The sequence below is a fragment of the Monodon monoceros genome, unplaced genomic scaffold, assembly GCF_005190385.1.
Source record: "Monodon monoceros isolate NGI ecotype Baffin Bay Population unplaced genomic scaffold, NGI_Narwhal_1 Super_Scaffold_22, whole genome shotgun sequence".
Classification (NCBI taxonomy): domain Eukaryota; kingdom Metazoa; phylum Chordata; class Mammalia; order Artiodactyla; family Monodontidae; genus Monodon; species Monodon monoceros.
The window spans coordinates 96,705,341-96,849,519 of NW_021703779.1; the positions used below are offsets into that span (position 1 = coordinate 96,705,341).

The 144,179-nt window shown below is 36.3% G+C and overlaps 1 protein-coding gene, 1 non-coding gene and 1 pseudogene across 3 annotated transcripts; 1 reads left to right on the forward strand and 2 right to left on the reverse strand.

The window, feature by feature from the left end:
* Window positions 1-1,641: 1,641 nt before the first annotated feature.
* On the reverse strand, window positions 1,642-95,680 carry LRCH2 (leucine rich repeats and calponin homology domain containing 2). Of its 2 annotated transcripts, XM_029240542.1 has the most exons (21): window positions 95,280-95,680; window positions 62,750-62,894; window positions 59,248-59,374; window positions 55,422-55,527; window positions 55,202-55,338; window positions 50,051-50,184; window positions 45,863-45,950; window positions 45,446-45,557; window positions 45,144-45,241; window positions 44,989-45,047; window positions 43,236-43,343; window positions 37,486-37,551; window positions 29,372-29,420; window positions 29,177-29,293; window positions 20,366-20,410; window positions 17,290-17,340; window positions 14,990-15,047; window positions 14,116-14,228; window positions 13,797-13,934; window positions 13,566-13,643; window positions 1,642-4,392 (listed from the first exon to the last, which is right to left on the reverse strand). In XM_029240542.1, the coding sequence occupies exons 1-21, from the start codon at window positions 95,629-95,631 to the stop codon at window positions 4,273-4,275; spliced, it is 2,301 nt and encodes a 766-aa protein (XP_029096375.1). In that variant the 5' UTR covers window positions 95,632-95,680; the 3' UTR covers window positions 1,642-4,272. The 2 variants fall into 2 exon arrangements, with proteins under 2 accessions (XP_029096375.1, XP_029096376.1); XM_029240543.1 differs by lacking the exon at window positions 17,290-17,340 and having other exon boundaries at window positions 95,280-95,656.
* On the reverse strand, window positions 16,830-16,958 carry LOC114906661. Its single transcript, XR_003796478.1, has one exon. It is a non-coding gene; the product is annotated as a small nucleolar RNA SNORA35 (small nucleolar RNA).
* On the forward strand, window positions 23,229-23,462 carry LOC114906047 (annotated as a pseudogene).
* Window positions 95,681-144,179: the final 48,499 nt, after the last annotated feature.

Below are 144,179 nucleotides of genomic sequence, written 5' to 3' on the forward strand. Positions count from 1 at the left end.
TGCAAATCACAAATCTGATAAGGGGTTAATATCCAAAATATATAAAGAGCTCATATAACTCAACAACAATAACAAAAACAAAACTGAATTAAAAATGTGCAGAGGATCTAAATAGACATTTTTCCAAAGGAGACATACAAATGGCCAACAAGTACATGAAAAAATGTTCAACATCACTAATTATTAGGGAAATGCATATCAAAACCACAATGAGATATCACCTGCCTGTTAGAATGGCTATTATTGAAAAGACAAGAAATAACAAGTATTGGTGAGGATGTGGAGAAAAGGGAATCCTTGTACACTGTTGGTGGGATAGTACATTGATGCAGCCACTATGGAAACAGTATGGAGATTCCTCAAAAAATTAAGAAAAGAACTACCATATGACCCAGCTATTCCACTTCTGGGTATGTATCTAAAGAACACAAAAACACTAACTTGAAAATATATATGCACCCGTATGTTCGTTGCAACATTATTTACAGTAGCCAATATAAGGAAATAAGCTAAGCACCCATGATGGATGAATGGATAAAGAAGATATGGTTTATATACACAATGAAATACTATTCAGGCATAAAAGAGAATGAAATTCTGCCATTTGCAACAACATGGATGGACCTTGAAGGTATTATGATAAGTGAAATCTAAAAAACAAACAAACAAACAAAGAAAATAAAACAAAAACAAACTGATAGATACAGAGATCAGACTAGTGGTTACCAGAGGGGAAGGGGGTTGGGGAAGGGCAAAACAGGTGAAGAGGGTAAACTGTATGGTGATGGATGGTAACTAGGCTTGTGGTGGTGACCACTTTGTAGTGTATATATATATAGATGTCGAATTATAATGCTGTATACCTGAAACTTATATAATAAAAGAAAAGAATCACTGCCCTAAGGTATAATTTTAATTACTACTTTATAAATTATACAGCATTACTTTGTATTTCTTTGCAATAGAAGTGACTGAGATATCTGAACAACAAAGTTCTAGAAAATTCAATTTGCTAACTGAAAAATCTATTTCTCTTTATGTACATACCTAATGCATTTCTCATCTACTTAGGTAGCTACTTGATGCATATTAATGGGGCACAGTAAAAATCAATCTATTCCTAACTTTAAATGACAGGAAATGCAGAGATTCCATACAGGATTAACCCAAGGAGGAACACACCGAGACACAAAGTAATCAAATTGACAAGAATTAAAGATAGAGAAAAAACATGAAAAGTAACAAGGGAAAAGCAACAAATAACATACAAGGGAATCCCCATAAGGTTATCAGCTGATTTTTCAGCAGAAACTCTGCAGGCCAGAAGGGAGTGTCCTACCTTTTATTTTATGTAAAGGTTTATCTGACATTTATGTTATATCCAGTCTATCTTAAGGTGACATCATTTTGTGAAGATATCTGAGGAAATCATTGTTTTTTTAAAGAAAACATTGTCTACTAAAAATATCATGATGTAAAGAAAATCTAGACTCAACTTACTTTGAATATCCTCTTGAAGTCTATTTTTCCATACTAGAGAACATAGACACAAGCTATCAAATACCTACAAAAAATGAATGCTGTGATGTTAAGAGAAGAGGTAGAAAGGGAGAAAAGAAATCTCAGACTTTAATTTTTTTGTTCAACTTTATCCACAGTTTGCATCAGTAATATACATTTAGTGTTCCATTTATTTTTAAATGCATCAGAAAATCAATCATAATAGATCTGTGACCAATACAAACATTTCTGAATTCTTCAAAAAATTCAGTTAGAAAAGTCAATAAACTAGCATTCTGTAAAGATAATTATGAAACAAATGGTAATGTATTTTTACTCCTTATTTCAATTCTAACATATCTGACATCACCTCTTTCTTGTGCGATACAGGAATAAAATTTAGCAGAAGCAGCTATCTACTGCATGTTTTAGGTCCTAATAAAATATTTTAGTTTGATTATTTAACCTTCTTCAAATCACAAATCCAATTCAAATAATGATAATTATTCTTAATTCAATAACTGATGAAGTAAATATATAATAACCATAAAGACCATTTAGAATAACTTTACACTTACTCAAAAATACTAAAAGAAATACATCAGAGCCTTGGTATAATGTGTGCTTGGGGACTATGCTGTGAAACTGCCATAGAGGTGATGTTGCCTTTTGCCACTGCATTAAATAAACTGCCATGATATGGACCTCAGATAGCCCCATCTTAAATGGAATTCTGCTTTGCAGTAAAGAATGCTACAAAGGTTCTGGTGTATTTTCTCTTCAAGGTAATAACTAATTGACAAGTAAGTGAAATGCAATAAGGAAATGGCCTATAATTTCACTAATATTTCAATGATATGAAACATGAAGATACTTGTAAAATAATTAACATCTAGATTGATTAACAAGAGGAATTCTACAGCACGATAACTATGAAAGCAGTATGAATGATTGCTGTAGCTTTTAATGATCGCTTTATTTGTAACATTGTCAAATTTTTACATTAAAAACTAACAACTAAGGTATTTGTCATTTCTTACCTTTATTACCCAAGTTTTCACTAGAGAAATTGATTATGTCAATGCCGTTTTTTAAGATCCAACTGAAAAATAATAACTAATTAGCTCAAATATTTAAAGTAATAAATTACTAATAATTTAATTTTTAAACCTTTTAGTCATAAGAAGCTTTAATTCTTTAAAAGCTTCAATTTGACCCTTGGGGAATGTAAAGAACACATCTGTATCCTAAAGCCAAAACTTAATTATATGGCTTCATGCCGATTGATCAAAAAAGTAGAGTTGTTCCTAAACCAACCCTTACTATACCATTTGGCACAATGGTTTTTACCTTTTATATATACCTTTGAAATACCCAGGCCAACATTTTTAGTAAGTTGCATCCATATTAAGAGGTAACAAGTGCAAATAATCACATATTTAAGATATGATACTTGCTTGACTACTACAAAAGTAATTATAATTATACGAAGGTTTTTCTACAGCAAACTGAGTTATTCATCACAGTAATGGTTTTGAAAAATTCCTGCACTACTACCAATGCAAATTTATCCATCTCTAAATTAAACAAGGACTTTATGTAACAGTATACTTATGAAAAGATTTATAGAATGGTTTGTGTTTATTTCAACATCATGTTGAGGATCAATTAAGATTTACAGGTTCCACAAATGGACATATTTTCTAATAAAAACCTATTCCTCAATTGCTGCTCTCTGAAGCTGAATGTAACCAAAGGCAGCACACTGATGTAATAACGTTCCTGAAAGTCAAGATATAAATCCAAACTTTGGCAGTTTTATCAAAATGTCCTTGACAATTAATTACACTGCTAATTTGCAAAAACCTTACTGCTTTGTGTAACATTTTCAATACAGAAATAAAATACTCTTCAAATAATACATTTTAAAAGATGATTAAGTTTTGCAAAATTAAATAGCATAAATTAAGCATATTAACATTGTTTTTCTGACAACATGAAATAACCAATTTACGAAAACTGCAATGGACTAAATAAAAAAACACAAATGTCACAATGTGAGGCACATTTATCCTCACATATTACTGAACTTACAAAATCTACTAAAATATTTTAAAATTCCATTGATTCCATTAATACATAAAAAGAAATTGCAAAAATGCTTAAGACTATATAAGAGTCATCAATTACACAGGCACTTCACATGTAAACAATCTACAGTACAACTGAAAATATTTTGGCACCAACCTATAATACTAAAAGAATTTAATATAAAGCCAGAGTTCTATAATTTCTACTCACTTTTTTCTAGAAAACTAAGACCAAAGATTGAAGAAATTATGTATAAACTAGAATTACAAGCATATTAAATAACTCAAATATAGAATTGTTTTAAATTGGTAAAAAATGATTACCTTATCCACATGTTCACCAGTATGCTATGATAAAAAAAATTAAACCTAATGTGATTATTGAATTGAAACCACATTTTAAATTTAGTATTAATCTGATTATTGAAAAATAATCAAGGTTATCAGCTGACTTAGTAAAAAGAGAATTTGAATTTATCAAAAACTCTTAAGTTGATCCAGTTTTCCCCCAAAAGAAGTTTGGGCAATGCAAAATTGAATTTTAATGTTTTAACATAATATTTCTTAAACCTAAGGCTTGATGTAATAAAATTATTTTTGATTAGACATCCTTATTCATAAATTTGAGATATTTGAAATCACTTCAAATGAAACTAGACACTTATGATTTTTAAATGTTATATCAAGCCGTAGAAAGCTGAGATGCCTTGGTTGTAGGTAATTCAAGAAGAGCCTGAACTGTGACACCAACTTTCACAAGACCTCTTTCTTCCAAAATATGATGAGGCAAACAGAGTCTTTCCTGAAAAAAAAAAACAAATGATATCTGAACATTTGCTTTTTAATAGTGTAGCAAAACCTGAAAAAGTCAGAACTGGGTGTTTAAAACATGCTTTTTATGAAACTTCAAGTTAAAAGTACACAATTCTAATTAGATTAAAATCTAATTTTAAAATGTCTGTTTCAATACTTTTTTATGGTATGGAATTCTATTTTACAGGTTGTATTTTGACCTGAAGTTGATCTGATACACACAATAAGCAAATATTTTAAAGTGAGGCAGTGGTGCTAAATGTTCCCTAAGCTTTCGTGCTACAGCAGAAAGAGCACTACATTTCCAGCCAAGGGATCTAAGGGCCATATGAAGTACTAAAGGTACTAAAATTCCCTGAGACTCTGTTTTTTCAACCTGAAAATGGAACTATGTGAGAAACAAACACAGCAGTCTATATACGGAACCACTTTGTAAACTGTTCAGTCCTATACAAAACTAGCCACTCTGGTTCTTTCTATCAGTTCTGAGGTTCCATGGTCTGTGATGTATACAGCACTTCAGTACTTTTTTTTTGTCTTAAGGTTACTTCCCTCCAGCTTCTAGTGATGTGTTGCTTCTTAGTTCCAATAGTCTAGAATTTAATAAATAACAACTGCCTTCTCTTCTAAGTCATCACGTGTGTCATTTGATATTCACAACTCTATGAGAAAGAGGGTTCAGAGACAACTTTGCATTAGGTTTCATTAGCCTTCACTGATCCTCTTCTAACAATCTTAATGTTTCCAACGGTTCTGTCTTCACCCTCTTCTCTTTTCAAACTATATCCTCTCCTTGGTATTCTCAAAGCCTCATCAAAACTACAAGGGTTTTAACTGAAGGTCTGCATGCATGTGCACAACAAATAAATTTGGTAGCATTTTTGAAGAAACAATGAATTCTACTGCTTCAGGTGGGACACTCGCTCATCTCAGGAAAATAAGAATGGATACATTGGGTGGCAAACAGACCATCTACAGGTCCCATCTGGTCCATAATTTGTTTTAGTTAGCTACCACAGTGTTTTAAAAATCTAGAAACATTACTTTTTTTTTTTTTTTTTTTTTTTTTTTTGCAGTGCGCGGGCCTCTCACTGTTGTGGCCTCTCCCGTTGCGGAGCACAGGCTCCGGACGCGCAGGCTCAGCGGCCATGGCTCACGGGCCTAGCCACTCCGCGGCATATGGGATCTTCCCAGACCGGGACACGAACCCGTGTCCCCTGCATCGGCAGGCGGACTCTCAACCACTGCGTCACCAGGGAAGCCCACTTTTTTTTTTTTTTTAATTCAGTGGTTCTAGAAACATTGGAAGCCTTGGCAAGACAGGGCCCTTATTCCCAAATAGTAACAACTATATTTTCCATCCTGATAACTTTCAAATCTTTATTTCCTGCCAAGATCTCTCTATTGAGCTCCAGATACAAATGTCAACTTGATACAGCCAAATGGATATCCAACAGACATATCAAAATCAATATGTCCACAACAGAACTACTTCTTACTAAATTAACTTCTCCTCTGTATTCTATACCTCAGTGAGTAATACACTATTCAATCTCTCCCAACATAAACCTGGGAATCATAGTAGTCTCTTTCCTCCTTACTCCCATAAGTCAATCACCAAATACTACTGATAATATCTCATTTATCAAGAGTTCTCAAAAACTATCTTCTCACTCCACTTTCACTGCAACATTTGTTGCCCTCCTAATATTTTGCTTATTTATTCAAAAAACCACTAAAATATATATTAGAAAAGAAAAACAGGTTTCATATCAATGACCTCAACTCTCATCTTAGAAACTAGAAAAAGAAAAGCAAATTAAACCAATGGTAAGCATAAAGAAGGAAATAATGAAGATGAGAGAGGAAAACAATAAAATTAAAAAACAGAAAATAATAGCAAAAAAAAAAAATCAATGAAACCAAACATTAGTTCACTGAGAAAATGTTTTTAAATTCATAAATCCCTAGCTAGATTAATCACAAAAAAGAGAGAAAATACAAGAATTACCAATATCAGGAATAAAAGAAGTGACACCACGAGAGTCTACAAATACTAAAATGATAATAAGGGGGACATTATAAACAACATTATAACAATAAGTTTGACAAACTACATGAAATGGACAAATTCTTTGAAAGATACAGTATACCAAAGCTCATACAAGAACAAACAGAAAAACAGAATAGCCCTATACCTAATAAAGAAATTGAATTGTAATTAAATACTTTCCCACAAAGAAAACCCCTTGCCTAGATGGCTTCAAGGTTCAATAATGAATTTGACTAAATATTTAATAAAGAAATAATAGCAATTCTACCCCAAATCTTCAAGAAAAGTGAACAGCAGGGAATACTTCCTAACATGTTAATGAGGTCAGCATTACTGGACACCAAAACCAGGCAAAACCATTAAAAGAAAGAAAACAGAAGACTAATAACCCCACTAACATAGATGCAAAAGGGCTAAACAAAATTTTAGCAAATTGAATCCAACAATATAAAAATAACAACAACAAAATCCATCATGACCAAGTGGGGTTTATCCCAGCAGTCCAGGTTTGAGTTAATATCTGAAAATCAACCAATGTAATTCACAATGCTGTGAAAGAAAAAATATGTTAACTCAGCAGATGTAGAAAAAGCACTTGACAAAATTCAACATCCATTTGTGGTAAGAACTCTCAGAAAACTAGAATCATATTTCTCATAAGGAACCTGTATCTGGAATATATACAGAAGTTAATAATAAAAAGGAGACTAATTCAATTAACAAATGAGCACAGAATTTGAAAAGACATTTCTCCAAAGAATATATACAAATAGTCAATAGGCACACAAAAAGATACCCAACATCATTAATCATTAAGGAAATGCTAATCAAAACCACAATGGGGCTTCCCTGGTAGTCCAGTGGTTAATACTCCGTGCTCCCAATACAGGGGGCCCGGGTTCGATCCCCGGTCAGGGAACTAGATCCTGCATGCCGCAACTAAGACCCGGTGCAGCCAAATAAATAAATATTTTTAAAAAAAACCCACAATGAGACCACTTCAGACCCACTAGTATGACTAGAATCAAAAAGGTAGACAAGGGCTTCCCTGGTGGCGCAGTGGTTGCGAGTCCGCCTGCCAATGCAGGGGACACGGGTTCGTGCCCCGGTCCGGGAAGATCCCACATGCCGCGGAGCGGCTGGGGCCGTGAGCCATGGCCGCTGAACCTGCGCGTCCAGAGCCTGTGCTCCGCAACGGGAGAGACCACAACAGTGAGAGGCCCGTGTACCGCAAAAAAAAAAAAAAAAAAAGGTAGACAATAATAATTGTTGGTGAGGATTCAGAGAAATTAGAACCCTCATACGTTGCTGCTGGTAATGTAAATCAGAAAATAACTTAGCAGTTCCTCAGAAAGGTAAACATAGAGCTACCATATAAACTACCATATAACCTAGTTAACTAAGAGAATTAAAACATTTTCAAACAAAAACATGTTCATGAATGTGCATAGCAGCATTATTCATAATAAACAATGAGTGGAAACAGCCCTAATATCCATCAACTGATGAATGGTAAACAAACTGTGGTATATACATAGAGCCCTAAAAAATGAGGTAGAGCCATATTTCAGAGATAGAGACTCCAGTTCTAGATCACCAAAATAAAGCAAATATTACAATAAAGTAAGTCACATGAACTTTTGTTTCCTAGTGAATACAAAAGTTATGTTTACATTATACTGCAATCTATTAGTGTGCAATAACACTGTCTTAAAACAAACCTTAATTATAAAATACTTTCTTGCTAAAAAATTCTAATCATCATCTGACAATGCAGGGTTGCCACAAACCTTCAATTCGTAAAAAATGCAGTATCTGTGAAGCACAATGAAGTGAAGTGCAATAAAACTGGGTATGTCTGTACTGCTTTATGCTACAACATGGATGAACCTTGAGAGTATTATGCTAAATGAAAGAAGCCAGACACAAAAGACCCCATAACATATGATGTCATTAATATGTGATGTCCAAAATAGGAAAATTCAAAGAGATAGAACAGGAGAGGGACTGTTAACAGGTAAGAGGTTTCTTTCTGGGGTGATAAAAATATTCTACACTTAGGGAATGTGAATTGGTACAGCCACTATGGAGAACAGTATGGAGGTTCCTTAAAAAACTACAAATAGAACTACCATATGACCCAGCAATCCCACTACTGGGCATATACCCTGAGAAAACCAAAATTCAAAAAGAGTCATGTACCAAAATGTTCATTGCAGCTCTATTTACAATAGCCAGGACATGGAAGCAACCTAAGTGTCCATCATCGGATGAATGGATAAAGAAGATGTGGCACATATATACAATGGAATATTACTCAGCCATAAAAAGGAACAAAACTGGTTTATTTGTAGTGGGGTGGATGGACCTAGAGACTGTTATACAGAGTGAAAAGTCAGAAAGAGAAAAACAAATACCATATGCTAACACATATATATGGTATCTTAAAAAAAATGGTCATGAAGAACCTAGAGGCAAGACGGGAATAAAGACACAGACCTACTAGAGAATGGACTTGAGGACATGGGGAGGGGGAAGGGTAAGCTGTGACAAAGTGAGAGAGTGGCATGGACATATATACACTACCAAGCGTAAAATAGATAGCTAGTGGGAAGCAGCCACATAGCACAGGGAGATCAGCTCGGTGCTTTGTGACCACCTAGAGGGGTGGGATAGGAAGGGTGGGAGGGAGGGAGACACAAGAGGGAAGAGATATGGGAACATACGTATATGTATAACTGATTCGTTTTGTTATAAAGCAGAAACTAACACACCATTGTAAAGCAATTATACTCCAATAAAGATGTTAAACAAAAAAATGAGCTTGTGAAAAAACTAGAACTCAGGCCCACCAGACCTACTGAATCACAATCTGCACTTTTACAATCTCCCCAGTGTACCTGTGTACCCATGAATAGTTGAAAGGTACATTTCTACCACCACATGTCTTTTCTGTCTGAGAAATAAACACATTTTATCCAGTTTCATATAAATAAAACACTCAAAAATGCAAAAAACAAAAAAATATTCTACACTTAGACTGCTGCCCAACTCTGTGACTATACTAAAAATCATTGAATTATACACTTTAAATGGGTGAATTTTAGGGTATGTTAATTATATCTCAATAATAATGTTTAAAAAAAAAATGTGTGTAACCAATCCCAGGCCTAAAAAAAGATAACTTCAATCCATACTTATCAACACATATAAAAATTCACTGGACCTGCACAGAAGGGGAGAGGTGGCACATCCAGACAGGGGCCTCAGGAGTGTGGAGTTCTGGAGTTTCATGCCATGTTGATGACAGGCTCTTAGTGCCCCAGCCAGGCATCAGGGCTGTGCCCCTGAGGTGGGAGAGCCAAGTTCAGGACACTGGTCTACAAGAGACCTCCCAGCTCCACATAATATCAAACGGCGAAAATCTCCCAGAGATCTCCATCTCAACACCAGCACCCAGCTTCACTCAACAACCAGCAAGCTACAGTGCTGGACATCCTATGCCAAACAACTAGCAAGACAGGAACACAACCCCACCCATTAGCAGAGAGGCTGCATAAAATCATAATAAGGCCACAGACACCCCAAAACACACCACCAGACATGGACCTGCCCACCAGAAAGACAAGATCCAGCCTCATCCACCAGAACAGAGGCACTAGTCCCCTCCACCAGGAAGCCTACACAAGCCACTGAAACAACCTCACCCACTGGGGACAGACACCAAAAAAAACGGGAACTATGAACCTGCAGCCTGCAAAAAGGAGACCCCAAACACAGTAAGATAAGCAAAACGAGAAGACAGAAAAACACACAGCACATGAAGGAGCAAGATAAAAACCCAACAGACCAAACAAATGAAGAGGAAATAGGCAGTCTACCTGAAAAAGAATTCAGAATAATGATAGTAAAGATGATCCAAAATCTTGGAAATAGAATGGAGAAAATACAAGAAACGTTTAACAAGGACCTAGAAGAACTAAAGAGCAAACAAACAGTGATGAAAAACACAATAAATGAAATTAAAAATTCCCTAGAAGGGATCAACAGCAGAATAACTGAGGCAGAAGAATGGATAAGTGACCTGGAAGATAAAACAGTGGAAATAACTACTACAGAGCAAAATAAAGAAAAAAGAATGAAAGGAATTGAGGACAGTCTCAGAGACCTCTGGGATAACATTATAGGCACCAACATTCGAATTACAGGCGTCCCAGAAGAAGAAGAGAAAAAGAAAGGGACTGAGAAAATCTTTGAAGAGATTATAGTTGAAAACTTCCTTAATATGGGAAAAGAAATAGTTAATCAAGTCGAGGAAGCACAGAGAGTCCCATTCAGGAAAAATCCAAGGAGAAACACACCAAGACACATATTAATCAAACTATCAAAAATTAAATACAAAGAAAAAATATTAAAAGCAGCAACAGAAAAACAACAAATAACACACAAGAGCATCCCCATAAGGTTAACAGCTGATCTTTCAGCAGAAACTCTGCAAGCCAGAAGGGAGTGGCAGGACATATTTAAAGTGATGAAGGAGGAAAATCTAGAACCAAGATTACTCTACACAGCAAGGATCTCATTCAGATTTGATGGAGAAATTAAAACCTTTACAGACAAGCAAAAGCTAAGAGAACTCAGCACCACCAAACCAGCTTTACAACAAATGCTAGAGGAACTTCTCTAGGCAGGAAACACGAAAGAAAGAAAAGACTTACAATAACGAACCCAAAACAATTAAGAAAATGGTAATAGGAACATACATATCGATAATTACCTTAAATGTAAATGGACTAAATGCTCCCACCAAAAGACATAGACTGGCTGAATGGATACAAAAACAAGACCCGTATATATGTTGTCTACAAGAGACCCACTTCAGACCTAGGGACACATACAGACGGACAGTGAGGGTATGGAAAAGATATTCCATGCGAATAGAAATCAGGAGAAAGCTGGAGTAGCAATTCTCATATCAGACAAAATAGACTTTAAAACAAAGACTATTATAAGAGACAAAGAAGGACACTACATAATGATCAAGGGATCGATCCAAGAAGAAGATATAACAATTGTAAATATTTATGCACCCAACATAGGAGCACCTCAATACATAAGGCAAATGCTAACAGACATAAAAGGGGAAATCGACAGTAACACATTCATAGTAGGGGACTTTAACACCCCACTTTCACCCATGGACAGATCATCCAAAATGAAAATAAATAAGGAAACACAAGCTTTATTTGGTACATTAAACAAGATGGACTTAATTGATATTTATAGGACATTCCATCCAAAAACAACAAAATACACACTCTTTTCAAGTGCTCATAGAACATTCTCCAGGACAGATCATATCTTGGGTCACAAATCAAGCCTTGGTAAATTTAAGAAAATTGAAATCGTGTCACGTATCTTTTCTGACCACAACGCTATGAGACTAGATATCAATTACAGGAAAAAATCTGTAAAAAATAGAAACACTTGGAGGCTAAACAATACACTACTTAATAACCAAGAGATCACTGAAGAAATCAAAGAGGAACTCAAAAAACACCTAGAAACAAATGACAATGGAAACACAACCACCCAACACCTATGGGATGCAGCAAAAGCAGTTGTAAGAGGGAAGTTTAGGGTAATACAATCCTACCTTAAGAAACAAGAAATATCTCAAATAAACAAACTAACCTTACACCTAAAGCAACTAGGGAAATAAGAACAAAAAACCCCAAAGTTAGCAGAAGGAAAAAAATCATAAAAATCAGATCAGAAATAAATGAAAAAGAAATGAAGGAAACGATACCAAAGATCAATAAAACTAAAAGCTGATTCTTTGAGAAGACAAACAAAATTGATAAACCATTAGCCAGACTCATCAAGAAAAAAAGGGAGAAGACGCAAATCAATAGAATTAGAAATGAAAAAGGGGAAGTAAAAACTGACACTGCAGAAATACAAAGGATCATGAGAGATTACTATAAGCAACTATATGTCAGTAAAATGGACAACCTGGAAGAAATGGACAAATTCTTAGAAATGCACAACCTGCCAAGACTGAACCAGGAAGAAATAGAAAATATGAACAGACCAATCACAAGCACTGAAATTGAAACTGTGATTAAAAATCTTCCAACAGGGCTTCCCTGGTGGCACAGTGGTTGAGAGTCTGCCTGCCGATGCAGGGGACACGGGTTCGTGCCCCGGTCTGGGAAGATCCCACGTGCCGTGGAGCGGCTAGGCCCGTGAGCCATGGCCGCTGAGCCTGCGCGTCCGGAGCCTGTGCTCCGCAACGGGAGAGGCCACAACAGTGAGAGGTCTGCGTACCACAAAAAAAAAAAAAAAATCTTCCAACAAACAAAAGCCCAGGACCAGATGGCTTCACAGGCAAATTCTATCAAACATTTAGAGAAGAGCTAACACCTATCCTTCTCAAACTCTTCCAAAACAGAGCAGAGGGAGGAACACTCCCAAACTCATTCTACGAGGCCACCATCACCCTGATACCAAAACCAGACAAAGATGTCACAAAGAAAGAAAACTACAGGCCAATATCACTGATGAACATAGATGCAAAAATCCTCCACAAAATACTAGCAAACTGAATGCAACAGCACATTAAAAGGATCATACACCATGATCAAGTGGGGTTTATCCCAGGAATGCGAGGATTCTTCAATATACGCAAATCAATCAACGTGATACACCATTATTAACAAATTGAAGGAGAAAAACTATATGATCATCTCAATAGATGGAGAGAAAGCTTTCGACAAAATTCAACACCCATTTATGATAAAAACCCTGCAGAAAGTAGGCACAGAGGGAACTTTCCTCAACATAATAAAGGCCATATATGACAAAGCCACAGCCAACATCACCCTCAATGGAAAAACTGAAACTATTTCTACAGTTACTTTAAAAGCAGCTTAAAATCATTCATTAGATAGCTGTTACAGTTGAAGCTGGGACTCAGTAGAAGGTACCAAGGGAAGGTATTCATTTTCATGTTCAGAAAGCATTACTCATTCCTACTGTGAAGAAGAATCCAGTTTGCATGCAATAGATTAATAATTAAATGATCATTTTGTTAGAAAAATAATTACCTGTGAGACACCCAGCTTTTTACAAGCATCAAGAAAATTTTCTACATTTCTTCGACATTTTGCCATGCTAAGTTTAGGCTGTAAAGTAAGAAAAAAAGGTATATTTTCAGGTATATTTATACAAAATTAATAAAAACTGAAAATTAAATTTATTGAAGTATATTATTTAAAGATTGTTTCAAGAAGCTCTATCTTCCTTTAGAGAACTAACAAATTGCAGACAAAACTTACCACTGCTGGTGATGGCACATGAATACTAGCTACAGAGCGTGGCCTTATGTGATTGGCTAAATGGCAAAGAACAACCCCATCCATCAGTGCAGCTCCAATGTCATCAGGCAAAATTACTTTTAACCTGGATTCGAGATTCTACAAAAAAAACGGGTATAAATCACAGATATTCTATCTAAACACATATGTTATATATTTATACAACTAATCATTATGTAATCTAAAATTTTAAAGAGTACTGAAAATAAAATATACCTTGTTAATTTTCCACGTTAAACCCATTTCTATAAAGGAGACCTGAAAGGTCAATATGACTTACATTGCGAAGTTGTCGTATTTGCTCTCGTTCTTCCCGTAGATGTTCCATCTTTCTTCTCATTGTAAAACCTGGATCTGCTGCCCCATATTCCTGACGAGATGAGCGGCTAAAAGCTATAAAACAGAAATTTCCTAGCTTATTACAAAGCTAACAGGAAGGATCAACCATCGGTGGGGAAAGAGACATGATAAAAAGAACCAGAACAAAATGACATAAAACACTATTATTACTAATAAATTCTAAATATTTTTTACAGAATATAACTGAAATCTGCTTATTTGCATAATTGAAAGTAACAGGGAAGACAAGTGTAACAATTTCCACCACCTATACATGTTCTTACTTAAACATATATTATTAGAAACTTATGATCCAGGTTAAGAATTATTACTGAACACAAATCAGCCTTTATTATCTTTAAAGAAAAAGGAAATTATTCTTGAAGGTCAATACAGTTATTCACGAATAAAAACTATAATTCAATACCTTGCCAAGTAACATGGATCCATTTTCTTTTGGGCTTGCCAAATGCGAAAAGATCCCTTTTTAAAACCACAATATAATGGAGTGCTATAATTTCAAACAGTGTTTGGTCTGCTGGCAGAGTGGTCATTCTAATAGCAGTCACAGTAGAGTAGAAATAAGACTGCAGTATATCTAAGGCAAAAAGCTGAGGTTTCAGGAGCTTGAAAGTAAAGAGGAAGAAAGAAATGGGGAATGGGAATTGGAAAGACAAATAAGGTTAAGAGAAAATTACTTTTAGGAGAGGGGAAAGAATCTATGTGTACTTAAAACTATGGAATCAATCCCATTTAAGCTGAGAAACTCGTTTCATATATAGCCAATAAATTTTATTTGCAGAATATATATTTACCTGATCTAGGCTTCAAGCCAAAGGGACCATGTGAAAAAGCATCAGTTCTATCATACTCCTAAAAACAAAAAACAAATAAAACCTCTTTTCTTTCAAAATAATCAAGGTAGTTATTCATATCCATTCCAATTTTGAGGAGTATTTTTTTCCATGATTAGTGTAGTAGAGAAAGGTAAACTGCATTTCAATTCAAATTGATATATTTCACTTTTAAAAGGTCTATAAATATTTGCTAATTGACTTCTCCCTCATAGTATAAGGAAAATGAAAATTATTGAAGCATATAAAATAGATATTTTTTGAATGAAGAACCAGATTAAAGTCTCTCCCAAAATGAAAAAAAGCTTCAATGAAAAGATAAGTGAAATTAGTAAAACTTACTCAGTACCTACTATGGACTTGACCCTTAGTGGATAATCTGAGGCAAATATACACATTCATACTAATAGGGGCTGCAGAGTGATAGATAATAAAGTATTATTTCTTCTATCTGAATGCACATTGTTTCAAAGTGCTTTCACACAGTAGTGTGCTTTGGAAAGAACCGTGGTATATTTTAAAAATCTGAACTTAGAGTCAGAAAGTTTAGGCTAAGCCTTGAGCAAAACATTTAATTTCTCTGTAACTGTTCCTTCACCTTTAAAATGGGATGTTGTAAAGATTAAGTGAGATAACTAAAAGAAAACACTTTGTAAATTACAAGATGGAAAGATAATGTAATTTTAGCAGCATCTTATTTAATCTGTACAACAACTGAAGTAGCCAGAGTTTGGGCTTCAGTCACTTCTCTACCATTTATCGACTGGAGTCTTTAGGAAAAGTTATCAGTCTCTGCAGCTGTAAAATGATGAGGATACTACCCAGCTCATGGGACTGCTCTTAGGTTTAAATGTATAGGCAAGCACTTTGTTAATAGTAAAGCACTATACTAATTGTTTTTATCATTTTCCTTTCACAGATGAAACTAAAACAATCAGAATTCTGTTGACTCTCTTAATTTTCTGATTAACATATGATAAGCAATTCAAGTTGAAAGTCAGTTGAGCTACTAAAATACATGCTCACCACCCTATCCCTCTACAAGCCTCAGTGTGTCTTGATTACTTCGGTTAAAGTGTTATGAATTTCCAGACAAAATTTTCACTTATCCAAATGTAAGGAAAAATGTATTATAAAAGCAATATAATTTATTTGAGAAAACTGGCACTGATACTCTCCCCATGAGCACAGATCATAAAATCATAAAGTACCTAGTTAAATAAGGCAGCACTTACATTTGTTATAACTGAAAGTAAAAAAAGGATTTACAAAAGCATGTGACAAAGACTAATTTTAGGATATCCTAATTTAAATTATTTTCTAAAAGAATGCAAACCATTTTCCTGCCATATAAATAATTTAGAAACATATTTATAAAATTAATGTCCACGTCCATTTAACAGTTTTATAATGCAACTCACCCAAAACAATAGACAAAGAATCCTGGCTTTTAAAAAAATTAACACCACCTATATAAGATGAAATACTGGCTAATTAACCAAAGTTATATGGTGAATTTGGATCATCCAAACGTTTAGACAAAGTTCTGAATTCACCAAATGAACACATAATCATCTATTTACTAATGCCAATACACTTTTAGAATACTAAAGTAATCTGAGGTAGAAGAGATACTGTTTAGAATTTTTTTAATTTATCTCTTATTGTGAAGCAACAGGTTTAACTAAATTAGAAGAGTTAATCATTCAAACCACCGAAGTATTTGGTTGAGATCTCAGAAACTCTAACTTTCATCTACCCCTTCTCCCCATGCTCCTCCTTAGGTCTAAGATGCTAGGAAAGGTGTACCCTCCTGTCGATAGGAACAACCCACTACAGGGATGTTTCTCGTGGAAAAAGGAAGTTTTTCTTGCATTGCTTTCAGACCTAACTGGTTATGAGAAAAACCAAAGGCCATTGCACAATGCTGAAGTACTTTTTTCAAATTTAAAATCTGAAAGCTGTTCTTATCATTGATTTCAAAATATGGATGAATTATAAAACATAAAAAATGTATAAAGTGAATTATTTTCTGTGATCTATAGGCATTTTTCAATAACTAATTTAAGTGATATTGATTATGAATATTTGTTCAAAAATATGGTGTTCTTAGAATTTTTTATAGGCTAGGTTTGTATAAATTAACGTACTATGGATTTTTAAATATGGGTGAATAAATTACACTTAAAAAAAAGAAAGATGAGGTTAGAGAGAAGAGACAAAGAAACCTATGTAAACACATTTAAAAACAGAACTTGTACCTCAGATGATACTGGAGATTGTGGTGACATATTAGCATTATCACTGTCTTGCTAAAATATAAAAACAAGAAGATGAAAGATGAAATTAAAATATGAATGATGATTTAGACATATAAAAGGAAAACTGAAAATTTTTTGATTAACTACTAAAGGAAGAATCTGGAAAATGCCATCTACCACCTTGCCAAAGTGTGGTCTGTGGACCAGCAGCATCAGCATCCTCTGGGAGCTTGTTAGAAATGCAGAATCTCAGGCCCCACCCAAGACCTACTGAATCAGAATCTGTATTTCAGGTGATTCATAAGCCCTTTAAAGTTTTAGAAGTAGTATCTACTTACATCAAATATTTTCTTATAAATGTATTTCCTTTAAATATCACAAATGAAAAACCTTTCTATATTTCTTAGAAAATAGCCATGTGTTAAGATTAATTCCTGATGGGAAATGGCAACAATATGTTACAATCTGAGACAGGTACATGGAAGCATGCAAAAATTCCATCACGCCAAATAATAACATTTACCTGGAAAATTATGTGTATCTAACATAGGCTTAGAAATAATGACAAAGAATTAATTGAATTGCATAAAATACTACTAAATGGTCCATATTTTTTCAACCACTACTACTAAACAAATACAAATTCTTAACATTTAATCTTGAATATGCATACCAAAGAGGACATGTATTCATCATCAACAAATGATTACTATCTACTATATGTCAGACACTGGTGCTAGACACTGGGAACACTGAAATTTAGTAAAATATCATCCACTCAAGGATCTCTCAGTCGAGGGTGAAAACAGATTCATTTACATGGGTAGTACAATCTTTTCAGTATAAGGATAGAGCTATGCATGATATATTATGAGGCACAGATAAGGGGCATTTGGGGAAACAGTGGGGGTGGTGGATAAAATCAAGTTTCCTGAGAAACTAAAAAACTGAGTAGATGTTTAACAATATTCCAAGATGAGAGGACAACAAGGACAAAGGCACAGAAGTAATAACAGCCAGGACATGGAAGCAACCTAAATGTCCATTGACAGATGAATGGATAAAGAAGATGTGGCACATATATACAATAGAATATTACTCAGCCATAAAAAGAAATGAAATTGAGTTATCTGTACTGAGGTGGATGGACCTAGAGTCTGTCATACAGAGTAAAGTAAGTCAGAAAGAGAAAGACAAATACCGTATGCTAACACATATATATGGAATATAAGAAAAAAAATGTCATGAGGAACACTCTTGCACTGTTGGTGGGAATGTAAATTGATACAGCCACTGTGGAGAACAGTATGGAGGTTCCTTAAAAAACTACACATAGAACTACCATATGACCCAGCAATCCCACTACTGGGCATATACCCTGAGAAAACCAAAATTCAAAAAGAGTCATGTACCAAAATGTTCACTGCAGCTCTATTTACAATAGCCAGGACATGGAAACAGCCTAAGTGTCCATCGACAGATGAATGGATAAAGAAGATGTGGCACATATATACAATGGAATATTACTCAGCCATAAAAAGAAACGAAATTGAGCTATTTGTAGTGAGGTGGCTGGACCTAGAGACTGTCATACAGAGTGAAGTAAGTCTGAAAGAGAAAACAAATGCCGTATGCTAACACATATATATGGAATAAAAAAAATGTTTCTTTAGAACCTAGAGGCAGGACAGGAATAAAGACGCAGATGTAAAGAATGGACTTGAGGACATAGGGAAGGGGAAGGGGAGGCTGGGATGAAGTGAGAGAGTAGCACTGACATATATACACTACCAAATGTAAAATGGATAGCTAGTGAGAAGCTGCTGTATAGCACAGGGAGATCAGCTTGGTGCTTTGTGCCCACCTAGAGGGGTGGGATAGGGAGGGTGGGAGGGAGGCTCAAGAGGGAGGGGATATGGGGATATATGTATATGTATAGCTGATTCACTTTGTTGTACAGCAGAAATTAACACAACATTGTAAAGCAATTATACTCCAATAAAAATGTTTTAAAAAAAGAAGCAATAAATGTAAGGATGAGTGCAGAAAACCTTGTAATTCCACATTTTTGGACAGTATGGTGAAAGGAAGGCAAATCGTGAGTTGAGGCTGATGTGGTAAGCAGGAGCTTAATGAAGGAGGACCTTGAATTTACCTTCTAAGTGATGAGGAGACAGTGAAGTTTTCTAAGCAAGGGAATGGCCTGATCATATTTGTGTTCTTTGAAACAATCATTTGCAGCAGAGAGGTGAATGGACTGGAGAAAGGGAGAAGATCAAGGATGCTATTGCAGTAATACAGGCAAGAAATGAGGAGGGCCTGTGCCAGAGCAGAAATGCAGGTGGGGAATGTATTCAGAATATTTCTGTATCAAAAAAAAAAAAAAGGTTTTGGTAACTGATTAGATGTTGAAGCAGGCAGGATCAAAGTGGATATAATATATAAAGGGACAGGGAAAATATCCAAGCTGAACTTCTAGCTCAGGTACAACAAACGTTTCTTTGGTGATTCCATTTCCTAAAATTAAAGGAGTTTTCAGAAACCCTGCCAAGTATCCAACATCAAATGAATTACCAATCCTTCCAAACAAAAATACACAAAGCTTAAGTATTCATGGTGATGAGACTGTATCATTTCAAAAATGCCAGGCTGCTGTACAGCTTAAAATGATGAGGTAGAAAAATTTATAGTAATGCACAAACTGTAGAAATCTAATTTTAAGTGTTGAAATAGTATACAGAGCTGTGAAAAGAGATTAACAAATTCCAAAGGAAAAATCTCAATTGACCACCAGGTTGATTTAAGAAAATAAAATATAGGAAAATGTAAAAATTTTAAATTAATTAGTTTCAAGATGAATGTTAATAAAATTCTAAAGCTGAACTACAAAGGACAGATGGAAATTACATGATTAAATTAATAATTGTCTAACGATGCTCAGTTTTTATTATTGGAGAAAACTTGTGCATTAAATCAATAACAAACTGAAAGATGAATTACATTTTACTCTGACTGAGCCAACTACATGTGAAAGTAAATATTTTAAACAATTGCTAGTATTACCCTGTTTTCTCACCTCATCGTTTTCATTGCCACTTGAACTCTTCCTTGATGATTTATACTGAAAAATATTTAAACCACATTATTTTATTTTTCCTTGAACAAATAAATTCTCTAACTAGTAAATTATATATGAGGTTTATTCACATTTTGGTACTTTTATTAAATTACCTAAATTATATATAAAATGTAAATTATATGTAAAGATAAATAAACTGTGTAATTACATAACCAGTTTAAACAGTCCTACTACTTACCAATAGCTAACACAAAACAGTACTTTCTATGTGCAAGGCATTGTTCTAAGTACATACATCAAGTAACATTTCCTTCCTAAACCAATCCATTTCCCATTCATTCAGGTTTGCTATCTGAGTGCTGTCTTAAATCCTCCTTTTTCTTAATCCACTATTTACAAAACATCAAGAAGTCAATTCTTTCTGTGATCTCCCTCAGACTTACTTCTTCTGAATTCTCTCAAATATTATTCTATTCTAGGCCCCACTATCTCACGCCTAGCCTGTAATCTCACCATTCAAAAATGTCATCCATTTTTAAGAAACCTACTGATTTTAGGTTTAAAAAATACTACATTAAATGTATATATTGACTATACAATAACAGTAACAGTGATAATAACACTTATACCAGTGCTTACTATACACCGCACACTGATTGAAGTGTGTTACATATATGAACCCATTTAATATTCTTAACAACCCTGAGGTAAATAGTATTGGGTTGGCCAAAAGGTTCATTCAGTTTTTTCTGCAAGATGGCTCTAGCAGCACTTAGTTGTCTTTAACTTCATTCAAAACAATTTTGTTAGATTGTATGTGACAGCTGTCATATCAGCTTGCATTTTAAAAAAGACTTATCAAAATTGGTAAATTTTTGTATAGCCATTTTAATATTAAAGATGGAACAGGGCTTCCCTGGTGGCACAGTGGTTGAGAGTCCGCCTGCCGATGCCGGGGACGCGGGTTCGTGCCCCGGTCCGGGAAGATCCCACATGCCACGGAGCGGCTGGGCCCGTGAGCCATGGCCGCTGAGCCTGTGCGTCCGGAGCCTGTGCTCCGCAACGGGAGAGGCCACAACAGTGAGAGGCCCGTATACCGCAAAAAAAAAAGATGGAACAAAAGAGCAACATTTTCAGCATATTATGCTTTGTTATTTCAAGAAAGGTAAAAACGCAACCAAAATGCATAAAAAGGTTTGTGCAGTGTATGGACAAGGTGCTGTGACTGATCGAACGTGTCAAAAGTGGTTTGCGAAGTTTTGTGCTGGAGATTTCTTGCTGGACGATGCTCCACAGTCGGGTAGGCCAATTGGAGTTGATAGCGATCAAATTGAGACATTAACTGAGAACACTCAACGTTATACCACGCAGGAGATAGCTGACATACTCAAAATATCCAAATCAAGTGTTGAAAATCATTTCCACCAACTTGGTTATGTTAATCGCTTTGATGTTTGGGTTCCACGTAACTTAAGTGAAAAAACCTTCTTGACCGTATTTCTGCATGCGATTCTCTACTTAAACGTAACGAAAACGTTTTGTTTTTAAAACAAATTGTGACAGGAGATAAAAAGTGGATACTGTATAATAATGTGGAATGGAAGAGATCGTGGGGCAAGCAAAATGAAACACCACCAACCATGCCAAAGGCTGGTCTTCAACCAAAGAAGGTGATGTTGTGTATATGGCGGGATTGGAAGGGAGTCCTCTATTATGAGCTCCTTCCGGAAAACCAAACGATTAATTCCAACAAGTACTGCTCCCACTTAGACCAACTGAAAGCAGCACTCAATGAAAAGCGTCCAGAATTAGTCAACAGAAAACGCATAATCTTCCATCAGGATAACGCAAGACCCTATGTTTCTTTGATGACCAGGCGAAAACTGTTACAGCTTGGCTGGGAAGTTCTGATTCATCTGCCATATTCAGACATTGCACCTTTGGGTTTCCATTTATTTAGGTCTTTACAAAATTCTCTTAACGAAAAAAATTTCAATTCCCTGGAAAACTGTAAAAGGCACCTGGAACAGTTCTTTGCTCAAAAAGACAAAAAGTTTTGGGAAGATGGAATTATGAAGTTGCCTGAAAAATGGGAAAAAGTAGTGGAACAAAAGAGTGAATATGTTGTTCAATAAAGTTCTTGGTGAAAATGAAAACTGTGTCTTTTTTTTAAATTAAAAACCAAAGGCACTTTTTGGCCAACCCAATATTATCTCCATTTTATACTAAGGCACAGAGGTAATATGCTTAATATCACAAATTCTAGAATGTAAAAACAGTGCTTGTTTTTAGGAGCAGGAAATCAAGGAAATACAGTTATGACAACCAGTAAAGTTCTTCTGATTCCTCCTCGCCGGTAATTATCCTGCAAATCAGTGGCAGATTGACCTTTTCAAAATACTACGTGCAACTCATGACTCTTCTGTTGAAAAAACCTAACTTTCAGATTATGTCCAAATTTCTCTGCCTGGCATTCAAGGTTCTAGTTAATAGCCCCTTTTACTTATGCAGCATTATCTTCCATAACTCTTGGAAAAATAGATAACCTACCTGATAGCTCAACCACAAACTGGAGGATGAGCAGCATTAGGGATGACAAATACAAGACCTAAATTCCTCCACTGTCTCTCCTATGACTTATGACAACTATCACTAATCTACCAAGGTGCTCTTTCCAGCTGATTCCAGACATAGCCTCAATATACTTTCAATCCAATGTTCCAGGTAGCCACTGAATAGAGTTGGCATGTGTGAATAAACCTATTTGCCATCCTTAGGCACAATGTCACTGACAACACTTGTTCTTGTTCTACTTCAACAAAAAAGTGACATTTAGACAGTTGGACACCAGGACCCCAAGATGGCATCAGGCATACTAGTGAAGGCGAAGAAACTCATGGATGTCAAAACAGGGGAGCTGCCCAAGCTTGATACTGATGCAGGATTTCACCCCTAAAGGCACTGCTGGAGAGTTTCAAAGAGGTTACTATGAGTATTACAAGTATTTCACCGGACTTTCCATGCTTATGTGCTTTTCAACTACTGCCTTTCTTACAAGGAGCTCAAACATGAGCAGTTATGCAAGTACCACTGAAAAGGAGGACGCAGTCTGCATTCCTGGCCATGACCTTCTTTGCCCAGCAGCCCTGATCTTTGCTGAGTCCTTTCATATCCTAATTGAGAATTAACATCTGAAAAAAGATGACTGGTAGGGACTTCCCTGGTGGTGCAGTGGTTAAGAATTCGCCTGCCAGTGCAGGGGACACAGGTTCGAGCCCTGGTCCGGGAAGATCCCACATGCCACGGAGCAACTAAGCCCGTGTGCCACAACCACTGAGCCTACACTCTAGAGCCCACGAGCCACAACTACTGAGCCCATGTGCCACAACTACTGAAGCCCAGGCACCAATAGCTCATGTTCCGCGATGAGAAGCCACCTCAGTGAGTAGCCCCCACTCGCCACAACTAGAGAAAGCCCGTGCATAGCAACGAAGACCCAACACAGCCAAAAATAAATAAATAAAATAAATAAATGTATTTAAAAAAAGATGACTGGTAGAAAAACAAAAAACAAAAGAATGACATTTTAGTGAATAATAAGCTAATATTTATTAGTGTATACTCTGTGGCAAGTGCTGTTCTAAGCACTTTATATTATTAAATAATTCAGTAGTTATAATAATCCTATGAAGGAAGATACTATTAGAGTCATCTGAAGATAAAAAAAAATAATAATAAGCTCAGCAAGATTAGATAATTTGCCAAAGTCACTCAGTTAGTAGATATCTAAGTAAGGACTGGAACCAAAGTGGTTTGATTTCTGAGGTCAAAGCTCTTAACCACTATGCTATACTCTCATCCCTAAATCTTAAATGATTAGTAGGGATTTTTCAGGAATAAAAGAATGGGCATGCTCAGAAGAAGGAAAGCACAAAGGAATAAAAAAGCTCAGCCTATGTAAAAAAGAGTAGCTAGTAACGAGTGAATTGTGGCAGGTAATAAAACTTAAAGAAGTAGGTAAGGATGGCCGTGAAGTTTTTTAAAAGTCCAAATTTTATGTAATTTATAATGGGGAGCCAATAAAGAATTTTAAGCCAGGGATTTCTCTAAGGACTGTGAAACTAGAGAAAGGGGGACCATTAAGAAGTTATTACAATTGCCCAGACAAGAAAGAATGAGGGTTCCAACAAAAGCAAGGGCAGTAGATATGAAGAAGAGGTAATGAATTGGAGAAAGATGCATAATTAGCATCCTGATGACCAATAAGGTAAGAAGAAAGAAAGAAAGCAAAATCAAGGAGGATTGAGGTATAGAGCTTAGAGAACTGGGTGGGTAATACTACTACTAACTAAAATAAAGAACAGAGAGGAGGAGCAAGTTCCATGGTGGTGCGGCAGGAGGGGGAGACATATTGATTTGAAAAACATGGCATCCAGACAATTAGAAACACAGGTACAGAGAACAGGAAAAAAAAGTTATGAGGTGTAACTTTAGACCCAGGAGAATATGAGACATCTGGAATCATAAAAGCTTCAGAGAGAGTAACAAAAGATGAGACCCCTAAAAACAAGCAGAAGAAAAATCAGAAGAAAAGTTAGCCAGGAGCATCAAAAAGAAAAAAGAAGAATCAGGGAAGGAAAATGAGGCAGAAACCAAGCAAGGAGTTTTGAGAAGAAAGATGTGGTCATCACTGTCAAATGCTACACTAGATTTTGCCATTAGTAGGTACATGTTAGGCTCTAGTGAGGGGCTATTTCCATGGAGAAATGGAGGTAAAAGACAGACTGCAGTGGGTTAAGGAGTGATCGGAAACTGCAGATCTAGAAATGGCAAGTTTGGCCCTAGAAGAAAACAAAGAGATAAGGCAACAGCTGAAAGGGGAATCAGGGATAATGGTAGAGGTCTGAGCACATTTATAAGATGGAAGGTAAAGAGAAAGGACATAGAAGACTGAACGGATAATTGATAAAGGAAAGAAACAGAGGATGATACAGTCGAGAACTTAGATAATGAGACTTGTATTATTATTACTCAACTGCTATTCGAATTTAAAATATCCATTATACATGAAAACTTAGGAAGATACTTAGTTTTGCATTACTGCACATATTTAAAGGTCCTAAAATCCAAATCAGAATATATACACAGATTTTTAAATATTCTATAAGTCCAACTTCTTACTAATTCAACTCAGCTGTCAGTTAACATTAGTTGGAATAACTGAAGTTTTATTATATCTAAATTCAAATACTACAATAAAGGCCTGTTCAGAAACACAAAGATCAGTTCATCTCTGAAGCTTATATTAATTTCACAGAAGGGACAGTACTTGTGCACAAACTCTGACTCAGAACAAATCAGGTTATTTCAGAAGCCCAGTTGGCTTCCCTATTCCGGTATAAAATTAACCATGGTCAGAGAAAATATACAAAAATATTTTTCCTTGGGGTTAGCCATTAAGTTAAAATATTGTACTATATTTATGAAATCAGATATGTATTTTAAGAGTCATTATAATGTTTTATCACAAAAGTAGTGAGATACATTTGATGACAAATATATATGGCATTTAAATAAATCAAATAAGCCTTAAAACTAATTTGGTATAGTTATTCTGATGTTTTTTAACTTTATTTAGAAATGAATCATCAAATGCATTTAGAAATTTGTGTTGTCATTCTTACAAGAAATTGAAGCTACTAATTTACATTGAACATTGTCGAAAAAAGGTTAGATTTTCATACTTTGTTGTATATCTTATTCAAATGATATTAATAAATTTCTGTAAAAGACTTTTGTAAGGAACGGCACCAAAAACAGAGGAGAGCTTAAACAAGCTTTATTTGGGAACGCTCCTGGGCGAGGTTCACTGGTCCGAGAGAAAGGGGCCAGAGAAGTCGCGCCCGGGTGAGGGCACGAACAAAATTTATAGGGGCGGACGCAGGGGAGGTGCTTGCTGTGTCAAGCAGCCCTTTTTTGGTAATCTCTCGGGTGTTGTGGCAATGTCAGGTGTCGGTTGCATCAGCCACTTTGGCGGGGGTTCCGTCTGGCTCCCTGGGCCCTTCCCCGGACCTGCTGGCCTTACAATTTTTAATAAAGTAATGTATTTTCTGGAATACCTTCACTCTGAGAAATGCAGTGATTTTACTTCAGCAACAATGACATTAAATTTTATTTACTAGAATAGTAATCTACACAAGAGCGGCTGGGAGTCTAAAAGAGTTAATATAACTCTCCTACAATGATTTACTTATATAATCTGACCTAAATTACCTTCTTACTCACATACTCTGGCCAATTATGTTGAAACTTTTTAAAATTTAGTTTCAGGGGCTTACCTGAAAAACATACCTCCCAAAATCAGTCCTAGCAACTATGAAACTGGAGAGCTAGATTTCACACACACACACACACACACACACACACACACTTTCAATAAATCTTCTAAATAACAGCATCATGAATAATTTACCATGGGACACAAACAAAGAAATCCTGTGGTTCAGTCATTTATATATGTTAGGATAAAGTTGCACAAAAGGTCTGTATGTTTCATAACAAAGCAAAGCTAAAGGAGCCAGCACTGAGTGAGCTTAGCGATAATCTGATATATATCTCTAGAGTAGTATACTTTAACTATAAATCCAAATTAAGTTCAATACTATTATCTTATGAATAAGCCTTTTTATTCTTGAGATAAGTGATTAAGAGAAATTTTCTTTTTGAAAGAAAGACACTTCATAGATAATATTTTAATCATGAAAATACTGGCAAATCTGAATAACCATTTTGACTTCACTTAGAGAGTAGTATCTCAGTTTTATAATTTTTTTTTAACACCTCTGGAAAAAACTGTTGACTTTATTTTTTTACAGTGTCCTAACACTGACATCTTCTGACTATTGAGGAGAACTACATGTCTCCTTAAAACATTCCCAGTTACTGAAGCTTATCTTTGCACCTACTTTATTAACTATAGTAGAAATTAACATTTGTTGAATGATGATTATGGACTCTTCAAATATTATCTCCTTTGATCTCTTAGCAACTTAAAAAATAGCAATATTATGGAAGGTATACTTAAGCCATAAAAAATAAAATATTTATCAACAAATGATACTATTAAATCAAATAACTATTTTTTAAAGGTTCACTGAGGCTTCTATTAAGGCTTTACTGAGAAGTTTACTTGAGTTACAATAAAATATTTAAAAGACAATAAAACTGTATTTATCTGAAAGTGTGTTCATTTGCTATTAGGCTATCCACAGCAGATCAACAGGCAGCATAGCATAGGTTCTCGGTTCAAGTCTTGACTCAGCTGCTTATTAGCTAAGTGGCTTGAAGCATTTTACTTAGCCTCTTTGTGCCTTAATTTCCCCATCTATAAAATAGGAATGACAATAAATGCACTTACTTCTTACTAAGTGCCATGTAAGTATTTTGAAAAACAGTCAGAATTTGTATGCTTTTACTATACTAATAGATCAAATAAATATCAAATCTCTTTTATTAGTTAGAAATACTAAAATTTCTACCACATCATCAGTTATTCATCAAGTTTTATCTGTTAACAAATTTTCTTTAGTGAGTTTGTTCAAGTGCCATAAACTAAAAGAGGGGACTTACAAATTAATAAATGCCAGAATGCAAATATAACTGAAGATTTGTAAAGGGTACTGACCAGGGTTCTGCTAAGAATGTCTTTCCTTTTTTCCCTATGTCTTTTATTTCTTCATTATCTCTCATATTGACCAGGTAACATAAGGCTCATTAAAAGGATTCAGTAATTATTTGTTGAAGGAGTAAACTTATCACAGACTAAGACATATAACATTTTTGCTTTGGTCATATGATACTACTTCCAAATGTATGTTACACTCCCATAATAAGGAAACTGATCAATGTGCATAGAGACCCACTTTTACCAAACTGAGAAAAGCATGAAATATAATCGTATTTATTAGTGATATAAACTTCAAATTGCCTATAATTTAACCTAGAACTATGTATTTAGATATGTATTTATTATTAGATAAAAATTAGGTTTTGGGAAATAGAAAAGGTCCACAAAAACAATAAAATTTGCTATGCATAGAGCAGGAGCTTGGTTGCACTGAGTCAGAAATTCCAATAACAAATTCTAACTAGTATTGAAGATTACTCCAGTTCTAATGACTGGCCACTACAAATACAGCAGACCTTAATCACAAATTAGACAATATTACAATATTTACAAAGGTGTACACAATGAAATTTCATTAAAACCCTTCTAACTAGAAATTTGAGATAATTCAGATGGTCTGAGCTTTTAATTTATCTAAGATAAAATGCCATCCTAAGAAATATATTTAGGTAATAAGAAAAGAAAATGGGGGAAAATGCTTTCAGGCACTTTTAGAATCATGTAAATAGCATTTATTTACACAGAAACAGTTAAATGCTAATTGTAAAAATGTGTCAACTCTTTACTGAAACAGATCCAATGAAAGACCTTTTTTGGGCAATTCTTTTAAAATACTATTACATATTGCTACAACTAGCAGTGTAGCAAACATTTATGTTTCTTGTAAAGTATCTGGCAAATCACAACTCACACTGATCTACTCTTAATTATTTTGAATTACTGAAATTTTATGGAAATAACTGGCTCATATATGTATACCACATACATGTAGGAAATCAAGATAAAATAACACATCTACTATACCTAACTAGAGAGTTATATTCTGTCATATTAATGTAAAACAAAATGGATAAAGTCAAAACTAATAATTACAGAGTAAATTTTAAAACTTAATAAAGTACCTTGAAATATTCTTTTCTAATCTGTTTGCTCCGCCTCCTTTCTTCACTCTGCCAGATTATAGGCTGAGATTCTGGCCACTGTTGTTCATCTATTTGATCCTTTTGACTTTCTAAGGGCTGTAATAAAATAATTTCTTTTAACTAAATAAATGAGAACAAAATATTAGATATAACAGTAATTTAATTTCTTCTTACCTGCCATGTGAGGGGTGATAATGGTGAATTAACTTCATCTGCTGAGACACTAAAAAATTAAAGATGCCTTAATATGTATATCTTAAGACATAGTCAAAACACAGGATATTTATTATATTAAAATAATTACCAAAAACTAAAAGAATAATAATAATTTCTTTAGATGATCTGTATGAAACTTCAAGTGGCCTAATATACATATAATTGGGGTTCCAGAATAATATAACTCAGGTGACAGAAAAGATATTTAAAGATAAATAAAGACCACAAATTTTCAAATTTCATGAAAACAATAAGCCCACAAACTTGAGAAGCTCAATGAACTCCAAGCAAAAGAAATATGAAGAAAACTACAACAATATACATCATAATCAAATTAAAAGCAAATGATAAAGAGAAAATGTAAAAAGCAGCCAGAGAAAAAAGACACAATAGGTCCAGTGAAACGAATACTGACAACAGAGTTCTCACAGGAAACAACGCAATCCAGAAGACAGTAGAAAAACCTCTTTAAGGTACCAAAAGAAAACAAAAGTATCAACCTAGAATTTTATACTAGCAAAGATATCTTTCAAATATGAAGGTGAAATAAAGACTTTTTTTAAAATTTTGGCTGTGCTGCACAGCTTGTGGGATCTGAGTTCTCTGACCAGGGATTGAACCCAGGGCCACAGCAGTGAAAGCGCCAAGTCCTAACCACTGGATCGCCAGGGAACCCCAAAGACTTTTTTAAACATTACAGAAACTGAAAGGATTCAACATCAGACCAGCAGTAAAAGTAATGTTAAAATATCTCTTTCAGGTAGAAGGAAAATGATATACATGGAAATACAGAGCTATACAAAGGAACAAAGGGCACTGGAGATGGTAACTAAAGGGGTAAAGATAAAAGACATTATTCGGATTATTTAAATCTCTTTAAAGAAACAATTGACTATTTAGAGCCAGAATAATAACAATGTAATATGTAACACAGAAGTAAAATGTATGGCAACAATACCACAAGGGCCAGGAGGGAAGAAACAGAAGTATACTCTTGTAAGGTTCTTATAGGACATATAAAATGACATAATAGCACTTGAAGGTAGACTGTGATAAGCTAAATATTATACTTTAAACCCTAAAACAATCACTAACATAACAACAAGTTGTAGCTAAATAAGCCCACAAAGGAGATAAATAGGAATTTTAAAATTTAATTCTAAAGACAGGAGAAAAAGAGGAAAGATGGCTACAAAGAATGGATAAGATAAAAATTAAACACACAATAATACAGTAGATTTAAATCCATGAATGCCAATAGTTCCAATTAAATATTAACAATCTTAACACCACAATTAAAAGTCAGATTGTCAGATTTGATAGAAAAGGCAGATACTACCATATGCTAACAACAAGAAACCCACTTTCTCCATAAAGACACAAATAGGTTAAAAATAAAAGGAAGAAGAAAGATATATCATGTTAACACTAATCAAAAGAAAGCTGAGGTGACTATATAATATCAAAAAAGTACACTTCAGAGCAAAGAATATAACCAAGAATATTTAAAAAGTCATTTTATAATGACAAAGGTGTAAATTCACCAAAAGGACATTACAATCCTAAACATTTATGCATCTAATAACAGCTTCAGAATATATGAAGGAAAAATGAAAGAACTTTAAAGAGAAAGACAACCACAATTAGTGTTGGAGATTTCAAATAGTCTTCTCTTAATAACTGATAAAACCAACATTGTAGTGCACCCAGGTGGTGCTGGGGTGGTAAAGACAAGAAATGAACAAATAAAGAAGTATATATTGAGAATGTCAGATGGTAAAAAAGTATATATTTACAATGTCAGACGGAATTAAGTTCTGTGGAGAAAAATAAAGCAGGGTCTGGGAAAAGGGACAAAGGAGTGGAGGAGACATGCTCTTTTATATAAGTTGTTCAGGTAATCCCTTGCTGATGAAGTGAAATCTGAGCAGAAATGTGAAGACAGGGGAATAAGCCATATGGTTATCTGAGAGGAAATCATTCCAGGCAGAGGCAAAAGCTTTGAAGGGGTGGGAAATGCTTGGAGTATTGGGAGTCAGCAAGGAGGCCAGTATAACTAGACAAGAGCTAAACAGCAGGAAGAGCATAGCAAGAGGAATACAGTAGGGAGCCAAATGATGTAGAGGTTCACAAGTCCTTAAAGGACTCTAGTTTTTACTCTGAATGAAATGGGAGGTCATTAAAGAATTCTGAAGAATGACATGATCTGACTTACATTCTTAAAATACCAATCTGATATATTTTTTTGAAAACAGACTAAAGGAAAGCAAGGGCAGAAAGGAGACCTGTTACCAGGCTGTTATAACTGAAGTAAGAGATTGCTAGGGCTAGGGTGGTAGGCATGGAGGTGGTAAGACATGATTAGATTCTGGGCATATTTTGAAGGCAGAGTCAACAAGATTTGCTAAAGGATTAGTTATGGGGTGTGAAAGAAAATTACAAGTTAAGGATGACTCTGAGGTTTTTGAGCTGAGCAACTAGAAAGATGGAGTTGACATTTTCTGAAATGGGGAAAAAGGCAGGAAGAGCAAGTTTAGAGGTACAAAGAGAAAGATTAAGAGTGTTATTTTGGAAAGTTAAGTTTCATATGCCTATTATACATCCAAGTGGAGGTGCTGAGTAGGTAACAGGTAATACAACTCTGCAGTGTGTATGTGTATGTACATACATACACACATGTACATGCAAATGTTCATGCACATATATAGAAAATTGGTTTAAAGGGGAAAATACCAAAATATTAAGACTTCTCATCTCTGGGGAGTAGGATAATAGATGATATTTATTTTTTCTTTGTGATAAAATTTTCCTATTGTTTTTAACAATAAAGCTACATTATTCTTATAATCAGGAAAAAACTAAAAGATTTTTCATTTTTTTTAAAGAAGAAATTGGTGATTGTTCTGAAAATGAGAAAAGTGGAAGAAATAATTCTGTAAAAAAAAAAAAAAAAAAAAGGCCAGGATTGAATATCACAGTTTTGAAGTTTGGGTAGCTGGGGCTTTCTCAAGAGAATGTTATAAACCTGGTGAGAAAGCTTAAGACAGAAATGAAAGGAACTGAGAAAGAAGGTAATAACAGAAAGTTCAAGGACAACAAAATATGTAAGATAAAGAATCAGTATTCAAAAAGGGAGAGAGTGGGTTAAATCCAGTTAAATGAAATTTGACAGAGATGAATGTTTCTAGACTTGGGTATGAAAAGTTATCTTATGCCTGAACTGAATTCTAAAAGCCTAAGTGAAAAATGGAAGAAGAAAGGGTAATCCCCGCAGAGATACCAGGATATAGAACACAGAGATGTGAAACTATTTTGTAATAAAGAAAGGAGTACTACTATTCCTAGCCAGAAAAGGTGCCAGTGGAACAGTACATTGGATGAGGCTCTCAAGCTAGGCAGAAATTCACTTCAATCTTGTGGGTTAAGCCAAACATTTTAAGCTTTATCCTAAAAGTTAGAAAGAACTATTAGAAGATAATAAATGGGAGTCACATAGTCAGGCTTGTGTTTTAGAACCATCACTCTTACACCACCAGTACAGAAAACAGATTTAAAGGTAGGCCAAATTCAAGAAAGGAGATATGTCTGGGGCCTGTTGCAGTGATCCAGGTGGAAAAGACGGGGGCTGAACCAACACAACCGTAATAGGAATGCAGAGATTGGGACAGACGCAAATAATGTTAAGACGCTATAGTTTTCTGTGACTGAATGGATTGGGAAGGGTGCATAAGAGAAAGGAATTTCCAATTATTCCAAAGTTGACTATATAAATAGTGGCACATTCACTCAGGCAAACTATACAAGAGAATAAACAGATTTGGGAAAAGTAAGTTCAGTTTAGACTGTGAGGTAGTTAGGAAAACATATCAGTGAAATGTATGCATCTGGAGCAAGCAAAGTGCTCTTGTTGCCATATATTAAGACTTGGGGTTCTGGAGCCAGACAGCCTGGTTTTAAATCCTCACTGTACCATTTACTAGTTGTGTGACCTTGAACAAGCTAAGGTAATTTCTGAGCCTCAGTTTCTCACCTATAAAATGGGGATGACAATAGTAACAATAACTCATAGAGTTATTTTCTTTCATAGAGTTATTATGAGGATTAAATTACATCATACATCTAAAGCACTAAAAATGGTATACATATTAACAAGCATTCAACAAATGTTAATTCTCTCTGTGTGTTCTTCTGTACCTACGCCCTAGCCTTGGACTTTTTTACTTCCAGAGGAATGACTCAGGAGTTGAGTCTGATGCAAATTTTCAAACCACCAAAAAGAATAAATAGAAACTTTTGATGTCTTCTAGTTCTCTGGAATTCATATATGTGGATTAGACTACATATTCATATAGAAGAATTTAATAAAACCCGACTGAAAGGAAATAAAAATGACCCAAAACCGATGGGATACAACAAAAGCAGTTCTAAGAGGGTAGTTTAGATCAATACAATCCTACCTCAAGAAACGAGAAAAATCTCAAATAAACAACCTAACCTTACACCAAAAGCAACTATAGAAAGAACAAACAAAATCCAAAGTTAGTAGAAGGAGAGAAATCATAAACATCAGAGGAGAAAAAAATGAAACAGAAATGAAGAAAATAATAGCAAAGATCAATAAAATTAAAAGCTGGTACTTTGAGCTGGTTCTTCGAGCTGGTTCTTCTTTAAACAAAATTGATAAATCTTTAGCCAGATTCATTAAGAAAAAAAGGGAGAGGACTCAAATCAGTAAAAGTGGAAATGAAAACGGAGAAGTTACAACTGACACCACAGAAATACAAATGATCGTAAGAGAGTACTACAAGCAACTATATGCCAACAAAATGGACAACCTGAAGGAAATGGAAAAATTCTTAGAAAAGTACAACCTTCCAAGACTGAACCAAGAAGAAATAGAAAATATGAACAGACCAATCACAAGTAATGAAATTGAAACTGTGGTTAAAAATCTTCCAACAAACAAAAGTCCAGGACCATGGTTTCACAGGTGAATTCTATCAAACATCTAGAGAACAGTGAACACCTATCCTTCTCAAACTCTTCCAAAAAACTGCAGAGGGTGGAACACTCCCAAACTCATTCTACAAGGCTACCATCACCCTGATACCAAAACCAGACAAATATATCACACAAGAAAGAAAACTACAGGCCAATATCACTGATGAACACAGGCGCAAAAATCCTCCACAAAACACTTGCAAACAGAATCCAACAACACATTAAAAGGATCATACACCATGATCAAGTGGGATTTATTCCAGGGATGGAAGGATTCTTCAATATATGAAAATCAATCAGTGTGATACACCATATTAAAAAATTAAAGAATAAAACCATATGATCATCTCAATAGATGCAGAAAAAGCTTTTGACAAAATTCAACACCCATTTAAGATAAAAACTCTCCAGAAAGTGGGCATAGCGGGAACCTACCTCAACATAATAAAGGCCATATATGACAAACCCACAGCAAACATTATTCTCAATGGTGAAAAACTGAAAGCATTTCCTCTAAGATCAGGAACAAGGCAAGGATGTCAACTCTTCCCACTATTATTCAACATAGTTTTGGAAGTCCTAGCCATGGCAATCAGAGAAAAAGAAATGAAAGGAATCCAAATTGGAAAAGAAGAAGTAAAACTGTCACTGCAGATGACATAATACCATACATAGAAAATCCTAAAGATGCCACAAGAAAACTAGAGTTAATCAATGAATTTGGTAAAGCTGCAGGATACAAAATTAATAAACAGAAATCTCTTGCATTCCTATACACTAACAACAAAGAACAGAAAGAGAAATTAAGGAAACAATCCCATTTACCACTGCAACAAAAAGAATAAAATACCTAGGAATAAACCTACCTAAGGAGACAAAAGACGTGTATGCAGAAAACTATAAGACTGAAAGAAATCAAAGATGACACAAACAGGTGGAGAGATATACCATGTTCTTGGATTGGAAGAATCAACATTGTGGAAATGACTATACTGCCCAAATCAATCTACAGATTCAATGCAATCCGTATCAAATTACCAACGGCATTTTTCACAGGACTGGAACAAAAAATTTTACAATTTGTATTGGAGCCACAAAAGACCCCAAACAGCCAAAGCAATATCGAGAAAGAAAAACGGAGCTGCAGGAATCAGGCTCCTGGACTTCAGACTATCCTACAAAGCTACAGTAATTAAGATAGTATGGTACTGGCACAAAAATGGAAATACAGATCAATGGAACAGGATAGAAAGCCCACAGATAAACCCATGCACATAAGGTCACCTTATTTTTGATAAAGGAGGCAAGAATATACAATGGAGAAAAGGCAGCCTCTTCAATAAGTGGTGCTGGGAAAACTGGACAGGTACATGTAAAAGAATAAAATTAGAACACTCCCTAACACCATACACAAAAATAAACTCAAAATAGATTAAAGACATAAATGTAAGGCCAGACACTATAAAACTCTTAGAGGAAAACCTAGGCAGAACACTCTATGACATAAATCACAGCACAGCAAGATCCTTTTTGACCCACCTCCTAGAGAAATGGAAATAAGAACAAAAATAAACAAATGGGACCTAAGGAAACTTAAAATCTTTTGCACAGCAAAGGAAACCATAAACAAGACCAAAAGACAACCCTCAGAATGGGAGAAAATATTAGCAAATGAAGCAACTGACAAAGGATTAATCTCCAAAATATACAAGCAGCTCATGCAGCTCAATATCAAAAAAACAAACAACCCAATCCCAAAATGGGCAGAAGACCTAAACAGACATTTCTCCAAGGAAGATATACAGATTGCCAACCAACACATGAAAGGATGCTCAACATCACTAATCATTAGAGAAATGCAAATCAAAACTACAATGAGGTATCACCTCATACCAGTCAGAATGGCCATGATCAAAAAATCTACAGTAAATGCTGGAGAGGGTGTGGAGAAAAGGGAATCCTCTTGCACTGCTGGTGGGAATGTAAATTGTTACAGCCAGCCACTATGGTGAACAGTATGAATGTTGTTTAAAAGACTAAAAATAGAACTACCATATGATCCAGCAATCCCACTCCTGGGCATACCCAGAGAAAACCATAATTCAAAAAGACACATGCACCCCATTGTTCATTGAAACACTATTTACAATAGCCACGTCATGGATGCAACTTAAATGCCCATCGACAGATGAATGAATAAAGATGTCATACATATATACAATGGAATATTACTCAGCCATAAAAAGGAATAAAATTGGGTCATTTGTAGAGACATGGATGGACCTAGAGAGTGTCATACAGAGTGAAGCTAGAAAGAGAAAAGCAAAGACAGTATAGCAACGCATATATGTGGAGTCTAGAAATATGGTATAGATGACCTTATTTGCAAAGCAGAAATAGAGACACAGACGTAGAGAACAAATGTATGGATACCCAGGGGGAAAGGGGTGGGGTGGGAGGAACTGGGAGACTGGGATTGACAAATATACATTATTGATACTATGTATAAAATAGACAACTGATGGGAACATACTGTATAGCACAGGGAACTCTACCTAATGCACTGAGGTAACCTAAATGGAAGGGAAGTCCAAAAGGGAGGGGATATGTATGTGTATGGCTGATTCATTTTGTTGTGCCTTGGAGGCTAAAACAACAGTGTAAAGCAACCATACTCCAATAAAAATTAATTAAAAAAAAGAAAAAAGTGAACAATACATAGAGAATAAACGCAATCAATGATGAAGAAACACATTATTCTTGACAGTAACAGTAATACGATATATGTTTGCTAAATGGATAAATGAATCTGTCATCAAGACAAAATGCAGGTATGAGTATAAAAAGATCAAATCAGCATTTTTGGATTTGTTTAAATCAAAAGTCAATTAAACCTGTGCTGTATAACACATTTCTTTAAAAAAAAAAAAAGCACATTTCTTCTCTAAATTATCTAGTTATATTAAATTGATATCAATTATTCAATTAAAGCCCACATATATGAACATTACTGTTAAAGGATCAACTTTCATTATAAAATATTAACTATAAGTACTAAGATATTTTTATACCTCTTTTCGCATTCCACAGTTTGTTTTGGCTTGTTTCTTGTGACAGAAGTTGAATGATTAAGAATCCTAGAAGTAAATCAACACATTAATTCCATAGTATATTAAAGAGAATAGTGTATATACATGATATAAAAGATGTCCATAAATAACTGCATCTGGTCCATGAAGATCTTTGCTAGAAAACAATATTTAAATGTTATTTAGATCAGATGCTCATAAGCGCACTGGCTATTATGAAGGAATGAAGTTCACCAACTCTTCCATGCATCTTCTCTTATAAACCCTTTCTCAAGGCTTGGATATCTTCAAGCCATGCTATTTCCCTGTGCATATCTAACTTTTGGCTGAGACAGAAGATAAAGAGATGCAGATTGTTTAGGTACCATCACAACTGATTTAGTTTTCCCAGGATAGCAAATGACAGGATCATGCTGATGTAATATCATTTTGCCTAATGCCAATAAAACTTAATTCAAAATGCAAAGCCAGTGCTAAAGTTCAATTCTTTAAAAAAAACTCCACGAGTTTATTAAACTTTTAATAACCAAATGAAACAGTATTCGAAGAAAACCAAAAAAAAAAAGAAAAATAAAGAATGATAAACCACTGTATGAGAGAACTATTTGCCCATAATTGTATGTAATTCTAAGTGTTAATCTCAAAGTCAAAAGTAATGAATTATTAACTATCTTTCTTTAATATAAGTAACATATTTAAGAGTTCTTAATATTTACCCATTTACTATAGATATAAATGTTATCTTAATTTTCAATTTTAAGTTTAGTTTTATAAGGAGTAGAATATCTGCCTTTTATTCAAAATAATATCATCAGATGTCAACTATCAAAAGAATACCCAGGAGAAAAGAAATTCCAAATTAAAGCTACATATTAACTATTAAAACACATAATGAAATAAATATAAGTGGGTAATTCCAGAAAGATGGTTAACATAAAGAAACCAATTTCCATTACCCCAGTTTCCTCACTAGCTTAGATCTAGTAGAGCCTCACCAGGAAGAAGTCCCAGTGAGGGGCAAAGGTCAACTATCACAAGCAAAGCAGTGTAGCTTTGCACCAAACAATTTCGAGATTACTGACACCTTTGTGTGGGCAGGCACTAAAATTGTACTGAATCCCCAAATGCAGAAGAATTTAGATAATAAATTATCTAAGACTATGAGGAAAAATTACATCATTAAAGAGTGATTTTTAAAAAAGGAAGTAAACCCTAAGAGTTCTCTTCACAAGGAAAAAATTTTTTTCTATTTCTTTAGTTCTGTATCTATATGAGATGATGGATGTTCACTAAACTGCTTGTGATAATCACTTCATGATGTATGTAAGTCAAATCATTATACCAAACACCTTAAACTTATACAATGCTGTATGTCAACTGTATCTCAATAAAACTGAAAGGGAAAAAAATCTTAATTTAAAAAGGAGATATAGCAGTGTGAAATATCCTGGGGGGCAATGTCAGGATTATTCCCTGGGAAGGGGAGGTCAAACTACAGTGCCCTTCACTGCAGTAAATTCTGAATTCTCCCCATACCATACTCACTAGTGTTGTGATTATTTATGTGTATAAGTCATATTGGAGCAGAAAGAAAAAAAGTTGAGATCTACTTACCTATAAAATATATTTTATGTACTTGAAAATTCTCCTATGAAAAATTTTGTGTATAATTGATATTTAATATTTTACTCTGTGATACTCAAAGTTAAAATGAGTATCTGTTTTATCTAAATACCTCTTCTAGATTATTAAGACACTTCCCCAATCCAGGTACCAGTACTGAGTTTTAAGTAAAAGACTATATAATTCTATGTAATTCAGCTGCATCAACCTGGCCCCTTAATACTTAAGGCGTCCACAAACTCTAGATACCTTGATGCACGTCCTGCTGCTCTGGTCCTCTGGAAGAGTTTTTCACTGAATGATGCTCTATAACATAAAGGTCTCCGTCTGTATTCACATTTCACGTACATCAACCAAACCAAAAAATGGAAGAAGTAAGATGTTTTGGGAGAGGATAGGGAAGTCATTAGTAAAGCAAGCAGAAAAGAAAGAATGGATAGATTTTAAGGGTTGAGAGAACTACCTGATTAGTTATAACAAGCTAGAGATTAACATGATGCTCCTCAAATTAGAGTTCACGTGATCAGAAAAAAAAAAAAATCACATGAAAAGGTAATGTACATAATTTCTATAATTCTAAAACAAAATAATAAACTGCTCAAAATCTGATTTTGCTTTCCATGATCCTTAATTAATTAAACTTCAATATAACTTTTCATAATTACTTTTTTAAATTTAGCTATATCACATAGCACTCAGAAGCACATGTTTGTACAGTAAGTAAAAATTCTCAGGACACACCTAAAAGCAATTAAAATAATTATTAAAAGTGAAGACGTAATAGAAAATACTATAGAATAAGTTAGAAGGAATGAACATGCAATGGGAACCAGTCAACTGAAGCTATTCATTGCTTGCATGTATTATAATCCTTTCTTTAGGATGATAATCAAACAAATTTTAAGAAGCCAGTTAAACATCTACTTAATCAGCCATGTAATAAGAAAATCAGTATAAGAAGAGCAGTAGCCACTTCTCTAATGTTAACATACATAAGTAGAGTTGGTGGAAATTTGAAGAATTGGCTAAGTAATTTACAGAGCAACATTATTTTAAAATAATGATTTTTTAAGACAATAGTTTTTTATTTAGCTTCCCAAATTATAGTGAAGATAAAATTATGATTTGTGGAGATAAAATTATGATTTGTGGAACAGCTATTTTAATATAGACAAAGTCATTGATTCAGGGGGACTTCAATACACTCAAATACCAGTAGAAATAATCCAATAGTTTGACAAAGGGGATAAAGATTAGCTTTTAAAAATTTAACAGTAAACTGTCAATACAAAGTAGTTTAATCTATGCATCTCAGACAAAGAAGGGGCAGTCTTCTAAATAACTAGGCTTCAGACTTTGAACACTTATGAGTTATCTACTTGATGGTTTATTTGGTGATCCTTTTCCCCACCCTTTCTGATTATTAATTCTGTGTGATATCTTCTTGTTACTTTCCTAGGACAGTTTCATCCACCGAGTACTAGTATAAACCTTCTTTAAGAATCACAGATATTTTAAAAAACAGTGCAAACTAAACAAGTGGCAAAGCTGCTCTAAGAAAATCATCACTAAACTCAACATAAGCAATTTTTAAATTGCCTCTAATTTTGGAGTACACGCATGGCTTCTTTTAGCTGAGAGTTAACACTGCATTTACCTTTGACTAGTAGCTAGCTAAAGAGCAGTTAAATAGTAAGCATACAGTCAAAGTAGGAGTCTTAACTGGTACTTCCTGATATACAAAGATAATCTTACCCCAGATAAACTATTTTAAATCAAGACTAACAATAAACAAGCAAAAACATTACAATGATTATGTTAAAACTTAAAAAGAAATTTTACAACTCCTGGTTGACTTGCAATTTTAAATAGCATTTCAGATTCTTCATTAATAAAGTTGGAATCTAAAACAATACAGTGTGAAAGGGAAAAACTACAACCAGAGAAGGTATACAAACTCACATCCTCTAAGGCATATATTCTTATACAAGATTACTTTTGACTTTTTGGACTCACTCAAATTTTAGTATTGTAACAGTAAACAAAAAATTTTAATTATCTACATCTAAGACATATAAGCAATAGCAACATATTTTAGAAGGAAGGATGAGATCATTTAATGGAGAAAATACTAGATTCAGCATAAAAAAATTCTGGGATCTAATTTAAATTGTCTACAGATTACAAATTTTAAAAGTAAAATGTACTCCTTACTTTATGAACAGATATTATAAAATTTCAATGCCTTCAAAAATTAGACATAGTTATAACATTAATGTCACTGCATATTAATATTTAATCCAAAAAGCTCTTATATTTGTATGCACTAACATCTGAAAAGGAGGATGAAGTAGAGAAACAGTTCAGAGAGAGAGGAATTAATTTTGTATAAATCTCAAAAAATAACAGAAATTATGTAGAGAGAACAAATTAACTAAATTAACGGTTCCTATTAGCTTTAAATTTGTTGATCTCATTTTCAAGCAATTATTTAACCAGTAACAGTATTACTGAGTACCTACTATGTACAGTGCTAGGCGCTGTTTTGTTCCGATTACAAAGCTATCACAAAAACAAGACCTATGAAACATCATTTGATGTTGTATCTAGGCTAGAAAGAATAATTTGTCAGAGGGATAGATGAAAAACTAATACAACAATAGGAGAAAATTGAAAATATAGAAATGTTATATGTGGCAATGTTAAAATCTAAAATTATGCACTCAAATGCTATTCTTAACACAATGAGAGAAATGGATATTGTTGTGGGTTCTTATAAAATCAGTATTCTCTGTCCATAATGATAAATGCAATTTTTTCACCTGCCAGGTAGAGGAGGTAGAAACTCAACTATTTTTTAAGCTACACAGAGCAGGTGGTGGCTTGCTTCATCAAACCTCTTAAACCAATGGGGAGATCAATACTTTAATTATACTGAAGGGGGAAAACACACACAACCTCATAAGTAGCCAATTTTTTAAAAGCCCAGTTAAAAAATGAATCATAGGGAAAGGTTAGAAGATAAGATTCACAGAAAAGGGTGACAGAAAGTTATGGCAGAAGAAAAATGTCAATTGAGAGTGAGGATACATTAGATATAGATATAGAAGGGATAAAGATGAGTGATATTTTCTAGTATGGTTTTCAATTCTATAAATGCAGTAGCAGTGCAAAAAAAAGATATTGAGTGATTATTTTTTAAAAATAGTGGCCCCTAAAACCACACATCTGTCATTGAATAAATTTTAATAGTAATTATTTTTCAAAGCATCTTTGAAATGCCAGTATACTTTTTTAAGCTTCCCAAAACATGGTCATGTGATCCATAAACATTTATTGCTTTCAATAAGTAAAATGCTTAGTAGTTATCCATGTTAAGTGCACCAAAATTATTCTTTTAATTTTCTCAAAACAAAAAAATCTCAGATCTGCTTTATTATTTCAAAACTATAAATGCAGTACTCTCAGTACATGAAGATGGCAATAAAGCTGACCCTCAGCAGCACATAGAACTTTTTCTGTATTAAAAATGGACCTGCACTGATTTTACACTCATTAACACAATGTCCTCCTCATTGCCAATAACACGCATTTGGAGAAAGCCCAGCCAGAGGGAGAAATGCTCCTTGACCAAGAAACAGACTAAAGTGAACCTGTGACTCTCAAATCGTCACACTGATTTAATCAACGATTATATAATTCAGTTCAATTTTAAGGAGTTTACACATATCCCAAGTAACTCAAAATCTGATAAAAAGCACACTATATACTTGTGACACGTACTTGGAAAAAAATGCTCATAACATATTTAATGCTACTGTGAGCTAAGGTGAATATCAACAATTATTATTATTTAGCACCAGGAATAAAAAAGAGATATCAAAGCAATAATTAAATATAATGACTAGATGAGTATAAAGTATTCTGTTAATTGTATATGTAACTTTCTATTTCTCTCCTAAGAATTTCCTATTGTCTTTTAGTAGTTAGTCCCTTGAAATAGATCTTAAGATGGTCCTATTATTTACTGTTTATTTGAAAATCTTTAAATACTCAGATTTAATGATTATAAAAGTTGCCCACTTAAATCTCATTATTGAAAAAGATACCTGTTCTTCTGCTCTTGCTGCAATAACTGAGCAGCTATTTTCCTCAAATCAGTTACTTCTTTCAAACCATCATCTTCTTCCTCAGCAAGTAATTGCTCTTTCCCAAGTCTGAAAGGTGACACGAACATGGTTATCCAAAAAGTAAGGCAGATGATATTTTATGCCAGCTTCCAAATGTAGAAACCATTTTTTATTTTTATAGCATGTGAAAGCTAAAGCCCTATAACGTCCTTGTATTTAAAATGTTAAAATAAGAAATAAAGAATATTTAAGGAATATAAAAACATATCTATCCTCTCAATAGGCAACGTGGCATACTGGTTATATTAATATAATTAATGGCTAAAAGGTAAACTGCACCACCATTTTGTAATTTCTGAAATGTGTAATGGCCATAGTAATTTAACAATGCATATTTTCCATCTTGAGTGTAATAAGGACCACAGAGCTCTATTTGGCCTATCTTTAGAGATAGAAAATGTTATGAAAATCTCTCATTTTATCAAGCCACTCTACTCTTATCAGTTTATTCATTTTGATTTTCAAAATCTCTATGTAAGATGTTTAAGTAGTAGAAATGCAAAATAGATTGACAGACTGGCAATTTGCCAAAAAACACTCATTAAAATATATAGTTTTATCATTCAAAAAGAACAAAGACATTTTAAAATTGTCCTCCAAACTCTAGTAATTTTACCCCAAAGGTATTTCATTTAAAAAATGGTACCAAGCCTAAGACTCTGTATCTTTACCATATCTTGCATGCCACTGGAGACTCAAGTATAGGCAACTGTCCTCATGAGATAAGGTGAGAAAGTAAGAGACGAATGAAATATAGAGTACAAGACAAAGCACTGTATCTCCCTATGGGGTACCAGAGATGATTAATTAATGACTGTTAAAAAGTTACCAATGAGGTCATTTGGGGGAAGCACAATGCAGAGAAAAGAGAAAAACTTGGGGATCAGAGAGAGAGAGCTAGGTTCACACCCGAGGTTCTAGTGGACACTAGCTAAGTAGTTCTAGACAAGAAACTTCAGTCTCCGAGCTTCACCTTCCTCATCTGTAAAAATGTGGACAATATCGACCCCACAGGATTTAGTGAAGATTAAGTAAGAAACATGGCAAAGCACATAGCACAGATCCTGGTATATGGTAGGTATTCAACAAATGCTCCTTGCTTCCTGCAGCTATGAAGTAACTTGAAGGAGTGACTGAAAAATGTGGTAGGTCATATTCCATCATTTCATAAGATAAATGATACAGAAAAGATCCAAAGTACAATTATTTTAATAAAATAGAGAAGTAAATACCCTTAAAATTACCATAACCAGTCTGATGAAACAGAAAGTGTATTAGCCCAAGAGTCAGAACACCTGAGTTCCAGACATTTGAAACTCCAAGCCTCAGTATCCTTATCGGTTAAATTATGCCAATACCATCTGTTTTAAAGAGTTGTTAGATAGCTCAAATGAGGCAATGTATGGGAAGGTACAGTATTCTTCAGTAATCATAATGGGTGATATTATAATTACACTTATAGGGGAAAACAGAGTATATACTACACTCAACTTATATGTTCAGTATAATTTTCAGTTTAATTGAGGAATGCAGACAGATGAAATATTCACAAATTAACTATCTGAACTTAACAGGTAAATGAACAAAAAATATTCGTTCAAGTAGAAATATCTAAAGAATATTTCAAGTATTAGTAAGTAACATTTCAATTTGAGAATTAGTGTGTGCTTACCTTTTTTCATCTCCCAATTCTTCATTTTTCTGAGATTTTTCAGGGCCTTTTTCTTTTCCCTTATACAAAAGAAAGTTATAATTTTAAAATGTATTGTTCACTTTTGTGAGATTAAGGAGAACATGTTATTAATACTTGTTCAAAGTTTTCTTTACCTTAAGGAAAGTGACAAATGATCCAATAGGTGCATCTCCCTGTTCAGGAACTGCTACATCATCTGTGTTGGGGTCAGTAAAATCATACACCTCCTGGTCTAAGTGGAGATTAATATTTATTAGAAAATATGAATAGTAAACAGTGTTCTCTGACACTGCAGTGCTTAGAAAAAAGTACATTTTCCCAATAAAAGAGCTGGCCAAAGATACTATAATTTTTTAAAGGCCATTTTAAATAAAATATTCATTTTTAATAAGAGCTATGTACATGATATAAAAATAGCAGACACCATATGAATTACCTTTCTGAGAATCATGTTTACTTCCTACTGAGTGACTGTCATTTCTTGATGTCTGCTCTCTATTTGATTCTGAGACTTGAGAATGAAGGCTGATTGTGTCGTCATCTGATGGCTGAACAGAATAAGCAAAAAGTAAAAATGAGGCGTTTTAAACATATGATAAGGATTAAGTTGCTTTAATATCACATCTTAAGTATAGAACATCTGATTTAAATCTCCAGTTTTCAAACCAAAAATTAATATGAGGTTTATTTACTGTTCTGCTTTTTAAAACGTGCATGTCTTTTTTTCATTTGAATTCATAAAATGCATGATGATCATATTTTTAAGCAAAAGAAATCAAGTGTGTGCAAGTGTCTATTTCAAAGCCCTAATAAAATTTTAAAATAAAACAGTTCAGCAATAGAGAAGACTCACTTCCGTTGTAGACAATCGTTTCTCTCCGTTATCACTTCCAATTCCAGAGTCAGGGCCATGATTTTTATTTGGATAAAAATCTTCCATACTATGGAAACACAAATTCTAAGGGCAGTTAGGGTTTTCTTCTTAAATAGATAATACATAATTGACCTAAAATTTCCCTAGATAATACAGTCTTACACATTTTTGATATGTAGGATCCTTAAAGACATGAGGAGAAAAATATCAGATCATACAAAACACTTTATTCATGTCCCTCATGTAATATTTTTCTTTCATGTGCTCTGTTGTAAAAACTTAACAATAGCTTATTATTTCTCCTGAGAGATTCAGAAAAGCAGACAGCCATGCTAGAAAATCATCTTGATAAAGACCTATTTTTATCAGTTTGACAAATTTCACCACAGAATGCTGAAATGTTTTTTAGCTTTAATTCATAGAGTTTTTTCTTCATTATCTTTAAAAATATATTTTAGATTTGTAAATAAGGCCCATTTAGTAATTAAGAAAAGAGAAAAAAGGCAAAAAAAGTCTGTGACTCATTGAATAAGCAATTGTTTCGGTGTGAGGATAGAGCTGTCCTTGCAAATTTCTGAATTACAGTATGCCACCCAGGTTGCAAAATATTTTTCACTTTAATTTGCAAATTTACTATACACTCTACACTGACCACTGATTATGTGCCAAGAATTGGGCTAGGTGCTTTAAAGGTAATACCTTATACATTCCTTGTGAAAACTCTAGCAGGTTAGTGGTGCTTTTTCATTTTATGGAAGAGGAAAGTGAGGCCAGGAGGGGTTGAAAAAATTGCCCAATGACACGCAACTTGCAAATGGCAGTCTAAATTTGTTCCCAAGATTATCTAACACTAAAGTCCCTAATCTTAATCACTATGCTATACTCCCTCCCCAAATACTGATTTTATACTTTTCAAAAGTATATCAACAAACTTAGGGAAGCAATTACCAAGTGTCAAGGCACTATGCTGAACACCTGAGATGAGATGAATTTTAAAATGTTTGGCTTCAAAGGGCTCTCAGCCCAGAGGGGAAGGGAGTATGTTTATATGTTTTGAAGAATATGACAAAGGTAAATATAAAGTGCTGTGAGAAAAGAGAGATTAACTAATTCTCCTTGGTAAGGTTAGGAAAGGCCTCATCCAAGAAAGTGGCATTTGAGATGAATCTTGAAGGATGAAAAGAGGCAACAATTGCTAGCATTTGTTGAGTGTCTACATTGTGTTAGATACTATGCCAGGTACACATCATATTTTATTTATAATCCTTACATTATACAATTTACGCATTATTTCTTTTTACAAATGAAGATAATACAGCTTATAAAAGTTAACTTCCCAAGGGGAAAAATTATGACATTTACTGAATATTATTCATTGAACTAGTTGCCAAGCACACATTTAATTCTCACAACAAGCTTATGAAGTGTGTATTGCTAACATTTTAAATAAAGAAACAGGCTCAGAGAGATTAAATAATTTACACAGCCCACAGAGGAATTAAGAGAGAGGTTAAACCATGATTAGAACTGAAATCCATCTGACTCCACTGCACAATAATACATCCATGTACTATACTAAAATACATTGGTGTATTCATAATAGACGATAATGATAATAAGCTATCTGTTGAGGAATTATTATGGATCAGACATTGTGTTAAGTACTCTATATACATTATTTCATTTAATCCTGACAGCATCCATATGGTTATTTCCCTTTTCATATATAATAAAGTTGAGAACCAGAGATATCATGACACAAGGACATACAGTTATTAAGGGTCAGAGAAGAGCTTCACAGGCATATTATGTCTGACTCCAAAAGCTGATGATAAGTATAGCTACTGTAATGCCTATGTAAAATAAAGAGTTTACAAAATAGTCAAGGCACAGAAAGTAGTAAGAACCATATAGCCAAGAACATGAGTGTGAAACTCAAAGTACGAGAACTTTCTAAGTAATTCAGTACCAGCTGTGAGTGAGAGATAAGCACACCCAAAAGCCAACTCATAAATAAACTCTATTGACCTGCACTGTCCAATACAGTAGCCACCAGTCATATATGGCTATTGAGCATCTGAAATGTGACTAGTCCAAATTGAGACATGCTATAAATGTAAAATACATACTAGATTTCAAAGATTTAAAAGGAAGAAAAAGAATGTGAAATAACTTACTAATTTTTTACATTTAATTATATGTTGAAATGACATGATATATTGGGTTAAGTAACATACATTATTAAAATTAATTTCACCTGCTTATTCCTTTTTTTAAGTGGGCTACAAGAAAATCTAAAATTACTCACGTGGCTCACATTGCCTTTCTATTGGACGGCACTGCTAGAGAACATCTCCAAAATATATCTCAATTCTGTCCGCTCCTTTTAATCTCTACTGCAATAACCCTATTCAAGACCCCTTGATCTCTTGGCAGTACCACAACAACCTAACTAGTCCCTGTACTTCTACTCTTGTATACTTCCAATGTATTCTCTCTGTAAGACCCAAAATAGTTTTTTTTTAAACATAATTCAGATCATGTTATTCTCCTGTTTATAACTGTCCAATGACTTCCCACTGTACTTTAAATAAAATTCAAACTCCTTACCACAGCCTCCAAAGCCCCCACATGACTTCAGCCCTGACTACCTCTCCAAAATCAACTTGTACCACAATGCTGGCCTCCTTTCAGCTTTTTAACACAGCAAGTTTCTTCCTAACTTAACGCCTTTGCACATGGCATTATTTCTGCCTGAAATGCTCTTCCCCTCACTCTTGCCACAGCTAGCTTCTCTCCTTCCACGTCTTGACTTAAAACCTCACCTTCTCAGAGACATTCCCTGACCACACTCCTGAAACCTGTTCCTTTCTCTCAAAGCAGTCACCACAGTTTGAAATTATGTGTGTGTGTGTGTGTGTGTGTGTGTGTGTGTGTTCTTGCTTTATTTACTGACTGACATCCTCCACTAGAATGTGAGCTTCATGAGAGCCAAGGCCAATGTGTATATAATTAAATAAAAGATACCCTGAACCTGCCGGTAGGCATTCAACTGATATTTCTATTTATTTATTTATTTATTATTATTATTATTATTATTTTTGTGTGTGTGTGGTACGCAGGCCTCTCACTGTTGTGGCCTCTCCCGTTGCGGAGCACAGGCTCCGGACACGCAGGCTCAGCGGTCATGGCTCACGGGCCCAGCCGCTCCGCGGCATGTGGGATCTTCCCAGACCGGAGCACGAACCCGGGTCCCCTGCATCGGCAGGCAGACTCTCAACCACTGCACCACCAGGGAAGCCCCAACTGATATTTTTAAAATAAATAAATGACGAATACAATGAATGCTGTTACTAAAGTAATTTTTAAATAAATATAAAGCATACTAATAGAGATTAGTATATGAATTAATTCTAATTTTTATAGAATTGTTTGGTCTACTATCTTTTATAATATTAAACAAAATCTTTGGGAACTAAATTTAATGTTCTGATATTTAATTCTACTGAGGCAACAAAAATATTCAAGAAAAAGTCCTATTTGTGAATTCAAGAACTTGCACTGTTAACAACAGTATACTCTCATCCAACTCCAAATTATTTTCCATGCTACTAGACGGAATTATGTTTTCATAAAATTGTTCAGACCAATCTACATCTCGAAAGGATGAATTAAAAACAAAATATCAAATCTAACATTTCAAAATCTCATGAGTAGAAAAACACCAATATCATAGAGAACATCAACGGTAACTCAACTTTGATCCAGACATAAAGAATATGAAGGTGAAAGGTATCCCGAAATGTCTTGCTCTTCTGTTAACCTCAGTTCAAAGTCAAATTCTACTTGTTATTTGGCACGTACAACAGAGTGATCACAGGAGTAAATTAACAGTTGTCAAGTGCTGAGAAATTAGTGTTTCTGTACTATGTCAAATCTTTACATTTTACTACTAAAAGCTTTAATAATAAATTTTTGAGAAAATTCCAAATGTATTCTAGTATACCAAAAGTTCATTCTATGATGCTGATATTTCACTTCAGCCAATTATTTAACACTGGACCAATCAGTCTAAGTATATTCAGTATACTTGAGATTAATAAGTATCTTTTATATAGAAAGAAGACACAATCATCATGAAATGAGACTGTCAGAATATTACATTACCTGTCTGTGAGAGGTTGGGAGGGCATTCTTTTACTCAATGATGGAAGATCCAGAGAATCTGGTTTCTTATCCATTCTGCAACATGCTTGGATATTTAAGTATTTAAATATGTGTACTTTACCTTTTAAACATATCTGTCAGTAAATAATAAAGATTTAATTATATAGGTCCAAATATAAATGTCATCTACCAATTTATTGATAAATTTTAATAATCTCAAATTATTCGGAGACATAACAATCATGAGAGATACTTTGCATATTTAAATAATTTGTACTTCTGACACTAGGTGAAAAAAATCTGACAACACTGATACCAACTAAAATTCTATTGCGGTCTCTGTTCTTATTAGAAAAATAAGTTAATTTTTCTGTATTTCACTGGGTTTTTTTGTTAAAAGCACAATGTACAAACCACTAAACAATATAAAATTTATAATTCATGAAAGTTGCCTTTATTCAAAAAAAATGAAAAGAAATATATTCATTGTAGTGGTAAGAACAGAAAATAATAATCCATGTAATTCTTTAAAGTAATCTCATCAGAATCACTAAGTCATTTGGGCTAAACACTGGAAGAAAGCTAATCAAAAGAATGTAAATATAGGAAAAATGAATTTGTTGAAAGGTGTGACGGTAGGCCAGTTAGAATAAAATAAAGCTTTAAATGGTCAATTCAACTAAGACAATATCCTGAAAAGTTATTTTCATTGGTGATAAAGAAAAGGAATAACGAAGGGAAAAATACTATGTGAAAGAAAATATTCTATATAAAAAAGATAGACAATGCACAGTAGGGAAACAGTAAGTCAGCTTTACAAAGGTTAACTACAGTCACCATAAGTGTTATCGAATAAGTATTTCTCAAAAATTAGAATAAAAAATGTTTTGTTTTATGGGCACACATAACCTAGCAACACACAAAACAATGAACAAAGAAAACAGTAAGAAAAGTACATTAAAATGTAATTATCATTCCACGTAGAAAGGATAAACCTAATAGATACCAGATCTGACCTGACCACTGAAAAACTTCATTTAAGAGGAAAATTTAAAACATCTGAGCTATTAGAATATAAATACATTACCAATTAAAATGTATCCTATTATCTGTCCAAACTATTTTTAAAAATTATCTATTTCCAAATTAAATGATGGCAAATTACTTTCTTTTGTAAATTTAATTTATATCATAATAATTCATGTACATAGTTTTAAAAATCAAAGTGAATTACAAAACTGATAACAAAAACTTAATCCCCCATTCCACCCCTTTCAATCTCTAAGACCCAGTCCCCACATTCAACTCTTTCAGTTGGTTTCTGCTTTTTACCTTCATATTTATAAATAACATGGGTCTAATGCTATTTTTTTATTTTTCAATTATATATTTTATTTATTGAGGTCTTACTAAGGAAGATGAGGACTTAGATTCCTTATGTTACCACTACCACTGAGGCATGAGATAGATGGGCTCCTGGCTGAGCAGCTGGAACCTGTCCCCTGTGGACAGATACTCCAAGATAAAGATAATGGCAGGAGCAAGGAGGAGCTGAGTCCTGCTTGGATGAAAGATAAAGAGACCATGTATTTCTCATTCTTGAGGTCAAGGAGACCTCCCCAACTACACATGCGCAGAAAGATTCCTCAGAGGTCAGAGAAGGGAGGGGGGCGCCAGACCATAATATGTTTGGTTAACTTCCCAGAAATACTTGCACTGGAATCCATCTGGCTGAAAGAGGCATGCGCACACAGGAGAGGACCCTGAGTTAAACCAAATATGGACTCAGAGCCAGGCAAAGCGAGATGATTGGCCAGAGGAAACCCGGAAGAACTGCCCTATATAAGTGATTTGAATCACCTCTCTGGTGCGCTCTTGCTCATTAAGGAGGACGCCCACACCCTTACTCTCCAGGTGTGTATCTCAGCTTTGCTTCTGTCTTAACAGTTTCTCTGTGTGCTCTCCCACTTGTGCTGTGTCTCTAAACTTTGTACCTGTTTTTACAGTTTTTGCCTCCTTGAAACATTCTTGCTTTCAAAAGTGGCAAGAGCCAGGGAAACTTTGTTTCTAGCCTCTAGCCCCTGGTGGTCTAGTGGCTAGGATTCCTGGTTTTCACCCAGTCTACCCAGGTTCAATTCCTGGGCAGGGAATTAAGATCTCGCTTCAAGCCATCGCTCACTGCTGTCTCCACAAGATCACCACCACTATCACATATCATCAAACCACCTTCCTCCCATCCCCAATCCCTACCAACTCATATAAACATACTTCCTCCCTCTTCAGAAGCATAACATAGTGGTTAGAGCATGGATTCTGGAGTCAGACTACCTTGGTCTGAAACCAGGCTCCACCATATGCTAGCCGTGTGACCTTGGACAAATCACTAAACATCTATGCCTCTGTTTCCTCCTATATAAAATGAGGTATAATGACAGTGCCTGTTTTATAGGGTTGCTATAAGAAATGAATTAATGCATGTAAAGCATTTTCAACAGTGCCTGGAGCATGGTAAGTGCCATATAAATCTCTGCTATTATTATAACTATGTCACAATTTTTCATTAAATCAAAATCCAGTATGTACAATATTATGACCAAGAAAATATTCACAGATGAGCTACATAGGTTAGTTAGATTACACTTCCTTTCTCCTGTAAGTTTTTTTTTCCTAAAATGACTACTTGTCCCATTTTTTTCCTCTGCATAATTTTCTGTATGCCTATTACTAATTCATTCCTGACTCTGACAGAACTGTAAAACATCGCTCCATATTGACAAACACATCAAGTCAGGTATCAATTTCTTTCTTCTTTTTCTATTTTCTTTTTGGAGACAACCCCCCTTTTCCAAACTGACTTGTTGCTCTCTAGGTCTATGCATACCTGTTTATCTTGGACATGAATTCTTTCTTAATTTACTCCCTCATTTTGATATAGTATATCCTCTGCTAGCTTCCTAGTAAAGGGTGCGGGAGAGCTAAAATTTCTGAGATCTTTCATGTTTGAAACTTTTTCCTATCTTACATTTAACTGATAGTTTGACTTTATAAACTTGGAGATATTTCCTCAGTCTTTGAAGGCATCATTCTAACATCTTCTAGCTTCCCATGCTGCTGCTGAGAAGTCATTCTGATTACCACCGCTATGAATGTGACCCGTGTTGTTTCAATGGAAGCCTTTCAGTGTTTTTGGTCTTTCATGTTAGAAATTATTTCTGCAATATCTAGTGATCCATTGCTGTCTGTTCATTTTCAAAGTGAAACAATAAGAAGCCAAATGGAAGCTCTATGTATGAGGGAGAAGTTTATCAACGGTGAGCCTCACTGTCTAGATTTCAGACAGTGACTGCACACTTCTTCAGGGGCCTGCCAACGATCAGTATATCTATAGGTCTTTTCTCCTAGTTCAGTCAGTTTACCAAGAGAGAAATCCACCAACTCTGCCTGAGATATATAAGAGAGGCTGCAAGTATTCTGGGAGCCAAGCAAGAGACATCTACTGGAGAGTCCCAGCATTCAGTATGTAAGCATTCACTGTTTCCAGTATGGGGTCTCACCCCTACCCACAGCTGTACCTGGAGCCCCTGACTCTGGTTGAGTCTCTCTATAGCTGTGCTGTCCAATACAGTAGTCACTAGCCACATGTGGCTATTTAAATTTAAGTTTAATCTAAATAAAACTAAAAATGTAATTCTTCAGTCACACTATGTACTTTCAAGTGCTCATTAGCCACTTGTGGCTACCACACTGCAGGTTTAGAACATTTCCATCATCACAGAAAGTTCTAATAGACAGTGCTGCTCTAAAGAGTAAACTCCAGGCTTATATTGAGGCAAGGAACTATACTCATTTGGCTGCTGAGCTGAGGAGGAGAATCTGAGAGAATCCACCTACTCCTCAGAGTAAACCCTAGGCTTCTGCTAAGGCAAGGGAGGGGAAGTCATGTAGCTGTGGAGCTAAGGACAAGAATCAGAGTGTCAACCTAGACCTGTAGTATCAAATATGCTAACCACTAGTCATGTAAACCTATTTAAATTTCAATTAATCAAAATGAAATTAAATTGAAAATTTGGTTCCTTAGTCGCACTAGCCATATTTCAAGTACTCAATAGCAAGTGGCTATGGTATTAGACATCACATGTTATAGAACACTCCAATCATTCAGAAAGTTTACTGGATATCAAAGCCTTAGATATTCTACAGACCTTCATGTTTTCAGTCTTTCATACCTATATTTGTAGTTACATGATTCCTTCAATAATCACAAAAGAAACAGTCAAGCCATTCCCAGGTTTAACACAGTAAAATCAACTTGCTTCTTGTTGCCTTCTCCCACAGCAGGCACAGTTTCAGCTTTCCCCAATCTGCTAGGGCAGCTACTACCAGGACCCCAGCCAGCCTAAAAAGGCACCTCCTTTGCAATGAGTGGAATGCACCTTTGTAGGAAGAAAAAGGCAACCTGTCTTCTGGATGTATACAAACCCAGTGCCAGGGCATGTAGCTTAGAAATAGAGTGCAGGCTGGCATTTCACTACCATGTGCCTCCTCAGCCAGATACTCTTGTGCCGTGTAAGTAGAGATCCTAGTTACCACTATTTCACTTATTTTCCATTTTCCAACATTCTGTTGCCATCTCTCCCCTGCTGTCCTCTTCTGTCTCATTCTTTGTCCTCGTGGGTTTACAGCTTAGTGTATTCCTATGCTATAATTTTAGTGGATTCCACGTGGATTTAATTCTCAAACTAAATGTATGAATTAAAACTTTTCCACTTGTATATTTTTCTTTCTGTTATGATTCCACCTATCAGTGCTAAAAATGTATTCCAATCAATCACACAACAAATCTCAAGTAGATATATACCTGAGTAGGACAGAGGTAGAGACTCCATAGTCTATCCTTTTAAAATAACATAGACAACCAGAATTATCAGTTCACAAGCAGAAAGTTGATATCTGGGTGATCCAAATCCTAATCTCTAGAAAGTACGCTAAACCTCCTGCCAAAGTGAAAAAGTCACTTCTCAGAAAAACTCTTTGAGACAATACCTCAAAAACAAATTGACTCTTAATTCTGATGCTTTTTGATTTACCAGTAACAGATATAATTCTTAATAAAAATAGAAGAAACAAGTATCATTTTTTAAAATTACAAACCTGCGCTGGTGGTACTTGCAATGGATTGTTATCCAAAATTATTACTTGTAAATGATGCAGCTTCCTGTAACAAACTGGAATTTCGGTCACTTTATTACAAGAGAAATCCAGCTTGACTAAGGGAAGATCTCCTAATTCTGTTCAGGAATAAAAAATAATTAAATTAAATTCTACATAGGTACTCTCTTATTCACGTGAGTAAGAACAGTGAGCATCTTACCATCTGGCAATACATGAAGATTATTTCTTCTTATATTTAGCTCTCTAAGTGATTGTAATTTTCCCATTTGTTGGGGAAGAACCTGAATCTCATTGCAGCTAATATCCTAAGGAAAACAAGAAAATAAAATTATAACAAACTAACAGAGAAATAGAGATGTATTTCAACTTTTAAATTAAAGCACATGGCTAATAGCTAGTAAAAGTCACCTCTAATGTCATTTCTCTAAACATTGATTATCAGGCAGATTTCCATTTATATTACATCGAGAAATCAACTCAGCACAGTTAACATACATTTTTCTGTGCAAAAATGTAAGGTTACAACTTAGTACTACATAAGTCAGCCTTTTGAAAATCTCAACTAAAGACCACTCTTACCAACTAAAAACAGAAGTAAGGATGATCCAGGTGCTCTTAATTCATAGGTAAAAATGAAAGACAACTATCAATCATTGTGATAATTTGTCAATTATAGTAGTTGTTTTGAGATACTTGGTTGGGCAGAAGCTGAGAAAGTCAAGGATTTACAGATGTGAGCTGAAGAACCAAAGACCATGGTCAGAATCGATTTAACTAAACCTATTTCTCAAAGGGATACAAAACATGAGGGATTACAAGCTCAAAATTTTGTGGCTCACCTCATTACCAAAAGGCATTCTAGGAGATCTAATCAGAAATGTCTCAGGGTTAGGTTAAAATGCAAACCCCAATTTAAAGGTAAACAACACCACTTTTCCATAATATGAGGATAAAGGCACAGCTTAAATTATTTACCTGTGGTCCCTCTCCCTCCCCTTTCTTACTATCACATCAAAAAAAAGGGAAGAAAAATCTGCAACAAGATCTCAGGCAGCAGTCATTCCAGACACATTGCAAATGAAATTCATGTTGTACTGCAACTGCCCCCAATTTCCAACTTTCTGGAACTGACATTAGCTCGAAGGGAGAGGAGTGGCACATACATATATTGTTTTATCAAAAGTAAAAAAGGCAGGAGGGTAAATTCAAAAGAAGATAAAGAATATTAAATAATATCTAATCATCTAACCCACAGATGATTTTAAAAATGTATCCTACATAATTCTTTCCAACTATATCTAAGGCATCTTCATTCAACAACAAATATTTATCAAATACAAACTATTTGTTAGGCACTGTTGTAGGTGCTGGGGACACATCAATGAATAAAACAAACAAAAATTCCTGCCTTCGCAGCTCCTTATGGAACTTGCATTCTAACAAGGGGAGTAGATTATACAATATGCTAGAAGGTGATAAGTGCTATGGAAGAAAAAAACAGAGCAGGGTAAAGGAAAATGGCAGTACTAGTTAATAGTGGGGAGGGATATTAGCAATTTACACTGTTTCATAAAGAAGCTGATATTTGAGCAATATTATCAGAGGTGAGAGTATGAGCCATGCCAATACATAAGAAAGGAATATTCCAGACAGAAGGAACAATAAATGTAAAGGCTCTTAGGCAAAGCATGTGTGACATGTACTAAGAACAGCAAGGAATCCCATGTAGCTAGAGGGAAGTGGGCAAGGGGAAGGCTAGGATGGAGGGAGGGGTAAGACTTCGGCTTTTACTCAGAGACATGGGCAGGTACCAGAAACTTTTAAACAGAGGTATGACATGATCTCACTTATGTTTTGACAGGATCACCTTAGCTGTTGTGTTGAAGATAGGCTATTGTCCAAATGATGGATAATAAAATTTTGGGAAAATGCCCATTAAAGCAAATACTATGGCTTCCTCCTGAAGGTGCCTAATACTGAAGATTTCCATACAAAAAAAATCCATAAGAATTTGATAGGTAGCTGCCACTTCCCAGAAGAAATAAACCCAGGCACAGGATACTGACCCACTCACCAATGGGTACTCTACACAATACTCTGCTGGGGACTGAAGGCCTGAGAGTATGTCCTAGATCTAATGACAGAACTTCACTATAGCTGGCTACCACACTCTTATGGAATAGTGTCCTGGGAAAACATTCCAATGACAGGTAATACCCACAAATTCACTGTGTGATTTAAAACTGTCAATTAGCCAGCCTAATGCAACCTACCCACCATTACTAATTTTGAGAGTTTAAAGCACAATAATTTTATAGTGCCTACTAAAATAATGGTTAATATTTTTTCACATTCTATTTAAATAAAAATACTACACTAAATCTAAAAATCCTAAATATTTTTGAAATTTCATTTATCCAAAAACTATCTCATGTAATACAATTTAGAACATAGGGCCAAAAACTGAATGAAAAAGAAATTACAGAGCCACAGAATCTTTAAGTAGAATATATATATAAAATCTTTAAAAACGTTAACAGTGTGCAGGGCAAAGAAAGTAATGGGTCCCTTGTAATATGAATTTGTTAGATCACAAGTTAGAGCACATCTTCTGTTCATTTGTGAGTGTAACATTAAAAGAGACCTTAATAAAAGGGAGCATTATCAGTATAGACATAGCTAAAGATAAAAAGTAATAAAGAATAGAAATATAGAAAATATGAAAAGGAATAAAATAAAGATGTTTAAGCTACAGAAAAACAGGTCTTAGAGTTTGGTAAAATGGAGAGCAGACATACAACAGACTACAGATATCCGAAGGGAAGAAAAGTTGTCATTATCTATATACTTCTTCACATGGTAGTCCCAGGACCAATGGATAAAAGTGATAGGGGCATGTATCTTAATTCAAAATAAGAAAGATAACAAAGTTCTGCAAAAGAGAATTAGGGCTGCCTCAGATACACACACGCGAAGATTTGTCCACCATTGAAAATATACAACTAGATGTGTCAGGGATTCCTGTGTTAGGAAGTGGTTATATCTGATCACTTATAAGATCTCTTACAATATTAAAATTCTGTGGTTCTACAACATAACAAGACTAAGTTCAAGGAAGTTTCTTTGCATTACAATTGCACGTGTAGGTATTCTCTAATGAATTAAAAAAAAAGACATTCCTGAAATTTCTGTTCCTTACATTCTATTTGCACATTAATTTCCCATTATAAAACTGTATATAAATTCCTCAAGAAAACTTTTGGCCCTCCACACATTAAAAAGTCATATTTATGAACACTTTTTAAAAGAATCTATGTATTGGGAAAGCATTACTCAAGATAAAACAGAAAATAAAAATAAACAGCATGGTATATTGTATGAGGTAGAAGTAACAGAAAAATGTGAAAACAGCTCAGTGCTTTGAAGATTTGATTACGTTTCTCTCAGAGTTCAATGTCCTTTAATACCTACAATGGTATGTTCGAAGTAATTACTTTAAATTATTCCTATATTTCTATAATCAATTATATCAATTTCTATAATCAACTATATAAATGTCCTCTTTCCATTTATCTTGGTGTCATAAAATCACACAAGGATATAGGAGAGGAAGGTCATTTTATTAATTCTACTGTTTGTAGGCACTGTACTCTCCTCTCTCTGACGCTTTCACAGAAGCCCTGTAAAACCTTAAAAAAAAAAACCCACCTTATCTCTTCCTGGTCTAAGACCTTTACTGTCCACAAGATGGATAGACAAATGCTTATTTGTTTGAAAGCATTTAAGACTTGTAATCAAGCCTTCTAACCTCACTAGGACTGAGGAACAACCAGGCTTTTATTGTAGCTGTGAGCTAAAAATCAGACATAAGCAATGGTATCTCAAAATTTCACTAAAGCGAACTTAGGCATATACCAAGTTATTTTTTTTAATTACAGTGAAATTCCATAAAGGAATTAATCTTCAGAAATATAAAGGTATGTATTATGCATATTATATACAATCGATGCAACTATTTTACTCACCAATTCCATTAAATCTTTTAACTTCCCGATTTCTTCTGGAATGGATACCAGTTTATTATTACTGAGGACCAAAACTTTAAGGGGAAGATCAAATAGGTATTTTGGCAATGTTGATAAAAGATTTCGACTGAAAAGAATAAGAAAGTCTCATTATGAGAAATATGTCTGAAACTTGACATGTTATGTTGAAAAAGAACAGATCACCTCAAAAGTAAATTTTCACTAAATAGTAACTATCATTTAATGAGTGCTTACTTTGTAACAGGCTAAAATCTTTACATGCACTATCTCACTTAATCCTCATAGTAACCCCACAAGACTATTATCTCCATTATACAAGTAAAAATAAAGGTTAAAATTGCTTAAGTGACTTGCCCAGGCACAACAGACTGCAAAGCCTGTGCTGTTACCTATGATATTGTCCTACACACCACCAGCCCTCAAAACCTAGAATTATTCTTCTGAGCTAGAAATTGCTAGAACCTTGCTCTCTGGCATAATTTCACTATATTCAATACCTCTACACCCCTAGGGAAAGGCTCCAAGGATAAATTTGCATGTGCTGTGTTCAAATTTATGAAAGAATGAATAGAATTATATCTTTAAAAACATGTAGTAACCCAACCCATTCGCTTTTGTTATGGGTTTATGGTAGAACAGTCTACTAGCACCTTTATCTCAGCTCAAAGTTGATACAACATTCCTGTCTCTGTGCATACATTTAAATATAAGGACAACTAACATTTATTGAGTGCTTACTATGCGGCAGGCCATGTTCAGAGCACCTCACATGAATTAACCTGACTAACCCTCAAAACAACCTACTTTAGGAAGATAGACACTATCATGATGCCCATTTTACAGATGAAGAAAAAGTCTAAAAGAGATTAAGTAAACTGCTCAAAGTCACAGAGCTGGTAAGTGGAAGAGTCAGGATTCAAATCCAGGCAATTTGGCTCTGGGTCCCTTACCCTCAAACTAATTTTGGTCAAATTTACATGCCAATGCAGACTGACCCAAACAATCCCTGCTGTAGACTGTTTGTGTCCTCCCCATTCAAAACTATAATGTTGAAACCTAATCCCCAATGTGATGGTATTTGGAGGTGGGGCCTTAGGGAGGTGGATCAGTGGCCTTAAAAAGAGATCCCAGAGAGCTCCCTTGCTCTTTACGCCATGTGAGGACTCAGCTAGAAGCCAGCCATCTATATGAACCAGGAAGCAAGTCTTCTCCAGACACGAATCTGCTGGCACTTTGAACTTGAACTTCCCAGCCCCCAGAACTGTGAAAAATAAATTTCTGTTGTTTATAAGCCACCCAGTCTATGGTATTCTGTTACAGCACCACGAGAACAGACTAAGACAATCCTACTACCAAAATATATAAAGTGCATCATTATATTTACATACTACCAAGCATTCATTAGCAATTTGCTATTATTTTTCCTGCTTTTCAAAGTGATATTTATAGACTTGTACCTAGCATTTTGTGTAACATGCAGAGCAACAAAAGCCCAATGTTACCCCATTGGGGGGACTTCAAGACCTTTCACCTCATTTTATGCCCACAGAGGATGTCCAGAAACACTAGACTAGCTTCAATCACATGGCACAGACTTTAATAAAAAAGGATAATGCCCCAAGACCAGCAATCCTAGCCGGACTGGTGGAATGTCAAATATGCCAGGTGCTTGTCACAACCCTTGCACTTTAAGGATCAAGTAGGATGCTTGGGAAAGTGGTCTGTCTAGAGCACACAGGGATCTTCCTGAGGATTCCACTGAAAAGGAGAGTAGAATCCAGGAAGAAAGAAAGAGCTAAAAAATTATCTTACACGTTTCTCAAGATCTTCTCACCAAAATAAAAACTAAACAGGAAAAAGAATGGCACATACAAACTCATTCCAATCTCCCTCACACCAAGAAAGTTTAAAAACTGGCTTCTTTTCTTCCCTTAAGAAGCAGGTTTATCGAGTTAGCAGTCAGCTTTCCATTTCTTTATACACAGCTAATAAGTCATCAATCTTCACTTTTTTTGCCACACGTTTTAGAGATAGTCAAAGGAAGTCAGTCACTAGAACAAATGTTATTTTAATACAGTGTATTCAAAAATTTCTCCGACTGTAAACAAAAACCAGGAGTCAACTTTTAGAGATCAAAACAGGAAAGAATCACAGAAAGTTTTAGCAGAACTATTCTAAGATCTACCATACATGTTAATATAGAAATGCAATTCAATTTTGACAAATCACTTTTTCCATAAAAGAACAAAATAAAAAAAAGACAAAAAACTTAAAAATACCTCACTTTCCTCAAACCTTTCCCAAGCGAGGCCAAGGAGATTATGTACCCAATTAGAGAAAGGAACAACCCAAATGACCAACCTCTATGAAAGGAAATTCCTCTCACACATTTTAAGGTGTAAAATGGTTTCAGTTAAAGTATTATATTCAGTTATAGTATGTACTGACAGGTTACACCACTGGGGGAGACATAAATAATATATCACAGAGAGAAAGAAATGCTATTATTTATGTATATTAATTATATTTACTATTTCCCTATATGAGAATTTAGACAAGTAACTTTGTTAAGGAAGGGGGAAGAAATTATTCCTTATAACTAGAAACATAAAAGAAAAATAAGAAAAAGATTCTAAAGTTAAGTCACAATATACCAGTTTCCATTCAATGTCACTCATTTGATAGGGCAATTTTTTCTTATACTTATTCAATGTTCACTCTATTATAAATATAGGGTAATAGCTAAGAATGAGAGCTCTATAGCCATACTGCTGCTTTGATTTGAATCTTGGCTCTACCACTTGCGATATATATAATTTTGGGCCAATAGTTAACCTCTCTCTGTGCTTCAGTTTCCTCATCTGCAGTGCAGGGATAATTAACCACGTATCTCAAAATGCTGTTGTGAAGATGTGATGAGGTAATATGGGTAAAGTATTTGTAACACTGCTGGCACACAGTAAGCACTTATTATTAACATCAATTACCCGCTTCCTAACCTTCCAATACTCCCATGCCAATCTTTCCATCCTTGAAGTAGCAACAAGAAGTCACGAAAGTGAAAAATATAAATCAAGAACTGTTTCTTTATAATGTTCCACTTTAACTGAGGATGCATATAAATAAATCTGTGTTGTGGTGCTATGATTTCAGTAAAATATTTCTGATCTAAAGCCTTGGTACTCAAAGTGATCTAAGGACCAGCAGGCATGGGCATTACCAGGGAGCTGTTAGAAATGCTGGCCCCACTGCAGACCTATGGAATCAGAATCTGCATCTGATTCCTGTGCACAGTAAAGTTTGAGAAGCACTGCTGTCAAGAACAAGACCAAGAGCCTACAATGTGGATATATAAAAAATACAAATAAGATACTCCTGAGATATAGGCTACATAGCCAAACCAAATACATTCCTTTTCAACTAAAAAGAATCAGAACTGTAATAAAAAACAAAATCTACCCCCCCAAAATTGTTTCCTTACCTAATATTAAGGTATGTTAACATCTGTAGGTTTTTAATGGCTTCAGGAATGGTTTTGATGCAATTATGATATAAATTTAACGTTTCAAGAGGTGCAAATAACCAGACATCAGAAGGAATTTCTGTAAAACGATTTCTTGAAAGATCTGAAAAATAAAAGTAATGTTTGAGTGTCAAACATACACCTGTATTTATGGAATTAACAGAACTATTTTCACACTAGCTGAATCACTTAGAATCCAAGCAACTATTTTAAATATTGACCTCATGGAAAGTCTGTTCATTAACAAACCGTACTTTATATACTTCACTATCTTTAAACATTATCTTTTAAAGTATCAGTGAGGAATTCTCTCTGATATTTAAAAACACGAAAAAACCCTCCCCTGATCCCACATCAGCCTCCATCCACCTCTGCCTCCTTTATAGCCAAATTTACATAAATCTACAACATAACTGTCTAACTTACCATGGACTTCTCAACCCACTGTAATTTGCTTTCTATTCATTCTCATGCCCACCAAGGTCACCAACAGCCTCCATTATCAACCACCAGTCAGCCATCTGGAAATATTTCTCTTCCCTTGGCTTGGAAGACTACATTTCTGGATCATTTCCTATTATCTCCCTGGCTACTTCTTAGTCTCTTGCTGATTCTTCTCTACCCATACTGTGAATATTAGTGTTCCTAAGGGCTGCGACATAAGGTACTCTTTCCTTAAGATATATACTCTATTAGGTGATTTTATCCAAAACTGGGGTTAGTATTCATATATTGACAAATTTCAAATTAAATATATGTTTGAACACCTATGTTCTAGTCTTTAGGACTTCCTCTGGATATCTCTCAGGCACCTCAAACTCTCCAAGTGTAAAATCGGAACTGAAGATCTTCCACATATCTCTTTCTCTCATCTTAGACAATGTCACCAACATCCTGCTCACGAGCTGCTCAAACCACAAACTTGTTCGCCCTTGATTCCCTCCTCTCCTAAATTATTCCAGGTACACACAAATATACTTCTATTCATTTAAGTTTTCATAAAAATAAAATCATGGAATTATTATAACTATTATACCTCTATTGACAGTTTATTTGTTAAATGAAATTTTGAAAAATATTTAGGATATCATGCGGAAGGTTGAAAAAAAATACCCTAAAAGCGTTTCTCAACCAAAGTACGATTGACCTTTTGGGCTGTATAACTATTTGTTGTATGAGGCTATCCTGGGCATGGTAGGGTATTTAGCAGCATCCCTGACAACTACCTACTAGATGCTAGTAACACCCTCTAGTCATGAAAGCCAAAAAATGTCCCCTGGAGTACAAACCCTCCTACCCCTGTTGAGGACCACTGCCTGAACAACTATCAAATTAGCTATCTTACAGTAGGAATATACTTTGCTTACACAACTTCATTATACTTATTTGGTTAAAAACATAAGACTATCATTCACCTCTGTCAAGAAGAACATCTATAGTGTATTTTAGCCCACTGTACCTCACTTAGCATCTGGTATGCCCTCATAAGAACAGCTTCCTACCAACACTCAACTTCCTCACTCTGAGGGATGAGACCTACATATTTAGCAGTATAATAAATTCCCTATTCAGAATATTAATATACATGTATTAATATGTTTTTGTGTATGTGTGTATACACACACACTCACCTAATGCAAAATTTCATAATTGGCGAAAGAAAACTTTAGTTATGATTATATAATATAAAGATTAATTTGGATTCTTCTTCCTCCCACCATAAAATTCTGAATAACTAAATAAAAGGATAGACAGAATTATTAGAAACCGAATTCTGAACTTTCATTTTCCTGGCTCACCTCCTCTGAGCACCCAAGCATCGTGCAGTTCTATTTAGGGGGAAAAATTAAGTCTTTTTTTTTCTTTTTAGTTTAGAATGTTTCTTTTACAGTTGACTTTTACCTCTTATTCTTGTAACTTCAGAATCCTGGGAGTTGGGCTTCCCTGGTGGTGCAGTGGTTAAGAATCCGCCTGCCAATGCAGGGAGCACAGGTTCGAGCCCTGGTCCGGGAAGATCCCACATGCTGTGGAGCAACTAAGCCCATGTGCCACAACTATTGAGCCTGCACTCTATAGCCCACAAGCCACGACTACTGAGCCCACGCACCACAACTACTGAAGCCCGCGCACCTAGAGCCCGTGCTCCACAATAAGAGAAGCCAACGCAATAAGCCCGTGCACTGCAACAAAGAGTAGCACCCACTCACTGCAATGAGAGAAAGCCCATGTGCAGCAATGAAGACCAAACACAGCCAAAAAAAAAAAAAGAAAACCAAAAGAATCCTGGGAGTTGGGAGTTGAAAATTACTGATTACAGTTAATTTGAAACACTAAAAACAAAATTATGCCCAGTTTGTTATTCTGTATACCTACTAAGTACTCATAAATAATACACTGGCCCTAGAAACAGATGATGGTAGCTTGCATTGAGACTCCAAGAATAGGGATTTAAAAAAGTACATAGAATTTGAAATATATTTGATATTAGTACTTCCAAGAATTGGGCAAGTGATTGTTTATGTGGGATAAATAAGAGGTAGTAATCGAGGATGGCACCCAGAATTCTGGCCTAGGCAACTAAATGATGCTACTTAATAGATGAGTGAGAGTGGAACAGGATTTTTGTTCTTGTTTTTGCTCGTAGGGTTTTGTTTTGTTTTTTGAAACAGAGGTTAGAATCAAGGGTTCAATTTTATATTTGTACAAACTGAGATAACTGAAAGATATCCCACAGGGGACTGTGAAATGGGCAGTTAATCAGATCATTCTGGATCTCAGACATGAGGTCTGGGATGGATATAGTAAACTGAAAGTTGTGGGAATATGGTTAGTACTCTAAAATCATAGAAATGGAAAACATCACCTAAAATCAGAGTATTGAGTCAGAAAGAAAGTTCAAGACTGGGCCATCCAGAAGACCAAGATTTACAAGTTGAGCAGTAAAAACACAACAAGCAGAGAAGACTGAAAATAATAGTCAAGAGAAAACACAAAAATCACAATAAAGAGAGTGTTCGAAGAAGTAACCAGAGAAAAAGACAAAATATCAGTATTAATAATTAAAATAATATCAGGATATTATTTTAATAATTTATATATTATTGTATGATGCTTCATGTTCTTTCCCCTCCAAAAGCAAGATTATTTAGTTAAATTACAACATAGCTACAATCCTGAAGCCTGTGGAACAAAAACCACATTCACAGAAAGATAGACAAGATGAAAAGGCAGAGGGCTATGTACCAGATGAAGGAACAAGATAAAACCCCAGAAAAACAACTAAATGAAGTGGAGATAGGCAACCTTCCAGAAAAAGAATTCAGAATAATGATAGTGAAGATGACCCAGGACCTCAGAAAAAGAATGAAGGCAAAGATCGAGAAGATGCAAGAAATGTTTAACAAAGACCTACAAGAATTAAAGAACAAACAAACAGAGATGAACAATAAAATAACTGAAATGAAAACTACACTAGAAGGAATCAATAGCAGAATAACTGAGGCAGAAGAATGGAAAAGTGACCTAGAAGACACAATGGTAGAATTCACTGCCATGGAACAGAATAAAGAAAAAACAATGAAAAGAACTGAAAACAGCCTAAGAGACCTCTGGGACAACACTAAACGCAGCAACATTTGCACTACAGGGGTCCCAGAAGGAGAAGAGAGAGAGAAAGGACCCAAGAAAATATCTGAAGAGTTTATACTCAACAACTTCCCTAACATGGGAAAGGAAATAGCCACCTAATTCCAGGAAGTGCAGAGAGACCCGTACAGGATAAACCCAAGGAGAAACACACCGAGACACACAGTAATCAAATTGGCAAAAATTAAAGACAAAGAAAAATTATTGAAAGCAGCAAGGGAAAAATGACAAATAACATACAAGGGAACTCCCATAAGGTTAATAGCTGACTTCTCAGCAGAAACTCTACAAGCCGGAAGGGAGTGGCATGATATACTTAAAGTGATGAAAGGGAAGAACCTACAACCAAGATTACTCTACCTAGCAAGGATCTCATTCACATTCGATAGAGAAAACAAAAGCTTTCCAGATAAGCAAAAGCTAAGAGAATTCAACACCACCAAACCAGCTCTACAACAAATGCTAAAGGAACTTCTCTAAGTGCGAAACACAAGAGAAGAAAGGGACCTACAAAAACAAACCCAAAACAATTAAGAAAATGGTAATAGGAACATACATATCGATAATTACCTTAAACGTGAATGGGTTAAATGCTCCAACCAAAAGACACAGGCTTGCTGAATGGATACAAAAACAAGACCCATATATATGCTGTCTACAAGAGACCCACTTCAGACATAAGGACACATACAGAGTGAAAGTGAGGGGAATGGAAAAAGATATTCCATGCAAATGGAAATCAAAAGAAAGCTGGAGTAGCAATACTCATATCAGATAAAATAGACTTACAAATAAAGAATGTTACAAGAGACAAGGAAGGACACTATATAACAACCAAAGGATCAATCCAAGAAGAAGATATAACAATTATAAATATATATGCACCCAACAAAGGAGCATCTCAGGGCTTCCCTGGTGGTGTAGTGGTTGAGAGTCTGCCTGGCGATGCAGGGGAGATGGGTTCGTGCCCCAGTCCAGGAAGATCCCACATGCCGCGGAGCGGCTGGGCCCGTGAGCCATGGCCGCTGAAACTGCGCGTCCAGAGTCTGCGCGTCTGGAGCCTGTGCTCCACAACGGGAGAGGCCACAACAGTGAGAGGTCCGCGTACCACAAAAAAAAAGGAGCATCTCAATATGTAAGGCAACTGCTAACAGCTATAAAAGAGGAAATCGACAGTAACACAACAATAGTGGGGGACTTTAACACCTCACTTACACCAAAGGACAGATCATCCAAACAGAAAATTAATAAGGAAACACAAGCTTTAAATGACACAATAGACCAGATAGATTTAATTAATATTTATAGGACATTCCATCCAAAAATAGCAGATTACACTTTCTTCTGAAGTGCACACAGAACATTCTCCAGGACAGATCACATCTTGGGTCACAAATCAAGCCTTAGTAAATTTAAGAAAATTGAAATCATATCAAGCATCTTTTCTGACCACAATGTTATGAGATTAGAGATCAATTACAGGGAAAAAAATGTAAAAAACGCAAACACACGGAAGCTAAACAATATGTTACTAAATAACCAAGAGATCACTGAAGAAATCAAAGAGGAAATCAAAGAATATCTAGAGACAAATGACAATGAAAACACGACAGTCCAAAACCTATGGGATGCAGCAAAAGCAGTTCTAAGAGGGAAGTTTATAGCAATACAATCCTACCTCAAGAAACAAGAAAAATCTCAAATAAACAATCTAACCTTACACCTAAAGGAACTAGAGAAAGAAAAACAAAAAAACCCAAAGTTAGTAGAAGGAAAGAAATCATAAAGATCAGAGCAGAAATAAATGAAATAGAAAAAAGAAAACAATAGCAAAGATCAATAAAACCAAAAGCTGGTCCATTGAGAAGATTAAAAAAATTGATAAACCATTAGCCAGACTCATCAAGAAAAAGGAGAGGACGCAAATCAATAAAATTAGAGCTGAAAAAGGAGAAGTTACAACAGATAACACAGAAATACAAAGCATCCTAAGAGACTACTACAAGCAACTCTATGCCAATAAAATGGACAACCTGGAAGAAATGGACAAATTCTTAGAAAGGTATAGCCTTCCAAGGCTGAACCAGGAAGAAATAGAAAATATGAATGGACCAAGCACAAGTAATGAAATTGAAACTGTGATTACGAATCTTCCAACAAACAAAAGTCCAGGACGAGATGGCATCACAGGTGAATTCTATCAAACATTTAGAGGAGAGTTAACACCCATCCTTCTCAAACTCTTCCAAAAAACTGCAGAGGAAGGAACACTCCCAAACTCATTTTATGAAGCCACCATCACCCTGATACCAAAACCAGACAAAGATACTACAAAAAAAGAAAATTACAGACCAATATCACTCATGAATATAGATGCAAAAATACCCAACAAAATACTAGCAAACAGAATCCAACAACACATTGAAAGGATCATACACCATGATCAAATGGGATTTATCCCAGGGATGCAAGGATTCTTCAATATACGCAAATCAATCAATGTGACACACCATATTAACAAATTGAAGAAGAAAAACCATATGATCATCTCAATAGATGCAGAAAAAGCTTTTCACAAAATTCAACACTCATTTATGATAAAAACTCTTCAGAAAGTAGGCATAGAGGGAATTTTCCTCAACATAATAAAGGCCATATACGACAAACCCACAGCAAACATTATTCTCAATGGTGAAAAACTGAAAGCATTTCCTCTAAGATCAGGAACAAGGCAAGGATGCCCACTCTCACCACTATTATTCAACATAGTTTTGGAAGTCCTAGCCAAGGCAATCAGAGAAGAAACTGAAATAAAAGGAATACAAATTGGAAAAGAAAAAGTAAAACTGTCACTGTTTGCACATGACATGATACTATACATAGGGAATCCTAACGATGTCCCCAGAACACTACTAGAGCTAATCAATGAATTTGGTAAAGTTGCAGGATACAAAATTAATGCACAGAAATCTCTTGCATTCCTATACACTAATGATGAAAAATCTGAAACAGAAATTAAGGAAACACTCCCATTTACCACTGCAACAAAAAGAATAAAATACCTAGGAATAAACCTACCTAGGGAGACAAAAGATCTGTATGCAGAAAACTATAAGACACTGATGAAAGAAATTAAAGATGATACAAACAAATGGAGAGATATACCATGTTCTTGGATTGGAAGAATCAATATTGTGAAAATGAGTATACTACCCAAAACAATCTACAGATTCAATGCAATCCCTATCAAATTACCAATAGCATTTTTTACAGAACTAGAACAAAAAATCTTAAAATCTGTATGGCGGCACAAAAGACCCCAAATAGCCAAAGCAGTCTTGAGGGAAAAAAACGGAGCTGGAGGAATCAGACTCCCTGACTTCAGACTACACTACAAAGCTATAGTAATCAAGATAATATGGTACTGGCACAAAAACAGAAACATAGATCAATGGAACAGGATAGAAAGCCCAGAGATAAAGCCACGCACCTATGGTCAAATAATCTATAACAAAGGAGGCAAGGATATACAAAGGAGAAAAGACAGTCTCTTCAATAAGAGGTGCTGGGAAAACTGGACAGCTACATGTAAAAGAATGAAATTAGAACATTCCCTAGCACCATACACAAAAATAAACTCAAAATTGCTTAGAGACCTAAATGTAAGACCGGACACTATAAAACTCTTAGAGGAAAACATAGGAAGAACACTCTTTGACATAAATCACAGCAAGATCTTTTTTGACCCACCTCCTAGAGTAATGGAAATAAAAACAAAAATAAACAAATGGGACCTAATGAAACTTCAAAGCTTTTGCAGAGCAAAGGAAACTACAAACCAGACGAAAAGACAACCCTCCAAATGGGAGAAAATAGTTGCAAACGAACCAACGGACAAAGGATTAATCTCCAAAGTATATAAACAGCTCATGCAGCTCAATATTAAAAAAACAAACAACCCAATCCAAAAATGGGCAGAAGACCTAAATAGACATTTCTCCAAAGAAGACATACAGATGGCCAAGAAGCACATGAAAAGCTGCTCAACATAACTAATCATTAGAGAAATGCAAATCAAAACTACAATGAGATATCACCTCACACCAGTTAGAATGGGTATCCTTAGAAAATCTACAAACAACAAATGCTGGAGAGGGTCTGGAGAAAAGGGAAACCTCTTGCACTGTTGGTGGGAATGTAAATTGATACAGCCACTATGGAGAACAGTATGGAGGTTCCTTAAAAAGCTAAAAATAGAATTATCATATGACCCAGCAATCCCACTACTGGGCATATACCCAGGGAAAACCATAATTCAAAAAGACATATACACACCAATATTCATTGCAGCACTATTTACAATAGCCAGGACATGGAAGCAATCTAAATGCCCATCGACAGACGAATGGATGAAGAAGATGTGGTACATATATACAATGGAATATTACTCAGCCATAAAAAGGAACGAAATTGGGTCATTTGTAGAGATGTGGATGAATCTGGAGACTGTCATACAGAGCGAAGTAAGTCAGAAAGAGAAAAACAAGTATCGTATATTAATGCATATATGTGGAACCTAGAAAATGGTACAGATGAACCGGTTTGCAAGCCAGAAATAGAGACACAGTTGTAGAGAACAAACGTATGGACACCAAGGGAGGAAAGTGGCGGGGGGTGGGGTGGGGTGGGCTGATGAATTGGGAGATTGGGATTGACATGTATACAGTGATGTGTATAAAATAGATAACTAATAAGAACCTACTGTATAAAAAATAATAATAATATTATGAGTTCCCTTAGGGAATTTAATTAAATTCATAAACTATTTTCTGAATGAGGTAGTATATTTATTTAGTAAATACCACTTAAAATTACAATTAATTATTATTCTAATTTAATTGAGTAAAGCATAATAAAGTTAAAATTAAAACTGAAGCCATTACAAAGCCTCTAATTAAGGAAATCTTGTTCTAGGCTTTTTCAGATTTTAAATATGTATAAACATCTTTTCTAAGAATTGGGTAAACAGAGAAAGAGTGGCAAAAGAAAAATACAACCATAGAGGCAAAGATAGGCAATAACACAAAACTGTATTTTAATTTCTTGATCTCACACTAACAGCATCTCATATTTTCCTTCAAAAAAGTGAAAATTAACATTTACATAGATATAATGGATAAAATTTAACTCTGATTTAAGTTTGTATCTTGTGATGTACAATTAAACCATAAGGAAGTTTTTATAACATTAAAAATCATTTAATGAACACATGCACTGGGGCAACTAGAATAACATGACTAAAAAAGAACATATTCATACTCAAGAAGTACATGCAAAATTGGTATTTTATTTAATATAGTTCCATCTAAAGATGGAAAACAAACTGTTAATTTACTCCTTATGGGGAGATTCATTTCACAACAGCTTTAAAGTCTGCCTTCTTAGGGGACAAGTAGGACTTGGGAAAAGAAAATTGTAAAGATGTTTCACCTTTCCCACACACACAAAAAAGGAAATTAAAATTTGCTCCTTATCTTCCTGCAGTAAGCTGAATGGTGCCCCTCAAAGATATCAGGTCCTAATTCCTGGAACCTGTGAATGTTGGCTTATAGGGTAAAAATTTTTGCAGATATAATTAAGTATCCTGCAATGGAGATTATCCTGCATCACCCAGCTGGGCCCTAAATGCCATCACATGTATCTTTATAGGAGGAAGACAGAGGGAAATGAGACAGACACATTGAGGAAAAGGCCATGTGAAGATGGAGGCAGGCATTGGAGTGATGTGGCTTAGGAATGCCAGCAGTCACCAGAAGCTGGAAGAGGCAAGGAATGGATTCTCTGCTAGAGCCTCCAGAGGATTTACGGTCCTGCTGAAACCTTGATTTTAGCTTCAAAAGACTTATTTTGGACTTCTGGTCTCAAGAACTATAAGAGAATAAATTTCTGTTGTTTCAAACCACCAAGTTTGTAGTCACTAGTTACAGCAGCCACAGAAAATAAACAGATTCCTCAAAAATCAGAATTAATGAGAGAATACCTGCAAAAAAATTTTTAATTAAATAGTTGTACATTTTTTTTCTTAAACAGTAAGGTGATATCTCAGTATCCTTGAGGATAAGTGCCTTTATAACCACTGAACTATTTTTCTTTTGTCTTGGTTTTTATTATAAAATCATATCAAGCAGTATTGGCAATAACTCAACAGTAGACAGACTGCTGTGTACTGTTTCCTGCCTCCTTCAAATCGCTCCTTGTAAAACTGCTGGGAGCCTGTTAGACATTAATAGATCATTTTAAATAATCTGATCTAAATTATGTTCTGTATCACTCTTGAGCTTCAGAGGTCAAAGAAGCTAGAGAAGGGAAGAGAGGAGTCAGATGGAATGGAAATCTGTTTGCTGCCTCCCAAGCTGCAGCCACAAGAGCCACAGACGGGTCCATCTGTCACCCAGTGCATTTCTTGGCCCACCAGCTAGCATTTCTGCCAAAATATAGAAAATGACTTTCAGAAAGTATACTATTATACTGTACTAATTATAGTTTTATTTTACTCAGTGTTCAAAAGGCTGTATGACTTCTGTCACACATTGTTAAAACGAACTAAGATACATGAGGCTTCTCTGGGTGATAATAATATAGATTGCTATAGTCCCTCTTATTTTTAAAAAATGCCAGATTATGTTTGAAAATCTGTCACATTTTCACCTATGGAAAAACTTCTAACAATGATGTGTGTTTTAGAAAACACTCATCAGTAACAGAGATAGAGAATTTTCTGCTTAAAGAAACATGACAGTTAAGGAGAGAAATAATTTGAAATCAGAACTTTAAATTCACATCAACAATAACCTAAGTGGAACTGAAGCAACTGTCTCATGTGTGCGCGTGTGCGCGCGCACACGCACCCTCCACATATGCTAGGTCAGAAGGCTATGGGCTTTGCATAATCATTTCTAATCCTCATAACAACCTTATGAGGTAGCCACTATTCCTCATTATACATACGAATCAAAGACATATTGAATGGCATGACTATAATGTTAAAAAACTAGTAATAACTGACAGCAGAGGGGTTCCAAACTCAGATATGACTTCTAAGTCCATGTTCTGTGTGTGCTTTTCCACTCCTCCAACACACTATTGTGACTTCCTGTCCCAGATTCCAAATATTCTGTTCCACTGGAACCACAAAGCAGGGTCAGAGAAATTCTAAATCTCCTAACTACATTCATATCCTAGATTTCTTCTTGCAATAAGAAGCAGAACATATATCTTACTTCAAGCCCCAATTTTTAGTTAAGAAAATAATGAACACCATTATAAAGCTCTCAGCTGTTCCCAATTTACCATTTCAGGACTGTTTAGTCTGAGCCAAAACATAGCTTTCTTGGCTCCTTAAAGAATGGACCCTTATTAATTTTTCAATATTTTAACCAACTCAATAAACAAAGATTAAAAAGTAAAGGAGTTTCTTCAAAAGATTTGTAACATTTTATAGGCTGAGTACCTGTCAAGAACTCTAAAGGATCTGAGACTTTAGCCTACTTGTCAGCCAACAAGCTAGCCTACCACAGTTGAATGGAGGCTGGCAGAAGGCACGAGACTCCTGCGTGTCAGAGGACTTTATTACTCACAGCACAGCAAGTGGCATGAGCAGCAAGTCTGTATCAGTTCCTCTTGCGCCCCCAAATCTCACAGGGGCAACATATATGGGTATAGATGGATTCCTGCACATACAATACATCACATTAAAGGAGAGGAAGTCTAAGCTGAGGGAACCCAAATCTTTTATAATAGACAGTACACATGCCTGCACTTTGTTCGAAGGGAGACATTATTTTACTGGATAATAAGCATGATTGTCCTTTCTTCCAAAAGATAGTCCTGAACAAAGGGCAGTTAGTGCCTCACTCCCAAGATATGCAGAAACATGAGACCCACGGAAAATTATCTCCCAAGGTGTACATTCCTTATTGACCAAGGATCAGAAGTTGCAGCCTCACCACAGAAAATACACAAAGTAAAATAATTAAATATCATAAGCATCAAATTATCTGTGGTTCTGCCCTTAGAGTCTGGGACAAAGGCAGGCAAATTCTGATTCTCACCTTCCAAGTCTCATTCTTATTTCCCAGGCAGCATTCTGACTTGACTCATAGGCTGTGCCACTCATTCAAAATTCCATTAAGCACCATGAATTAGGTACTACGTGTTAGGGTAGCTTAAAAGCCAGTCAGACACCAAGTCTAAGCAATCCCAATTATTGTTCCACCCTAGCACCAAATATTATCGGCTCAGATAATAACACTTCAGTGAAAGGAACTATGAAAAAAAAAAATCACCCCCACTTAGTTCAACTAAAAGTGTGATTTTTTACAAAGCTGTTGTGATGGGACCAATACTTCATAATCCTTGGGGTGTATCTCACAGTTTACAGAAGTCCTACAGACTGAAAAATGAGGTATAACTGTTATTTAGTAGATGAGCACTAGACTGTATCTGAATTACATTCTAATTCTACTGATGATTACCTATAAAAGATCGCCAAAATCACTTAATTACTACTACTCATTATCTCAGAGCTACTGAAAATGAGTAAACATTCTGTAACAACCTAAAATCCTTAGAGGAAGTAAGCAAAAGAAACGACAGGAAAATCATCAATTTGTACCTAATGATATATAATGTTCATAAAGATCTAAAATAAAATGATGGAAATTGACAATTACATTCAGTTCTTATTACATGGAAAATATATGCTAGAATTATGTCTTTAGGAGAGTGCAAAAAATCAACTAACTAAAATACTTATTTCCTAACATGAAAATGAAAAAAATTTTCTGTGCTCTTCAGTAACTGATATTACTCAAATGTGAGCAGTTACAGCACGTAAAATCTGATTAATACGCTCTCAAATACTAATGCTTCCTTACCTACTTTTCCATCTAAAAGAAGTGTTAGGACTAGAAACAAAAGCAACAAGAAAACAGGAGGCACCACAGCTGTCTGTCAATGCAAGAATGGAGAGTGTCTTTGAAGTATTAGACTCTGATGTTGGAACCTGATGGGAAATGACAACCCCATGGCTCTGGCATCTGCTTTCAACAGATGCCCTCAGCAAAGACAGGTGATTTCTTGATTCAGTATTCCCTAGAAGGGTATTGTGCTGTCATTCAGGAAAAGATAATGAAAAGTCAGTCTATAACATTAAAGCCTTGTTGAATGAGTAAGACGTACAGCTCAAGAATTTCTAAGCTACTCCATGATGTTAAAATATTAACCATAAGTACAGTGGAGAGGGAAAAAAAGTATGAAGTAGATATTAGAAAAAGTGAAGAAAAAAATGCTTTAAAGCCAACAGTTATGAGAAACAATAACAAGCAGACCTTAGTGACCTGCAGCAACCAATAATGGAAGGCTCCTTTTGAGCACAGGCACTTTGAGAAGCAAGGGGGCAAACAAAAACAGATGCTGCAAGGAGAAACCACAGCTGCTAACCAGAGGGTAGATTATATGCATGCTCAGTGAGAAAAGGACTGTGAGTCATACAACTATTAAGCCACGTGGAAGGACAAGACTTTATTTTTTTTTTAAGGGGGGAGGGGCAGCTCTATGCACAGTTGTCTGTAGGAAATTCTACAAAGTGTTTCAATTTCACCAAGAAATAATGCAGTATAATGGCATTCAAACATCAAAGTGATATTTGAGAATGACACTATACTTCAACCCCTATAAAATTTATTAGACTATAAATTTGGCATTTTGAATTCATGTAGTATTATTAAGTGGTTCTTGAAAAACTTTTATTTTCAAAAGACAAATGTTAGAGCCTCATCACATAACTTTCACTAAAATAAATTCCAGATGGAAGAAAAAGATAAACATGAAAAATGAATCATAAAAAACTAGCAAAACATTCTAGTGAATAGTCACTCAATTCTAGAATGAGGGATGGACTTTCAAAGCATCAAATAAAGAAATAATTCACAAATGAAAAGATTTCTAGATTTAGCTACATAAAAAGGAAAACTGCAGTCTATCAAAAAGCAAAATGATAACAACAACTCATAGATAAAGCCTGGCCCAAGGACATAAACAGATTCAAAAATGAAAATCATCAATGACCAAGATGTATATGAAAATATATTCAACCTCACTGTTAATCAAAAGAAATGTAAAGAATAAGACACTATAATTCACCCATCAAATTTAAAAGTTTTCAAAGATATTACCCAATGTTGGCAAGGCTAGTTTGAATTGGGCACTTCCCCATATACCGCTGATGGAAATTCAAAATGAGGTAACCTGTCCAGAAGGAAATTTGCCAATATGAATCAAGAGCCTTAAAAATGTTCATACCCATTGATCCAAGAATTCAATCTCTAGCAATTTTTAAAACCAAATAAAGATGCATAAAAAATGATGTACATTTCAGTTATTTAATAGAGTAGAATATGAGAAACAACTTCAATGTCCAACAATAGGTAAAGGCTAAATAAAATACAGTATACCCTCAAAGTGAAATATCCCGCAACCTTTAAAAATAATATTATAGACTTGATTCCTTAATATGGAAATAAGAATGCTCAGAGGGTAAAAACTAGAACACTCAAAATATTAAACTATATACACAGTATGAGCCAATTGTTTCATTTTAAAATGTACATTTTATACACTCAGTATATACACATACAAAGACCGACAGGTATGTATGTACAAGGTGATGAGTGTGGGGGTATGAAGGAAATACACCAAAATGTTAATGTTTACTCAAGGCTGGTAGAATAAGGAGCGTTTTGTATTTTCTTCTTTATGCTTTTAATATTCTAAATTTTCTACAATAAGCAAGCATGCTTCTGTTATAAGGAAACACTATTAATATTATACTACTTTAAAAGTATTATATTTCAGAATGTAAACTGAATTCTAACCATATATATTTCATTCATAAGAATGATGTATCCAGACAGCTATAGGCTAATTATAAGTCGGTATTATATACAATTATTTTGTTTTTATGGGGCACAACTTGGCCCGCTACCAAACATCACCACTGTGCTGTCATGTTTTATTGCTAATCCAATATTATATGTCATAATTTTTAAAATGCAAATTACTATGAAAGTATGCAAGCTTTAATGTCAAAAATCATGCTTTCATGTAAATTATTTTCATAAAGCAAACCCCCAAAACTATACAATTTGAATTGTTATAATTAGTCTGATAATGAAGTAAGTGATAACAAAACATGTCACCTTGACCATCTCTAAGATATCTGAACTGATGCATGATTAATCTAACGTTGATGTACTTTCTGCCTAGGTCAATGTCAACTAGTCACTGAAAATCAAATGGATCTGTTTATACAGTAGGCCCTCCTTATCTACAGATGGGGAACCCACAGATATGGAGGGCCAATTGTACTAGGCCATTTTACATAAGGGACTTGAGCATCTGTGGATTTTGGTATTCACTGGGGTCCTAGAACCAATCCCCCATGGATACTGAGGGACAAGCACACAGTATACTTTTTATTTGCATTAATTATGATACCTTAGTACATTTCTACTGCATGAGAAAGGAAAGTCTAATGTAACATAAGAACAGTCTATGTCAAACTGACTTCCCAATATAACTCTAGTACGCTTTGGATTCCAAAACAAAAGCAGTCCTGGAGGAGGGTTAAAAAAAAAACAAAACAAAAAAACCCAAGTGCAAGCTACTATGCTAAACAAAACTAACTGCTTCATCTTTGATGTATCCAGATTAAGACAAATTTTACAGCCGGTGTACTGTGCCCCTTAAAAAAATACTGTACTGGGCTTCCCTGGTAGCGCAGTGGTTGAGCGTCCGCCTGCCGATGCAGGGGACGCGGGCTCGTGCCCCGGTGCGGGAGGATCCCACGTGCCGCGGAGCGGCTGGGCCCGTGAGCCATGGCCGCTGAGCCTGCGCGTCCGGAGCCTGTGCTCTGCAACGGGAGAGGCCACAACAGTGAGAGGCCCACGTACCGAAAAAAAAAAAAAAAAACAACTGTATTTACGGAGCAAGGATCATCCTTACTTGAGCTATTTAACAAGGCACTAAATATTGGATGCTGAAATTAAAAGCAAGTTACAGTAAACTAATTACAAAGAAATGACAAATTCCACAAACCAGGCCAAAGAAAACCCCATTAGTATATCTTAAATGTTCAAGTGGCTCCTACACAGCAGCACACTGGCAGCTACCAATAAGACCAAATGGATTCAGTTTATTACTAACACAGAGAAAGCATGATCTGTATGGTGTCACTTCCCCATGTCCCTAGTCCCACAGGACAAAACCAAACTGGAGGGAAGGACCAAATAACAGACAACATGCACAGAGGGTTGCTCTGTCATGGAGGAGCCAACTCTAGACTGCTGCTTTGCAATTTTATACTCACAACTGTATCTGAAAGAATGTCCCATGTCTCACCAGAATTAGGGAAGGAGATAATAAACTGCCTTGAGGCAGCCTCCCACAAGATAGGGAGGTGGACACAAAATGACCTTATGTCATCTATCTTGCCATGTACCAGGGAGGATCAGGGAGTCTTTCCCCAAGATTTGAGTCAGACTGTGGTTCAGCCTTGCCTATGTGGAGATGTGCAAGATCACCAAGATACCATGGCAAAGCCATTCCTCTAGTTTATAGTCACACAAATAGAATAAGAAGTCAGTACATAAAATTATCATGCTCCTTCCCATAATTTTAAGTTTAGAAATTTGACAAGCATTTACTATCAACTGTTGCAGAGAGACACTGCAGTCAACCAAACACTATAGGGTATTTTTGTATAGAAAGTGTTATCTGCCCTCAAAGAGTTTAAACTCCTCTTGAGGGAAGCAATGTAAAGCTAAGAGCACAACTGCACCTGGCTATGTACTGATATTAAATAGTAACTTAAACAACTAACAATAGAGGAATGATTAAATAAAATATGGTGCATACATACAGTAGACTATTAGGCAGTCGTTAAAAATCATGTTATAAAGCATTTTTCTTCAGTGGAACAGTGGCATAAACAAAACTCTCAGAAAGAACAATTTGGAAGAAAAGTATACAACAGACTATAATGGAAAGACTTTTAAGGCAACAACATTACATAAATTAATGTTGAGAAAACATTCAGTCATGAGTTGATGAGGTTTTTTACAAGAGAAGCAGTGAAAATATATACAGCAATTATTTCTGAGAGTTTATGGCAAATGGAGGACAGTAGACCAATGTAAGAAGAGAAAACTAGACCAAGACACATGAAAATAATTTTAAACAATTTAGAGCTATACTACTGGAAAATCTGCTAAACCCAAGCCAAAATAGGCATTCATCTCACAGTTTTTCCTGGACTTCATCTACAAATATGATTTTCAAGATGGGATTAGTTAAAACAACAGATTAATCCTCAAAACATTTTATAATAATTTTAACGCCAAACATGTTATTTAATGTCATAAACATTACTTACAAATCAATTTTATTAGTTAACCTAAATATTTAAAAGCAGTCAACTATTCTAAAATAAAAACATATTCAGTGATACAATATAACAATATATAAAAACTATAGCTAATTTGCAACTGTTAGAGTTTAATAATCATATCTCTGCTTATGAAGCAATTAATAAGCTGTTATTTCTTTTTGCTTTCTGATAGCTTTTCTTTTTTTAAATAATATAACAAAACAATAAAAACAAAAATCAGAGAGACAGTAAGAAGTCCAATCTGACTGAAGAACAGGTACATACATGAGAAGTATTTGGAAAACATAGTGGAAAAGGAAAGAGACAACCTGTGGAGGGACCTGAAAAGGCACCCGGGGTAAGAAGCAGGCTAAATTGAACAAATGTGCTAAACATCTACTGTGTACCACACACTATACTAAATGTTGGAATGGCAACAAAGCAACTATACTCAAAAACCTCCAAAATCAATAAAAAGAGAAATGTAAACAAATACCATATTTCTTTGATCTTACAATGCACATTTTCGTCTAATGTTAACATTTCTAAAATCCATGTATGTGCTTATTGTGGTAGTGTTTCTCTTTTTCTGGAAAAGTTATTAAATTGATAATGAATGTTACAATAGGGGAAATATATTAATTGCAATAAAGGATCACAGCAGCTACATTAGAGGGATAGAGTAATCCCTATATGTGGAGGATGCAGGAAAGGGAAAAGGTAATAAAGAAAGGCCTGATCTTGGATACAAAAGATCAACAGGAGTTCACAAGGCAGAAAAGAGGGAGAAGAAGGACATCAACAGTAAGGGCAAAAATAACATGAAAACATGGAATAGCATGATACTTTCAAGGAACAGCATGGAATTTGGCAGGCTGGAATGTAGAGTTTTGGGACACTATGAGACTAAACTGAAAAGCAGGTAGGCCAGGAATGCAAGAAGGATATAACAGCTAAAAGCCTATCAATGTAATATACCATATTAATGCAATAAAAGACAAAAAACTAGATATAAAAAGGAATTTCTTCAACCTGAAAAAGGGCATCTATGAAAAAAACCAGAGCTAATATCATATTTAATGGTGAAAGACTGAATGCATTCCTCCTAAATTCAGGAATAAGACAAGAACGTCCACTCTCACCATATCCACTCAACACTGTACTAGAAGTTCTAGCCAGGATGATTAGGCAAGAAACTGAAATAAAAGGCATCCAGATTCGAAAGGAAGAAGTATAACTATCTCTATTTGCAGATGACATGATCATACATACAGAAAATGCTAATGAATCCATTAAAAAACTATTAGAATGAAGAAACAAGTTCAGCAAGGTTGCAAGATAAAAGACCACTATGTAAAAGTCAATTATAGGGACTTCCCTGGTGGTCCAGTGGTAAAGAATCCGCCTTCCAATGCAGGGGACGCAGGTTCAATCCCTGGTCGGGGAACTAAGATCCCACATGCTGTGGGGCAACTAAGCCTGTGTGCCACAACTACTGAGCTTGCGTGCCTCAACTAAAAAGCCTGCATGCCGCAAAGTACAGAGCCCATGCATTCTGGAGCCCACGACACAGCTAGAGAAGAGGAAACCCACATGCCACAACTAGAGAGAAGCCTGTGTGCTGCAACAAAGAGCCCGTGCACCGCAACAAGCACTGCAATGAAAGATCCCACGTGCCACAATGAAGATCCCACATGCCACAACGAACACCTGACACAGCCCACTAAATAAATAGATAAATAAATAAATAAATACTAAAAATAATAATAATAAATAAAGTCTACTAAAAAAAAAGTCAAGTATATTTGGGTCCAGTGGTTAGGACTCCGTACTTTCACTGCCTAGGGCCCAGGTTCAATTCCTGATCAGGGAACTAAGATTCCACAAGCCACGTGGTGCAGCCACAAAAAAAAAAAAAAAACATATTTCAATAAACTAGCAATGAATATCCCAAAAATGAAATTAAGAAAAAATTCTATTTTTTTCTATATGATAGTATGTCAGAAAATAAAGACTGAGGAAAACAACAAAATATTATTGAAAGAAACTAAAGATACAAATAAATCAAAAGACATCCCATATTCATGGACTGGAAAACTTAATATTGTTAAGATGGTAAAATTTCCCCAAATTGACCTACAGATTCAACACGACCCCTATCAAAATCCCAAACTGCACTTTCTGAAGAAATTGACAAGCTGATCCTAAAATTCATATTGGTCTCGAAACAGTCAAAGCAATCTTGAAAAAGAACAATGTTGGAAGAAGATTCACACCTCCTGATTACAAAACTTAATACAGAGCTACAGAAATCAAGATAGAGTGGTACCAGGATAAGAACAGATATACAGGGCTTCCCTGGTGGCGCAGTGGTTGAGAGTCTGCCTGCCGATGCAGGGGACACGGGTTCGTGCCCCGGTCCAGGAAGATCCCACATGCCACGGAGCAGCTAGGCCCGTGAGCCATGGCCACTGAGCCTGCGCGTCTGGAGCCTGTGCTCCACAACAGGAAAGGCCACAACAGTGAGAGGCCCACGTACCGCAAAAAAAAAAAAAAAAAAAAAAAAAGAACAGATATACAGATCAATGGAATAGAATTGAGAGTCCAGAAATAAACGTTCACATTTATGGTCAGTTGATTTTCGACAAGGGTAACAAGAAAACTGGATGAGGAAAGAAAGGTATTTTCCGGAAATGGTGCTGGGACAACTAGATATACATATGCAAAAGAACAAAGTTGGACCCTGATCTCACACCATACACAAAGAACTCAAGATGGACAGATAGCCAAGAGGCATATGAAAAGATGTTCAACATCACTAATTATTAGAGAAATGCAAATCAAAACTATAATGAGGTATCACCTCACACCAGTCAGAATGGCCATCATCAAAAAATCTATAAACAACAAATGCTGGAGAGGGTGTGGAGAAAAGGGAACCCTCTTGCACTGTTGGTGGGAATGTAAATTGGCAAAGCCACTATGGATAACAGTATGGAGGTTCCTTAAAAAACTAAAAATAGAACTACCATACGACCCAGCAATCCCACTCCTGTGCATATATCCAGAGAAAACCGTAATTCGAAAGGATACATGCATCCCAATGTTCATTGCAGCACTACTTGAAATAGCCAGGACATGGAAGCAACCTAAATGTCCATCAATGGAGGAATGGATAAAGAAGATGTGGTATATATATACCATGGGATATTATTCAGCCATAAAAAAGAATGAAATAATGCCATCTGTAGCAACATAGAGGGACCTAGAGATTGTTATACTGAGTGAACTAAGTCAGACAGAGAAAGACAAATATCATATGATATCGCTTATATGTGGAATCTAAAAAAATGATACAAATGAAACTATTTACAAAACAGAAAGAGTCACAGATGTAGAAAACCAACTTATGGTTACCAAGGGGAAAGGGGGGAGATAAACTGGGGGATTGGGATTGACATATACACACTACTACATATAAAAGATAACTAATAAGAACCTACTGTATAGCACAGGGAACTCTATTAGGTGCTCTGTAATGACCTATATGGGAATGGAGTCTAGAAGAGAGTGGATATATGTATATGCATGGCTGATTCAGTTTGCTGTACAGCAGAAACTAACACAACGTTGTAAATCAACTATACTCCAATAAAAAAATTAATTTAAAAAATAAGTACTGGGCTTCCCTGGTGGTGCAGTGGTTAAGAGTTGGCCTGCTGATGCAGGGGACGTGGGTTCGTGCCCCAGTCCAGGAAGATCCCACATGACGCGGAGCGGCTGGGCCCGTGAGCCATGGCCGCTGAGCCTGCGCATCCGGAGCCTGTGCTCCGCAACGGGAGAGGCCACAACAGTGAGAGGCCCGCGTACGGAAAAACAAAAAAGTACCAACACACCTGAGGGGTAAAATACAGTATTTACTGGTAAGAAAAAAGTTATAATTGAAAAACAAACAAACAAACAAAAGAACTCAAGATGGATAATATGTCTAATGTAAGTGCTAAAACTATAAAACCAAAAGAAAACAAAAGAGTAAATCTTCATAACCCTGGATTAGGCAATGGCTCCTTAGATATGACACAGAAAGCACAAGCAACATAAGAAAAAAAAAGATAAAATGGGCTTCATCAAAATTTTCAAATTTTGTGTTTCAAAGCAGACGACCCACAGACTAGGAAAGAAACATCTGCAAGCTATATACTTGGGTAAGGGTTTTATGTATAGAAGAAAAAGAAAAAAAAAAACTCTTATAACTCAGTAATAAGGAAAAGACAACCCAATTAGAAAGTGGACAGAATCTAAACAGACATTTCCTTAGGAAGATATATAAATGGACAATAAACACATGAAAGGAGGTCAACATCATTAGTCATTCGCAAAATGCAAATCAAAACCATAATGAGATTATACTTCACACTTACTAGGATGACTGTAAACAAAAATACAGATAGCAACAAGTGTTGTTGAAGATATGAAGAAACTGGAATCCTCATACACTGCTACTGGAAATGTAATATGGTGCAGCCACTTTGGAAAACAATTTAGCATTTCCTCAAAATGTCAAACATAGAATTAACATATGATCCAAGACGCAAGAGGGAAGAGATATGGGAACATATGTATATGTATAACTGATTCACTTTGTTATAAAGCAGAAACTAACACACCATTGTAAAGCAATTATACCCCAATAAAGATGTTAAAAAAAAAACATATGATCCAGCAATTCTACTCCTACATGTATAAGAGAAATGAAAACATACATCTACCCAACTTTTACATAATATTCATAGCAATATCATTTATAACAGCCAAAGAATGGAAACAACCCAACTGTCCATCAACTGATGAATGGACAAACAAAATGTACAATAGAATATTATTCAGATATAAAACGGAATGAAGTACTGATATATGCTACAACATAAATGAACTTTAAAACATGATAAACGAAAGAAGACTATCACAAAGGGCCACATACTGTAAGAATCTATTTATATAAAATGTTCAGAATCAACAAATCTATAAATACAAAAAGTAAGTTAGAGGTTGCCTAGGTCTAGATTGGTGGCGGGGTGGGGGGATATGCTAATGGGTATAGGGTTTCTTTTTGAAGTGATAAAAATATCCCAAAATTAGACTGCAGTGATGAGTGTACAACTAACAACCAATAAACTATATACTTTAAATGAGTGAATTTTTGGCATGTGAATTATATCTCAGTAAAATGTTAAAAAGAAAAGAAGTAGGCAGGGATATATCTGGAAAAAGATGGTCCATGTACTAAAATACAAAATAGGACCTCTACCTCACACTATACATAAAAATCAACTCCACATTGATGAGGAACTGAAACACCCAAAACAAACCTTTAAAACCTTTAGTAAAAAACATACATGAATATATTTTACACATTCTTAAACAAGACACAAAAAATAGTGACTATAAAAGACTGATAAATTTGACTGTATTAAAATGTAGAACATTTGTTCAGCAAATGACTCCTTAAAAAGCAAAAAAGACAAGTTACAAACTAGGAGAAAATACAATATACAAAACTGACAAATGATTAGTATAGTATTAGTATTTGGGCAAAATAAATTATTTCACAGTACAGGAAACATATATGGCCAAGTAGGTAAGACATTTGAAGATATGTTAATGAAACTGGTGATCAGGGAAATATAAACCAAGAAAGGTATCACCTCGAACCAGTCAGAATGGCCACCATCAAAAAGTCTACAAGCAATAAATGCTGGAGAGGGTGTGGAGAAAATGGAGCCCTCTTGCACTGTTGGTGGGAATGTAAATTGATACAGCCACTACGGAGAACAGTATGGAGGTTCCTTAAGAAACTAAAAACAGAGCTACCATATGACCCAGCGATCCTGCTACTGGGCATATACCCTAAGAAAACCATAATTCAAAAAGAGTCATGTACCACAATGTTCACTGCAGCTCTGTTTACAGTAGCCAGGACATGGAAGCAACCTAAGTGTCCATCAACAGATGAATGGATAAAGATGTATATACAATGGAACATTACTCAGTCTTAAGAAAGAATGAAATAATGCCATTTGCAGCCACATGGATGGATCTAGATTATCATACTAAATGAAGTAAATTAGACAGAGAAAGACAAATGTTATATGATATCACTTATATGTGGAATCTTTAAAAAACGACACAAATGACCTTATTTACAAAACAGAAACAGACTCACAGATATAGAAGACAAACTTATGGTTACCAAAGGAGAAAGGAGCGGGGAGGGATAAATTAGTAGTTTGGGATTAACAGATACTATATATAAAATAGATAAACAACAAGGACTTACTGTATAGCACCGGGAACTATATTCAATATCTTGTAATAACCTATAATGGAAAAGAATCTGAAAAAAATATATATATACACACACATACACACATATATATAAATAACTGAGTCACTTTGCTGTACACCTGAAACTAACACAGCATTGTAAATCAACTACACTTCAATTAAAAAAAATAGTTTCATACTACAAAAAAAAAAGACGTCATTGAACTACCATTTTAAACTCGTTTGGGGGAATTCCCTAGCAGTCCAGTGGTTAGGATTCCGCGCTTCCACTGCAGGGGGTGCGGGTTCAATTCCTGGTCGGTCAACTAAGATCTCGCATGCCTCAGTGCAGCCAAAAAAATTAAAAATAATAAACTCGTTTGGCCAAAATGTTTAAATCTGACAATACTATGTGTTGGAGGAGATACGAATTCATAGGGTCTCTTACAGAGGTTGATGGAAAGGTAAACTGTAAACCAGTTGGCATTATCTCCTTAATTTGAACATTAACATACCATACAATCCAGCTATTCCACTCCCAAGAATAAACACAAGAGAAATTCTTGCACGTGCACAACAGAAGACATGTATAATAACGCTTATAGCAGCACTGCTCACAAGAGCAAAAATATGTTAACAACCCAAATGGCCAGGAGTGAGACAGTGGATAAACTATACTATAGTCACACAATGAAAGATAATGGAGCCACCAAAAAGAATGAACTACAGGGACTTCCCTGGAGGCGCAGTGGTTAAGAATCCGCCTGCCAATGCAGGGGACACAGGTTCAAGCCCTGGTCCGGGAAGATGCCACATGCCGTGGAGCAACTTAAGCCCGTGCACCACAACTACTGAAGCCTGCACACCTAGAGACCGTGCTCCACAACAAGAGAAGCCACCGCAATGAGAAGCCCGCAGACCGCAACGAAGAGTAGCCCCCACTCGCCACAACCAGAGAAAAGCCTGTGTGCGGCAACAAAGACCCAACGCAGCCATAAATAAAATAAATAAATATATAATTTTTAAAAAAATAGAATGAACTACAGCTTCATACAATTTGGATGAATCTGAGCAACTTAATATTAAGTAATATAATATAAAAATTACCAGCTATATAAAGCAGAGTTATGTATTAGCTTTTTCACATTTTTGTAAAGTTCAAAACAAGGAATAAGCAACGTATTATTAAGGAGCTGGCTTACTGGATCGAAGGTGTTTTAGTAGCCACAAGTGACAATCAGATTTGCATATTAGAGTGCTCCAGCTACAGTGTGAAAGACTAATTGGACTTGAAGCAAACTGAACATGAGGCAGAGAGATCATTTGGGAAAACTGTTGATAGGTCCAGTTAAAGGTGAGGAGAGGAGGACCTGAACAACAACAATGGCAGTGAGAACAGACAGGAAGGAAACAGATCTGAAAGCTATTCAAACAGTTATGATCAAGAGGCCTTAGGTCCTAACCAGATATAGAGGGTGAGGGACAGTGAAGAGTCAAGAATAATTCCCAACTTTCTGGTCTGGGAGATCAGGGGGCCTAGGGTCAATAACAAAAGTTGATCTTTTTTTGACATTTTGAGTTTGAAGAGACTCTAGGATGTCAATATTCATATAGTATCCTCTTTTTATGATTAAGTATAAAATCTGATCCTTCCCCCTTCAAAGCCCATCCTCCATCTCCATTATAAAGCCCCCTCTGATGTTCTACCAACACAATCATGTCACCGCTCCCTCTTCAAACTTGCACATCACTCTGTTTTCACTTAAGACATTTATCTTACTCTAGCCCAGCAATGCTCAATCTCAATCACCACTGACATTTTGGACCAGGTAATTCTTTGTTGTGTGGGCAGTCTTGTTCATTGTAGGATGCTTAGCAGCATCCCTGGCTTCTACCCACTAGATATCAGTAATATCCCCAAGTTGTGACAGTCAAAAATGTCCCCGGACATTACCAAGTATCTCCTGGGGGCAAGTTCCCCCACTCCTTGAAACCTTGATCTAGCCTATATAATAGATACATGAGTACTTATTTTATACCACTAGGAAATCATAAGTTCCTTAAAGGCAGCAACTTTATCACCCTGTCCATTTACATAAAATAGATATGACAAATCCATTCTTACATACTAATCAAGGTAAATTAAGGAGATGGCTATGTTCAATTTACTATTTTTAATGTATAAATATCTTTAAAAGTAATTGATTTCTCATTGACACAGACATCCCCAACCAATTAGCTCAAAGTATTAAGGATTTATATATTGTAATTACTTTTTTAAGAGGGGAAAATTTCTATGCTGCACATTCTAGAGTCTCTCGGGGACATAATAATGTAGAGAAGTCATTTTTGAATGAAATCCAGATACACAAATGCTCTAGAATTGGTTAGTCTCAATAGAGTTCAAATAAAATTTTATGGCACAGTTATTTTATTTCTGTTTCTTGTCACCTTGAATCCCTAATATTATACATAAAATTCCACTGAAAGGAACTTAAACAATTAAAAGTGACAACAATCTCTGTCACAAATTATAAGAGTACACAGATTAACAACGTCCACAAATAGGGAAGAACTTACTTTCTTATTTGGAAAAAAACTTTAAAAAAATTTTGCGGTCAAAATATATATGAGACAATATCCATTGTTTAATTATCCATTACAGTCCATTGACTAGTATTCTGTAAGTGGAATGCTATCAATTTATAATTTATTTGAAACAGGAGAAATGTAAAGATTAAAAGTTAGACCTTTAGCAGACTGAATACACTAGTTTAAAGTGAGACTAAACACAAATTTAAATTATTGTTATAAAACTCACTTGTACAGTTTTCTTTTTTACATTAAATGGTTCCCTGGAGTATAAGGTATTTTTTCCTATAAAAGGGAAGCAGAGAAAACTTTCTGAAACTTTTCAGAAAACTGATTATAAGAGTGTTACAATGCTTCAAGAACTACCTAAATACACACAACGTGTAGAGAAAAGAAAAAGGTTTCCCCTTCTACATCATGAGGATGAACAGCCTCTGTACGATGGGGGTGAGCATCATACAGTTTAAGTATCCCTTAGAGTGTACTGCTGGGATAGACTAGGTGAGTCATATGCCCTTTTGCAAAGTTTCTCTGTATGCCTTGGAACTTAAATATCACCTCCCAGGAAATCAATATGCTCTAAGTATTCAATTACTTTTATTTGTGAAGTGTCCCTAACATCATCTCTCATGCTGTCAATGAGGTTCTGGATCTTGTACATCTTTATGCTTTTGATGATAAATAAATGCTTCAGAGTTTATGTTACAAATAATCTAAATCAAAATATTAAATTTTAAACTTAATCAAGTGTCACTATAACCCCGATTCAAAAGTATCCCAATCAACCATTTCTGTTCTCTTACCTGTCATGCAGTATATACAATTTTTTTCAGAAAACATCGTAAGCTCATATCGTTCAAAAGCAACTAATTTAGCTGCTTAACACAGTCCTAATTCTAAACTATGGCTTACTCTCCATAATGACTCCTTAAAGCATTTTGCTCTATTGAGTACTTATTCCTATGCTTGTAACTTTGTTCTCCCAGATGACACTGCCTCACTTAAGATTAAAATTTAAGACAATAATGTCCCCAGACATCTACCTTCCCCTTCACCTTAGCAAAAGTCAGGTAACTCCTCCCTTCCATGGCTAACAACTTTCCACCCACTCCATGAAGATCCCCCCTCCCCCTCTTGCATCTTAACACTGAACTCTCTACTAGTTCCCTCCTTTCAGCCTCCAAGTATGTTTGAGAAAATATAGAGTGAACCTGCAGTTAACATCTGCCCTTAACATGCAATGTCATTCTCAACTCCGTATCAGTGCAATTTCTCCCCTGACAGTCTGCAACTGTCCCTCCTGCTTAATCATAACTTGATCCCATACTGATCATTTACCTCAAGATTCAGCTATATCTAACTCTATAGGAAACTTTCTCAAACTAACTTAACCCCCAATAAAATTAAGCCTTATGCCCCAGTTCCATATCACTTAATTGTACAGTTTATTAAAACATACAATTTTGAACATTATATATTATAACTCTTTTCTAATTGTTACATATATTACTGTACACATTCACCTAGTTTGTAAACCCTTCGAGGATCATGTTTCCAAAGTTAGAGTTCAATAAAAGCTTGCTTAATGAATCTATTCTAAAACCAACAGAGGGGCATGAAGACAAGCTATGCAAATACCATGCACAAAACAAAACACACTGCACCACAAACAAAAACTATATAATCTATGAAACTAAATAAGCATTCATCTTTCAGATTAAATAACCTATTTATTAGCACAGTGCTTATTTTAATAGTAGCTTTGTTATAAGAAGAGAAAGTGTTGCAATGGAAATAACACTGGAATAGTGCTAGAGTTGGAAAACCTAGCCTCTGATCCACACTCTGCCATACACTAGCCATTTAACTTCCGGCAAATCACTTAACCTCTCTCAACAACAAAGAGTAATTACTATGCACTCTACAAAGCTCAAAGGGTTATTATTAGGATACAATAGGGTAATATATATTAAAGTGCTCAGAATTTATAAAGAGCTGTATAAATGGTATTATTTTAATGATAAACGTACCCTCCAATTTAAGATAACATTTTATTTTAAAGTGTGAACTTGCAAAAGAAATTAAGGGGCGACTATTTATGCTATAGAAGAATTCATCACTGAATAAAATAAATCACTGCAAGGTTCAGCAATTCAAATTCAATCTGAAGCAATTAAAATATGAGTCAACCGTCAAAAGTGTCCTTCACATTCAACTTTTCAGTAAGATATTTATTACATAAAGCAAGGCAGATATTTGAATCAGGCCACAAAATCACAGGGTTATTCCACTGAATGCACTAAGATGGCCTTCACCTATGTTACAAAATCAGATGCTGCACAGTTTAACTGGCTCCATTTTACAAGCCGATACAATGCACCATGCCCCACAGTTGAAGAGGTGAACCAGCACATGTAGGAAATACTAGAGTTGACTCCAGGTTTACAGGAAAACACGTGATTAACCAGGACACAGCACAATCTGATGTATGTAAAGAATTCCTAAATCTGTTTCACAGACCTATTGTTTATGGACATAAAGAAGTATGAAGAAGCAGAGGGAGCAGCTGCAAGTAGACTGAGACTTATTTGTAGCACTGGTGACGAAGTCAAATATGAAAAGTTTCAGGATTTGTTTGGGTAGCCATTAAAATCACTTCCAAGCTCTCTTAAAGTCAACAAATTATCACAGTATCCAGACAGACTTTTTAAAGTTCTAGGCAATTTCCCTTTGTCTTGCCAAACCTACCCACAGACCAGCAAAGATAAGATGTTACAACCAGAGTTAGCTACTTTCCTGAAATGGGTAACCAACTTTCTGATCCCTATTTTTATGTTTTTATATGGGTGAGTATTTTAATCAAGAAGTATCTGGAGGGACTTCCCTGGCCGTCCAGTGGTTAAGACTCCACGGGAACTAAGATCCCACATGCCGTGTGGCCAAAAAAAAAAAAAAAAGTATCTGCAAGGCATATCAATTCAAAAAAGGTCGCGAGCACAAACCACCAAATGGAGATTCAAGTAAATTGGCAAACTCTCCCTTTTAAATGTTAATTGCCTGGAAAGGCTGCCATAATTATTTAGCATTGAGCTCCATCCCAGCAAAGGAAGAGGAGTGAGGCTGAAGACGGAAAAAGAAATAAGGAGGGTGGCAGGAGAGAGGGGACAGGTGAAGAAGAACAGACACCAGAAATGCAAAGAGAAATAAAAAGGTACCAAAGATAAACTTTGCCATCAGCAACCTATTATCCACTTTCCCTCACAGGAAGACTATTAATAGACAAAACAAGATTTTGCTGCTACATATTCTAGGGGCATTATTTTCTTAACGCAAATTTATCCAACAGTAGGGAACTGGAGAAATTATAGTTTCCTGGTAAGCTTCTAGTCACTACAGACATAATATGATGAAAAAAATGGGTCTGCTTTACTCAAGTCTATCAAAAAAGAATACTGAACTAGAACTTGAACACTTGGTTCCTAGCTTTGGTTTTGACCCTCTTGACAAGTAGCTTTAGGTTAGTCACCAAACTTTTATCAATGTTCTCATTCACTCAAACAATAAATATATCTTGAGTGCCTAAAAATGAGCTATTTTAGAGTTTCCCAACCCTGACTGCACATTAGAATCACCTGGGAATTCTTAAAAAACAAAACAAACCAACAAACAAAAAAACCCTCTCTTTGCCCCTGAGACTGATTAAATTGGTCTAGGGTGGGGCCCAGGCATAGGTTTAAAAAATAAAACACACTCCCTTGTGATTTTAACATGCAGGCAAAGTGGTAAACCACAGGTCTATTTCATCTTATGTATATGTAAGGAACAGCAAAGTAATGTGAAAAGCCCTCTCCCTTCCTCTGAAATTTATCAATTTCCCCTTCTAATCCAATTTTGTTTCAACCTAGGTTCTCACCACCTCACACCTAGATTAACAAATAGCTTTCTACCTATTTTCCCTTCTTCCAATCTCTTCCCAACCCAATAAACCACTGCTGTCTAATCAATTTGGTACTGAAACAGTATCCCACTGAGTCATTTTAAGTATAACAATATCAACAAACAGAACTGTTTTCATCAAGCAGAGAATATACTGTATATACATATTTGTATGTCTGTATGTATATGTGTATGTATGTACGGCATGTATGTATAATCTCAAACGTGCTCTGTTTGTCTTCAGTTCCATTTATATATAATGAATACTAGTCTCTTTACATATAAGATTATTGTCCCTAACTAGTTCATGGCTGAATTTGGTCAAAAATGAATGGCAAATGAGTCACCCACAGATTTCTCCTTTAAATTTTGAAGTGTTCCCACAAGGAACATATATTCAATTTTTAAAAAAGTAAAATGTGGTGGAATTATCTCAAAAAGTCCTCTGTTACCGTAGGCACTGATAAAGTTTATGATGAATGAATTTTACCAAGAACAAATATGGTTCTGGTTTGTGTTAAAACTTGCCTCAGGAAACAAACTGAAACCTTAAAAGCCAGTGGTTATAACCACATAAGATGATATTCATATTTATGAAAAATATTATTAAGTACAATATAAGCAATATATAATGAGAAAACTGAACAAGTATATGACTCTTTCCCTGCCTTTAAGGAGCTCTCCATCTTCTCAGGGAAAGCAAAACATAAAAAGAAAATAAAGCCAGCACTAGCAGGTAAGTGGTAAAGACTATAAGTACCACAGGAATTCAAAGAAACAGGAGACTGCTGTGGACTAAGGGAGTTGGAGACAGCATCTTGGAAAAGCTGGAGCTTGAACAACATTAAATAGGTGGAGAAAAGAAGGAAATCTCGTGCATGTGGATGACCTTCTACAAAGATAAGGCAAAAATTCATAAACTATATTTGAGGGACAGAGAGCTGACCTAGTTGGAACAGAGGGTTCTATGTAGGAGCATTTGAAGAGTTAAGGTTGCAATAATAAATTGGAGCCAGGCAGTGAAAGCCCTGAATGCCAAGAGAGGATGCTTCAACTTTGTCCTATAGATAAAGAAATCTTTTATAGGTAACAAGTAAAACAACATATCTCTATAATGATGCAGTCTGAAACCATTTTTCTTCATGCCTTTGAAGAACATACCAAGTAGTATAATATCTTGCCAATGTATCATGAATATGTGAACATATTGTTTGTTCAGAGTGAAGGAGTAAATACTCAAACATGCTTTCCAAAATACAAAATCACTGATCAATTACACATTTCTAGTTCTTAGGATAATTCCTAAGAGAATAATTGGGTAGAAGGCTTCAATTTTAGGTTTTCCTCCTCTCCCCACCCTCACCCAAACACACACCTTGATTTAATATCTAGAAACGTAATACAATGAAACAGTGTTATTCTGAAAATAAGAGGTCTTTTATTGCTTCTCATTATGAGTGAATTTACTTACTATATTGCTTCAAAATCACTAAATCTATTAAAATCAATCTGTCCATGATTTCTTTCAGCAAAGCAAATAAAAACAGACACATAAATAACAAATTTAAAGATTACGAAAAGTAAAAAATCCTTCATCAAACCAAAACACACCTAAAATAATCGGCATTGGCTTATAAGGCAGAGGGGAAAGAGAGTGTGTTCATAACAAAAAATGCCATCCACAACAAAGAGTACCAGAGAGTATATGAAGAACATTACAATAGCCAATTTCTTGTCCAAAATGATGAACCATTAACCCACAACTCCAAGAAGAATGGAGTTAATTTTGTTTCTCAAAAATGCCCTTAAAATTCCTGGTTATATCTGCAATAAAAATTAAGACTCCAACATAACTCAGAACAAGGACTCTTTCCCCTAGTAAACCAGACACATAAGTGATTGATGATTTAATTTTCCACTGCAGCAAATACTAATTTAACCACCACTATCTCAACACCAGGAAAATGACAAATCTCAGTCTTTAAAGGCATATCTGACAAGAAGGCAAGAATATTCTAGGATGACTAAAACACACACAAAATAAAAACACAGAAAAACCGTGGCAATACTGCTGCTGTACTAGGAAAAGGGATATACCATTCTTGCAGGCACGTATGGCTTTAAAGAATATGTATAGATTATGATGTTATGTATTGCCTTTTTTTCCTCCGGGAAAGATGGGAACATCCACGAGAGTTAGCAGTGCATTCAGGAAGGTGTCAATACCTCCCTTACTGGGGAAACTCGCTTTAACAATAATGCTCTTTCACCCCTCACATCCCACCCGATTTCCATACACCCTTCAGTCAGCATTCCCGCCCCCGCCCCCACCTTTCCCTGCTCTGCCCCTCACATTCAGAACTGGCTGCTCTGACTTTGTCAGTCTCGCCGCCCCCGCGCACCCGCCCAGACCAGCAGAGTCCAACAACGCAGCCACGCAGCCACCCACTCCCCCCACCTCCTCCTTCTCAGCCCAGCTTCCCCTCCCCCTCCCCGTCCTGTCACCTGCTTGGGTGGTGTCCGTCAGGTCGTAGCCGCTGCCCGGGAAGTCTCGGAGTTTCCTACCACTGAGGCTCAGGATGCCGGAGTTGCCCGCCTCCTCCAGGGCCCGGTCCAGGCTCCTCACGGTGTGTTGAGGCTGTAGGCTCCCCGGGTTCCACTGCGGCCCGTTGGGGAACGGCTGACCGAAAAGAGTCGGTACCGGGATGGGCACCACCAGGGTCCCGCCGCCGCCGCCGCCGCCTCCCACTCCGGCTCCGCCACCTCCCCCTCCGGCCGCGCCACAGCCACCGCTACTTCCACCTCCACCACAACCGCCGCCCCCACTGTTACCACCACCTCCCTGACTCGCCGCCATGTTCCTGGGAGAGAGAATAGCCCCCGACAATACTCTCAGCTTGTGCCGCGAGTGTAGGGGGTTCTTAGGACGCATGCGCAGGCTGGGGGCGGGGTGGGGGGGCGAGGTAGAGGGTGGGAAGGAACTAGGGGGCGGGCTGGGAGGAGGTGTTGGGGATGAAGAGGCGCTGTTCAAACGCGCAGAATGCTTGCTTTAAGAAACGTGTGATCAGAGGAAGGATGCTGAATCCCGGTTCCGCTGCTTTGGGTACCAAAATCTTGCGAAGCGACACCAGCTTTACTGTAAGTCATTTGGCGATATGCCCCCAAATCTCCGTGTTGCTTCACCTTTTGCGTCTGCAAAACAAAGATAAATATATTAGATAGAGATGAAAGGGATTCATTTCAGAATATTTTGAAACAGCGTTTAGAAGGACTAACAGGGACCTGACTGAAATGCTTACGGCAAATGCCTCAGGAATCCTTTAGCAGTGTTAACACGGAGAGAAACTTTGGGGAGGAAAATGGGTGCAGAATTGAGTTTTAAGCCTATATGAATTTTGCCATAATTCAGAATTCCAAAATAGGAAAAGACTTTTAAAGTGTTTTCAAGGAAGCCTCTCGTTTCAGTGCGTGTGGGTCTCAGCCAAACTGCTGCCTTCCAAAACTTGGAAAAGTTCTCGGCATTCTGTCCTCTAAGTCTTTGAAGTTGTGCCAAGATCTCCAAAATATCTCGAGTTTCTTCTCATCATGTCAGCATGGCTGATGTAAAACTCTTTGATCATCAAACAACCTTAAAGTTTATTTTTGAAATACAGGTTTTGGTTTTAGGTAGAATTCTGAAGATTTAACACTGTGGATATGAAGCTAATCAATCTTGGATTTTAGGAGTTCATTCTTAGAACATGAACGCAACCACACAGGCCACTGCCATCCCTCCACTCCCACTCAGAGTTATTCAAATGTTTTTCACTAATAGAAAAGTTACACAAGAAAACTATCAGAATGCTTGATCATATTCAGTTATCATTAATTTGAATATCCTGCGCATCTCTTTTACATCCATTTCAGTTTAAGCAATCTGTCAACAGTCTCATTTTCTTGGAGAAAGCTCCACAAAAATTTCTGCTTTGGAAAAAAAGTACGGGAAAGAATTACAACTTGTCTAAAATGCTTTGTGGCCATATAGGTTAACTAAGATAATTATGTTGCAAGAAATTACATTTGCCAGATGCATGACCCACAGATGGAACAGAACTGAGAATCAGACCTCCACAATGAATTAGCAAGTGAAATCAAATTATTTAAACTCACTGGTGTCAGAAGAGAAAGTTGTACCTTATATCTCATCTTTCTTACATCGCAAATCAAATCAGGTATTAATTGAGAACTTCCAGAAGTTCTCAATTCAAGAGAGGTGGAAAGGGAAACTAAATTCATTAGGTAGAGAAAAGATTAGGAAAAGAATGTTTAATAACTAGCCAGTAAAAAATTTAGTAATTATTTAAAACAACGTATTGGACTCCAGGAAAAGTATGTCCTCTGGATCAGGACACCTGTCAAGTGAAAAAGGCCATGTACAACCAAATTTAAGAAGGAAAGTAATCTTTCAAAGAATTTAAAAGATAATCTAAGTAGGAAAAATAGGAAGCCTACAAAATAGGCTAGATATACATGAAAATCTGACAAAATAACACATTCTAGAGCTCTTTGACAAGAACACCAAGGCTATAAGGAGTGTTAAAAGATAAACTGAGGCATATTAAAATTTTAAGAGTTTGAGCATTTATCTATTGGAATTGGGCAGTACCAAACAGGAAGTGGTTAAGAGTACTCACTAACAGGAGCCAAGGGAAAGACTTACATAAAGAAAGTGAGGAAGCAAAAAAAAGAAATTATTTGATTGGCTGTAGCTTAAAGCCTAGTTGGCTGTTTGTGATTGGTTATCGTTAGAATTTTGATTTCCTAACCTTGAGGCTTTTATAGGCTTAGATTTTGGTTTGCTTATGTAGGCCACCATGGCATTAGAGCCATCTCAGTCTAATGGTCTTCTTGTTTAATTAATTTAGCAGGAGGTAAAAGGTTTAGAAGAAAGAGCATGAAATTTAGAAATTTGTTCCAACCCTTTAACTGCCAGTGTAATACTCAGAAAAGTGACCTAAAATCTCTGTACTTCAGTTTCCTCATAGGGAACACTGGAAAATAACAATCATACTTATAATAATAATAATAATAATAATATATAAATAGTGCTTACTATTTACCAGGAACTGTTCTAATTGCTTTATATAAAGTCATTCAATCTTCATAACAATCCTGTAAAATAGGTACTATTATTCTTCCATTTTATGGATGAAGAAAAATAGCATATACCTCACATAGGATTGTTGTAAGAATAAATAAGATCACATACGTAAAGTGACACTGCAATACCTGGCATTCATTCATTTAGTAAACATTTATTGAGTGATTACTCTGTGTAAGGAACTATTCTCTGTGCAAGTAACAGTATAGAATTAGGTGCTCAATAAATGTTAATTTCTCTACTACACCCGTGAATCCCTCATGAAAGAAAATAAAATAATAAAAAAATATACAAAATGGAGAAAGCCAAGGAAGAAATCAGTTAATTCCTTGATAATTGTGGGCAAAAAGATATTTGACATATTGCATAAATTTTTTGTTTCAGTCTATACGAGAGGATATTTTTACAGTGATTACCACTTTGATGTTATTCTCGATGTGAACACATTGGTAATTGGTTAAATTACAGACAATACTCAGAATTATCCAAGCCAAACTTAAAAATTGAATGTTGACAAATCACCAGGACTAGATGACATGTATCAAAGATTATAGAAGGGAAACAAGGGGTTTTGAACAAAATATTCAGCCTCTATTAAATAAAGCACTGGCCAACTTCAAACATGATTTGTATTCAAGAGAACTCTAGAGGGGACTTCTGAAATTCCAGGTCAGTTTATAGTCAGCGCTATCCCAAGCAAATTGGTAGTTACTCAACATTTTTTTTTTTTTTTTTGCGGTACGCGGGCCTCTCACTGTTGTGGCTTCTCCCGTTGCGGAGCACAGGCTCTGGACGCGCAGGCTCAGCGGCCATGGCTCACGGGCCTAGCCGCCCCGCGGCATGTGGGATCTTCCCGGACCGGGGCACGAACCCACGTCCCCTGCATTGGCAGGTGGACTCGCAACCACTGCGCCACCAGGGAAGCCCCTACTCAACATTTTTAAATAATATAGAGAAGTAAAGTCACAGTCCAAAGCTCCAAATTCTTCTATTAGAGGTCAAGATTATTGGGATAGACTACAGGATGTTCTTGCCAGCCTATAAATAAATCAAAAGTGAGATATGTTTTATCTCAGAATCTAGAACAAGGCAACGAACTTGGGGATTAGCTAGATCAAACTATAATATGATTTTTTTTTAAATCCTGAGCAGGATCCAGGAAAAAAGCCATGGGAGTCTCTGCAGTTTGTTTCCTGAAAACATCAGTATTTCACATCAGTTAAATACTAACCTCGGGGGTTGTGGAGGTGGGGGACAATGAAATGTTGAGTATCATCAAGACATATACCAGAAACCCTGAAAAATATTAATTTACATCTTACTGAACTATTCCACAGCTGCTGCTGGAATGTGATGTGAAGTTCTGCTCACTCCACTCTCAGCACAAGTCCTGAATTAGAGAAAGCCCTAAGAAGTACACCTAAAATGATTAGAGAAATGATGGAAGGAGAAATTTACTTGGCCTTCATCTCTCTGGTAACTTGATCTTCAGTCCCTTCCAAAATCCCTGTTCTGGCATGGAACCTTCAGAGTAGTATATATTAACTTATTTTAGCATAATTTATAGCACACTATATATGACATCCCTGATCCTCCTTCCCCTGTCTTTTTTTTTCTTTTTTCTTTTTTTAGGCCACACCCAGTGATCAAACCCAGGCCCCGGCAGTGGAAGCATGGAGTCCTAACTATTGGACCACCAGGGAATTCCCCCTTTGCATTGCTTTAACCAATCCTAACAAACTCATTAATCCCAAAGTTAATATTTATTAACTCAAGAGGGGTTTGGACAAATGTATGAATGATAACTATTACTTAAAAGAAGCTATTACATGCCTAATCTTCAATGTTGATGACAATAAGCACTATTATGTTCTCTCTTGGTTAGAATCCCTGCTATGATACTTACAAGATGCAAGATAGACAGGTCGTTAAAGCTCTCAAACTCTCAGATTTCTCATCTATAAACAAGGGATCATAACATTATTAGCTATCTCATAAGATTGTAGTGAGGATTACGTGAGATATTTACATAAAACACATAGTATATTATAACAGTTTGTTTTTTCTGGGTTCACTTTACCGATAGAACACTGAGCTGAGTGAACCATGAATTATCAGCGTAGCAGTTCTTAAATTCCTCTGTACTATTGTGCTACCAGCACTAATAGACATTTTCCTCTGTGCTGCTCTTGAAGTTACATCCTTATTGACTCACCCCATGTTTCTGCCTCTCCTAACTCTTGTGTTTTCACTATATGATCCAGTAACTTGATTCCAATTCTTGCTTACTGTCTCTAATGCAATCCCAGCTTTTGACCTCTGTGTTTCTAGTATGTTTACCTGATATCATGAAATCCATTTAAATATCTGTTCCAAATCCTTCTTAAAAAATATATCTTAGATGTTTTGCTTTGTGTAAGCAACACAGGTCTGTTAAAAGTCCTGAAGAGTTTTTATTACAGTAGTATGTAAAAGATACAGATTGCTGAATTTTGCTTAGTTTACCTTGGCCAAAGGAAAGTAAATAAAACATGACATTAAATTATTAAACCTGTTACGTCCAGTTAGAAAATATAAGGTTGAGGAAGAGTTTTTAGTCTTCTTTAGTATTACATTGGAAAGTCTCCTCTTTATAGGTAAACATGGAAACATGCCATATGCCTTTTGGGCAAGCTTGTCTTACAATAATTATTTTCCTCTTCTTGCAGTATGTGAGAGAAAATGATCAAATAGGGCCTTTTCAAGCAAAATCCAAATTCCTAAAAGGAAAACCTAGGCAACTATCGTGTTACCTCTAAGCAGGCTATACCTGTGAGAGAAAAAAAAAATCCAATGTTAATGGCATTTCAGTAAAGCCTGTTAAAGGAATTACAGTATCAAGATAGATTAAAACCCCAGGAGAAAAGATAAATCCCAAAACGGTTTAGATTCTGTATTTCCTTAAACAGAATGAAATAGAAACATTTGGACCAAAATCTGTGTCTAAAACGGAGGTTGGAATGAAGTGATAAAGAATCAAGTTGGGCATCTACCAAAGTCTATATTTGTTTTCCTTAATTTTTGCTTAAATTTTGCTTCAAATCTTCATCACTATATATGGCAAAGTGTGGTTGTTACAGGTTTATGGGTTTTTGTTTCTCTCAATCAAATAAACGTATGACGTAAATCTCTGTGGGACTGTGATTGAAATGACTCTGAGCCTGGTGGCAGTGTACCCAGATTATAAGGTTTTTTTTTGATTGATGATGAAATTTCTTTTAAAGACTGAATCTGTAAACCTGAAGCTCTCAAGTGATAACTGGATCACATGTGACCCTAAAATCCAATGCTTCTCTCTGTGTGGCAACAAGACTATTTCTTCTTAACCATGGTCATGATCATGACCCCAGTTAGCCTATTTGTGAGTTGTCAGAAGGAAGGGTCAAAGCTCTGTTCCCTAAACAAGAGAGTGTGATCAAATATTGCAGGATATTTTAGATGTGTTTTGCTTTGGTGAGGCAGTCAGAAATTTCAACATCCACTTACATTATAAGTTTAGGTTGGCAATGCTGACCCTCAAGAAGATATTTACATCTGCTTAAGTACTTTGTCTACAATTATGGTATGATTCCACAAAGTAGGAGAAAATATATTGGTTGAGATGACCTCATGTTTCACACTTCCAGGCATTAACAGGCATATTAATGTAGGAAACTAACATACTTTGCCACTCTTTTGTGGTTTTAAAAGCCTCTTTATTAAAACAGCTAACCAGGGCTTCCCTGGTGGCGCAGTGGTTGAGGGTCCGCCTGCCCATGCAGGGGACATGGGTTCGTGCCCCGGTCCGGGAAGATCCCACATGCCGCAGAGCGGCTGGGCCTGTGAGCTATGGCCGCTGAGCCTGTGCGTCCGGAGCCTGTGCTCCGCAACAGGAGAGGCCACAACAGTGAGAGGCCTGCGTACCGCAAAAAAAAAAAAAAAAAAAACAGCTAACCATAGTCATTAAATAATGGAGTAGATAATTCTAAGGTACTAATTAGTAAACAATTAGGTTATCCTTGATAACTTCATCCAGTTCTTCCATTTTGTATTTCTTAAACACTCCTTAATAAAATCATCTTAAATACGTACCTCTACTTAGAATAAATCCTTTTTTTCCAGGACACATACATAAAACTCCAGAGAACTTTAAAATTTCCTTAGCTGGCTATGACTTCTCCTACTGGTCTTAGGCAGTAGACTTTTGATAAGTTACCAAAACCAAAGATATAAACACACCGTACTGTTTGACTACTAGCATCGTCTCCACTGCCATAACCTTAAGTCACTATTTTCTCTGGACTACTACAGTAGCTTCCTAACTGGATTTTCTGCTTCCACCCCTCTACCACTTAATAATTATGTGGCCTTAGGCAAGTACCTTATCTTCTTTGTGCCTCCATTTTCTCATCTGAAAAATAGGGATAATACTACCTACCTTATAGGGATATTGTGAGGATTAGAATTACTTAATACATGTCTAGTACATAGTAAGAACTTAAAGAACTTTAGCTAGTATCATTGTCATTATCGTTATCATTAACATACTCCACTGGCTAATAATATCTAGCAGTGAAAGGTAAATTATCTCTCTTAATTGCACGAGAGTCCTGTGCAGCGGACATTATTATTATCCCCATTTTATATGTGAGGAAACTATGGTCCAGAGAAATTAAGTAACTTGTTCAAGGTCTCAGTTGAGAAGTGGCACAGTAAAAATTTGAATAGAAGTATGCCTGAGTGCTAAACCAAGGCTCTTAATCACTGTAACTTCTGGCAGTAATCTATCTGACTTAGTATCTTTTCTCAGTCCAAAAATTCTTAGCTGCTAACTCCCTCTAAACTATCTCCATAAAACAGTGATTACCAGTTGCTAAGTGCTGCCTGTTTAGCTTACATAAAATCATTAAATTTATTCATTAACACCTTTCATCGACTTTCAAATCAACCTACTTTTTTTTTTAATTGGAGTATAGTTGATTTACAATGTTTCAGGTGTACAGCAAAGTGATTGAGTTTTATACATATACATACATATGTATATATATATATTCTTTTTCAGACACTTTTCCATTATACAAGATATTGAATATAGTTCCCTGTGCTATACAGTAGGTCCTTACTGTTTAACTATTTTGTATATACTAGTGTGTATCTGTTAATCCCAAACTCCTAATTTATCCATCCCCCTTCCCTTTCCCCTTTGGTAACCATAAAGTTGTTTTCTATGCCTGTGAGTCTATTTCTGTTTTGTAAATAACTTCCTTTGTATCATTTTTTTAGATTCCGCATACAAGTGATATCATATCATATTTGTCTTTCTCTGACTTACTTCACTTAGTATGATAGTTTCTAAGTTCACCCATGTTGCTGCAAATGTCATTATTTCATTCTTTTTTATGGTGGAGTAATATTCCATCATATATATATATATACCACATCTTCTTTATTCATCTGTCGATGGACATTTACATTTCTTCCATGTTTTGGCTATTGTAAATAGTGCTTCTATGAACATTGGGGTGTATGTATCTTTTCCAATTATAGTTTTGTCCAGATATATGCCCAGGAGTGGGATTGCTGGATCATATGAACTCTATTTTTGGTTTCTTAAGGAACATCCATACTGTTTTCTATAGTGACTGCACCAATTTACATTCCTACCAACAGCGTAGGAGGGTTCCCTTTTCTCCACACCCTCTCCAGCATTTATTATTTGTAGACTTTTTGATGATGGCCTATTTTCTTATATGGACTTATATTTACTGGCTTCTTTTTCAAAATACCATAAACCCAAATTATTACAATGGCATTTTTAAAGGTTTTTTTCTCATTATGAAAATTTACCCATAGTCCCAATTCACAAAGACAGCCAAAGGGATGTATTTAGTGATAAGATTTTTACGTATTTGTTTCCAGGCTTTCCTACTAGCACAAATTTTTATTTTATTCATTATTTATTTCATTTATAAATATTTATAACATTTATTTATTTTATAAAATCATATAAGCATTTTTATCATTACATACTCTTTACAGATATTATAACTGTATACTATATATTATATAGTACTCTATATTATATAACCACATACTACTTGATATGTACATCTGTTATGGGATAATTAGATTCTTACCAATATTCCTTTATTATACATAAGCTTTCTATTAATATTATTATTAATAAAACATTTTTCTTATTTCCTTATATTAAATTCCAAGAAATTCATGTATTCCATCATAGGGTAGAAATATCTTAATTCTCTTAATAAACATTGCCAATTGCTTCCCAAAAGGTTTGTACTAATTTACATTGTCAGTAATAATATAAGTAAGAACTTTTTTTTTGGCTGCACCACAAAGCTTGTGGAATCTTAGTTCCCAGACCAGCGATTGAACCCGCACCCTCAACAGTGAAAGCACAGAGTCCTAATCACGGGATCACCAGGGAATTACTTAAGTAAGAATATTTTTGCCAGTATTAAGGACGTTCGGTTTTTAAATATCATTACTATATTATATATGACACAAAAGAGAATGTTGGTTCTTCTACTTTAGGCCAACGTGGCCTGAAGGAACCAGACTTACCCTCCCACCTGAAACAACCAAAAATTTGGACAATGTATATAGAACTATGGCTTTCAAAACACTGAATATCAGTCAACAAAACCAGTAATAACTGGGGTATGAGACACAAAAGAAGTAAGACCTGCAAATGCCCAATCTTAGTGCTTTGAGAGAGTTTCCAGAAACTTCTTCAGCTGGAAAAAAGAGTATCTATGAAACACCTACAGCTAACAATAATCCTGATGGTGGAGGACTGAATGCTTTCTCTCTAAGATCAGGAGCAAGACAAGGGTGTCCACTCTCACTAATTCATTGAACATTTTACTAAAGTTTCCAGACAAAATAAGAAGGCAAGAGAGAAAGAAAGAAAGGAAGGAAGAAAGAAAGAGAGAGAAAGGAGAGAAAAGAGGGAAGGGGGAGGTAGGAGGGTGGGAGGGAAGTGGGGAAGGAAGGAAGGAAGGGAAGCAGGCAGGCAGGCAAGGATCCAGAATGGAAAGGAGTCTTTATTCACAGATATGATCATCTATGTAGAAAATAAATAGAATCTATAATAACACTACAAGAACAAATAAGTGAGTTTGGCAGAGTTGCAGGATAGAAAATCTGATAAAGATGTGAAGACCTGTACACTGAAAACTACAGACCATTGCTAAAAGAAATTAAATAAGACATAAATAAATGGAGAGATATATCATCTTCATGGGCTAGAAGACAATATCGTTATGATGCCAGTTTTCCCCAAAGCCTCAGCAGGTCTTTTTTGGAGAAATTGACAAGCTAATTTTTTTTTTGCATGTGAAAATGCAAAAAATCTAGAATAGTGGAAAAAAGTTGGAAAAAGAAAACAAAGTTGGAAGACTAAGACTATGAAAACTCAAGACTTACTACAAAGCTACACTAATCAAGACAGTGTGGTACTGGTGTGAAGATAGAGAAATAGGTCAATAGCACAGAATAGAAAGTCCAGAAATAAACTCCTACTTATGGACAAATGACTTTTGACAAAGGTGTAAAGACAAGTCAGTAGAAAAAAGACAATTTCAACAAATACTGCTAGCACAATTGAATATCCATATGCAAAAATACAAAGTTGGATCCATACCTCACATCACATATAAAAATTTACCAGTAGTATATCATAGACTTATGCAAAACCTAAAACTTAAAACATAGGAGGAAATATTTCTGGCTTTGATTTAGATAAAGATTTCTCAAATATGACACCAATAGCACAATCCATAAAAGAAAAAATTGATAAATTGGACTTCATCAAAATTATAAACCTCTGCTCTTTGAAAGACACTGTTAATGGAATGAAAAGACAAAGCACAGAATGAGAGAAAATATTTGCAAACCATATGTAAGATAAAGACTTGCGTTTACGCTATGTATATAACTCTCCAGGGTAATAAGAGTCATAAGTAATAAAAAGAAAGCAAACATCCAAAAAAAATGAGCAAAAGATTTGAACACTTCACCAAAGAAAATATCTGGATGGCCGACAAGCACATGAAAAGATGTTCAACATCATTAGTCATTACTGAATGAAAAATAAAACTACGAGACACTACTACACATCTATCAGAATTGTTAATATTAAAAAAAATTAACCATACCAAGTGTTGACAAGGATGTGGAAAAACTGGAACCCTCATACTCTGCTGTTGGAAATGTAAAAATGGTAAAACCACTTTGGAAACAGTATGGCAATTTCTTAAAATGTTCAACATACACCTACCATATGATTCAGCTATTCCACTCCTAGGTATTTACTCAAGAGAAAAGAAAGCTCATGTACGTACAAAGACTTACACATGAATGTTAATAGAATATTTATTTGGAGTAGCCAAAAACTGAAAACAACCCAAATGTCCATCAATAGGAGAATGGACAAACAAATTGGATTATGTCCATACAATGGAATACCTTTTAGTTATAAACAGAATGAACTATTGATACAACATAACAATGTGGATGAATCTCAGAATAAATATGCTGAATGAAAAAAGCCAGAAAAAAAAGAGTACATAATGTATGATTCCATTTACATAAAAATCAAAAAGTGCAAACTAATCTATATGGACAGAAACCAGATTAGTGGTTTCCTGGGGGCATGTAGAGGTTGGGAGCATGGGGAGAGAAATCACGAAGGGGCACAAGAAAACTCTTGGGGGTGGTAGGTGTATTCACTATCTTAATCGTGGTGATGGTTGCATAGGTATATATATATGCCAAAATTTATCAAATTGACACTTTCCATATGTGCAGTTTTTTGTATGTCAATTAAACCTCTATAAAAATGTTAAAATTGACAAATTATTCATTGTAAAATGAACATGGAAAATATTTTTTAAGATTAAAATTTCAGTAAAATAAGAATTAATACAAAAAATATTTAAAGGCTTTGATAGCAGTTAATATAAATTGATCAAAGACGTAAATTGGATGAGCTGAGTTTACTCTTAATATGCTTTCTTGACAAAAATAGTGGAATGTAATTCTGAATCAAATATTTGTACAGGGCTTCCCTGGTGGCGCAGTGGTTGAGAATCTGCCTGCTAATGCAGGGCACACGGGTTTGGGCCCTAGTCTGGGAGGATCCCACATGCCGCGGAGCAACTAGGCCCGTGAGCCACAGCTGCTGAGCCTGCGCATCTGGAGCCTGTGCTCCGCAACAAGAGAGGCCGCGATAGTGAGAGGCCCGCGCATCGCGATGAAGAGTGGCCCCCGCTTGCCACAACTGGGGAGAGCCCTCGCACAGAAGCGAAGACCCAACACAGCAAAAATAAATTAATTAATTAATAAAAGGCTGCATTATAGTCCATCTTGTGGAAGAACTAGTTTATAAAAATATATATATGTGTACATAATTAGGAAATCAACATGTCCTTAGAGTCCAAATATCTACTGTATCAAAATGGCCCAAAATGTTAGAAAAAAAGTGGCCTAGCCCCAATGATAATTGAGGTAATTGTGAATTATATCCCCTCGATGAGTTTGCAATGTAGTTGTAGAAGAAAGACTTGCATATAATAAGCAGTTAAATAATAATTAACTTAGAGAATATGTGATCCCATTTATACTTGTACGGGGAAATCAGAGAATAGAGTTAAGGAAATCTTTATGGAGGGGTTGGAACTTGATCTGAGCCTTGAAGAATGATGACCTAGACAGAGCAGAGGGATAAGACATCTCAGGAAGGGACAAACACAGAAATGAGCACATGGTGTTTTAGGAACAGTATTCAGCGTGGCCTGACCAGAGCAAAGGGGGCATGTTGGGGAGAATAGAAAATAAGCTTGCATAGGTAAGATGGAACTGGGTTATGGTTGGTCTTGAAGTCAGAAAGAAGTAATTAGATTGGATTCATTAGATAAATTTCTCAAAGAGGATCTGGCATCATCATATATTCCATGAGTTTAAGCAGAGGGCAACTGGAGTGGGGGAGATTAACTGTTACGTTAGACTAAAGTAGAGGTATTAGAAATGTTTAGGAGACAAATTTAAGAGAGATTTTATAGGAGGACTCAACAGGACTTGGAGACTTTTAGACCTTTATTCCCTCACATCACTAGTTCTATTCCTTGACATCTGATTGATATCTAGAGTTAATTTAACATTTACATCTCCTTTCACAACTATATTCAAGAATAATTACATAGTCACATTTATGTAATCTAAGCCTGGGATCTTTTCTCTTCTTATTCAAGCATAATATATCATCTAATTCTTCTGGACTAATTTATTCAGTATTAATAATTCTGAGTTCAGTTTCATTAATGTGTAATTGTGTTCTATCATAACCTTATTTCATAATCTGATACACAGTTTATTCTGATTTTCTTTGTACACAAGATTCATTTTTAAATGGATATATCAATCCTTATCTTTATAAAGTTTGTTTAGTATTTTAAACTTAATTCTCTGTGATTCAGCATTATGCACTAATAATTTACTATTTATTCTAGTTATTTCTTCTTACTGTTCTTGTACACTTCTGAACTGAATATTACCATCAGTTGCATTCCATATGGTCTTCTGGACTCTTCCTTTGCAAAATAAACATTTCTGGCACAGAAAGCTTCTTTTTTTGTGAGATTGCTTAGAGGGTATTTGTGCTTTGGGAGAGAGGAAAAAGAGACAGCTGGCAGAGCCTCTCTCCCTCATTCTGACCCTAACTTTCTTTATTCCCACTGCACAATTTAGCCTAGAGCAGGATAAACCACATGAGTTATTAACCCCCAACAGGCTAAGCATCCAATCTCCAGCAAATGGTTACCTTGAAAGTTGAGCAGAAAAGAGTATTTTTTGAAAATAACACTTTCAGAAGAAAGTTTCAACAAATATCTTATCTGAAATAAACTTTAATGATGCTGCATCACACCATCCCATTACCCTCTTTCTACTACCACCACATCAACCACTTTGACCTCAAGGTCAAACTCAGTCTTGGATCAAAACAAAACAAGAACAACAACAAAACTCTTCTTCGACAGTCTCAAACTCAAGCCCGTCTCTTTCCTGCAATCCCCGATGCATCCCCTTTGTTCAGACCCTAGTCATCCTCTCTCTTGGACTGTTACAACAGCTTCCTAACTAGTCTCCCTGCTTCTGGTCTGGCCTCTGGTCCTTTCTATTCTCCACACTGCTGCCAGAGTGACTTATCAAAAATGGTCACTTACGGGCTTCCCTGGTGGCACAGTGGTTAAGAATCCACCTGCCAATGCAGGGGACACGGGTTCAAGCCCTGGTCCGGGAAGATCTCACACGCTGCGGAGCAACTAAGCCCGTGCACCACAACTACTGAGCCTGTGCTCTAGAGCCCGTGAGCCACAACTACTGAGCCCATGTGCCACAACTACTGAAGCCCACGCACCTAGAGCCCGAGCTCCGCAACAGAAGAAGCCACCACAATGAGAAGCCCGCGCACCACAATGAGTAGCCCCTGATTGCCGCAACTAGAGAAAGGCCACGCGCAGCAACAAAGACCCAACGCAGCCAAAAATAAATAAATAAAATAAATTTATTTTTTTTAAAAAAAGGTCACTTACCAGCTTCCCTATTGCCTACAGAAGAAAGTCCAGCTCCCTTAGTATGGCATATAGGGCCTTTCATGATTTGGTTCCTGCCTGTTTCTCCAGTCTCATCTCTCACCACTCACTTGCTTTCTACTTTGTGCTCTAGTCTAGCCATTCTAAATCATTTACATTTCCTGCCATACACCATGCTGTTCCTCTTGACATAAATGAGTTCCCCAAACTCTTTCCTCCGAGTAACTCTTCTCATCCTTCAGAATTCAGTTTAGGCATCACTTTTCCAAAAAGCTTTTCTTCAACTTCTCATCTGTTGCCTTCCCTCCAGTTCACTGTGTTCTCAAAGCACTCTGTGCTTATCTCTATCATATTAGTTATTACACATTATCACCTTTTTGTCTTGTTTCCTTTCACTCAGATGTGAACTCCTAAAAGGCAGGGACTGTGTCAAATTCATATGTGTGTTCTGGCACATAGTAGATACTCAAAAATATTTATTCCAGAATAGAGAAATGCAAAGATGACTACCATATAAGTCTTAGGATAAACACCTTATATTTGGCTCCTGGGTACCACTTAAAAGAGTGTGATCCCAACACCTTTTGAGGCACACACATATGTGTATGAGAATTGAAATCATTGAATCTTAACATCTGTAATAGAATGATCCTTTTTTTCTCAGAATCATGTTCTAAACTCGCCTCTTTCCACATCATAGTTGGGATCGGCTCTCTATCCTTGCATTTAACACAAAGTTGCCATGTTTCAACGATTTGTTATTTTCAGTCCTGGGTACATTCTCAGACTCCAGCCTTGTGAGCAACTAAATTCCACTGCTTACTGCCCTAAGGCCGATTCCAAGAAAGGTTTTCTGGCTCATAAATTTTTCCTGCTGTTTGGAGTAGAGGGCACAGAGCCTGGGTGTCATAACAGAAAGTGCTAATCTGTACACCGGGTGTATGAAGCATGTAAATCCAATTCATAACATTATATGACACTTTTATGAGGTTAAAAGCATCTTGCCAGACCTATTCAAATTGTATGCATGTGGGAGACTTGTGCTCATAGCTATTTTTAGAGTTTTAGATAATCTTCAACAAATATGCCAAGGTACCCTCAGTAGTCTGTTAGAAATCAAAAATGTTTCCAAAGAAGTGTGCCAAGGTCCAACTCCTTCTGATTACAGAATGCTGATTCTTATTGTAGGCTAAGCAGGTCTACCAGCTGTCTAATAAGGAGCAAAACAGACTGCTTATCTGCTGACTTCAGAGAGAGTATCAGTAGGTGACAGTGAGCAACAGCTCTTATACATGGCTGGCAGTAGGAAATCTCATGTGCTGTTGGAGAGGGAAACTGGAGTTTTTGAGGAGTCAGTGTGCCACCTTTGGTGGAAATACTATATATTGCTACCCCTCTTAAAGATATGCCTTCGTCTACTGTCATCTTATCCCATTCCCTCTTTCTTTCTTTTCTGTGACTTTGGGTCATCCTTTCCTTGTAATTCATTCCTGCCCTACCAGGTTTTAGTTAACAACAGAGTCACAGTCAATAATATGACACATCTACTGAAAATTGGTGACACAATTGTGTACTATTTCAATAGAAGTACATGAATCAGGTTAAAGGAGATATTATCTTCACTTTACTTCTTGTTAATCAAAATACAACTGAATATTTGGCTCCAGCCTGAGAGCTACACTTGAAGAGAATAAACAGAAATGTCCAGTGAGTTTGAAAATCAAGTTTTTCAAACACCATTCATTGGGAAAAGTTTTAAATATATTTTCCTGGACAGTGTTTCTTGATGAGTAGTCTATAGGCTATCTGCATCAAAATTATATGGGATGCTTGTTAAATTTTCAGATTCCTAAGATCTATCCCAGACCTATTGAATCAGAGTCCCTGGGGATAGGACTAGGTGATACAGATTTTTAACATGCTCCCTAGACAATTATTTTGCGTATTAAAGCTTGAGAACTAGTGATTTACAAAGTACATAATAATGGCTTTCAACTATTTGTAAGGGTTCTTCTAGGAAAAGGAAAAGATTAAATTTGAGTTTCTCAAGAAAGTAAAAGATTAGTTTTGTGATGTTCAAGAAGGAAGAACTTAAACTATGGATGAAAGCTATAGTAGGAAAGTCCAAATATAAGGAAGTTATTTTTAAAGCAATTAGATATAGCCATCAATAGAAGTAGTAACTGTCTTGCAAAACAGTGAATTTTTACCCCTGGAAGTGTTCATATATAGAGGATAGAGAGTTCTCTTTAAGGGATGATGTAGTAGGAATTCTCACATTGAGTAGGAAGTTGAGCAAAGTGACTTCTTGAGTCTCTTCTAGCTCATACGTTTGATGAATTTATACAAAACACTTCAAATCATTAAAATTATGTCATGGCCTCCAAAGTTGATATTCCTGGTCTCTTTGATATTTCCTTCATTTAGCATTCATTTATAAGCAACTACTATGTGCTGAACACTGTGCTAGGTTGTAGAAATACAATGGTCAACAGGCAGCAGCGTCCCTGTCTTCATGGAATTTATAGTGTCATGAGTAAATGGTAAAAGTACAGTTACGTTAGGGGAACCACTGACTGAAACTGCCCACCCTGGCGAGGTACCACAGTAACCATCTGCATGAGTTATCTTGCGACAGGAGGTCCTGGTAAGGAACATGGAACTAACAAGCCACCACCAACCAGAAGAATTCAGGAAAGGTAAAAAGGACAAAGGAGACACCAGTCCATATGTCCTACTGACCTCCCAGAATCCTTCTCGCTGGAACCCATCTTGGCTGAGTGATGTGCATGCCACCAGGAAGGACCCTGAGTCAGAGTGATTGGCCAGAGACAACCTGGAAACTAACCCCACTACCATAAAACCTGAGACTGCGAGCCACGTGGCAGAGCAGTTCTCCTGGGTTCCCTTACCCTCCTGCTCTCCACTCAGGTGCCCCTTCCCAATAAAGTCTCTTGCTTTGTCAGCACGTGTGTCTCCTCGGACAATTCATCTGCAAGTGTTAGACAAGAGCCCACTCTGGGGCTGTGAAAGGGGTCCCCCTTCTTGCAACAAATGGCAACTCTGGTGGGGCCTCTTCTTCACTATGACTGACATTCTCACCACTCGGAGTACTCGGGGACAAGCTCTCCCACCTACAGACAAGACCCAGTGGCCACAACTGGGACCCTTTTATCCCTGGTCTCCTCCTGACGTGGATGACTGGCCAGGGTTCCCCAACCGGGTAGGGAACTTTATTGACCTCTTTCACCTTCCCTCTCTCTTTCCTCTTTTCAACCCCTCTTATCCTAATCTTTTTTCTTCTGTCCTGGTCCTGGATGCAGGAGTCTGGTTGAAGGGCCTCAGCCTGATCTGAGGGTCGGAGCCTGATCACCTCCAGTGGGCAGAGAACTTGAATTCTGGTTCTGGTCTGTTATCTGGTCTCTGGTTTCTGGTAGGGCCGAGTTCCCGTCCTCCCTTCCTGGAAGCCCAGGGAAAAGTCCCATAACACCTGGGCATCTGCAGGTGGCAGGAGACGTCCATAAGGCCGCCCCTTTTGTCCCCCCTCCTTCCCCTCTTCCTTCAACCTGGCCTCCTTTCCTCCCTTTGAAATCTTTGAAGACCCAAGATATTTCCAGTTACTCTGTTAGTACTCGGATCTGAAGTTCTGTGTCTCTGTAGAAGGCTTTCTGAGAGACTGCAATCTTGTATTTAAGGGAGTGTCTGATTAGGATGGCCAGGCCTGTGTGTGTTTAATACTTTGTGTTCTGTGTTGTGATTTGTGATGGCCATTCTGCCTTGTGAAATGGGAAATTCTGGTTCCGTTAAGCTATGAGATCTCTGGTTGTGTTTGTCTATATGTCTGTGTGCATTATATATATGTCCTTACATTTGGATGGTATTATCAAAATTTGTCAATGAGCTCTACTTAATTGGCTTAGAGGAAGTTAAGTGCTTATATAAATTCTGAAAAATATAGAATATAACTGGCCAGAATTAATTTCAGGTTCATGTGAACTGGGAAATATTCAGTATTAAATTAATATCTGGTATTAAATTTAGTTTAAGTTTGTTAATCTAATTAATATAGACATGTCTTTAGAGTCATCAACATTAAGTGTAATAGCTATATTGTGCCTAGGTTTAATATAAGCTAAATAAAACCTTGTTATATCTGTTACAAATTTGTCAGCAAGGAAAGTGACGCGAAGTGAAGAAACTTTTAAGGAAAGAAATGTAAATGAGATAACAGCTTTTGTTGAACTTTTCAAAATAATTATATCTTAGGAATGTCTACCTAAAAATAATCTCTCCAGATATTTGACAACTCGAAAATTAGAATTGTGCTAAAATAAGTTAAGTGGTAGAAGGCTTGTGGAAAGTAGACCCCAAGAAAAGAGTTTCGTGCATGGTCAGGACTAAGTTTAAAATAAGTTTGAGTAAATGAATTTTAAAAGTAAGCTAGTACAAAACTTGAATTTGGCTTTTCTCTCTGTTAAGAGTACAAGTTTTCTTAAAATGTTGAACTGCCTTTGATAAGAGATTTTAAGTTTCTTTACATTTTAAGTGATCTGTTCTGCATTTGTCTTTGAAATCTTTTATTGTTACTTTGGGTAAGTGAATAGCTATTGTTTCACAGTGACCTATGATCCTATCTGACTGAGTGTTCTAAACCCTTTTTGAAATGTTATCAGTCATAATTCTAGTTATTATCTTCAAGTGTTGTATGTCACAGCAGTAACCAAGTTTCTTTGTCAATTGCATTGTAATCAATTTTAAACATGCCTTCTTAAGTCTTTTGTAAGATTTAAAGAAAGGACTTTTGAATACAGGTTTCTGACTTTCAGACCATAGTGCTGAACTAGGTAAGAAATTGAAGAATTCTAATGGGAAAACTGATGGCTTCATAAAGCTGTTAACAAAAAGTATTAGTTACATAGGACTGAGTGAACTGGTGAATATGGTTATAATTTTTATGGTTTCTATCTAAAATATTACTGGTTTAAATCTGTGTTTTCCAGGTGCAAGGAAAACCTTCCCCTCAAACTAATTATGACTTACAGTAATTTGATAAATTATACCGTTGTAAGCGGAATTGAAACATTTATCTTTTCTCTCTATCTGCTCCCTCCAGAGATTGGAAACTCTTAGGTTCCCAGCAGATTTATCAGATAAATTAGGAGGACTACCTCACTAACAGGTACAGAAATCTCAAGGTATTTTCAGGACCTAGAAAAAGGAGGAATTCACCTAAATTTGTAAGGTGAAATCTGTGACAAGCCTGTGGCGTGGCTTTTCTGGCCCAAGGAGGCCTTTTATCAATTAATCAGACTTAATTTGTGGACAAATTAATCTTGATTTGACTATATTTGATAAAAATGAGGATAATTTTAGAGAGAAAGAGATGTTTCAATGGACGTCAAAATCTAGTTCTGTTTACTGAGGTCTGTATTCATTAAGACTCACTTCTCAGATAGTTCCTTGCTGTTATGTTATATTGTTGTAAAGTTTAATTGAATTATTAAAAGGACACTCTAAGTTTGTTGCTGAAGCTTATCTCAGTAATATATCTTTGGATGAAGATCAGATGCCCCACGACTTGCAACCAGGGGATTATGCATACTGGAAAAGACATAATTTAAAGGACTATCTCCAACCTGGAGGAAAGAGCCCTTATTGGGTACTCTTAAGTAGTTTATGCACACTGAAACTGAAGGGAATTGACTCTTGGATTAATTTCCACTCACAAAGAGCCCCTGCACTGAACTGGCCTATAGAGAGGACGGCTGACCTCAAAATCACCTTAAAACAATGCTCAAACAGGGGAGAAACTACACTCACCCTAGGACAAGAAGAAGACAACATAAGAAATAGACAACTTGTCCAATATCCTCGTCCTGACTCGTATGATCATTTATAATGTTTCCTTGACTTCTTGGACCTTTGCCTATGAATCGAATGTTTTTCTATCATAGGCATGATCCTATGCTAGTTTTAAAAATCAATCCACTTGTTGGGTTTGCGGCCAATTACCAGTACTTCTTGGTTACCTTGGGGAATTTCTCCACGCCAAGGCTCTAATTGGTTGGCCCTGAGAAATTTACTTGGAAAGAAAAATTATAGTCATGTTTAGGTCGCTATTGATATTACTAGATGGAATCTCCTCACCTGGCCAATTAATAATGCCTGCTCTGACCCTGGCCATAAATATGAGTTTCCTTCTATTACTCAAGCCCAATCAGAGCAACAAGCAAAGTTTCAGCCAAGGAATAAAATCTCCCACAATTATGGGATGGATTTATGTAGATAACAACAGGCTATGGTAATTTAAGTTTAAAGTCTCCTCTATGTTGGGAAAAATTAAATCATACTAAAGATAATCAGTCTAGTAACACTAGGAAACCAGGTTGGGTGCCTTATGGACAGTGCCAATATATAATTTCCCTTAAAGGTAAGGATTGGTACAGAATAGATGGAGTGAGATGACCTGGGATATACTGGGCTGCACCTAATGGAAGTTTTTTTGTTTTCAAATGTTATGCTTCTAAGCTTTGGTTTTCTTTCTTCCTTTTTTAAATAATATTTATTTATTTAATTTATTTATTTTTGGCTGTGTTGGGTCTTCATTGCTGTGCACGGGCTTTCTCTAGTTGTGGCGAGTGGAGGCTACTCTTTGATGTGGTGTGCAGGCTTCTCATTGTGCTGGCTTCTGTTGTTGTGGAGCATGGGCTGTAGGCGCATGGGCTTCAGTAGTTGTGGCACATGGGCTCAGTAGTTGTGGTTCACAGGCTCCAGAGCGCAGGCTCAGTAGTTGTGGCGCATGGGCTTAGTTGCTCCGCAGCATGTGGGATCTTCCTGGACTAGGACTCAAACCCATGTCTCCTGCATTGGCAGGCAGATTCTTAACCACTGCACCACCGGGGAAGTCCCCTACTGGAAGTTCTTGACTTAAATTCTTACTCATGACCTTACTAATACTGCTAGCTATATTACATTTTTATATTGCCTGTTTTACAAAATTGATGTTTCTTGCATTACCAAATGTGTGACTGAACCTCTGATAAAATGATGATATATATTATAGTTCCATATGAGATCAATGATTGTAATAGTGTAACTCTAGATTTGGGAAGAAGCAACAAGAGGGACAATTTTCCTGGACCATAAGAGACTAGTAAGACAGGTGGTCCAGAGACTTTTGGATACTGTTAATAAGGCCTAGTCCAGTAATAGCACATTGAGTGACCTATCAGCAGAATCCTTTCCAGACCTGGGAATGAGCATTCCTAGCACCATGGGATGAAATGGTCATGAAAAGCCTCCCAAACCATGGTTGAATTTAAGACGCTGAATGGGCCCTGACAACTGAAAATTGGCACTTGCCATCTGCCTCTGCAAAGGTTAAGTCAATGGCCATTGTGGCCACTGACCTTCAAAACCCCCTGAAAGGAGTTCAGGGTGGAGATCAGGAATGAGGTACTCTGCTGTGCTCTGAGAAAAACTGGCAGAACAGGCCTTTATATAGTTAAATATTTTCAGAAGATTTTATGTGCCCAAATTCTTGCATCTTCTTATATCCAGAAAAGCACTAAAATCATTATTGGTGATATCTGCTTTAGCCATTAAGGAGAGAAATGCAATTGAAAGTCAAAATGGAGTAGCTATGGTTCAGACATCCAAGGAGGTAACTAGGTGACACTATGGGTGAGATTTTGGACAAGCCTTTGTATTGCTAACAACCTGGGTTTTCTGAGCTCTGTCAGACTTGGATGCCACCAGCCATTCTCAAAACAATGCCTGCTGGCAGCTGGTAACTGCAACCTTACTTTTTAAATGTCTCCTCTTGTAACTATTACATTTTTAGACAATGAAATTGGTTTAGATCGTACATTAACAAAAAGAAGAGACATGTATGATAACCAATAGCACTTGTTATCTACGTGTTAATACCACATTAAAAGTTAAAACCTACTTAGATAAAACTAGACAACTGGGTAAAAGTCTCCCCACAGTGCCAGGTCCAGACTGAGTTTCAGGCTTATTCTCCTGAAAAGAAATGAGGTTTATTTTGCCTCTTAAAATTCCGGTTGTCACTCCTCCAACTACTTCTAATTGAGTCTGTTACACCAAAATAGCAGGCCAAGGGATTGAGGTTTTAATCATACAAGACTCAGATCCAGGACTTGGAACTCGGAAATATTTCCAATTCAGTGTCAATTTTCCAATTTGAGGCAGGACCATGCCCCATTTTAACAGGAAGTGGCCAGAGCCGTCATTGCCCAGTTCCCTGAATTGAAACTGAACAGGACTCTGTGGGGCTCTGGAGTTCAAATACTTTCTGTGTCCCCTGTTTCTTGTTTGTAGCATATAGACTTCATTCAGCCTCCTTGACCTTCCTTGAGTTCCAAAGGTCAGATTCAAATAGTTGCTAATCAGCGAAGGGAGGGGATACAGAAACGGGGGAGGAGCAGTCAAGTGGGGGTACAGCCTTGAGGCAGGGTGCTGGTTCCTCCTCAAGGAGTATGCATAACAGTATCTTTGAGTTCTTTTGCAGGAACTAAGGCCCCCACCCAGGTGGAGGATCGTAACTTCAGGTTGAGGGCAAGATTCCTGGAGCACCACCCTATTACCTCACTACCAACCAATCAGAAAAAAGTCACACACCCTGCAGCCCTCACCCCAAATTTTGCCTTCCTTTTCTGGGCCCAGTGATGACCATCCTGTTAGCCTCCTGTTTGGCCTTTGTCTGTTTCAACTGCTTACCAGGTTCATCTCTGACAGAGTCCAACATTTTCAGGCTAAATTGTTGTTACTCTGAGGGTGAAAGTCAGTTTCGGGAACAGAATACCTCGATTTAGATCAGGTGGAGAGAGACTTCTACTCTACTAGGCAGGAATATGCCCACTCTCAGCAGGAAGTAGTTACAGAAGAAAGAGACCTCCGCCCCGATTCCCAAGAAGTATCTTGAGTATGAAGTCTCTCAGGGGGGAGTTGTTAGGGGAACCACTGACTGAAACCACCTACCCTGGCCAGGCACCACAGTAACCATTTGCATGAGTTACCTTGCAACAGGAGGTCCTGGTAAGGAATGTGGAACTAACAACCACCAACAACTGGAAGAATTCGGGAAAGGTAAAAAGGACAGAGGAGGCACGAGTCCATATGTCCTACCAACATCCTAGAATCCTTCTCGCTGGAATCCATCTTTGCTGAGTGATGCACATACCACCAGGAAGGACCCTGAGTCAGAGTGATTGGCCAGAGACAACCCAGAAACTAATCCCATCACCATAAAACCCAAGACTGTGAGTCATGTGGCAGAGCAATCCTCCTGGGTTCCCTTACCCTCCTGCTCTCCACCTGGGTGCCTCTTCTGAATAAAGTCTCTTGCTTTGTCAGCTCATGTGTCTCCTCAGGCAATTCATTTCCGAGTGTTAGACAAAAGCCCACTCTTGGGCCCTGGAAGGGGTCCCCCCTTCCTGCAACAGTTATAGAGTGGTAAGTGCTGTGGTGGAGGAATATAAGGTGCTAAGGGGACATAGAGAAAGGGTACCTAATTGGACTTGGGAGTCAGGGAAAGCTTTCTGGAAGAGATACTATCTAAGCTGAGAACTCAATGATTAGCAGGAGTTAGCAAGGCAAGGGAGGGAAGAGCTTGTGCAAATGGCAGGGGGCAAGAGACAGCACGCCCATTCAAGGAAATGAAGGTAGTTCAGAATGGCTAGAGCAGAAGTGCCAGGAGATACAAAATGGACTGAAATGGTATACAGTGTCCAACCTCTCTGAACCACATAGATTATTATTAAAAGTTTGGCTTTTACCCCAAAGGCAACGTGGAACCATTGAAGGGTTCTAATACAGGAAATAATATGATCAAATATTCAGTATACAAAAAACCATTCCTTAGTACACAGAACAGTCTTTTGCTCTGACTTTCAACAGCAATGTTCTGGAAACTTACCTGCTTATCCAGTGTCCAACTGGCTTTGATCTCTGGCACAAAGTTTCCTGTTACTACCACCTGGTTTCTGATTACTACCTCATAGCCACCATAATATAAACTATTGATAGAAGGTAAATACAATATGTGGATGTGGATCCACACAGACTGATCTTAAGCTAGTTATACAGCCTAAGACTCAGTAAGTGGTTCATCACCACTAGATCATAAGCTCCATGAGGACAAAAGTCTTGTTCACTAGAACCTGGCACATCTTTATTACTCGGTTAATATTTGTTGACTGAACAATAAATCCACAAAATGGGGACTCTGGCACATACCTATCCCACTGTTAGTACTAAAAGGGATAACTATATAATAATACCTGGAACATAGTGAGGGTCCACAAATAGTGGCTGTCATTATTATCATGAGGCTTTGTTGCTCTTGGCTCTAAAGCATCACCTTATCTCCCTACTCTAATGTAATTTACAGTTGTGGCTCGATACCACTGACCCTGGCTTTTCTCTTCCTTTGCATGAGATCGCCAGTTGCCTCAACACTTGGTAATGATTTCAACATTCTCTCTATTTCTGTAACTGTGATTCTGATTTCACACAAACCAAAAAGATTAATTAAAAGGCCATTTAAAAAATTCTAATGTTGTATTGAGATTAATGCTGAAAATATATAATTCAGAGTATTAGGAAATATGTTGTTTACAACCTTCATAATAATAATCTTTGAAATTAGAGTTGTATGATATAATTAAAACTAAAAGGAAGATGAGTCAATCAAAAACAAGGAAGCATAGTACAGAATTTCGTAAAAGAAAACCCTGTCAACTCATGTCAAAACTGATGAAGTACAAGTTTACTTTCAGCTGCTTTTATATATTAGACATCCTCAAATCCTTAGAGGGCAAAAGCAGGCAATTTGGAAACAGTGATGATGTGAAACAAACTAGGGAAAGATAAATTTGGTGAATTGCTTTGTAAGCCCCGAGGCAGGGAATGAGTCTGTTCACCAGCTGTCTGCCTATCTTCCTAACGTATCTGTTGGTACAGTAATGCCGAAGAAATGAAAACAAGCAATAGTCTTGCCAATATAGGTGAAATTCTGAACAAGTGGCCTAAATAAAGATAATTGATATGGTAAGGCAAAGAATAATGCTACATAACACTTTGCTGAATTAGGTATGTTTAAGGTCATAATCTCTAAAAGAGACATAGAGTGGTTCATAGAGATGGGATTTAAATTTGTGTAGGCCTAATAGTAATAAAAATTTTAGTTTGTCTAAAGATAAAAATAATTAAATGACTAGACTGAGGAAAAGACATAAATTTTTGTCAGCGCCTTGATTAACTCAACATCATAGATCAGCTTTAGAACACTACTATAGAAGCAAAATTGTAATACATGAATATAAATTTATTAAAATATTTGAGAAATATTTGACAATATATGAAAATATCTCACTATTGTATAACAAGTAGAGAGCCAACCCTATTTTGTCCTAATTTATTACATTACATTTAATTAAAAGAGATTTTTAAAAAGCAAAATACATGTTATGGTAAAAATAATAACAATGATATTCCCTCAATATATCAAACTTCTTCAGGGAAGAATAGGCTTCATAAGTCTATCAACTGGATTACATAATGAATCCCTATCAAAGAAGATCCTGTGAAGAACATGAATAGATTTTAAATGCATGATTTTGGAGTATATATAGCAACAACCACAAAATTACAACAAGAAGAATGCATGCAGGATTACACTTACCAAATGAAAGGGTATAGGCAGAAATAAGTCTTTCTCTCCAAGATTCAATAGATCTCCCTGTGGAGGAGACACACTAAACAAATCGCTCCTTCCCTTATCTGCCAGTCCAATGCTGAAAACAGGTCTTACTGTCTCAGCTAACTAACATTTAGGAAATTATCATGCGTCTTTACTGTAATGCCTCTCACAAAGATAAAATACGAACTGAGGCAGAATGCAGAAGAGAATGAAACAAATATGTGTAGCTGAAATGCTGTCAGAAAATCTCTGATAAATTAAGGCTAAGTCCGATTTATTTGTGACAGAACCAGTTCTGGAAGGCTGCAGATACCTGAAATATATTAAAAGAACCGTTTTTCTATCTATCTGATTTGGCAGTGGAGTGCCTCTTAGTGTCCATGGTAACTCCCATAGAGTGGTTTGGAAATTCATCATTAAAAGGCTTGCACATTAGAATATAATGGATCAGCCATAGTACTCAGGTAATGTTCAGTTTCTGAACTTCAAAACAAGTTTAAATCATTCTACACCTTTAGGAACATATTATCAGAGGAATCTATATATAAAAACTACCCAAGTTTTAAAATCCACAACAATAGTATAATTTTTCAAGTACTACAAAGTATAGCTGGTGGTTATAGTACAGAAAAGATAAAAATATGAGAGCATTTGGAAATCTAAAATAGTCTCACAAAATATAAGTGGTATATATAAGCTGTAATCTTAGAAATGTTAATAAAGAAATATGGGAAAGTACTTCTATTGATGTCCTCAAATGGCCATTTTGTTTTGTGTTCTTTATTTTAGAGGAATCTAAAGTGGTTGTATTTTTAACTTCAAAACTTCTAACATTTTGGTTATCCTTTCAGCACTAAAAATCTAACTAAATTGAGACAAGACAGGATTTAATGTAGCGAATTGAAACTAAAGAAATCTGTCTTGGTTCCCACGTATAATCTTTCTTCGGCAGGTTTCATATTACAATTTGAGAAATTGCTTAAATGCATGGAAATACTTCATTGGCCTGCTCAAAAGCAACTGACCTTTACTCAGCCTGTTAATCAGTAAGTGAAGTCAGTGAGACGTGACTAATCCCAGAGGAACAGCTTTTGAATATACCTTAGTGTGGGTAAGACCTGGCAGTAACTCAGGATGTATTTAGCTAAAATTAAGAATGTGAAAGTCTTAATCCTTTAGTGGTTTGAAATGCATTATATACATTAAAAATAAATAAATGTCTCCATGGGAACTGTACTCAGTCAAAAGAACTATAGGCTCCAAATACAATATACCCCCAACATTTTTAGATGAGGTCAGGAATGTTGTGGTCTGATGGGAAAATTAAAATTGAAACCAAATGGATAAGATTAATCACCTGGGAAAATAGTCTCAGGAAAATGCCCATGTAAGAAATTACTTCTGAGCATGTTGACATTGGACTAGAAGTTCCCTAAGTCAGAAGCAACCCCTTCAAAAGAAGGTGTCGGGACTTCCCTGGTGGCTCAGTGGTTAAGAATCACCTGCCAAGGCAGGGGACGTGGGTTCGAGCCCTGGTCTGGGAAGATCCCACGTGCTACTGAGCCTGTGCTCTAGAGCCCGCGAACCACAACTACTGAGCCCACGTGCCACAACTGCTGAGGCCTGCGTGCCTAGAGTCCCTGCTCTGCAACAAGAGAAGCCACTGCAATGAGAGGCCTGCACACTGCAACGAAGACCCAACGCAGCCAAAAATTAAAAATAAATAAATAAATAAAACAAGGTGTCAATTTAAAATATAACAATGAACTATAATCAAGGCCATTTAAACTTTTCTTTCATGAGGAAATTTGAAATGGAAGAAAAGTCTTGGTGACTGATAAGGAGCTATATTAAAGTAAGGTACTTGGAGTATAGCAATTTGTCCATTTCCCCAGTGCCATGCAATTGAGAGGATTGAAGGAGGATTCCATTCTTCTTGACAGCTCCATCCCTATAGAAGCAATGGATGCGTCTAATTATTATAATTGGATTACACTAGCCCATTAAGATAATTCAGTCCTTCATGCTTCCTTTATAAGAAAGGGGACTTCTTTTTAATATGTATAAATTTATTTACTTATTTGGCTGCTGCACACCGTGTTTCTCTAGTTGCGGCGGGCAGGGGCTACTCTTCGTTGCGGTGCGCGGGCTTCTCTTGTTGTGGAGCACCAGTTCTAGGCACGTGGGCTTCAGTAGTTGCGGCACACGGGCTTAGTTGCTCCTTGGCATGTGAGATCTTCCCGGATCAGGGCTCGAACCCGTGTCCCCTGCATTGGCAGGCGGATTCTTAACCACTGTGCCACCAGGGAAGTCCCCCAAAGGAGACTTTTGTCTAGCATATTTTTCATTGTGAGCATTGCCTCTCAAGTCCCTGATAAGAAGACTCTATATGCACTAAGACTCTCCACCCCCCTACCATGTATAGACATCCTGTAAGATATAGCCTTAGCAGCCAGCTAGCCTCTTTCTGTGCCATCTTATATAAAACATAGATATATTTGAATTGTTGCTCTGTCATTGAGAATAGACTTCTATAACTCCACTCAAGAAAGATAGTCCTTATTTTCAAAAGATATTAAAGAAATTAAAAGTATCTTACAGGGCTTCCCTGGTGGCGCAGTGGTTGAGAGTCCGCCTGCCGATGCAGGAGACGTGGGTTCGTGCCCCGGTCTGGGAAGATCCCACATGCCGCGGAGCAGCTGGGCCTGTGAGCCATGGCCGCTGAGCCTGCGTGTCCAGAGCCTGTGTTCTGCAGCGGGAGAGGCCACAGCAGTGAGAGGCCCACGCACCACAAAAAAAAAAAAAATAGAACCACCATATGATCCAGCAACCTCCCCCCTTCTGGGTATATATCCAAAGGAAATGAAATCACTATCTCCAAAAGATATCTACACACCCATGTTCACTGAAGTATTATTCACAATAGCCAAGATATGGAAACAACCTAAGTGTCTGTCAACAGATGAATGGATTAAAAAAATATGATATATATATATATATATATATATATATACAATGGAATATTATTCATAAAAAAGAAGGAAATTCTGCCACTTATGACAACATGGATGGACCTGGAGGACGTTATGCTAAGTGAATAAGGCAGACACAGAAAGACAAATACTGTATGATGACACTTACATGTAGAATCTAAAAAAGTTGAACTCATAGAACAAGAGAGTAGAACAGTGGTTGCCAAAGGCTAGGGAGTGCGGGATATGGGTAGATGTTGGTCAAAGGGTACAAACTTCCAGTTATAAGATGAATAATTTCTGGAGATTTAGTGTACAGTATGATGATTATAGTTAATAGTACTATACTGTATTACCAGAAATTTGGTAAGACAGTAGATCTTAAGGAAGGTGATGGATGTGTTAATTAATGTCATTTTGGTAATTGTTTCACAATGTATATGTATATTAAATCACCATGTTGTACATCTTTTAAAAAATCTCATTGTACAACATAAATATATACAATTTTTATTTGTCAATCGTACTTCAATAAAGCTAGAAAAATTAAATAAATAAATGGATCCTACATTTTATGTATGAAAAATCAATAATATATATAAACAATGACACCAAAAACAGAAATTAGGGAATCCATAAATTATTTTAAAAGTCTTTTTCTTATAGATTCATTATGCATTTATTGTAAACAATAAATTGCTCTGATAGATTTCAAATGTGAATCAGTTATATATGCAACTTTTTAGAAATGTTTCTAACACTTAAAGTGAGGAATAACTTAAGAACTATGTAGAATATTTGACGATTTTGATATTTCCACTTCTCTCACACTCCACCTCCAATTTTGCTCCTTCAATATATACTCCAAATCCAACCACTTTACACCTTTACACTATACTGTTCCAAGCAACCATCATCTATCACCAGCATAACGGGTCTCCCTATTTCCTGCTTCCACTCTTGCCCTCTACTGTCTTTTCTCAAAACAGCAACCAGAGTGATTCATATTTAAAACATAAGCCAGGGTCTTACCCGGTGGTCCAATGGTTAAGAATCTGCCTTCCAATGCAGGGGACGCGGGTTAAATCCCTGGTCCAGGAAGTAAGATCCCACATGCTGCAGGGCAACTAAGCCCGCGCACCACAACTACTGAGATCACTCACCTCAACAAGAGAGCCTGCGAGCCACAAACTACAGAGCCCGGCGCCCTGGAGCCCATGCGCCACAACTAGAGAGAGAAGACCTGCACACCACAACTAGAAAGAAGCCCGAGTGCTGCAACGAAAAGCCCATACACTGCAATGAATAAAAGATCCCTCACGCCTCAATGAAAGATCCTGCGTGCCGCAACTAAGACCCGACGCAGCCAAAAAAATAAAAAATAAGTCAAATCACCACTTCACTCCTCTGTTCATAACCCTGCAAGTGGCTTCCCATCTTAGTCACATAAAAAGCCAAAAATTTAATGATAGCTCCTTCCTAGCCATGCACAATTTTCCTGCCTCCCCGCCCCCAACCTTTAATACTCTGGCCTCCTGTTCACTAAGGCACCAGCCACTCTCCCAACTTCAAGGCCTTTGTATTTGGTTTTCTCTCCATATGACACTTTTGCACCAGCTTTCTCCATAGCTGATGCCCTCATCCCCTTCATGCCTTTGCTCAAATGTCACTTCTCATAAAGGCATTTCCTGACCATCCTATTTAATATTACAACCTCCATAAACACAACTTCTTATCCCCCTTCATATTTTTTTTCTCCATAGCACTTATCACTTATACTATTTATTTTACTTACTTATTTTGTTTATGGTCCATCTTCCCTCACTAGAATGTAAACTCCATGAGGGCAGGGATTTTTGTGTTCTTTATTCACTGCTGTATTCACACAACCTAGAACAGTATCTGGCTCAGTATGTGTTTATTGAATAAGTTAATGAATGAATGAAGCACATGAGATGATGCTTCTGACTAGGAGCACTCCTTTCCACATATGTTAATATGGAAATATTCTCTGGGTTGTTCTTTCCCTCTACCACTAGGCATTATTCTCAAGCATATTCCTGAAAAGTGTATAACACCAGACACAGCAGCTTGATTGCTTTTAGGCATTGACCATGGGAGCATCTAACAACTGTGAACTATAATGAACTCAGTTCACATACTTGCTTCTGATGGCAACCCAAAGTGCTGACTTCTGTCTTTACAGAACTACCTGGTCCTATATTTTGCCTTCCTATATTAATAATAACAAATTAAATAAATGTGCAATTGTAGTGTCAACTACAAATTGGCACTCGCCATGGGCACTTGCCATCTGCCTCTACAAGGATTAAACCAGGTGCTGCTGCAGCTGCTGACCTTCAACACCCCCTGAAAGGAGTTCAGGGGGAGAGCAGACATGAGGCGCTCTGTGCCCTGGGAAAAACTGGCAGAACAGGTCTTCAGATAGTTAGATGTTTTTAGGAGCCGATTTTATGAGCCCAATTCTTGTATCTTCTCATATCCAGAAAAACACTAAAATCATTCATGGTGATGACTGCTCTTGGTGACTAGCAGAAAGCTTCTGCAAAAAAATATGCACTCGATTGCAGGTACTCCCCCCTCACCAAAATCACATATATACTGACCTTCCCTGTCCTCTTTGGAACAGTTTCTCAGAGCTACCTGGGATGCCATCTCCCAGGCTGCAGTCCTCATTTTGCCCCAAATAAACCTTAACTTGCAACTCTCACGTTGTGCATTTTTTTTTTATGTTGACAGTTATTATGGCGACCACGAAGGGACCCAGAGTGGACATCTCTCCTTCACCTGAACTCTACGAGGAACTGGAGCCTTGGTACCAGCAGAGGCTACTTGTGCCCATCTGCCTCCTTGGAGAGTCCAGACAAATTTGGGTAAGCCTCTCCTGGTTCTCAGATCTCCCGTATTGGTTGATGACCCTGAGTTTTATTTGGCGGTGTAGCAGGTACCTGCCTCCTCCCAGTTGAAAGATATTGGGGGGCCCCTGGTTGAAAGATACCAGGGAAATACCCAGTGGAAAAATACTGGGTGGGGCTTGGTTGAAAGATACCAGGGAATACGCACCCAGGTGAAAGATAATGGGGGAGGGTTGAAAGATATCAGAGTTTGCTCAGTTGTAGGAGACTTGAGTGGTCTGTGCTCAGTGGTTAGGTAAGAGGCTGATCTGATGCTTTTCCTCAATTCAGCTGCCTTAATAGAATTTGTCGGGATAGAAATGAAGATATTACAAGAGAGCTTTGCTCCAAAGGAGTTACAGCTTTCTCAGGTGACTGAGAAATTTACAGGAATGGTGGAGGCAGAGTCCTCATACCGTGCAGTGGTCCCACAGGGAAACCCATTCATTAATTAAACACTTGCTCGTCCAGAGGTTGCAGATAAGAATTAGCCACTCAGCGATCCGAGCACCCGCAGTGGTCTTAGACCGCCAAAGGGAGAAACTGAGACAAGTAAGAGGGCTGAAACGACTCTGGGGTGATGCCTAGAGGAGTTAAGCTCACAAGCAGCACCCTGGCCCACCACACAACTTTATTAGTAAATTTTATCCCTGACAAATTCAACTTTAAGATAGGAAATAGAGCTTCTCAAACACAGAAACAAAGGGCGTCAGAAAGCCAGCCTCTGACTAACACTCCAGCCAGGTTTATGTATGTACAAAAACTCATACTTGCAAGTACCTACTTAATTGGGGAACTTATACTAAAGGAGATCTCAACCTAAAAAAACCAAATTGGGGTTCTTTTGATATTCGAAAATTAATATTTTTGCACACACAGGAAAAAAATAAAAAGCCGGATGTAAGATCAAAGAGACTGAATGGAATGCTTACTTTGACTGGTATCTAGAAGCTTCTAAAAGAAGAAATGATAGAGTAACTTCTTTGCAGGAAACCAATAATTAATTACTTGAAACTATATCAGACCAACTTTTCAAAACCACTAAAAAGAAAGAAAAGGAGGTATCTACGAAAATTATGAACCTTCAATTGCACCAATTAAGTACACAATGCCAGTCAAAGTTTAACCGACCCCCATTTAATTCCCAACCAGTAGAGAAAGCTAGCTTGAAGGAAAAAAAAAATTCTCTTCAGAATTCTGACCCTAAGGGAATAAGTCCTACTAGGAGAACCTGATTTTCTCTCCCTGTGCCTTGAGACCAGAGGTCTCAGGAACACTTGTCTTATCTAGACCATCTCTAATTCCTGAGATTGAGAAGAAAAAAAAACTGGAAGAAGCCTTTTAAAATTGTTTCTTATACCAACTGTTATTTATAAACTAGTGAGTTTTATATTATGATACCTGATTCATGACTAAGTATAGAAAATGCAGCTAGATCTCTTGTGTCTGTCTGGATATATGTATGTCTCAGTATGTGTCTTTGTCTTTGGATAATATTGCTGTGGTTAATTTGTAAATGAGCTCTATTTAATTGGCTTAAAGAAAAGTAAGCGCTTACAAATCAAACAATTCTAAACACAAGAGAAATTAAGCTAAATAAATTTCAGGTTCACATGAACTGGGAAATATTCAGTATTAAATTAATATTTGGTATTAATGTTTAAGTTTGTTGATCTAATTAATATAGACATGTTTCTAGAGTCATCAGCATTAAGTATAATACTTTTATTATGCCTAGGTGTAATATAAACTAAATAAAATCTTGTTATATCTGTTACAAATTTGTCAGCAAGGAAAGTAACTTGATGTGAAGAAACTTGTTAAGGAAAGAAAACGTAAATGAGATAAGAGCTTTCAGATAAACTCTATTAAGAATAATTTTGCTTTAGGAATGTCTATCTACAATAGTGTCTCCAGATTCTGGTAACTTGCAGTTCTAGAGTTGTGCTAAATTAAGTGATGGAAGCTTATTGAATAGCTAGGTCATTCCCAAATAAAATAAGATACTGAAACATTAATTACTGAACATTGGCTTACTTTTACAGAGAAACAAAAGGTATTTAGGACTATTAATGAGTATGTTTGGTGCCACTTTCTCTAAAGAAAGCAAGTGTTTTTAGAAAATATCACTGGTATTTATGTTCACCAATCTACAGAATGCTAACATAAAAGACAGTTCATAGTTGCTTAAGGAAAGTAAGATGTGTGTTTTCAGTAAAGAAGGCATGAAGAATGGAATTACATTTTATTAAGGGAAAAGGAAGTAGGTCTGACTTACAGGTGGCTGTTTCTGAATGGGAAAATAAAATGCTGGATATAGAAAGTGACAAAGGGTTTGTGGAAAGAGGACCCTGAGAAAAGAGTTTTGTGCATGGTCAGGATTGACTAAGTTTAAAATAAATTTAATTGAGTAAATTAATTTTAAAAGTAAGATGGTGCAAAACTTGAATGTGGCTTCTGTCTCTCTTAAGAGGACAAGATTTCTTAAAATGTTGAACTGCCTTTGATAACAGATTTCAAGTTTTTTTACCTTTTAAGTGATCTGTTCTGTATTTGCCTTTGAAATCTTTTATTGTTACTTTGGCTAAGTGAATAACTATTGTTTCACAGTGACCTGTGATCCTACCTGACTGAGTGTTCTAAATCCTTTTTGATATTTTTTGACAAAACTTCCTAAATCAAATTCTAATGAAGTCCTTTTGACCTCTAGCTAACTTTAGGATGCTTCAAAGTGCCCCTGAAACATCCCAAAGAGAGATTATAAAATAGGTTCATTTGGTACATTGTTACATGGGAAGTATTGTCAAATGAATAATAAATCTTCTTAGGTTTTAGTGTAAGGTAAATGTTATTAATATAGATATTCTAGAAATTATATGCAGTTCCTAAAATTCTGACATGTCCTGGTAAAATGTTATCAGTCATAATTCTAGTTATTATCTTAAAGTGTTGTACGTCACAGCATTAACCAAGTTGCTTTGTCAGTTGCATTGCATTGTAAGCAGATTTTAAACATGCCTTAAGTCTTTTGTCATTATAGACACGGTTTCACTCTGATGCCTTGGCAAAAATGCTTCCTCTTCAAGAAGATTTATAGAAAGGGCTTTTGAATAAATACAAGTTTCTGGCTTTCAGACCATAATGCTGAGCTGGGTAGGAAACTAAAGAATTCTAATGAAAAACCTGATGGCTTCATAAAGCTGTTAACAAAAAGTATTAGTTACATAGGACTGGGTGAACTGGTGAATATGGTTATAAATTTTATGATTTCTATCTGAAAAATTACTGGTTTAAATCTGTGTTTTCCAGGTGTAAGGTAAACCTTCCCCTCAAACTAATTATGACTTACAGTAATTGGTAAATTATACCTTTGTAAGCAGAATTGAAACATTTATCTTTTTTATCTGTTCCCTCCAGACACTGGAAACTCTTAGGTTCCCATCAGCTTTATCAGATAAATTAGGAAGGCTACCTCACTAGTAGGTATAGAAATCTCAAGGTATTTTGGGGACCTTGAAAAGGGAAGAATTCACCTAGATTTGTTAGGTGAAATCTGTGATAAGCCCTTGGTGTGACTTTCCTAGCCCTGAGAGGTCTTTTAAAAGTCCAGTCTGAGACTCCTTATAACAGTTTCAGCAAGCAAAAAGCCTATATGATCTATTATAGTTATATAAATCATCAGGCCAAGTTTATTAGACCAGATTTATTTTGCAAACAAATTAGTCTTAATTTGGTTATATTTGGTAGAAATGAGGGTAATTTTAGAGAGAAAAAGATGTTTCAATGAATGTTAAATCCCAGTTTTGTTAATGGAGGTCTGTATTTACTAACTTCCCAGATAGTTCCTTGCTGTTATGTTATATTGATGTAAAGTTAAATTGAATTATTAAAAGGACACTCTAAGTTTGTTTCTGAAGCTTATCTCAGTAATCTATCTTTGGACGAAAATCAGAATCCCCATGACTTGCAACCAGGGGATTATGCATACTGGAAGAGACATAATCTAAAGGACTATCTCCGACCTAGATTAAAGGACACTTATCAGAGGGGAAATTACACTCACACTAGGACAAGAAGAAGATGACATCAGAAGTAGACAGGTTGCCCAAGATCCTAGACCTGACTTGTAGGATCATTTACAATATTTTCTTGACTTCTTAGAGCTTTGTATATGAATCAAATGTTTTCCTATCATGGGCACGATCCTATGCTAATTTTAAAAATCAATCCGCACTACTAGGTATATACCCTGAGAAAACCATAATTCAAAAAGCGTCATGTACCACAATGTTCATTACAGCTCTATTTATAATAGCCAGGACATGGAAGCAACCTAAGTGTCCATGACAGATGAATGGATAAAGAAGTTGTGGCACATATATACAATGGAGTGTTACTCAGTCATAAAAAGAAACGAAACTGAGTTATTTGTAGTGAGGTGGATGGACCTAGAGTTTGTCATACAGAGTGAAGTGGGTCAGAAAGAGAGGGACAAATACCGTATGCTAACACATATATATGGAATCTAAAAAGAAAAAAATGGTTCTGAAGAACCTAGGGGCAGGACAGGAATAAAGACGCAGATGTAGAGAATGGACTTGAGGACTTGGGGAGGGGGAAGGGTAAGCTGGGACGAAGTGAGAGAGTGGCATGGACATATATACACTACCAAATGTAAAATAGATAGCTAGTAGGAAGCAGCCACATAGCTCAGGGAGATCAGCTTGGTGCTTTTTGACCACCTAGAGGGGTGGGATAGGGAGGGTGGGAGGGAGACGCAAGAGGGAGGAGATATGGGGATATATGTATATGTATAGCTGATTCACTTTGTTATAAAGCAGAAACTAACACACCATTGTAAAGCAATTATACTCCAATAAAGATGTTAAAAAAAAAATCAATCCAATTGTTGGGTTTGCAGCCAATTACCTGTGTCTAGTACTTTTGGGTTATCTTGGTGGATTTCTCCCCTCCAGGGCTCTAATTGGATGACCCTTAGGTAATTTATTCTAGAGGAAAGAAATGATAGTCTTGTTCAGCGGATTCCCTCACCTAGCCAATTAATAATACCTGCTCTGACCCTGGCCATAAAAAATGAATTTTCCTCTAAAGTTACTCAAGCTCAATCAGAGCAACAAGCAATATTTCAGCCAAGGAATAAAACCTCCCAAAATTATGGGATGGATTTATGTGTTAACAGCAGGCTGCAGTCATTTAAGTTTTAACGCCCCCCTTTATCTTGGGAACAATCAAATTATACTAAGGATAACCAGCCTAGCAACACTAGGAAATTGGGCTGGGAGCATTATGGACCGTGTCAAAATATAATTTTCCTGAAAGATAAGGATTGGTACAGAACAGACTAAGTCAGATGACCTGAGGATATACTGGGCTGCACCTAATGGAAGTTCTTGGCTTAATTCTTACTTATGACTTTAATAATACTGCTAGGTATGTTATTTGTATTTTGCTTGTTTTACAAGATTGTTGTTTCTGGCATTACCAAATGTGTGACTGAGCCTCCAACAAAAATACATAGTTTTATATGAGATCAATGATTGTAATAGTGTAACTCTGGATATGGAAAGATACAACAAGAGGGAATTTTTCTTGGACTATAACAGATTAGTAAAGCAGGTGGTCCAGAGCTACCTTTAGCAATTGTTTATAAGACCTAGTCCAGTAATAGCACACTGAGTGGCCTATCTTCGCCAGACCTAGGAATGAGCCTTCCTAGCACCGTGGGATGAAACGGTCATGAAATACCTCCCAAAGCATTGTCAAATTTATGACCATGAGGGAGCCCTGTCAACTACAAATTGGCACTCGCCATGGGCACTTGCCATCTACCTCTACAAGGATTAAATCGGGTGCTACAGCAGATGCTGACTTTCAACACCCCCTGAAAGGAGTTCAGGGGGAGAGCAGACATGAGGCGCTCTGTGCCCTGGGAAAAACTGGCAGAACAGGTTTTCAGATAGTTAGATGTTTTTAGGAGCCGATTTTATGAGCCCAATTCTTGTATCTCTTCATATCCAGAAAAACACTAAAATCATTCATGGTGATGACTGCTCTTGGTGACTAGCAGAAATCTTCTGCAAAAAAATATCCATTCAATTGCATGTACTCCCCCTTCACCAAAATCACATATATACTGACCTTCCCCACTGCTTCTTTGGATCAGTTTCTCAGAGCTATCTGGGATGCTGTGTCCTGGGCTGAAGTCCTCACTTTGCCCCAAATAAAACAACTCACAGCTCTCACACTGTGCATTTTTTTAAGTCAACAGTAGCTTTACAAGTGTGCCATAGAGAGGAATCTGTGCCAATGATTCCTTCTTATTCCTAAGTGTACACACCCAGAGAACCTGCTCTCTGTTACTTCCCGATAAGGAGAAATGGAGCGGTCTGAGAGCTGAATTTCTGTTCATGGGGTGCAGTTCTATCACTAATTTTTTTCTTTTATCACTGAAAAACCTGGTATACATATAGTGATTGTGTACGTGTATACAGGCTTTTCATTTGAACATTTTGTAACATATTTTAAATTGAGTATTCATTTCAGAGACTAGTCAAATTCTACATGTAGAGTTAAATAGACTCCGAATTCTCCCACAGGAACTAAGGTAGTGAAGTGTAGCAGAACATGCCACCCCAAAATATGCCTCTTTGGCATATAAATTATTTTGAGCTAATTATTTTGACAAACAGCAGACACAGGAGATGCTCTGAAAACAGAGAAGCTGCTCTTTTGTAAGGGAAATTTACATTTATAGAGTAAATCTCCACTTGTAAGTGTCTCCCTTTCTGTACCAAGAAAGGAAGAAAGACTAAATCACAACAGGATCTTATCAATGGAAAAGGTGCCTACTTAAATCTGCATAACAACCCTTACCCTTGTTTACTGTGCTTTTCCTGGTCACCTCCCATAACTGGTTCACCCCACACCCAACATCTTTCTTTTGTCTTTAACTGAAGATGGTATTTATTGAAGGTGATGACTTGGCCGTCTTGGGGAGTTACTCAGTTTTCCTGGGTATCTCCCATGTATACATGAAATATACATGTTAATAAAGTTCTGTTTGTTCTTTTGTTAATCTGTCTTTTATTACGTGGGGGAAGGTCTCATCCAAGAACTTGGAAGGGTAGAGGGAAAATTATTTTTTCCTCCCCTACAGTAGCTGTAAACAATCCACCAGTTTTTAAGGGAAAGGGAAGCCTGTAGGAAATCTTTGCAGGTGAGAGGAGTTAGTAGTAGTTTGCTGTGTCCTAGTGACAGTATCCCCATTTACTAGTTAGGTAGTACTATCACCAGAGTATGTGCACAAATAGCATTACACATGCTACTGCAGAATTATGAGTCATGAAAGTAAAGCAATAGCAACATCTGGAAAGCAAGCATTGGCCCTTATCGAAACCAAAGAATAAGCCCAAGGGCCCTTATAGCTAAATTCAAAAGCTAAATGTGAATGTGCTAGTTTGATATCCTTTGAAGGTGTTGCAGTTCCTTTATTTCTTACTTGTTTCTGTGTTCTGAAAAATGAAAAACGGAAGATGCTACATCTATTTTGGTATATAAGGCAGCAATTATGGCAAACCCTTTTTGAATTAAAAATTAGAACAAATGGTCAATGCTACTTAACAAAAGTACTTGATCATGAATATATTTTCAGTGAAATGTTTAATGAAAAAAGGAGATAATTGTGATTATTATTATGTGGTATTTTGTACGATAGTAGAGAAACCAAAAACTGTTCCCTCCTATTCATCTGCAGAAGGTTCTTAACAAAGAGCTCATATGTGCCTAAGGATATTTCAGAGTTGCTGAATATGCCTAAATATACAACTAATAATTCTTCACTGAGCTTGTGAAAATAGATAATTTATCTGAATATCTGAATGCAGAAGAGTAACAGACAGGATACAGTCCAGAAAATGAAACAGTCACATTAATGAGGGGTGTAGATCTCTCACTGAATGCATTCTTTTACCCCCAAAACATAAGCTGTTTGATACCACAGTTGAAAATATGGCAGAACTGAAAAATAGTTTTCCTATTTAAAAAATATGTTTCTTTGAATTTTATAGGAATGAAACTTTTAAAATGCCATGTCTGAAAGATGGCTTCAGGGATAGATAGTAAATTATGAAAACTGAACCAAATGCTCAGGGAATAAGGATGTCTTCACCAAATCGATTTTCTTATGAAATGTAGCTAAATTCATTTTTGTTCAAATTTTTGTTGAATAAGAATATTCTAAAGAATATTAATAAAACCAAATTCAATTGTATTAGATTAATGAATACCAAAACAAGCTATTTTTTTATGCTTGAACATGTGGTACATTTTCAGATTGTCATTTTGAAAAATAATCACTCTCCAGTAGTCTAGACAGAGAAGGTGAATTTGTGTGTTTACTTGTGTTTTCCTATTTTCAAAAAATAGGAAAATAAAAAAACCCTCAGAGAGGAGAGTTACTGTGATGTTTCACTTTTTTATGAAAATGCAAAATAACCTGCTTAATCAATTGGAAATTGTAGTTAGGTAGATAATGGGAATGTAAGATTTCCCATATATAAAGAAAGCAGGTTGATAGAAAGAAATTTGAATATTTGATACTTAGATATTTTTATCCTTTCTCTCACTTTCCAAATTAAGCTTTGTGTGTTTTCTGCATGCAGCTATGACAGAAGCTGTGTGCCCTGGCCCCAGCTCTGGGTGTTGGTGCAGGTCAGGCCACATGCCGAGTGCTAAACAATTCACCAGCTGTGTATCAGAGTGTGAGCACAGGGGGATCTGCCACAAACTATTCCTATTCATCACATGGAAAAGATGAGAGACCAAAAAAAATAAAGAAAGAAAAGAAATGCATATTTGTCTGAGCTCTACTCTTTAGGAAGGATCTCAATTACATCTTTTCTTTGTCTGAGCTTAAATAATGGAACTCATGAACCTGCAATCTTAATGAGAAAAAAAGGCTAGGGGTGAGGGAGGAGATACCATGTCCAATGTAGTGGAAAGAGAAAAGAAGTGAAGACAATAGCTTTAAACAGATGAGAACATGTGAAGCATGTTGCTCATGAAAAACCTTACCACTACTTTGTGAAGATTTGTGAGTTAATATAGCAAATATAATTATGAAACGGATTTTTTTTGGTTTTGTTTTTAATTTTATTTATTTATTTATTTATGGCTGGGTTGGGTCTTCATTGCTGCTCGTGGGCTTCCTCTAGTTGCAGTGAGCGGGGGCTACCCTTCATTGTGATGCGTGGGCTTCTCATTGCGGTGGCTTCTCTGGTTGCAGAGCATGGGCTCTAGGCCCGCAGACTTCAGTAGTTGTGGCACTCGCACTCAGTAGTTGTGGCTCATGGGCTCTAGAGCGCAGGCTCAGTAGTTGTGGCACACAGGCTTAGTTGCTCCACGGCATCTGGGATCTTCCCGAACCAGGGCTCAAATCCATGTCCCCTGAATTGGCAGGCGGATTCTTAACCACTGCACCACCAGGGAAGCCCTGAAATGGATATTTTTAATGCCACAGAATAAAATACAAGGGATAAGAAAAGGAACAAGCTTAACTGATTATTTACCCAATTTCATTTTTTGGATGCATTTATTTTCACCTCCCATTTATTTGAGGGTAGGTATTTCAAAATGTTAGCAAAATTATCAAACTAAATTTAAACAACTTGGCTAACTTTTCTAAGTTTTAATATGCTCTAGGTATGTTTTGACAATTGAAAAAGAAAAATAAAATATCCCCCCACCTTCCTCTTGTAACAGGGAAGAAAACCTGACTCCATGTTGGATCTGTTTCTTTTACTTTGACCTTTGCTTTCCATTACTTTTGTTCTGTCTATAGCTATAGACATACATAAGGACCTGCCTCGGGGACCCTGCCCCTCTGCCTGAACGTTAAACTAAAGTGCCTTTGTTCAGCTCACAGGGAAACACCACGACCTTGCCCACCTGTGAATGGCTGCAGAAAAGAAGAAATTAACACATCCCCTCCCCAAAGCTGGCCAAAACCAGGAGATATTTTGCAAGACTTATAGCCTTTTTACTTTACTTCCTCACCTCCTCCCCCTCTCTGTTCTATAAAAGCAAGTAGCATCCAGACCCCGATAAGATGATATTTTAGGACCCTAGTCCGCCATCTTCTCAGACGCCCAGCTTTCCGAATAAAGTCGTTATTCCTTGCCTCAACACCTTGTCTCCAATTTATTGGCCTGTTGTGCCACGAGCAGAGAGAGCTTGGACTCAGTAACACTCTCAAAAGGTTACCTTGATAGGCAGTATAATGTGACTCAGGAAACTAGTTCTCTAGTCTTATTCTACCAGTTCCTTCCTAGCTGTGTGTTGTGAGACAAAGAGCTAACCTCTCTGGAGCTAGATTTCTTTGTCTTTAAAATGACAGAGTTGGACTGGACCATCTGCAGGGCTCTTTTTCCTTTTTTTTTTTTTTTTGTTGCTGTTGTTGGCCACACCATGCAGCTTGTGGGATCTTAGTTCCCCAACCAGGGATTGAACCCAGGCCTTCGGCAGTGAAAGTGCCAAGTCCTAACCACTAGACTGCCAGGGAATTCCCTCTTTTTCCATTTTAAAATTCTGTACCTTTTAAAAATTATTATTGCTATTTTTATTTTTTATTATTATTCCTATTCCTATTTTTTTTAATTTTTTTGTTCTGTATCTACTTGGTACAGAACAAAAGAAAGACTGGAAGAAAATGAGTTAGATAACCAAAATCAATTTAGGCAAGGAAAAAAAATTGTAGGCTTGAATTATCCAAATACACATAAATGCCCATAAGAGATATATAATTTCTTGAACTTCTGTTTACTTCATAGCATATAATTACATTATTTTGTAATGCAATTAATAATATTCAAAATGCCTCCATTTTGAAGAAGATTAATTTTAAATCTTTTACTAAAAGGTCACTTCTTTTAGAAGTACAAAACATTGCTAAAAACAGTTAAATGGCCAATATGATATTTATCAGTAGCACCATTTGAGGCAGAATTGCTTTCCCATGTTCCTAGCAAAAGGGCATTTTCAAAGTCACACATGAGATGAAACTTCCATACTCTTCACTTGTGATATTTAGTTATCACCATGGGATATATTTTTCTGGTATTTTGGTATAAAAAGCATTATGACATCTAAAGAAAAGTTGATGCTTTTTGTGACTTGAATTTCAGGGTTTAAAAAAATGCTTCTTTGCCATCATGAAAATGGGTAATGCCAAGAAACAGGTCTTAAATGTGTTACACCTCAATGTTAGAACTAATTTACAAAGAGGCCATTTTGTAAGTTTGTATTTGTAAATGAATATTTGTAACCAGTGGGATTCAGGACACACTACCCTAAATATGGCACCTTGGCATATTGAATTTTTTTTTTATTCAAGTATAATTGCTTTACAATCTTGTGTTAGTTTGTACTGTACAAAGAAGTGAATCAGCTACATGTATACATACATCCCCTCCTTCTTGGACCTCGCTCCCCACCCCATCCCACCCATCTAGGTCATCACAGAGGACTGAGCTGAGTTCCCTATGCTATACAGCAGGTTCCCACTAGCTATCTGTTTTAAAAATGGTAGTGTATTTATGTCAAACCTAATCTCCCAATTCGTTCCACCCTCCCCTTCCCCCCCGTGTCAGCACATCCATTCTCTATGTTTGCATCTCTATTCCTGCCCTGCAAATAGGACCATTTTTCTAGATTCCACATACATGTGTTAATATGCAATATTTGTTTTTCTCTTTCTGACTTACTTCACTCTGTATGACAGACTCTAGGTCCATCCACATCTCTACAAATGACCCAATTTTGTTCCTTTCTATGGCTGAGTAATATTCCATTATATATATATGTACCACATTTTCTTTATCCATTCATCAGTCGATGGACATTTAGGTTGTTTCCATATCCTGGTTATTATAAATAGTGCTGCAGTGAACATTGGGGTACCTATGATTTTTGAATTATGGTTTTCTCAGGGTATATGCCCAGTAGTGGGATTGCTGGGTCATATGGTAATTCTATTTTTAGTTTTTTAAGGAGCTACATGCAGTTCTCCATAGTGGCTGTATCAAATTACATTCCCACAACCAGTGCAAGAGGGTTCCCTTTTCTCCACACCCTCTCCAGCATTTATTGTTTCTAGGTTTTTCGCATATTGAACATTTTAAACTGAAGGAGTTTGAGAAAACAGCAGAAACACGAAGGTCACTCTGAACTCCACCCCCACCCCTCCCTGCCACAGCCCCTCCCCTGAAACAGGTCATAAAACCTTCATATGAGGCTGTGTCCTCCCTATACCCAGAGAAAAGGACCCATACTGTTATAGGAAGGGGGACCCCTTCAAGGGCCCAAGAGTGGGCTCTTGTCTAACACTCAGAAATGAATTGTCTGAGGAGACACACATGCTGACAAAGCAAGAGACTTTATTGGGAAGGGGCAAGAGAGGAGCACAGTAAGGGAACACAGGAGAACTCCCCTGCCACGTGGCTCGCCATCTCAGGCCTTATGGTAATTGGGTTAGCTTCCAGGTTGTCTCTGGCCAATCACTCTGATTCAGGGTCCTTCCTGGTGGCACGCACACTGCTCAGCCAAGATGGATTCCAGCAAGAAGGATTCTGGGAGGTTGGTAGGACATATGGACTGGAGTCTCCTCTCTCCTCTTGACCTTTCCCGAATTCTTCCAGTTGTGGTAGCTTGTTAGTTCCGCATTCCTTACCAGGACCTCCTGTTGTAAGATAACTCATGCAAGTGGTTACTATGGTGCCTGGGCAGGGCGGGCAGTTTCAGTCAGTGGTTCCCCTAACAATCCTTTTCTCCAAAGACAAAGGAATGCTAACAAGAATCTTAACAAGCAGATATTGCTAAATTTCCCTCATTTTACTACAATTATCTACTGTTAAATTGATTAAAAAGAGAGGCCATTATATTGAGGTGGCTCTAATGCCATGGCATCCTACATAAGCAAACCAAAATCTAAGCCTGTAAATGCCTCAAGGTTACAAAATCAAAATGCTAAGAACAACCAATCACAAATAGCCAACCAGGTTTTAAGCTATAGCAAATGAAATAATTTCCTTTTTTTGATTCTCTCTATAAATCCTTTCCCTATCTCCTGTTGGTGGAGTTCCCCTAACCACTTCAGGTTCAGCGTTGCCAGATTTGAATGGATAAATGCTCAGAAAACTCTTAAAATGTTTAATATACCTCAGTTTATCTTTTAACACCTCATACTCCCTAACCTATCATATTCCTCCATGACTGTCCACTCTTCATTAAACCTAGCATAAAATACTGAGGTCTAACTGTGTATTTAGGTCTTTATTTCCTTATGAAAGCTCCCGTGTCATGTATAACTTATATTAAATAAATTGGTATGCTTTACTTCTGTTTATTTGTCTTTGTCAGTTTAATTTTCAGACCCAGCCAGGGATCCTAAGAAGGCCACAGAAAACTTTTTTCTGCCCTATGTAACTTTATTTTCTTCAATATATAATTTCTATATATTTATTTGTGACAAGAGTTTTTCTTTTTCTAACCCTATTTTGAACATTCAAGCATAGGAAATATTCATGTGGAAAATTAGGTATATTTTGTAAAAATCCTCAAGAATAAATAAAATTGTTAAGTACTAATTAATAGGAAAATAATATTTATTGTATTTCTTTATATGCTAGGTACTCTACCATATATTTTACATATATTTTCTAATGTGAAAGATGGTTTACTTGCAAAGGGGTTATATCATGTACAATAAAAATTTTAAATTTTAAACAAAATAAATTTTAAAACTAGGTATGCAAAAAACATTCCATCTGCAAATTAACTACAGAAATCTGCATTACTGCATACTAGTAGAAAAAACTTTGTGGTTTTACTGCATACCAGGAGAAAAACAATGTCATCAAAGACATTAATTAATGTATTATCAAAGACATTAATTTAAAATAATTATATTGAGTTGGAAAATGGTGAGTTAAAAAATAAAGGAGCTTATTTACAAATGGCCAAAAGGCACAGGAGATGCTCAGCATCACTCATCATGAGGGGAATGCAAATCAAAACTACAGTGAGGGGCTTCCCTGGTGGCGCAGTGGTTGACAGTCCGCCTGCCGATGCAGGGGACACGGGTTCGTGACCCGGTCCGGGAAGATCCCACATGCCGCGGAGCGGCTGGGCCCGTGAGCCATGGCCGCTGAGCCTGCGCGCCCAGAGCCTGTACTCCGCAACGGGAGAGGCCACAACAGTGAGAGGCCCGCGTACCGCAAAACAAAAAAAAAAAACTACAGTGAGATATCACCTCACACTCAGTAGGATGCTGCTATCACAAACAAGCAAAAAATAACAAGTGTTGCTGAGGTTGTGGAGAAATTGGAACCCTTATGCACTGTTGGCAGGATTGTAAAATGGTGCATCTGCTATAGAAAACTATACAGAGTTTCCCAAAAAAATTAAAAATAAAACTACCATTTGATCCAGCAATCCTACTTTTAGGTATATATCTAAAAGAATTAAAAGCAGAGTTTCAAAGAAATATTTGCACACCCATCCATCGCAGCACTTTTCATAAGAGCTAAGAGGTGGAAGCAACCCAAATGTCCATCAACAGATAAATGGATAAACAAAATACATCCATGGTATATACATAAAATGGCTTATCATTCTGTCTTAAAAAGGAAGGAAATCCTGTCACATGCTGCAACGTGGATGACCCTTGAGGACATTATCTAAGGGAAATAAACCAGTCACACAAAGACAAGTACTGTATGATTCCACTTATGTGAGGTACCTAGAGCAGTCAAATTCATAGAGACAGAAAGTAGAAAGGTGATAACCAGGGACTGGGGAGAAAGGGAAAAGGGGAGTTGTTTGATGGGCATAGTGTTTCGGATTTGCAGGATGAAAAAAATAACAATGTGAATACATTTAACACTATTGAGCTATGTACTGAAAAATGCTTAAGATGGTAAATTTTATGTTAAATATTTTTACTATAATAATAATAATTAATTAAACAGCTTACATTTCTAAATCAATGTTTTTATAATTTGTTTTATTAAACAGAATGAAATATAGAATAATCTCTAAAATCTCATTTTTGCTCTTCCATGTAAAGTATATGCCAGTAAATCAACTGTACTTCAATTAAGAAAAAAAAAAGGAGGGGCTTCCCTGGTGGCGCAGTGGTTGGGAGTCTGCCTGCTGATGCAGGGGACACGGGTTCGTGCCCCGGTCCGGGAAGATCCCACATGCCATGGAGCGGCTGGGCCCGTGAGCTATGGCCGCTGAGCCTGTGCTCCGCAACGGGAGAGGTCACAGCAGTGAGAGGCCCGCGTGCCGCAAAAAAAAAAAAAAAAGGATATGCCATTATGTCAATCTTTAAACAATTATCCTAGCTAAGATAAAAAAGCATTGCATATTTAAATTGATGAATATATATCCTCCTAAAAACATGGAAACAAACTAATGTCCTTTTAGGAAGAAACTAGTTGAAAGTGATAAAGTTCTGGTGATCTGATAGGAAGATAGTTGTGATTTTCAATTTGGATATTGTATAAAGTCTATGTAATAAAGGTGAAGATTAATTCAAATCCAAATAGTTTCTAATGTGTATCAGAAAGATCACGGACTACCCATCATAATCTTCTCACCACTTCTCAGATAAGTAGTGTTCATGTAACATACTGTATTAGTCTCCATCATTCTGCAGACAATTAAATGAACATAAAAGGACTCCCAGTAACGTGATAGATCAAATGTTAATATCCATAACCTTTAGAGAGCTCCTAAAATCAAAAAATATAAATATCCCAGTAGAAAAACAGGTATGGTACATAAACATACTTTGCAAAAGGATAAGTAGCAAATAGCCAATAGACATGAAATAAAAATCAGCCTCAAGAGCAATAAAAAAAAAGGAATTTTATGCAAATATGGCCTTAGCTTTGTCATGTTGACAGAAATTTGTTGTAAAATTCATACGTTTTTTTTAAAGATTTTTTTGATGTAGATCATTTTTAAAGTCTTTATTGAATTTGTTACAATATTGCTTCTGTTTTATGTCTTGGTTTTTTGGCTTCAAGGCATGTGGGATCCCAGCTCCCCGACCAAAGATCGAACCTGCACCCCCTGCATTGGAAGGCAAAGTCTTAACCACTGGACCACCAGGGAAGTCCTGTAAAATTCATACTTTTAAGTATATTTTGGTGAAAATATTCTGAAGGACATTAACAATATTGGATATCCTTCAACCTAGTTGTCCTAGTTGGGGAGATTTATTTTAATGAAATAAATAGAGACATGCACAAAAATTTTGTATGCCTCTGTTTATCAAAGCATTATGCCTTGTGCAGCATAACATTGGAATGAAGCTAAGTGACCAACCAAAGGGGAATGGTTAAATAAATTCTGATACACATATGCAATGAAATACTATACAGCTTTAAAAGAATATTTAATGGCTTAAGAAATTATCAAGGAGTTTAGATTTAGAAACGAGATAAACTGTATTATATTTTATGCTACTTTACTACCTATTTTATTTTATTTTTTAATCAATTTTTATTTATTTATTTATTTATTTATAGCTGCATTGGGTCTTCGTTGCTGCACGCAGGCTTCTCATTGCAGTGGCTTCTCTTGTCGCAGAGCACGGACTCTAGGCATGCAGGCTTCAGTAGTTGTGGTATGTGGGCTCAGTAGTTGTGGCTTGTGGCCTCTAGAGCACAGGTTCAGTAATTGTGGCGCATGAGCTTAGTTGCTCATGGCATGTGGGATCTTCCCAGACCAGGGCTCGAACCCATGTCCCCTGCATTGGCAGGTAGATTCCCAATGACTGTGCCACTAGGGAAGTCCCTAAAATACTACCTATTTTAAAACAAAAATATATGCATTGAAAAACACAAGAATATTAAATGTCAACAAGTGTCTAAAAAAAGTAGATACCACTAGGTGGTAGAAGGGATGGTTTTTAAAATTATGTGTAATACAC

What these genes read in the sequence shown, in the direction of transcription:
- LRCH2 (XM_029240542.1), bottom strand. Translation starts at nt 95,631, where the DNA reads ATGGCGGCGAGTCAGGGAGGTGGTGGTAACAGTGGGGGCGGCGGTTGT. An exon ending in ACTGTGGAATGCGAAAAGAG is followed by an intron (nt 29,421 to 37,485) that starts GTATAAAAATAT and finishes TTAATTTTTTAG; the next exon opens with TGTCTCAGCAGATGAAGTTA. An exon ending in GTGGCAATGAAAACGATGAG is followed by an intron (nt 17,341 to 20,365) that starts GTGAGAAAACAG and finishes TTTATATTTTAG; the next exon opens with CAAGACAGTGATAATGCTAA.